This window comes from Thunnus maccoyii, chromosome 5, assembly GCF_910596095.1.
Source record: "Thunnus maccoyii chromosome 5, fThuMac1.1, whole genome shotgun sequence".
Lineage (NCBI taxonomy): Eukaryota > Metazoa > Chordata > Actinopteri > Scombriformes > Scombridae > Thunnus > Thunnus maccoyii.
This window is the reverse complement of record NC_056537.1, coordinates 11876289-12020467: the sequence shown is the minus strand read 5'-3', so window position 1 is coordinate 12020467 and position 144179 is coordinate 11876289. Positions and strand designations below refer to the sequence as shown.

Here is a 144179-nt window from a genome sequence, read left to right as displayed (position 1 = left end):
AAAAAAAGTACTGAGCTCATTGCAAAATGTTTTTTTTTATAATATGTTATAATAACAAGAAGACAAAACACTTTCATTACAAGTTGTTGGGTTTCAATGACAGGTGCGTGATGCGAGATGTAACTGAATGCTGACCACCTTTGACCCCAATCCCAGGTACAATAAAACAGGTCTCCAATTGGCATTGAAACCAGCAGTTTATGGATTTTAGATGCAATTACTCTGCAGTTTTCGATCTTAACAACCCAAAGCTGGTGCACAAGTGCAAAAACATATTTAGAAAATACAATTGCTAGTTATTGGGTTGTTTTGTTTTTTTAGATGAATTATTTCATTGAGATCACTTCCCATTTAGATAAATCAAGCTAGAACTACATGACTGTAAAAGGAGTTTCCTTTAACAGTAGGGTAAACGATTAGACACTCTTTTCACTTCCTGCACAGGAAACAATTGCCTGTGCAGAAAATGTAAGGGGTAGATACTAGGTTCATTGTTTTGAAACACTTTTTTAAGAAAAGTGATGCTTGCAGCTTCTCAAATATGAAAAAATTCCAACTTTTCTCAGTGATCAGTTTACATTTAACTGAATATCTTTGAGTTTTAGACTGTTGGTTGAACAAAACAAGAGGAAGATTTCACCTTCAACTTAAGGAAATTGTGACACTTTATCACTTCCTCACCTATTTCCTTCTATTGTGGACCACTGAATTGATCATGAAAATAATCAAAAGATTAAGGAAATCTATTGCCGCCCTAGAATATGCCCTGTTTTAGGCTCTGCACATGCACTCACTTGTCAGATTATTAGGTAATCCTAACCCAGATAAAAGTAATGCAACAGCCTAGCAATAAATCCCACATTCATGAAGGTTATAATGTTTAATTTTTATTTAATCTGTTTCAGAGACATGTTGACTTATTTTATGCTTATTTTGGAGGCTGTTTGTGGTGCGGTGAACTGTGTTGGGGTTATACTGTGAGGTATTTCTAATATTTTGTCCATTTATATGCATTGGGGTATATTGAACTGTTGTATTATGCTGCATTAGTTGTATCTATGTGTACCTGATGAACTGGCAAGTGAGTGTATTTAAGCTTAGAGTTTTATGGGTTATAAAAACTTGTATATTAGTTTTTTATACTCGTCTACTGTAAACTGATTTTAATAGGGGAGAAAATAAGATATAAGCACAACTGATAATGCATTCAAATAAGAGACAATTTAAATATAAGGCAGTGTGCTGAACTATGGCATTGGGATAGTACACATATTTACAATCACTGTGTCTCCCTGTCTGTGTTTAGCTCACCTAATTTGCACATTGGGTCACCTCTGGCTAAACAATATCGTGAATGCAGACAGTTTTGCGGCACTGCTGCCAAACATAGCACAACGTCACGCCCTACAGGAGTCAGTTTATATAATAACAGAGCACAGGTAATGCCAGGGTATTCTCATTACATTTAAGGGAACACCGGCCGGTCTAACAGGCCAGCAGTTTGTTTAGATGAAGGCGTCGCCCGTCCATTCAGAAGGCTAAACTATCGTAACAGGGTTTAAGCTCAATATGGAGAAGCTGAGGAATAAAAGGCTTGTGTGCCATTTTGAAACAAGATTTAGGTGACTCGTAAACTGCTTAAAGACTCAGGGATTCAGTTTCAAGGTCCCAAAAGTGCCCAAACAGAGCGCCGCTGATCACACACACCACGGTAGCTCAAAGCTAGCTAGGAGTGGCTAGCTAACTGTACGCTAGCTTCTCGTTGCAATGATTTGTAGCAGGTACTTTAAAGCTCGCCCGGGAATCACACACCTCGTACAGCAAAATGCAGGAGAACAGATACACGGAAGGATGAAAAACACATCTACCTTGAATGCCCGTTTGATGTGACATTGTGCCTTTCGTCGGATAAAGGGTTGGATGCAGCTGATCGGGCGAAACCAGGGCAAAGAAGCAGGAAGTGGACTACATCGACGAGACCACGAGACCCGCCCCAAGTGTGTCGTCATAAAATTGAAATCACATGACAGTCAAACTTTTTTTTTTTTTTATCGTTAATATTTTTAGCAGGCAAACATAAATTTAACACATTACAATAATAGGAAGAACAATACAAGTGGTGGAGGAAGCATTTATGTCCTTTATTGAGCATAAGAGGTGATGCCACAATGTAAAAATACTCTTTTACAAGTAAAAGTTCATCAGCATTTAAAATTTACTGAAGTAAATCAAGTGGGATATTTGCACCGCGTAAATTTATGCAGTATCGACTAAGGCAGGTCCTGCATTAAAATCTAGTTTAAAAACACCATTGTAGTTCAAAGTTCCAGGGTCAATGTTTTTTTTTTAATTGTTTTAGTGTATTGTTCCAATGCAGGGTACACAGATAGATAGATAGATAGATAGATAGATAGATAGATAGATAGATAGATAGATAGATAGATAGATAGATAGATAGATAGATGGGGTTTAAGAGTTTAAAACCCCTCTCTGTCTGCTGTTGCTTCAGAGAACTTGAAGAACTGTTCCACAAAACTGCAGCGGTGTATTAAAATCAATATCTTGATATCTATTATGCAAACTAAACTATAACTGCAGAGCAGTATAAGGTGCTGATGAAAGGTGACAACCTTGTGCACAAGGTTGAAAGCCAGGTTAAACACAATTGTAACCACAGGTAAAGATGTATGAGGTAGATAGGCCTAGATACAAACTGAATCATATAGTCTATCACCTTACACTCTGCAGTATCTGCAGGTTGGTTAAAGTAATGTAATAAAATCTATAAATGGCCACTCATGGTGTCAGTCTATCAGTGGAAAAAACAGCGTATAATGGCAGGCAGGTTGGAAGACAGTGCAGCAGTGCAGTCGATTAGAGTTAAGTGATAATAAGTGGCGGTGGCATAAGTGATGGTGTGCACTGGCAGTTAAGTGTTCAGTATTAAGAGTTCAAGGGCCTGTCTTTCAGTCTGTTGTGCCGTGCTGCTATACTGAAGTAGGCTACCATTTGCTGAATTGTAAGAGGGTGGCTGCACGACCCTCTGGGTTTTCAATGGTTTTCACTTGCTCCTTTGGGTGTAAGGTCCTGCATCTCAATCCTGGTGATGCGCTGAATTGCTTTGAGAACCTGTCGTAGTGCCTTGGTTCATATTTGTTTATACTGTTGCCCACATGGAGAATATTCCTAAATCAAATTGCCTCAAACCAGCTGACACATGAAAACTTTAGGCCAGGTACTCCATCATAGGAATAGGCCTACTGTTTTCCTGGTCTCTGTGTGCACTGTACTTGATGGGAACTTCAAGGTGAAATGAGGAGTCAATGGAGGCCCAACAGCGTTTCAATCAATACTGTATCATAATAGTGTGGTTGCAAATAAAAAGGTGGATAAACTAAGAAAAAATAGCTGCTGTTTTCTATCAAAATGTGTTAACAGTCAAGTGCTAAGAGAAATGCAGGTTAAGAAGATAAGGTCAGCAGGAGAGACAGTTTTATTTTAGTATTTAAATCAGGCTACAATGAATCAACACTATGAGCACTTATAATGTGTTTGTTGAAGTCAGCTGTATGTAAACTGTAGTATCTTCTTTGGCATTAGTAATTTTACAGGCTTTGTAAGAATAAATAGGCCAATTGCTTTTTTAACTGTACCCTCACCATGCTAGAAATATAGGATTGTTTCTTTATATTTTCAGCCTAGACCAGGATTGTAGAAAGTCTCACAGTTAAATTTCTATTTTTCCGTTTTGACTCCTATGTGATACCGAGGAGATTTCTGCTTTTCATGACAGCCAGTCCTATTTGGCGCGAAATTCTGCAACATCTGGAAGCTACCGGGCTTCCTGACTCTGCTCTCTGTCCCTCCTCCTCCTCCCCGTTAAACAAATAAATAATAAAACGACTGGATTTTATAGCAGGAAAATCATCCTGTCAGCAGAGAAAAGCTCTGTGTAAAGCACTATAGACACAGCTAGAGTCATACCGGAAACAGTATGATCTCACCTTCATAAATAAAGTTGTGCATACGTTAACACATCAAGGAGCCCTGATCTTACACAAATAGACCACGGACCCCCATTTGATTCAAGATTTTTGCTTGTAAATGTTTTATTACAGAAAGTGTATGAAACCCATGACCAAAATAGTCATACACTCTGTCATTGTGTTATTTATGGGTGGAATTATAATGAAAATAAATTATTCCCCTTTCTGCTGGGGACCCCCGGAGCCCCCTCAAGGACCCCTGGGGGTCCCCTGACTCCACTTTGAGAACCACTGACTTAAGAAAGTAAAGATACCGGCTAATGCTAGAGCTAGAACTGGTATTTAAGCATTCATAGCGCAGCTGTCAACTGAAATATCATTTTTTAAAAGTCAAAAACCTATTAATAATGTAAATAATACAGTGCAAACCCCTCGAAGTTATCTGGTAGGCTGCGTTGAGTCTGGCGAGTCAAATTTATAGAGGTCAGAAAACACTGGTATTTGAAAATTATAGTGAAATTATATGAAAAAAATATTCAGACAGAAAATGCTGACACAACTGAAATTCTTTAGGCAATATCTACATATATGCTGCATTCAAATGTATAAATTAATAGCTATGTATTTAAAGGTCATATGTAAACGTCCTAATGTCAACTTCAACTGAAAAACAGTTTTCAAAAAGATGCCTGGACCACTCATTTATGAAAGACATTTCAACAGCAACATACAGGCATTGTACCTATAATAAAAAGAGATTTTTAATCTCAGGTTTTCATGGTAAAGTAATAATACACAGAAAATAATGAAAGCAGAGAAGTACACTTTACATTATAACATTATTGACTCCAAAAATAAAATGAAAAAAAAAAAAACCCATACATTTTATAATTTCCTTGTATTATAGATTCCTTCTTCAATTTAGTTATGTTTACTTGAATATTTACAGACAAAAATGGTCAGCACATGCATGACGTTTTATTATAAAGGCGTGGACGGAAGTTGTGTATTTATACTGGCTCTGACTTCGCGCTGGTGAATCTCAACGTGTTGGCTACATTGCGTTGCACTGATGCTATGCGTGCTGCTGTGTGGACCCAGCCATCTCCATCAGCTCCGCAGCAGCAGCAGCGTCCCATCAACAGCCCACAAACTGCATCGTCCGGCGGGATCCCGCTGACGAAGCACCGCCCGGCGGCGCATGGACGGTCCAGCACAATGGCAGAGGATTTGGGGGGTGCCTCTCTGTCGTACACCAACAACAGGTCGCATGGATAATCCCTCCACAGCCCTCCCGTATCATCTCGTTTTTTGGGATGATTAGAGCGCCGCTGTCGGCTTGATGTGGCAGGGGAGCCGTGCGGGAGCGGGGCTTCTCGTCCTGGCTGTCGACTGAGAGGAAAACGGCGTGGAGCAGGTGCGTCCATGATGATGGTTTACCGTACATGCACAAATAATACCGAGGTGCAGGCAAGTAGGACTTCCATGAATTTCGGCCGTCCCATATCTCACTATAGGTGCACCGTCATTTAAGTTGTGTAATCAGATAATTCCTGTCAAGCTTGCTGTGTTATCTCCCAGATTCGTACGCAGGGTTGGCGATGTGACATTTGGCGTCATCACAGTTGTGACATGAGAGGAGATGTGTGTGTGTGGTCACAGACTTAAAGCTCTTAACACGGTAGTCCATTCAGAAATGACCAGATCTGGCACGAATAGTGAGGCTGTTCATTTGCTGTAGCACCAAAGACAGTTTCTATTGGTCAGCACAAATGTAATTTGGATGGTGGTCCAGAGGAAAAACCAGAGAGTTCAGACGTTGTATCATGAACAAGGATGATAAAAATGATATTATAGATCTAGCAATTCAACTGTAGTCCTCACTGCTGTTTCATCAGTGTATAATTTGTCCTATCACCCATTACCATATGCCATATGTCCCAGGCTGACTGGCTCTGTGGGTGTCCTTTGGGTGTTCTGGAGTCCCACTCCATGCATGTTAGGGACTCTCCTGCCATAAGCGATGGCCTCAAATTTGGAGCAGGTCCCCTGTCACAGAGAACAACTGCCTACTCCTCTTAACGCTTAAGAAGGGTTAAATGCATAAAATGGATTCCGGATATTCTGCAGCACTTTTGTAGTAGAATGACAAGTTTAGCATCACCCAAGGTGGCACATAATGACAAGACAAACATGATGCTGGTGAAATTTAATAGCCACATGGGTCCAGTGTGGCAGCTCTATTTCTGAAACCATTGCATCATTCCAAATTCCCACCGTTGGGTATTTTAGGAAACAGTGTCAAAGCAGGGAACCGGTTTGAGATGTCCAGTCCTGGAGAGTCAGACCACTCTCAGGGGGCTACAGCAGCGAGTTCATGGGTGAATAATAGTAGTCAGGGTTTTAAAATACAGGGGGGGCGGACTGCTGGGAAGTTACTCAAGCGCTGCTTGGCAGGTGTTCCAGAGCAAAGCATCAACGTACTGTGACGAGCACAGAGCAGACAGGCTGAGAGGATAAGCCTTTTAAAAGCCAGTGATTTATAGCTAAGCTGCTTCAAGATTCTACCTTATCCAGGTATGACACTTAAAACTTCAACTTCTTTTACTGACTTATGAAAAATGTAGTCTGTAAAGCTTAAACTTCACTCTGAATCCATATATACATCCACTTTTTCACCATTCCAACCTGTTTTCCTGCTGCTGATGCTTCACTCTGTTGGCGTCACTAACCAGTCAGATTTAGGAGCTCGCTCTCATGTGTGTGTGATAATCTCTGCATAATGGGAAAGCCTGTCTTGGCACAAAAAAGGGGAAAAAAAGTAGGTGTTCTTGGTACTGTCGCTGAACTATCTGAGTTGTCTGAATTTAGCATAATCCCAATCTGTACCAAACCTCAGTGATATTCCCGCTACTAATCTCAGTATGAGGGATGTTTTCACTCTAATCTGTCCTGTTGATTTGAGTGTAATATAATCTGACTGAAAGAAGCACTTTCTCTTTCTCTCTCTGTCTCCCTCTGCCTCCCAGGTGTAGAGTGGCCGGGGGGCTCAGCAGGATGGAAATAGATGCCCGTTTTCGCTACTATTTCCAGCACCCGTGGTCACGTCTCATCGTGGCGTACCTCGTCACCTTCTTTAACTTTCTCATCTTCGCAGAGGACCCCGTCTCTCACAGTCAGACGGAGGCGCATATGATTGTTGTGGGCAACTGCTTCTCCTTCCTGTTCAACAAGTACCCGGGCCTCGGATGGAACATCCTGAAAGTAATGTGCTGGATACTGGCCATTATCACTGGCCTGTTAGCTGGGAAGTTTATATTCCACCGCCAGCTCTTTGGTAAGTCATGCGCACAATAATGCGGCGGAATGTGCAGAGTAATGGCTCTACTGAGGGAGGGAACCCTCCTCGTGAGTCGTTTTTTTGTTGAAGCTGTTCATCAGTAAAAAGCACCTTGCTCCCATGCTCCAACTGTCTGTGTATTTTAATGTAATTAAAGACAATTGCGATGTCTTTACAATCAACTATCATCCTTGTATCTATACTCCTACACTCTTCCTCCACTGTCACACTCATTTATACCTTTATTCTCACTTATCATCAGATCTGGGTCAAACAGTATTTGCAAATCAATTTTGTTTTTTATCACACTCTGGTTTAAGTAGGGCTGCAGTTAACCATTGTTTTCATTGTTGAACAATGATAATAATGAATAATACATTCAATTTGCCACACCACACTTTTTATTCATAGTGAAACTCAAAGTGCTACAGTATTAGTAACATAGAACACACAATATAAAGAAAATAGTTATATGAGCTAGGGTGAAAAAGCCTTCCTGAATAAAAAAAAGGGTTTTTAGGCCTTCAGATGGTTAGGAAGGCTGTTCCACAAGCGTGGTGCAACAGAGCAGACGACTCAATCCTCCATGGTGCAGAGCTTGGTACCGGGGACCCGCGGGAGCAAGCTGCTGGGAGATCTGAGGGTGCAGGTGGAGGTTTGGGGTGTGATCAGTTCCTGTAGGTAGGGAGGCACATGTGCGTTGATGGATTTGTATGTGAGTAGCAGGACTTTGTAGTCAACCCTGAAGGAGACAATGAGCTAGTGCAATGAAACCAGTTTTATATCTTTGTGTTTTTGCACTCTCATCAGGATCCTGACAGCGCTGTTCTGAATGTACTGGAGCTTCTGGATCCTCCTTTCAGGGATCCCTGTGAAAGCACATTGCAGTAGTCCAGTCTTGAGGAGATAAAGTTGAGTGGATACGTTTTTTTCTGCATCTGACAGGGTTAGAGAGAGGCGGAGTTTAGAGGTATTTTTGAGATGATAGAAAGAGGTTTTGCAAATATGTCTTATATGGTCATCAAAATTATTCTCTCATTTAATTGATTGAGCTGTAAAATGTCAGAAATTGTTAAAAAAAAAACGCTTAATAATTTCTTATACTACTTTCTCAGACTATAAACATAAGTTAAAGGAAAAACCAACATAATGTGTAAGCTGCTGGACCACAACAAGCTGCTTTTGTATACTTTTTTCACATTCAGTGGGCATTTCTTCCTTTATTTAATAGCTGACATGCAACAAAGGGTCCCCGCTGGAATTGAACTGAAGACGTGGTGATGTGGTATGCACCTTAACCATAAGGCTACCAGGGCTCATCAAGGATTTGTTGTATTTTCAATTTTAGTTCTTTGGAACAAGAACTTCATTGTACAAATGAAGATTAGAGTTTTTTCCTTGAATCTGTCACTTATCTGTATGAATTTTTTAAAATTTCATATCCCACACAAGGACTCACTGCAACCATGTCCAAAACCAAGGTCGAGAACCACCGCAACATTGCGTCCATCACTTGTGAATACAACCTAAATCAATCTGTACAAAGTGTGATTCACTTCCTTTGTCTCTCACACCTCACCGATGCATTTCCTGTTTTTTTTTCACTTGCTTGCCATCTTTCTCACCTCTTCTTATGACCTCTTGTTGCTCTCTCGCTAGCTTGTCTCTTTCCATTTCACTCTCTTTTCATAAGGCTGTGACTCCAACTTCATTGGTACTCCATTTGTTTAAACTCTGCAGCAGTTGCTCCCTATTCAACTCAGACATTTCATTTCCTACTCACTTCACAACTCACTTAGGCTCAGATATTATTGGCCACCCTGGCTTATCTCCTTGCAATGAGCCATTAATGACTATAATTGGAGGGCACATAGAGAGAGAGAGGGAGACCGCACTCTGTGAGTGATCATCTTCTCTGTGCATAAATAGAAAGTCAAGAGTTCATGATGACGTGATACTTTCTGCACATACAGAATCCTCACTAAAGGGGGAAATAGAAAATGGCTTTGAGGACTGCGGTTTTCCTGTACACTGTGGGAAGTCAGTGGATCTGATAATGCCAGCTGTTCCATCTTCTCAAGTTGCAATCGTTTAATTGAATTTACTGTTTCCTTATTTAGGATCTATGACAAAGTTTATCTTCCTGTGGTTCAGGACATCACATGGGGTTGCTTGATACTGTATACTAACAGGGTCCTGGAAGATTTCTATAACCAAGATAGAGATGGTAATTTGATATTTGATATACTTTTAATTTAAAAAAATGCTCTGAAATAATCATTTCATCATTTAATTTTTCACAGAAACTAACATTTCATCTATTTTTCACAAGAAAATCTTAAGATCCACATGTCACAAACCTAAATCCCTGGTGTCTTGAGAATTTGTGGACATAAAAATCATGTCATCAACCAGACAAAGTTGAAAAACATTCAATTAATGTATTAATATGTCTGAATTTAAAGGATCAGTTCATCCAAATGACAAACAAATTTTCTCTCTTATCTCTAGTGGTATCTTTGCAGGCAGTTTTTGTTGATTTCTGACACCATTACAATACAATGAATGTGAATCGAAATGTATTCTCTCTTCACAATATTGAAAAATGTAATAATAAAAAAAAAAATAACAGCAACATCTGTTTCCAGTAACAGTGTCCCGGTTGCTCAGGGTAATCCACAGAACATGCTGTGAACAATTTTCACAGGGACCATTTCTGCAGTAGGAAGTACTGTAGTTCCAATGAGAAATGTTCACAGCGAGATCTGTGGATTATCCTGAGCAATCAGGACACTCTTACTGGAGAGGCAAGTTATTGACTTTTTCTGAGACTGATGTCTCGAAACATGGGCAGAAAAACAAAAGCAAAACTGCATGGCTAGATACCACCAGAGGAAAGTGAGAAAATCTGTTTTTATTGCTTTTGTCGATCCTGTGCAAGCTCAATATTCCACCAGCATTTTCTCATTTAGAGGACTCTCTCATAAGAGTAGGGTACTGTAGATGCTTCATCACATGTACTTTTGCCAGCTGTCAGCGAGCTTTTACATTTAGTACTTGTGTTTCTGGATCGGAGTCTATACAGTTGCATTGACTTGAGGCTATAGAGGACAGAAAGAGGACAGAAAGAGTGCAGCTCATCCTGCAGCCAGGTACAACTAATGCACTTCAACAAGCCTTTGAACAGATGGTTTGTGTTTCTGTGTGTGGGTGTGTGTGTTTGTAAGCGTGAGAGAGTGCACATATTTTGTGTGCGCTAGTGTGAAAATACACATGTGAGAGAACAGGTCCGTGTGTGTGTGTGTTTGTAGTTTGCGAGTTGTGCGTGTAAAAAAAAAGGATGGATGAAGAGAGAATCTGTAAAAGAGAGAGGCTGATGTTAAGAGTTGGACAGGCAGGATGTGTTCTGCGCAACATTTCAGTAAAGCAGTTATGTAATCACAACCCAGGTAGAGCTTAAGAGCTGTATAGAACGAGGCCCACTGTAAAATCTATCATCTATTATGGATCTGTCATCACGATGTCTGTGCTAAAGCCCTGCAGATTTTTATCCACAATGCCTTCCTCTCTCCAGTCTCTGATATGTAGGCAGGTAGTGGGAACACTTCTGGAAAGCTCTGTGTAGAGCTTTGAGTGTCTGAAAAAGCATTTTTGAATCACAATCTCTGACTGTTGAAAGTGTTTTCTGCAGTCACATTTTGTTAAGGTGTTTTTCCGATGCAATTTTACAAATGTAATCCTTTGCATCACTGCCATTTTCAAGCGGATACTGTTTGCAGTTTTGCTTAACTTCACGTCGATTTGTCACAAACCTGGAAACAGACATTGTTTTTGCAAGCTGACACATTCCCAGCATCATTTATCATTTATGATGGCCTAGAAAATCTGAGCATTTTATGTACCGTGAATTATACACCTCCTCCTCCCTGAAGCGATTTTTCCTTTTTTCTTGTCACAATATATGATTTACCTTCTCGGAAACCCACACAAATATTAATCCAGTGGCGCATAATAGTTTCTTAGCAATCCTCATATTCCTTTTTTTATGCTTTTTCAGTCACGTTACTATTTCTAGTGTGCATAGGCGCAGTGTATTGTTTTGCATTTGCCTCTGTTGCAGAAAAACAGCATAAACTCTCAACGACGAATAGCTTGTGACAGATTATGTGATTTAAGACTACATTTGAGGTTCAAGGAACAACCTGTTCCACTGAACCACTCAAGGCTATGGGTGCTCTCTAATCTGGTGGGCAGTAGCCAATGACTTCTGGTCATTCAGAGGGAGACTTAACTGTCATTATGCATTTGCATTAAAGCTTAGGTCAGGGTTTGTGAGATGTCTATTTCAGTTTGAGTGTGGTTTGAATGGTTTGGAGCCATGGATTAGATTCAATCACCTCTATACATTTCAAGATCAAGACTCCTTTGGGCCAGTTGTGGTCAAGGACTTTGCGGTAGGTTGCTGCTGTTTTCACTTTTAAAGGATTACGAACTAAGAATTTGAATAAACATTTCTTTTACACATTTTAATGTGAATATAGCCTTAATGCATGGTACCATGTGGCTATCATTTAAAAGTTTCCCTTTAGCTTTTACTCAGATTGTAGTGTAAGGTCTTTGGCTTCTCATGAAATAAAGATGAGTAAACACAGTTATTAGCCTTGATTTGACAGAGTCTGAAAGTGAGGCAGTAAGACAGTCAATAATACACTTCACAAAATAAGCTCTTTCTCCCTCTATCACACTCACACACATACACGGGAAGATCACACAGATTCAAAGACTGAAAAATAGAGATGGATTTGAGACAAACATTGAATAGGTTATTGATTGAAGTTGGCAGACTTCAATCTGTCCCACAGTCTAGGAGAAGTGAGAGCAAAGGAAGGTTGAACTTAAACGGTGCAACATCCTTGAGTCCAATATCTAATGTATAGTCTTAGTATTAGTAGTAGTGTTTGTGTCTACCTGTGCAAGGACTGCAGACGGAAATTAGCTAGAAGCTAAATCTGATACCATACATGTCTTCTCCTTCTGTGAGATGAATGTTTTCTTTTGTACATTGTCCCTGACAAATAAATGTAATAAACTAAAAAAAAAAACCTTAGACAGTGCAACATCTATGAGTCCCATATCTAATAACATTAGATATGGGACTCTTTTTTCATTGTGGACATTCAAACCAAGCTGTGCAATCTTATGCTTTTATTCTTATTTTAGCTACCTTTTGTGACTTTTTTTTTTTTTTTGAAACTTTGGAATCTGTTAAAAGTGTCTAATGTTGTCACATTTTGATAAGGTGTTTCTGATGACATTCTACAAATATAATACCTTGCTTAATTGTCATTTTCAAGCTCATACTGTTTGCAGTTATACTTAAAGTCATATTAATTTGTCACGAACCTGGAAACTCTCTCTGTGTGGCCATAATGTTGTCTGTAATGTCTTTTTCCAACTTCTTATGATTGAAAAAGCTGACCTCCACCACTGAATGAAGTGATCCGGTTGTCTAAATAAAACCAATCGAAGGCTGAAATTATATAATATTTATAATGTATCTTAAGTCGCTTGTTTCCTCCCCGTAGTGATGCAGCACCACAACACTAAAGCTTTATATCATGGAACTGCCTTTGCAGTAAATGACTATCTCACTGCCCATCTCCATAATGGGAAAAGTGAAAATGCTTCTCGTTTCTTTCTCATGCTGCCTCAGTCCCTGAATTAACATAATATATTCACCCATCTCTCTCCAAGGCTTTACGAACTCTAAAAGGTAAATCGAAGGGTAATTTAGGAGTTATGAGGAGCACCTTCATAACCTGATTAAACTTTACTTAGCATTCTATTACTGACACTTACATTCAATCAAACACTGACCATTTTTAACTTGTATGAATCATTAGAAGCTCTAGGAGAGTGTGAACAGCACACAAAAATGAGACAGTAATGTGAAAACCTCTTTCCGTTGATCACAGAGCTGTTAACACAATTGGATATCCTTCTGAGCTTTGTGTGTGTGTGTGTTTTAGAGAGTGTGGGACATGTCATTGGTTGCTCTGTTGGAGTGCCTCTCGTCCCCTTTCCCTGATCTTGATGATTGTAGCCTGCAGGATGCCATCTGGGTTCTGTCATATGTTATTACTGTGCCACGCAAAGGATGAGATGGCTTATGTATGGCAGTGTGTGGCTTCGGGTCAAAGTGGAGTGAGTGTGTGTGTGTGTGTGTGTAGGAGTGGATGGGTGGGTGGCAGGATAGGGGCTCTCTGCATGATTTGTGTGTGTGTGTGGCTGCGGGGTATTTTATTGTCCGTGTGTGTGTGTGTCTCAGAGGGAATTGCGATGCTGTTAAGGGTGATTCAGGGTCTGTGCATTTATGCATACCAGTGCCAAAATGATCAGTCTTCTAATATATCATCAGGTCATCATTCAGCAACTGTTATGATAATTGATTAATCGTTTAAGTCAGCAGAAATGACACTTGCTTCTTCCAGCGTCTGTCTTATATTTGTAATTGTAAATTAAATATGTTCCAGTTTAGGGGAGACAAAATGAACACTGTACAGGCATAACCTTTGGCTCTAGGATACTGTGAGACACATTTTTTATCAGTATTCTGACATTGTATTGACTTAATGGTTAATTGACCAAATGAAAAAAAAATATATCAGATTGATTGATAAGGAAAATAATCATTACCTGCAGGTGTGTATAGTGTACAGCAAAAACAAACCCCACCTGTCTCAGTTATGTTATTACACCAGTAATAAATGTTTCAGATTTTCAGATTTCATTTAAACATCATACCTAGGGGCTCATTTTTTAATAGTTTTCATCTGATAAGTTTGCATTTCTTTATTTTTGTATAATATATATTTTTGTATATTCTTTACTCTCAAACTATTTGTCTGGAAACTTGCAACACTGTTTTGGGATCTATATAGTGCAGTGTTTTGCCAATGAATCCTGGAATAACACCTTCACCTGAGCTGATCTATAATTATGATCCGCAGTTATCTTCATAATTACCCACCTCATGACTATTCAACCTTCAGCAGCCTTATGGCACCCTGTAGAGCTGTATGTTTTACACTCTCCTTCAGTTCAGACCTGTCTTGGCCTCAGAGGTTGCCTCCTTCCTCTGTAAATGATGTATAATGGCTCTTGTGCCAGGGTACTGCTGTGCCTCTGTCTCAGTCTGAATTTACAAAGCACTACAGTGTGAAACTGCTTTCTCTTTGATGTTGTCTTTGATAAACCCGGCGTACCCTACCCGCCCAGCACCAAACAACAGACAGACTAAGTTAGCATCTAGCTGGTGAACATATCAGAGCATTTAGCAGCTAAAGACCCATATATTTCCCTCAGGAGTTAGTGGAGAGCAAAGCAGAGCGAAAAGCAGAGTGAATCCAGGTAGCCAGAAACACAAAGTGAACACTGATGTTGCTCCTTTGTTTGCTGGATGAGGAAATTTGCTCACATCAACTTTATAAGGTGTATTAATATGTCAGTGTTTTGTTAACAGCTTATTGCACTGCCACCAGGTGGCCAAAAATCAATAAATGCAGGTTTGAGTGCAGTTTGGTTCTTATCTTGTGTTTCCCCCAATTTCTACAAGATACAATTACAAAATAACCTGAAAACCATTGACATTTCAAACCCCCAAAACTAATTGTAACATTTTATAAACCTTTAGTACATATATTTTTCATAGTCACACAAACATTAATAATGTGCTGTACTCGTGGCGTGAACTCCAAGTCCATGTGCTTGCAATAAAGGATAAAATACAAAGGTGTTTGCACAGCAGACGGGGAAACAAAGACACAGAGCAATAATGAGAAGCGCTTGCAAACAAAGGAAACCAGCCAAAAGGAAATTGCATATTTACCAAAAATGTATGACTCCTTTGGTCCAAAGCCAAACCATAAATAAAAAAATGAATGATCTAACTGCTTACTGGAACAGTGGTACAGTGGCCTAGTAGCCGACTCTACTTGCTGCATTCTCCCTGCGGACAGAGTTCTGTTGTCACTTCCTACCTCTGATTTATTATCCAGACACTTAGTTACAGAGGAGTTTAGCTCTGGGGACACTGGTAGCCCTAGTCATGGCTATTCCCAAACCCCCCAGTGATACTGTGGCCCAGCAAATGTGTGATGAATGGGGATGCAGGTGTGTACATGCTAAGATACAGACAGAGCTATAGCTCAAGCTCTCTGCATTTTGACTTGAGAGAATCATTAGGATCCCTAAGGGGGGTATGAATGTTGCTCTGATGCTCAACATCAAAACAGGATAAAGTAGACCTGTGTATTGAACCCAACTATAGATGAAAGATGCTGGATAAATTTAAGGCTGCCCTTACAGTTTGTACATAATGTGTGCAATTTGATGACTTAAATACAAAAAGCGGTAATTGCGATCGAAACACTGCCCTGTTTATAGTTCGAGAATCAATATGGACATGATGGTATCACTTACTGTGTCACCAAACATGACTCATGTTTTGGTTTTTCTCAGCCCAGTGTTTATCTCTTTCTTTGTGAATTTTGATCAGGTTTTCCATATACAGTTCACCGAACCACCGTCAAAATATTTGAACAGGAGGTGTTTGTGATTTTTCTGCAGGTCTGTGATGATAAGACTATAACATCCCACTGCTGCTACAAATGAATAATAGGACGATGTATTCATTCGTCTGTGATTTTCTGTTATGATGCAGGTCCACGGGTAATTTGAAGTCAGGTCTAATCTGCACAAATACAGATGGTTGTCAAATTAATGGAAAAAACAACTTAAAGTGTCTTCATAACCTCTAGAACAGCTCCATTGCTTTTTAGCATATAATCTATAAATTCTACTGGAGCGATGAACACCATTCCTCTAAAAGATATTCCCTCATTTCGTGTATTGATGGTGGTGAAGAGTGCTGTTTAACTCATCAGTCCAAAATCTTCCATTGGTGTCCAGTTGGTTTGAGATTTGGTGATTGTGAAGGCCATCACTTATAAGTTCATCATTTTTAGACTCATCAAACCATTCAGTGACCCCTCGTGCCATCTATGGAAGCTTCTACAACCGTTAAATCATTTAATGACTTCACTCATTTAATCAGATTTTCCGTCCAATTTTTTTTTTTTTTTTAAATTTGAAACACAAATCAAACAAAATCAATCCATTTAGAGCTGAAACAATGAGTCAGTTAATCAATCAACACAAAATTAATCTGCAACTATTTTGTTTATTGATTAACTTGTTCACTGCTTTACTGGTTCTTGTATGTGAGATTTGTTTTGTTTCTTTGTAAATTGAATTATTTCAATCTTGCACTGTTGATTGGATAAAACAACCAATTTGAATACCACTGCTTTGGGACATGAAAATGGATATTTTAAAGGGGAAATGAAAATGGACATTTTAAAGGGGACATATCATGCACATTTCCAGGTCTATATTTTTACTACTGGTATATCTTTACATAATTTACACTTCAGAAGACTCCTTATTTATCATGTACTGCTCCTGTATGGAGCCCCTCAGTTCAGCCTGTGTCTGAAACAGGCTGTTTTAGCTGCCGTCTCTTTAATGCCTCCTCCTGATGAGCCAACTCTGTTCTGATTGGCCAGTTCCCAAAAGCCGGCCCTTGGCAGACTTCTGGCAGTTCCAGAGGCTACGTAAACAAGTAGTAGTCGAATTTCACTTATTTTTCTTGTTCTTTACTCAAAATGCCTACGTCCCAAATACATTTATATATGTCCGAGCAGAGATTTGATCTGAAATATGTGAGTGGGGCAACAACCTTAGCAACAAAGACTACAGAACGGAATGCCGTTTGTGGGCATGCAAGAACAATCTGACTGGGGGAGTAGACATAATTTTGCAAACTGAGCATTCAGAGCAGGCTGAAGCCTGGGCTTTCAAGGGGCATATTTACATACGTACATTCACCTCAAGTTTTGTTTAACATATACAGACGGGTGACAGATTAAAGGGAAAAATTGGTACAGGTCTGAATGCTTGACCCCTACAGTGAGGGCCTCTGGTGGCTCTGTTATGCTGTGGGGGACAGTTTGCTGGCATGGTTTGGGTCCACTTGTCCCCTTAGAGGGAAGGGTCACTGCAAATCAATACAAAGTTGTTGACATTATAACAGTGTATAAATGACAGAAAATCACAAAAAGTGTGTTATGTCCCCATTAACAATTTTCTGGCAAGTTATTGACATAATGAGTAATGGAGAAAATAATCAGCAGAATAACTGTTTGGCAGTAAAAAGTTTTGGGACAACCAGTCAACAAGTTTATTATACTTTAGATTTTAATAAAATGTTTTTGTAAAGCAAAACATGCCATGATGTGATTTAATCAGCCACAGTAGTCTCTATTGCTGTCTCACTGCCATAATAGTGCAGTTTACCAGCATACCACAATACCAGATAATTGTACCTTTACAATCTGCCACAGGCACATTTGTAACAGTGAAACTGCTAAGGCAAGCTAGCCAAAAAAGTGATGCATTGAATCCACTCAGTCATCCAATTACTCCAACCCTCCTGCTGGCTCTGCAGCACAGCCTCCTGTATCGGTCTCTTTTCAAGGCCAGCAGCTTCCTCAGGAACTGCTCACTAGCCACAATATACAGCAGTGGGTCCAGGCAGCTGCTTACACTGCACATGGCCTCAAAGAACTGGTAACTGGCATACAGGATGTTGGTGTTAGAGGGTGTGACCTGGTTATGGATCCTCATGAACACCAGGGTGATGACCATGACGTGGTATGGCACAAAGGAGACCACAAACACGAGCAGGGTGGCAGTGATTAACCACAGCGGCTTACCTCCTGCCCGATGAGCTCTTCTGCACCTTATACCCCTTGGGAGACGCCTCAAAACACGCACTGTCATCATGTAAAAAACAAGCATGACGCTGAACGGTAGCAGGAAGCCTACTATTGTTCTGATGATGGTGATTGTCTTGACATAGTTAAAAGGGCCCTGGATGTGGTCCATACACACAGTGACATTTTCTGGCCTCTGAATGGCAAAAGTTAGAAATAAGTCAGGAATGGATGTCAGGACTAGCACGACCCATGTGCAGACTGAGCACAACTTGGCTTTACCCACATCCCACCACCGGAGAGAGCTGATAGGGTGCACCGTCCCAGCATAGCGGTCGAAACTGATGAGAGTGAGAAAGAGGATGCTGCCATATATGTTGATATTGAAGGAGACCTTCTTGAACTGGCAGAAGATCTGATTGCCTCTGAGGTGCGGCCTCTGGAAGGTGAAGTAGAGAGTGAAGGGGATGGTGAGGATCCAGGCTGAGTCACACAGGGCCAGGTTCAACAGGAACACATTGCTGGTGCTAGAGGTCTTCCTGAAGCAGGTATAGTTGATTAGGGCTGCTAAGTTTCCCAGGATGCCCACAGGAAGGGCGAAAGTGAAGAGAACAAGCAGAATGTAGCAATACCACTGGCCGTTCTGAAACTGGCTGCAGAATATTGTTGACTGGTTCAGGAACTCCAGAAGCACCTCTGGGATTTAAGGACAGGAGGAAGGATATATTCTTATTGAATGTTATGAGCAATAAAAGTGTAGTTGAGTATTTACGTATAGCACTTCAATAAAGTTGGTGGTCAAATTATAAAGGAAAAGTCAAAATTGATGCAGCAGATGTTTAGTCCCTAGTATGGGTCAAGCTCCAAAACACTTGGTCCTACACTTCCCAAAATGCAGCCTGATAGTCCATATCACATCCAAACTCCTAACCAGTTTGTAATGTAATCTAAAACTGAACTGATGTCACTTGAGTAATTTTCTTAGACATGTCAAAGTTCCTTTAGAACCACAAAAGACATCTCACAGGTTGTGTAATAATATCTATAACACTGAAGTGCTGAGTCAGACAGGACTTTTGAAGAAGTGTTCCTAATATTTCTTTTATTTTGCCCAAACTGTCAAATATATGTAGATGGTTTAAATCATATAACAATTCAGACCTGTCAGGTAAGATGTCAGTCACAGAAAATGACACCAAAGTGACTCAGTAATTCTTAACTTAAATTGAAACCTCTGGAACTTAATGTCTTATCCTGTGTAGCAGTTAAAGAACAAGATTAAAGAAATTACTGTTTTATGACCCAGTTCTTGTTCCACGTAAAGGTTGATATTTCATGACTGACTTGACATACATGAATGATGATACTGATAATCTTTTGAGTAAAACCTTGTTATGGTAAAATACCATACATGCTAAATACTGCATAAACAACATATGTGTACCATAATGTTTTATACCATTTACTTTCTGGAATTTAAGCCATACAAAACACACTAGATATTTTGTATTAGATGGCATCTGAAATGCAGCATACTTATTTTTTGCAGCCTGTTTTCAAGATTTTGATAACTTCATTCTAAAGAATAATGGAGGTTGTCGCCTGTTTTACTGAGTCTGCTGATAAGCCCTGCTCTCAGAGAGTACTTTAAGTAGAGTGTTTTCACCTGCTCTCTCTCAGAGCCCTCTATATTTACAGTGGCTGTCTCCGTAGTCTCCAAGTGTCACCGGCGTGTCCAGGAAGTGTGTGCTTGACTGTCTGCTGCATACAATAAAACCTAGGGACTTTTGGCCTATTGCCTCCACTATGTCTGTTTGCACTTAATCAGAGATAATATATTCATTTTGTTCAGCTGAGCGGATCTGAGCAGTTTACTTTGAGTACGTTTCAACCTAAATCAGTTCAACATGTCTCCCTGTCTGCCTGTCAATGATGACTGAAAGAGAGAAAAGGCAAAGTTATAATATTCTATTTGGTGATGAGGGTGTTGAATATGTGTGATTTAAGTATTAAGACACACAGGATTTTTCTAATATAATTTTAGACAGTAAAAGCATACTATACAGTACACTTTGTGCTTCTGGTCTATTGGTCTATCCACGCCAGTCTAGTCTATTAGCTCTGATAAATCTTATGTAAAATATTGTAACTGTTTGGTCCTAAAACATGTTTATGCATCATTGCTAATCAAAGTATTTCAGGTAGATCGTACTTACCTCCTTTAGTCGTGTCAGACTTATTGATGTTGAAGAGCGGTATCATGATGAATGGAGACAGCGATCACATCTCAGGTCGCCTTCACTCCTCCTCCACCAGCTGTGTGCTTCTCATCTGTCAGGAGCTGTCACTGTTCTGCCTTACCTGTGAGACTGTGTGTGTGTGTGTGTATGTGTGTGTGTGTGTTTGTGTGTGTGTGTGTGTGTGTGTGTGTGAAATACAGTCAACAGAACATCTGAGATACAGTAATTGCGTTGCACGTGTTTTCCAGTGCACGTGTGTAACTGATGGTCGCTGCTAGTTTTTACTGTTCTGTTTGTCTTTTGCTCCAGGGCTTCTGTACATTCTTTTTTTTTTTCTTAACACTGACAGCAGTAAAAAGTATGCCTACTCACCTGTTGCCTGGGTGCCCCAGCTGCTCAGTCTAACCCTGATAATTGAGGAGTTGCAGGGCCAAATCTCTCATAACTTCTATCAATTAAAGGACGGGCAAATACTGGAAATGACCCCTTCCGTGATCTGATAACACCATCAGGGATGAAGCCCCTCTGCCCAAGTTGCACTTCATGTTGGAACTTGCTGAGGACCCATGGATTAAACTGGGTGCCAAGCTGAAATTGCTGCAGGCTTGCTCTACACCAACCCCTGCTGGGTGGTGGTCTACTGTCTGTGGTGGAGGGAGAGCCAGAAGACCCTGCTCACCAAACACCAGCCAGGAAGGACTCCAGCTATCAAACAGATTCTCTGTTCTGGAGAATCTTCAGGAATCAGCCCCACCACCCCTGGCTCCCGATACAGCATCAGCAGGGAGCAGCAGCAGTATGACAGCTCATACCAGCCCTTCTTGGGTAAGCCACCAGCCCCCAGGGGATTTAGTTTCGGATATTGATGCTAAGATTCCACATCTGCTTCATGAACATCCATCTGCTGAAGCAGTCATCATTCATGTTGGAGCAAACAACTTCAGGCAGCAGACCTCTGAACTGCTCAAAGTGGACTTTAATGCACTCATTAACAATCTACTTGACTCATACAAACACTGTATTATATCTGGACCACTGCCCTCACCTCGCCTTGGCAATGTGAAATTCAGCCGTGTTCGTCTGCTTCACATCTGGCTTATAGGTCACTGTTGTGCACTTGGAGTTCCATATGTGGACAAATTTACAGCCTTCTGAAACAGACCCACACTTTTCAGACACAATGGAGTTCATCCAAACAGATTTGAGTCTCATCTAATGGCTTTGAATGAATATGGAACTTACGCTGAAGTCCTGCAAGAATTAACGGATACTGGGTGACTCCGGATCATTCTAGTGCTGTTTCACGTAGTTGTAAGGTTCCTGTAAAAATTACACATAGGTCTGTCAAAGTCTGTCAATGTCAGGCACATCCTACACAGCAATATTAATAATTTTATAAATATCTGGACCAAAACCCCAGCTCCAGTTTTAACCCAGCACAGATGGTTTAAGATGACTCTTCACAATGTAAAATCCCTCTCTAATAAGACATTTATGTATTAAATGTATCTCTTCTGCTGATTTAGATTTTATGTTTTTAACAGAATCCTGGTTACAATCTAGTGATCACAGTTGCTGATCCGCTTGCTGAATTGTGCCCCCCAGATTATGACTGTTTTAGCCGACCTAGGGATTGCGGTCTTGGTGTTGGCTTTGTTACTGTCTATAGGAAGCATTTCAAATGTAACCTAATAGCTTGTAATGATTTTTATTCCTTTGAAGTGCTCATGTTTAAACTTGGTGGTCCATATCCGGACAATTGCTGTAATTTATCGCCTCCCTAAACCAGCTGGCTCCTTTTTTATGTAGCTCCCTGAATTTTTTATCCAATTTTGTTTTAAATTATGATTGAATTGTTCTTTGTGGTGATTTCAATATTCACGCTGACGAGTCTTTTAATGTCACTGCTACTGATTTTTTTAAATATCACTAAATCCTCTAACTTTCAACAACATGTGTCTGGCCAAACTCATAACCGTGGCCACATTATAGACCTTGTCTTTATTCTGGGTCTGAGAATCTCATCTGTGGAAATTATGGACATGTTTGTATCTGATCACCAATGCATTGTTTTTAACTGTGAATTACAGGCTGCTAGCACTGTCTTATCCTGCTCTAAGTACACTCACATCTTTAATGAGCATAGTGCTTCTAAATTCTGTACACTGTTTCATTACCATGGCAATGTGCTTCCTAATTTCTCTTACACCAATATTTTGGTTAATTCTTTTAATTCTCTTTGTTCCTCAACCTTAGATCTCATAGCTCCTTTGAACACTAGATCTAACTCAAAGACTAGAAAGCAGCCCTGGTTAAATGTCAGTATTTGAAGCTGTAAAAGGAAATGCAGAAAAGCAGAACGTAGATGGAATAAATCAGGTCTCCAGGTCCACTTTGAGGCTATAAAATAGTTATTACTCACTTATAATAGGATGTTTAAAGATGCGAGAACATGCTATTTTCATCTCCTGGTGCCTCTGCTAATTGTGAAAAGTTTTTATTGCATTTTGCTGGAAAGTTGGAGTCAATAAGACTCAGAATTACCCCCAGTCCTACCTTTTTAGATGCTGACCACCCACACCGGGATACTTTGAGTTATTTTTCCCCTATGATTTCACCTGAACTTCTAGAAATCATGTCTCATATTAGAGTATCCTTCAGCCCTCTTGACATATTCCAACTAAGTTTTTATTTGAAGTAATGGAGTGTATTGGGCCCCATTTGCTTTTTATTTCGAACAGCTCGCTGTCTACTGGTTGTGTCCCAGATTACTTTAAAACAGCTTGTGTCCAACCAGTCCTAAAAAACTTGGGCTTGATCCTACCCTCCTAGATAATTATCATCTGATTTCTAAACTGCCTTTTATTTCTAAGATTCTTGAAAAAAATGTTTCTGTATCTTTGAAAAGTGATGCTGATTCAGCCATGTGTTCAATTCTTGTGCTGCTTGACTTAAGTGCAGTCTTTGACACGATTGATCATGGTGTTCTTTTAGATAGACTGAGGCACTGCCTGGGCATAGCTGGTACTGCATTGGACTGGTTCTCATCATATTTGTCAAATAGGAGGTTTTGTGTCTCTGTTATCATCAAGTATGGTGTGCCTCAAGAATCAATTCTAGGACCAATTTTGTTCTCCCTATATATGCTCACCTTGAGTGATGTCATCCGTAGACATGGTATTTCTTTTCATTGTTATGCGGATGACACACAGTTGTACCTCCCTGTTAAGCCCACTGACCTCAGTATCCTAAATTCTCAACAGGATTGCCTGATTGATATAAAAAATGATGTTGATAAATTTTCTTCTCAATTCTAATAAAACAGAGATCCTTGTTATTGGGTCCCAGCATATCACAAAACAAATACTACTATCTGTTGGTTGCCTGTCACAACATATCAAGCCTGTTGCAAGAAATCTTGGTGTCCTGTTTGATAGCAATTTATGTTTTGAGCAACATATCACATTGCTCATCATGTTTTTATCACCTCAGAAATATTGTAAAAATAAGATCTATTTTAAATTTTAGAGATGCAGAAACTGTTGTATGTGCTTTTATATCCTCGCACCTTGATTATCACAACAGCCTTTTTTCTTGTCTTAATCAATAAACTTTTACAGACTGTACAGAACTCAGCTGCCAGGATTTTGACCAGAACTAAGAGGCACAATCACATCACACCTGTTTTAGTGTCTTTACATTGGCCTCTCGTTTGTTTTAGGATTGATTTTAAGATCTTATTGATTACCTTCAAGGCTCCTCATGACCTGGCTCTAGATTATTTTTTAGACCTTTTAAGCCCTTATGAACCTTTCCGTAGTTAAAGATCCTTAGGCAGAGGTCTTCTGTCTCTTCCAGGGTCCAGGATGAAAACTAAGGGGACAGAGCCTTTGCCATCAGGGCCTCGAGGCTCTGGAACAATCTGCCTAGGGACATAAGACTGTCTGAGTCAGTGTCTCCTTTCAAGTCTTCTCTTAAAGGCTCTGTATGTAGGAATCAGAATCCTTCTCATTTGTGATACCAGTGGCTGTTAAGTGAGCTGCAGTCAGCATCCTGTTACTCGTGTGTGTGCTCACTCACAGAGCGAGCAGCAGCACTAGACTATTGCAGATGATGTCTTTTTCCTCGCCTACACTTCTCATAATAACGTTAAAGATCTCTAACGCTGTGTTTTGCACCATGTTTCTGCAAAGCATCTCTCACTCCCAGTCAGTCAGCCCCTAGTCAGTCAGTCAGAAAACTCCTCCTGATGAGCAGGCGCCTTGCATAGCAGCCTCTGCCATCAGCGTATCAATGTGTGTGTGTGAGTGGGTGAATGTGTCATGTAGTGTAAAGCACTTTGAGTGATCGAAAGGCTAGAGAGGTGCTATATAAATGTAGTCCATTACCATTAAGATGCTAAAAGACAGGATTTTACAGATAAAAATAACCATGACAACTTCAAACAATGATAAAATAATAATTTGATACAAAGAATACAAGAGAACACAGTTTGTGTTAACACAGGATGAAGCACAAACTGGTGCAATGCTTTTATCTCCAAAGACTAGAGTTGATTTGGACACATCCCAGATGTACAATAAATATACTGTTTATAGCTGAATTTAAAGCCAGGTGTTTCTGAAAAAAGACTCTCAGGAAATCCCTTAATGGATTAAAAAAGGTTTCTGTGATTACAAACAACAAAAAACACCCTCTACACTGTGTGTTTTCTTTTAAGCCACTGGTATTTATTCATATATTGTTTCCATGCACCTGCCAGTCAGCTCAGAGGCATTTGTGTTCTTGTTTCACCACTAGATGGAGACACAGCTACATGTTTGATTTTCATTTGGAAACAATTTTAAGAAAGGTGGATATGATCTCAAGGCAAAACAGAAAACTGTTGCTCATAAACAGCTTTAAAACAATTTACCAACCTATATTCAAAATAATAGCGCATTCTTTTTATCAACAGACCTGCCTGATGTGTATTTGTGATGTGTGGGTGTGATAAAAGAGATACAAAGTGTCTCCCTGTCTGTTTTTTTTAAATGTTTCTGTATGTGTTTGCGTGTGTGACTGCCTTGTCCATGTGTGTCGTTGTTGTTGTTGTTGTTCCCTGCTGGGCTGAGCCTTGCAGTAGACAGTGCTCATGAATCACTCCTTATCGGGGACCTCTACTGTCGGGAGGTGCAGTGACTCAAACGGCTTGGCTGAATAGTCTTGAATCACCCCCTAGTTAAATCCTGCCCATATAGTCTGTGAGAGGGCTGTGAGAGGGCTGTGAGAGGGCTGCTCGCTGGCGCGGTGTGCTGCTTTAAAAGTCAGATCTGCCGATACACACTGTGCACCTACATCTAAACCAGGGCTCATTGGCACTGGAGGCAATTAAGTTCACCCATGCAAGTCAATTCAATTATGCAACTGTGATGAGCCCTGAAATACCACAGAGCAAGACGTATGGTCTGGCCCACACTAGGCTACTTTGCTTTTGCTCTAAGTCTAAAAATTTAAGGTTAAATACTGTATCAAAGGGCGTATTCAAGTTTGTATTATCTTCTAAAGATCACAATGAGTAAATAACAAAAGTGTAAACTTACATTGCAGATCCATAGTTTGCTAAAATATAAAATACATTTTACATATGATATAGCTGAACCTACAACAGCAGATTTATTCATTATGAATGCAATTAAACTCAACAACAATCCTCATCTCCTTAGGAAACTTTACATCTTTGTTTTATGTGCGCAGTGGAAAAAAACTTAAGTGAGCAAGCTGAGATTGAACAGCATGTAAAACCATTGGAGAGTAAACCAGCCAGGCTGTAATGGGAAAATAAATGGAGCATTCTGGTTTTCTGTCTCTCTGGCTGAGTGTGTATGTGTGTCTGTGTGTGTGTGTGGATGGACACAAACACAATGAGCTCTCCGAGGAGCTGTAACTCAAAGGGACGCTGACTGAGCTGGAGGAGAGAAAAACAAAGAGTTGTTCCTGGGAAGATGGCCGCTTCTGGCACCAGATCACAGCTTGCAGAGTGGAAGCACAGGGAGAGCCTGGAAGTGTATGTGTGAGCAATATGTAAAGTAGTGGAAATAGAGGTGAATAGCCAAGCTTAGTGGAGGATTTCTTAATATACAGTCAATTGAGTAACCTTGAAGCACTTGATCGGGGTTCACCACATGAGGAACCCTCATATTAGCTTAGTAAAATCTCTGAATTATTATTTAATTCAAGGGGACACATCACTAATTTTACACATAAATGTTATTTTACTGTAAAAATGTTTGTACAATGTCTTGTGTCGCTCTCAAGAGAGCTTTGTCAAGTCTGAAAATAGCCCCGATGATGTCGTAGTGATGACATCAGGGTTATCTCAGCTTGGGTTTGGAGAATAACATATTTTAACAGAAAACTTGTGTTACAAACTAGGGGCAAAGTTTGAAAGACATGTACATTTACCATGCAGGGAGGTCAAACAAAATGATGTTGTTGGTTGCATGATGGGAAATGTTGGATCCATTTGAAATCAGGATACCTCAGGCTATGTTGCATCAATTTTGACTGTTTTTAAAAATCTGCCTCTTGTAAGTCCTCCAACGTTATGGAAGTGCAATACTGAATCTATGGAGTATCCCTTCAGAATGATTTAGTTTTTAAAAAAAAATGTATTTACAAATCTTATTTGACCCAGGTCTGCATGATGATGGTAGTAACAGACACCTGAAATGTGCAAAGTAGATTGCTTCTGTTACATGAGCAGTGTGGGAGGTAGATCAAGGACTCTGACAGCTGTTGTGCAATTACATTATGCATACCTAATTACATCACACATGTTATTTTTCAGATCTCTCAGTAATTTATACTGTATTGATGTAATGCTTTTTCATCTCACTCTGGCCAGAAAAGCCCTTGAATCGTAGGTATATATATTTTTACCTGCTTGTTATTAAGAGCAACATAACAAAGGTTCTGCCATAGTGAGCCACATGCAGCTAAATGCAGCAACTGTAATCTTTTCAAGGTACAACAACAAGCTAACAGTTGTATCATAGACCTCTGTTGTCTTCTGCGGAGCGCCGCCACCAGAGGACAAGCTTGTGTGATTATGTATTCAGTGCAGAAGGCTGCGTATCCGAATCAATCTCATGCTCTGCCAGAGAGATATTTCTCCATAATTTGATTCAAAGCCAGGACTGTATAAAAGAAAACACCACAGGTCACAAATGTTTGAATAATTTCTCTAATCATGCAGAACTCACATCACGAAACACAAGTGAGCATCAATCCACTGACGGTATATCTGCCCGATGCATGAAATGACGTGTATGTAGAATGTTTTCTGTTGGGACTGATGATGAAATAGAGACTGTTGAAATTGGTCAGGGAAAAGACAATTACTCCAGGGTTGGGAAGTGACACCTCAAAGTGGTCTTTAATCTTAATTTCATTGCCTAAAGGGTACGTATCTGACAGAGTAGGACATTATTGATCTATGTGACTAATTTATTTACTTTCATCTCCATTTCGTGGCCGAACATGTTAGCAGGTTGACATGCTGTTTGAACCGCCACTGACAGCAGTGTCCTTGTCATGCTCCCTTTAGGTCGATACCTGCGCCTGAAAATGTTCCGCGAGGATCATGGCTCCTGGATGACCATGTTCTTCAGCACCATCCTCTTCCTCTTCATCTTCTCACACATCTACAACCTTTTCCTGCTGATGGCTGGGAGCATGGAGTAAGCCATTCAATCTCTCTCTCTCTCTCTCTCTGCGCCTTTTCCCTCATTCTCTGCCTCCATTTGTTAGAGCCACTGTAAGCTCCCCTTTGGCTGGCGTGATTGATCTAAACGTCTCGCCTGAACAGAGACTCGATACCAGTTTGATTAATCAGCCCAGACTTTAAATCACAGGTAGGGCAGGCAAGGGGAGGATGGTTAATCCTGAAAGATCACCTTCAGCACCTGCACTTATTCTCCCATGATCTTGACTTTTTTTGACACCTTTCTGTCCAAAAATCAAGATATTTTGCCATGTCCTTCTCAGTTTGTGTCTTGGTTTTCACCCCTGTTGCCCAGGCTTACCTGCTGAGAAGCCAGTGTGCACAGCAGAGCTTGACACCCACACATCAACCCGATGACAGGAATCCGTTTATGCATTTGCAATGTGTCTGTCTAGAGGAAGGAAAACATGCCCTTGAAGCCAGCTAGCCAGACGTGAGGTCACTGCGAGGTGATTTACCATTTTGTTTGTTTGCGCTGTAAAAAACTAGTGTGGCAGGTGTCTGTTCAGGTACAAGCTGTCAAGGGCTTTAATGGGATCTGTCCATATAATTCTGTTTTTCCATATTAACAACAAGCATCAACTATCCATAAAGTGCAGGCAGATGAAGGCTATTAGCTAGCAGGCAAGGTGTTGTGTTTTTCTATGGCCAGAGGGATGAGTTTGTATAATCAGCCCATCTGTCACTCCAGCCAGTGCGGTGACACCGACATCCATCTTGTCCGTTCTCTCTGGTTGGCCGAGAAAAGGAAGCGAATGGCTGAGCAGAGGGGCAGGTCCGCTGAGACGATGAATGTTGCTTGCTCAGGGAAAAGTTACATTTGCAGTCGCACTGAGTGCATCTGTCACAAAGAGGATTCCTGTTTACTGGCTCTCAAATGTTGAGAAAAAGGGTCCTTTTTTTAGTGTGCCAGTGCATTTTAAAACTGTCAGGAACGTTTCAGCAGATGACATCCAGATAATACTTAGAGGAAAATAATGAATTACTCAGACATTTTGAATGATGTAACATATAATTTATATCCATCTATCATGTGCAAGTCACACACTCTCTATTCATATTAGCTGCATCAGTTGTCCACATATAAAAAGTAGCAACCAAAACAGCCTATTAAACAATTAAACCGGCTGACAAGACATTAAAACCCATCCGTAATTATATGCTCTGGGTTTGTGTTGAGCAGTGACATCAGTTATTCAACACTGTAAGGCTCTGCTCACAAAGACAGATGGTGCTGTTGTAAAGCGAGTGAACCCAGCCCTGCAAAGACACCTGCTCGTTTTCTGCACTTGCCCCCCACCCCCCCCACACACACCCCTCTTCCTTCTGTACCTCTTTCCCGCTTGTTTTCTTTCTGCTCCAGCAGTGTATCCACTGAGGACCGGGGCCCTGCCAAAAACCATTAGTGTTCACATCTCTGTTCAAGACCGACATGTAAGAGCACTGTTCACACTCTGCCAGGGCGCCCCTCTGAAGACGGGCTCCGGCCTGCGAGAGCATGAATGCAGCAGAGTGAGCGAAAAGGTGACGGAGGATGGGAGGGGGTAGAGAGAGCGGAGGAGTAGAAGTGCTCCAGCCCCGATGATGCAGTGAAACTTAAGTCTTTTGATCTATGTCCAAACCCTATTTGCATCGTCCCCCCCAGTCCTCCAACCACTCCCTCACCCCGCAGCGATGCTGTTGTAGTTCTCTCTTTGCCACAGCACAAAGGAAAAGTACAATATCCCTTTGTGGCTGCAGCTGCCCCTCTGTGGGAATGAATGGTGTTTTTCCTTTTCATTTGTACTGAAAGAACAAGGCGCTGTGAGATATTATTACTGTCAAGGGGTTTAAAGGGTAGGTATTTTGGCTTGGGGTTTGCTGGCGTTGACATGTAGCCATGATGGTGCACTGCAGGGGATGCTCCTCTGGTGGCTAGACAGGGCATCCCACACACACACACCACATATTGTTCATGTCTCACACCTCGCTCAAGTTAGCTCACATGTATGTGTATATAGAAGAGTGTGTGTATGAGTGTGAGTTTGTGTTGCGATGTAGGAGCAGGGGTGCGGTGGGGGCTTGGCGTCTGTCTCCCTGCTGTCTCTCTGACCTGATGCTGCATGCTGCCCGTGCCCTTCGCTCATTAATATTCTTTAATTTTCTTTGACCTTTCAGTTGGTCTTGAGCTTGATTTAATTAAAACCAGTGATACATCCACAATGAAAGAAGATAAACTGTGCCATCAGGAAAGCAAACAATCACTGATAAGACATTGTATACATATCTTTGGATGACAAGTATTTATTCATGATTAGTCACGTAAAATGGATTCATCAAAGCCATTATCTCTCAGCTGAAAGAGATTTCCAGACTGTGTAATCTTTCTCATGTCCGCAGCGTGTTAGCCAATATTTAAACAGCCACTTCTGGGTCAACAGCTATCAACCTGTTACCTGGCTTATGTCATATCAGAAAAAAAAAAACCCAGTTCATAGTGGCTCCCTGGGAGCTGTAAGCCACACTTGTTACCAAACCCTCACATCTAGGCTATTTGCATTTTAATGTAACTGTCAGATTAGGGGAGGGGGGCTGTTTGTGTGAAACCAGGGGAGTGTGACCGCCCAGGGAGTTTGACGGGCTTCATGAATGTTCTGTCACACCACACAATCCCATTCCGCCATCTTACGGTGCCATTACCAGCCGAAATCAGCCCCTAATTAGATGGTGTTATTTAATTAAGACGGCCCAATGCGTGGCGTACACATTAATCATGACTAATTTAGAGAAAGGGGGTGGTAAAGCATGTGAAGGAGGAAAGGAGGGAGTATGTTGGGATCTAATAGGGAGCTGTAGTGCATGGGACAGGAACAGCAAAGCTGTTAAACAACTTCTATACTATATTGTTGTTACACAGTAGAGGAATAGATGGGTGGATGTCAGGACTGGGTGGAAACTGAGCAAGAAGAGTAGGCAGTGGGTGTATATCTTTGATGAGGAGCAGGCAGGGATGTGGCATTTGACTACAGCGATACCCGGAGCGGGATTAGAACCCATCGTATGAGGGTATTTGCCTTTGTTTACTATGATCCTTTGTGCTGTGTGCATGCTGGTCCCCCTCGTCTGTCTGCTTGTCTGTCACTAAGCTGGGGTAATACCATGGACAAGTGGATTTAAAAGGCTGAATAAATAGTATGTTGCAGTATGTAGATGCCTCCTGTTGCATGCAATCATGTATGGGATTTGCCGCTGTCTACAGTACACGGAGCACTATGATCCGGCCTTTCCCTAATGCTGGAATCCAAAAATGACATTTGTTTACGTGCCGGTGACAAAGCCTTCTAGCAGCTGTAGGAATTATGACTCCTGGAAATTGGGTGATGTTATCATAAAGCTATAAAGACTGCAGAGTGAGGAGGTCAGGATGGTTGGATGGATCAGAAAAAATTGGGACTTTGCCATAGGAGACAGCCCTAACCTTAACCTCATGTTTACTATTGTAACCATGATGAGGAAGGTCCTCTAACTTTAATGAGGTAGTCATTTTGATGCAAACAAAGATGTTTTTTTAAAACTGTAACTAAGTACCGGTAACTCAAACAATACTCTTTACTTTGTCAGATAATAACATTGACTTTATTGTTATAACAGTGATTTGTAATGATTTTGGAAGGCACAAACAAATCCTGCCAATATGTGTGCCAAATCAGAACACATATATATATGTATCTGGAGGGCAGTTTCATACGGTGTATGTTTTCATTGAATTTGGAAGACTTGCTGGATGGAAAACTCAGGAAAAAGCAAGTGAATGCTAGTAAACCTTGTGTTGGGATTGTTGAGTTAAACTACATAAAAATTGTAGTTGTTGTTGATGTTTAAGCTTATCTAGAAACCTTCTCTTTATATGACAGCCAAGGCTGTATAAAAATGCAAAGTGTGATATTATTGTACTTATGGTGTTGGTTTTTGATTTGTGAAAAAATAAATATAGAATAAAATGTATGATTTCCAGTGGCTCTGTGAACAGATTTCATACTGACAGTAACATCCTAATGTGATAGATCACTGTTTTAAAATATCATAACACGTGAATCTACAAGAAAATCATCTATGACACATAATGCCTTTTGGAAAGAGGAATCTAACCTATACTCTACTGTGTTTCAAAGGTTTATAAACTGCTGACCTTAAACAGTTTCAGCAATATGTCACAATATTGATTATTTGTCCAACCAAATCCTGTCAACCAGGACAGATGTGACCAGACAAACCAATCAACATTTCTCAGAGTCTTATGGAGAATGAAAAGCTACTCAGACCACAGTAAATGTGTTGATATATATTTTGTATATATTTTTATATTATATTATATATTTTTTTTAAAAAAAAACATAGATATCAGATTTAACATTGAATATGTGGCATATAGCATTTTCTTTTTCTGAATATTGTAATGGTTAAACATGGATCTTCCTTTCTTTTCTTACATGATTTTGGGGTATCAGGCATATAGGATATTAAGGTTACAGCTGAAAAAATATGTCAATCAACAGAAATTATTCTAATTAATCTGCAACTATTTTGATGATGGAATAATGCTCAGCATTGTCTGATTCCAGTTTCTGAGTTGTAATATTTGCTGCTTTGTGATAGAAAATTTAATATTTTTGGCTTTTGGACCGTTAGTTAGACAAAACGAACAATTTGAAGATCGGGCTTTAGGAAATATTTCACTATTTTCACTATTTTCTGACAATTTGTTGACTGAACAGTTAATTAACAAAATAATCACCAGATTAATCAATAATTAAAATAAATAATAGTTGAAGCCCTAAGTGAAATAACTATGGAGGAATATCTATGTTTGAATATATTGGTTTTCTTGTCAGTTTTTTCAGAATCAGTTTTACTATTAATGATATTTTTGATGTTTAAACCTGTTGCAATTTGTAAAATGTAGTAAATGTCTTGCAGTTTAGATTTATTGATCTATGTTTGCCTTCCTCACTCTACCTCTCTCATACTTACACACACCCACATTTATTTTCTAAGCATATCTCCTGCTGTCTTTCACACTCCTACACATGCACATTACGTCGCTATCTCAGGAATGACTCATTACGTATTTAACAAGTGTTTAGTTAGTGTAAAGCTTTCCCTCCAAAGTCATTTTCTCTGGTCTCAGAATATCTCTGAAACAGACTGTGTGCTATTAGAAGCAGTGAGGTCAGTCATTTCCTCTCTGATTATATTATCCTGCTGTTTTCTGGGACAGAGAGGAGGAGCATCAGTGGTGCAACCCAGGTCCTCTTCAATACGTCGCTGTCACATAAAGAGAAACGGCAGCAGTTGCAAACAGTAAACATCATATACTTGATGGTGGTGTGTGTCCACTAGGAATATACATCCATTATGGGTATTACTGTGTATTATAGGTGTATTTTTGTATGTATATGGGAGGTGGGGAGGCGTGTTGTAGCAGCAGAGATGGATTTTCTGTCGGCGTGTGTGTGTGTGTGTAATACCATACAACTACACCCCATTCAGTCTTGTCATCTCTTCCTTATGTTTCACAGTATTAATTAACGTCTCTGATAATATTTCAGTTACATTTAGAACATCGTTTTCCTGTGTTTCATTAAGTGATCACTGTTCTGTGGCCAATTGTTCAATAAAACCAATTCATAAAACATTTCCTGACATTTATAAATACAGTACCACACACAGTCCAGAACATTTTTGTACTGTTGTTCAGTCAAAGAAGTTTTTGAAGCAATTGATTTTCTTATTAGTTGTCTAAAATTATGTTTTTATAAGTTTACTTTTGTGTGTACTTTTATACTTTATACAAGTAAAATAAGTCATTCAGTCACAGTGATGGGCATTGTTTCATAGGAAGTTTTTCATAGCTGCTATTCCATCTTCCCATAAACCCATTGTGGAAGGACTGGCTGCATTTATCCTGGCAGAAGCCTTTGTTTTGGTGTCAAAGTTTGCAGGGAAATCCGACATTGAGCAATAAGCTTCTTTGCTGCTGACATACCAGCCAGCCATAACTTATGTGCCTTTTCCAGGAGTAGCAATTCTGAGGAGTCATTAAGGAGGTGAAGTGCCGGGTCAATGTGGAAATTTCTGTTTGTTAAGGCAGAGATAGTCCTTACAGTTTCTTGACAGAAGAAGTGTACTACTAGGCAATCCTATACCATGTGGATGAAAGTGCCTAGTGTACCAGGTGCACTAGATGTGCAATAAGGGTGGGGACATAAACCCATAAGATGTCTTACCCGGGGTGTCGGATAGGACCTATGACAAAACTTAAAGTGAATAAACTGATGATTACGACTATGTCCCAATCTATCCTTCACCTTCTAATCTTCTGTGATGGAAGATGAGAGCGAAAATGAAAATTTATCCTCTGCATTATCACTGTCAGACATTTATTTTGGCATCATTACATTGGTAATATATACTTTTTTTTTTTTCTAACTGACTGACTACGACATCCAACTCGAGTTGGAGAATCACCTGTGAATATGACAAACAGTAATCCGAAAACTGGATAAGATGTTTACATACCACTGTGTCCCGGAGAGATCCAGCTATCCAAGTTACTGATACCAGAATATAGTGTTTACATGCACAAAACATATCCAGGATACTAAATAACCTCAAAAAAAATCATGTGCAGGGTACTAGATTGCATGTAAAGGCACTTCAGGTACACACAGACCTGGTTTTGGACCCTGCTTTTCTAAAGGAAAGCTGATAGAGGGAATGGAGAGCCTGATGCAGTGCTGTCCGGGATATTGCCCGACAGTATTCACTCCCACTCCTGAGCTGGGGGAATGATAAGGACTAAAGGACTCAATCTCCAGCCTGTTTAATGCAATACGTGGACTGATTCTGTACTGAGTGATGAATTGAGATTGAGATTGAGGTTTTAAGTTGCCTTGGGAGATGGTACAGTGATAGTGAAGAGAGTCTGCATTGACAGCTTTATGCTCCCTGGTAACTACTGCTGCTGTGTGTTGTGTACTGTAAATATGACGTTGGGTGCGACGTTAGGGGGGAGACGCGCAATGCATTTCAATGTGGAGCCAGCCAAGGTCGCAATTTAATGTTCTGAATGAGTCTAGCCTTTATAGGGCAGAAGAGGTCACTCAGTTGCCACGGTCACTAAATCACTGGTTATCTGACAGAGAAAACAAGTTTATAAAACCCAGCATGAAGGCATATACATCCAAGTAGACAGTAAAAAAAATTAATAGAAATCAGGGTCTTTGATGACTCAGAGCAGTGAAAGCTCTCTCACCATGCTGTTTCGTAACCTTAATTGTCAGGGCTGCATGGGGCTTGAAAATCCTTGAGCTGCACCTTTGACAAAAATAAAATTAAACCATAAACTTTAAATTGATAAATATATGGAGGTCAAACTGCTTAGTTTATAGCATAGTATTACACTGCAAAACTGTTTTAGCACTATGTTGCAGTGTAGATTGTTAATGAAACGTGAAATTCAAAATTTAAGGGGAATGGCTTTTACAGGTTCAGATTTATGTCTTTACAAGGTCTCTCCAGTGAACAGTGTCTTTCATAGTACAGTATACCAGTGTGGTTTCATGATGTAATCACATGTAGTCATGCAGTACAAAGAACATCACTGCACTGACATGTCTACATGTCTACATGTTGAAATGTCCTTGAGTAAGACACAGCTAGAGCTGCCACTAATGATTAAGTTTATTACCCATACGTCTTTGGATTATTTTTTTACAATGAATATATTAATCATGAAGTCTAAAAATAAAAAATGGTGAAAATTGCCTCACACCTTCGTTTCCTGAATCCCAAGAAGATGTCTTTCAATAGCCTGTTTTGCCTGCCAACAGTGCAGAACAACAAAATATAAAATTTACAGTGAAAGAGGAACATTTGAGAAGCTGGAACAAGAAAACAGTTGGCATTTTCCCTAGATAAATGACTTTAACAACATAATAATTATCAAAATTGTCGATGATTAATTTTCTGTCTGTAGTGACTAATTCATCAATTGAGTAATTGCTGTAGCCCAACATGGAACCCCAATTGCTACTGATGGCCAAGCCAGTTTACTTAACTTACTTTACTTAACACTTTACTTAAGGTGTGTGAACATGTGTTTCAACTAAGGTTGAAAAGGGCTATATAAATGAAATCCATTTACCATAATATTAAAAACATCTTCACACATGTAAAACAATACCTTCAGTGACAAATGTTTATTTCTGATTACAATTTGTATTTAACAACGAAACTGGAGAGAGATCTCAACTTGCTATAAAACAATTTTCGACCTATACACATGTTCAAAGAAAAAATCTGGTGCACAGTAAGTGATGTGTTGTATGTTGCCAAAAGCGTCAGCACCAATTTGCCTGCAGTGAATAGATGAAAGAACTGTGACATAATGGGAGGAGTGATAGGTATCACAGCTGAATAGAAAGGAGAAGAAGCTCAAGCTTCATCAAAATAAAATAATATGAGAGAAGTATTGTAATCTAAAGTGTTTAAAAAAGTAATATAAACCAAAGATGACTAAAGATGTCACCGAAATCAGACAACAATGATCTTGCAGATGCCTATATCAATGCAGCATTTAAAAAGGCCTTCCCACTGGTTAATGCCAAACAGAGGTACCGTCCGAACTCACAACTCTATACTAACTCTGTACCCTCTATAGCGCAAAATTGCAATTTCTTGCATGTGACGGAACAAGACTTTGAAAGGCGCTGAAATGTCCTTGAATATTATGACTGAACAAGTGTGGGAAACCTGATAACATTCCACAGAGGGTCAAAGCTGGCTGAGCCGGCAGTACTGGCACTGACACTGCCACTGGCTCTGCGAATAAGCCACGGGAGCCATTTTGGGGCTGATTATTCATGGTGCTACTGTACTGATGTTCCACTACACTGAATTCGCTCATTAGGTCATCCGGCTCTAAAGGCCATTAAATTTTCAGTCAGCATGAATAAGTTAGAGAGTTCTGCCTCTGATCATGCACTGCGAAGAGTCTCCAAACTCATCATAGGTGCTCTGCAAAAAAAACCCCAAAAAACCCCTTTCCTTCAGCACAGGGGTAACATTTGCTCAATTAAATATGTGAGAAGGGCAGGGGTTGGCAGCAGGGTAGTTTTTTTTTAGATTTAAAGCCTAGCATGTGGTGCCAGACAGCATTTCCTGAAGTATTGATTAGAATTTTGCTGCGGGTAAATGACTCCCAATGGGATCTCCTTGGTAACTGGAGCGGTGCCAAACCACTGAATGTCTAACTGACTTAATGCAGATATAAATCGCCATTCCAATCAAGGCCGTTTTATTTGCGGGCTTGAGCGAGGCAATACGTCACCTGCGCTACTGCACGTTTTCGTCAATAAAATCCTGTCAAATCTGTTAAATGCATGCTACATTGATGACTTATGATTTATAATGGTTCCTTCCAGGGAATGGTATTTCTCACACATTTGCTGTAAACAGGTAGTTGAAAACATTTGGCATTTTGGGTCACTGCTTGCCACAATTTAATTATGATCGTTCCGCCTATGAGCATTTATTATGCTTCTCAGTTCTGGGCTCATACATAATGTGAAAAAGCACGATCAATTAGCATTAATTAAAAATGAACACCTATTAAAGCTGCTGTGTTAGCTAATAGCTTAAAAGGATTACCCTCCACTGCTTCTCAACAGATTGTTTAGACTTGTGTGACAACGACTCATTTACAAAGTGAACAGCACACCAAATGGAACTCTTAATGCAGTCAGCTAACGGATGAAATTAAAATTAACCATCAAGGAGAAACAGGCATTATATAGGAAATGATCTATAACCAGCAAGGTTGTAGGCGAGATTTTCCCGAGCCCTCTGTGCAATAGAAAACATTTTTATTGGTGTTTGCTGGCGGCCAGAAAATGACCGGGGAAAACAAAGATGAATGGAGCCATTGACTTCAAATAAGACCCCTTGAAAGCACAGCCAGAGTCCTATCCATCGCCATCTATTATATTCATGAGTGCGACCTGTAGGGGGTGAGGGGAAGCTGGAGGGGGAGGTGATGGGCGCCCACCTGCTCCACTCAGCCTCTAAGACACTGGCTGCCAGGAGATCAAACAGGCCTCCTCGCTCCCCTCTGTTCTCTTCCTCTCTCACCGTCGCAAGTCCCATATAGGAGGCGACTGACCCACTTTTCCCCCCTCCCTGTGCTATTACCTGGAGAAAATGTAGTGATGTTGTGTGTGTGTGTGTGTGTGTGTGTCAGTGTGTTGGGTAGGTGGGTTTGTGGGACTGAACAAAAGCTTCTCATCTTCACTTACTGTACAGAGATGAAGGTGTAACTAGGACTCCAAAGAAAGCATGTCATTTCTTATCAGATACTATTACATGTGAGATTGTTTCTCTAATGGCGTGTCTTGGCCTAATCTATGTTTTGCTTCAGAGCTGCTGCAGTTGATGTTAACCGAGCTCACTCAGATCCACTGCATTAACAGGAGGGATCTCATCGGGGCAGCAGTGTTGATTTGAAATCAACTAGACATGAGACAAATTTGGCAAACAAATGGATCATTTGCCAAACACTACGGGACCAAATGAAAGTGGTGATACTGCATAAATTCTATTGTGCTGGTGTAAATTGTTTACAATCCTCTGGGCTTTATGGAAGGTATAGCCATTGCTCATTGTTTTCACAGGATTAGATTGATATTGATTGGCTGTGACAGCTAGCATCATGATACTTAGCAGCAGTGACCATTTTCTCTTTCGCCGTCCACTGACTCTCCCTCGTTTGGTCACCATGCCTCCTTCTTTTTCTTCTGCCTTTACTACCCTCATAACATATACTGCACGGTTTATGTCCTTTTCATTCTCGGTCTTCTTTTCTTGTAGACCTCACATGGTGACAGAATACATGGGCATCAGGAATGAGAGCTTTATGAAGATTGCTGCAGTGGGGACGTGGATGGGAGACTTTGTCACTGCTTGGATGGTGAGATTCCAACTTTTATCAAATGAATGATATATTCTTAACATTAAATGAGTTTGTTACATACTAAATGTGCATTTACAGAAGGAAAGGTTGAATTTTACATCCAATAAGTGAGACGTCCAAATTTAAATCGTGCACAATGACATCAATTAAATCTGAAAATGTTTTCCCCCTTAGCGGTGAAGCTCTAGAGTTGGCAATGTGTAAATGTGTTACAGATATCCATGGTAACCAGAGGATGAGTTCTAATAATTTTAGTTATCCCCAGATTTTTCATCTAGTACCAAAAAATCAAATATTAATACTTGTTCAACACTCAAGTTCATGACAAAACTCCCACAACTGTATTTGAAATTAATGCTCATTTACAATGCTACAACATACCAACACACTAAATGTAGGGCTGGATATAGTTTTAAAAAATGACAAGTACCAATACAATGCTACTTAAATATTAGAATTACTTGCTTAAATATAATAAAAGAATAGAAGAATAAAAGAAAGAATCAGTTACAGTAGTTACTGATAGGAATATTGAAATGCCAATGTTAGTACTTCAGCATAATAATTTTCCATTAGCATTCAGCTCAAAGCAAATCTGCAGCTGATGAAGTACACTACAGCTCCAATATATCTGACTCAGTGCTTATGCTGCGTTCATGTCATATCAGAGTTCATATCGGAGGGAAACTGGGATTCTTCTGAAAGTTCCAATATATTCGTCTTGGCACTTAAGACATGTCTAATAAGTGTCTGAAAACCAAGCAAACATGGACGCCTCGGGTCATCCAAAGTCCGTCGTTCAATGTAACTGAACCCGAATTGAGTGGATATAACCTAATTTTAGCAATGCACAGTATTTAAAACCCTCATAAGACTAATCAGTTATCATTCAACATTCCTGAGTTGTCAGATGATGTGGATGCTCGCAAGCCTTGCAAGCATTCACTGCTCCAACATGAGAATCTTTCTAATCCCATCCCTTCCCATCCATCTGACGTACATTAGCGTGAACGCAGCATAAGCCATATGAAAGTGCAGGAAAAAGCAAACAAATAAAGATGTCTCACATCAGCCAAATTATGTTGTTGAAGGTAATTAAACCCACATTTGGTAGATATATTACTATGTAGTTTATGCACAGACTTTAACTCTCACATTTGTGACATGAAATTCCTCTGCATCATTTGCTTAGTCTAAACTTCAGATTCTTTGGTCCACTGGTGGGAAAGATTTAAAGAGAGCATTTATTCATCCGTCTTCTTTTTTGTGTGTAGTAAGCATTACAGCCTTGCAGATCCACTACTTTTAGCCATGTTTTCATATCACAAGTAATTTAATAAGTGTGCTTAAATCATATTTATGACCATATATATATATAGATAGATATATATGGAAGATAGATATAGAAACATGGTCTAGCGCCACACACACATCTAATTTCCAGGTCAGGTGTATCCTCTCAGCCAATAAGGCACACAGTTAGAGCCCGCTGTGCCGATCCGGTTCAATCTGCTACCAAATCCTCAGAGTAACATGCGGTTTGATCTAAGGAGCGTCAGAGGAAACAAGGAATGCACAGGGAGGGACAGAGTATATTGGAGGAGAAACCTACCTCTGTTCATTTGTCAACATAAAGAGAGGAGGAGAGCTCCAGCGGGAGTGGACTACCTGTGGTGGGAGGAGTGTGGCTCTGACACCGGCATGCACACAGCTGAGACAGCTTGACAAGCTCCCTCACCGGTCACATTAGTATTCTACAGTACATACTGCAGAGAAAGAGAGGGGGTGGAAGGAGAGACGGGAGAGGAGGAGGAGGAGGAGGAGGAGGAGGAGGAGGAGAAGGAGGAGGGAGGTAAGAAGTGAGGAACAGAGGTGAAGGGGAAAGGGAAATGTAGAAGTCTGGTCGGAAGGGAGACGTAGGAAGAAGAGAGTGAGAAGGTGAACGAGGGAGACAGAGATGTGTGTTTGTGTGTGAAGGAGAAAAGTTAGTCCAAGGCAAAGTGCTGATTCCAGAAATTACCCACAAGGTTTTTTACATTTGATTAATTCAACAAGGCACTTTGAAGATGACCTCTGTATCTCCTCTGCATAGAAGATTTACAGTGTGTCTTCACTAGATGAGTGGACAAAAAGTGTCTGTTTTTGCAATGCTGCAACACCAGAAACATCTCACTGATTGCCTGATTCAAACCCTTTTTTTTTCCTACACAAGCTACAGTACCTGCAGTGAGGCGCTTTATTGACGAATTGACCTTGCCTCTGCAGCGGCTCAACACAAAGAATAGTGTGCGTTTTTGTACTCATGTGTAAAGTACTCTCTGATACAGCATCTGCATCCATGTAAGAAAATCTACACTTGATCTCTTTTAGTGACAATTAGGTTGAAAATATTATCACCAATTGAAAAGGACAGGTGCATCTACATCATTAATAATGAAACAATTAATTAGCATTATTTATTGTTTAGCATTATGTAGCATATGTATAATTCAAGCGTATTGGTAAAGCAGAAGGTAGAATATGTATACACATTCAAATTAATACCAATACTACTACACATATGTTGTTTCTTTCTTTTTTCTTTCTCGTCTATTTTTTTTACATACCCTGACTACATGGCCAAAAGTATGTGGGAGTATGCAAAAATTGAACATTTCATTGAGAAAACAATCTCCTTGAAAAAAGATAATCTGTTGCTGTAACAGCTACATCTATGCTTCTGGAAAAGGCTGTCTGTAAGATTTTGGAACCTGGCTGCAGGGATTTCAACACATTCAGCCACAGGAGCATTAGTGAAGTCAGGCACTGACGTTGGATGATAAGGCCTGGCTGGCAGTCAGTGCTCCAGTTCATCCTAAAAGTTTTGGATGGAGTGGATGGATGAAGGTCTGGGCTCTGTGCAGGCCAGTCAAACCATGTTGAAACAGGAAAGACTATTACCCAAACTGTGGCCACAAAACTGGACGTTTAAATCATTGTACACACAAACTGTATGATGTATAATTAAGATTCACCTCAACGGAACAGCTCAACATTTTGGGAAATACTTTATTATTTGCTTTCTTGCCGAGAGTTATACGAGAAGATTAATACTATTGTCATGACTGTATGGTACATAAGCAGTTAGCTTAGCTTAGCACAAAGGTTGAAACTACTAACTTGGCTTTTTTCAAAAGGCCTGGTGTCTTGTTGTCACTATGAAGTTGCCAGGCAACCAGCGGATACTCCAGGAGGTCTGCTCCCAGCTAGAAAATACCCCCCTCACACAACCCCTCCTAATACCAATCTTTATGCTAAGCTAAGAAAGACTGTCATCTGTCTTAACTTCCTCTACAATCCGACCTTCACAAGTAATCAAATAATTTAATAGGCCTATGCATTTTGGTGTCTGCAGGTGACAGATATGATGCTTCAGGATCAGCACTACCCAGCTTGGGGCAAAGCTGCCAGAAGATTCTGGAAACAAGGCAACAACAGGATTGTTCTCTTCTGGTATGTTGTCTTCTCACCCTAAGATGAACTGTCTGTGAGGCCATGTGAATCTTTTTTTTTTTTTTTTTTGCATGGACATGATAAGATTTCAGACCAATTTCTCTGCCTACCAGCTAGCTAAACGCATTATACATTCCCCTGTAGATGTGTGTGTGCTTGTATGTGTGTGTATGCATATATGTGTGTTATGTGGTCTCTCCAGCCCATCGCAGGGTTACACGCAGTCAATAGCCGTGTTAATCTTCCCTCATTCAGTGTCAGCACCTTTAATTAGAAGAACAGGGTGAAAATCAATGGACACAGCAAGGTCGCGGGGCAAACCATAGTCCTGCCTTTTACTTCTCGTACCACAAGCTGCGACCCCTAAATAACTGCTAAACAAATGCTGCAACCCATGTCTGATATGCCCATTACGAGACAGCCGAGTAGAACGGTTCCTTGTTTAGATGTATTACAACACCAGTGCACAGTCCCAGCAGTGTTCATTCACCAAAGTGGCTCAGTGCTGTCAGTCAAATACGACATGCAAACGCCTCTCTAGTGGTTCATTTTAGGGTCAGAGTGAGATGTGAAGGACATTTGGCGCAGAGGATACGGTTGAAACAGTTTGACATCTGCTTGATATGTACACAGTGAGTTCGAGACATAGACATTTCAAACTTCAAAGACAGTTTGGCCACAGCTTTTAACATTTCCATTGGCAGGGAGCGTCATGGTAGCTGAATGATTACAGAGCATGCCACATAACTGCAAAATCCCTGGTTTGACTCCGCCTAAGGACCTTTGTTGCATGTCATACGCCTCTCTTTCTCTCTCCCTAGTTTCCTGTCTACTTCTCTACTACCAGCTGTCGATTAAAGGCGAAAATGCCCAAAGACATATCCTCAAAAAAAAAAAAAAATCCTTTCGCAGAATTGATTCACCTGCAATTAGAATGCAAGCAGACAAATGCTTCTGTGACTTTTTCTGCAGCCTCTCATTTTATTGATGGATGCCCTGACTCGCACTGTCACAATCAATGTCGGATTTGACAAGCTATTGTTTGAAATTCAGCCGTTGAAATATGATTGATAAATGTGTCAGTAGATATATCCTGTCAATACGCGCTGAAGGGTCGTGGCAAATTGTAAACGACGGTGCCAAAAGTCGGCCATGCAGAGGAAAAGAAAAACCACTGTGGAATAATAAAAACCTTCAAAATGTATCTCCCTAACTGCTGAAATGGGATATGAGCTGGCACTCACTATCTGCAGTGCAGCCAGCCAATGTGTGGTGTGAGAATGCACACAACAGCACAGTAATCACTGGGTGACATTGAGACAAAATACACAGTGGAGAATAATACTAGCCTTTGTCATTGTTCCTCTCTTCAGATTGCTGAGAAATTTTCCAGTAAACAGTGAATGTAGAATTACAGCAATATGACATAAACAAAATTCAGACGGTGTGAAGGAACACAGAAAAAAAAACACAGCAATCACTGCATGCAGGTAAATGAAATATTTCGGCTCATGTTAAATATGGAAATATATGGAAATATGTATGCAGGAGGGTTTTGAATTGCATTGTCTCTGCATCCACGAACAGACAGTTGTCCTCTACGCACATTTATCTTCCTGGAAGCTCTATCTGTTGCCATTTTTCAAATCCAGGTAAAATGATTGTTCAATACATTATTGAGTCTATGAAAAGTGAGAAACTTAATAGTGCTTGATTTATCTTTTCTTGCGTTTGACGTGGGTGAGCTGTTTGTGTTACGAGATATACAATATTAACCATGCACCTCATCTAGTTTGAAATTCTGAAATGTATTAAAATGTTTTTTCAAGGTCTGGTATTTTTCATCTCTTTCTTCTTCCTCCTCTCCTTTTTCCTCTCCTCTCCTCTCCTGCAGGACAGTGCTCATCTCTCTGACGTCAGTAGTGGTTCTGGTCATCAGCACTGACTGGATCAGCTGGGACAACCTGAACCGAGGTTTCCTGCCCAGCGATGAGGTCTCCAGAGCCTTCCTGGCCTCCTTCATCTTGGTCTTCGACCTTCTCATTGTCATGCAGGTAGACCGCTCCCCTGTGGCCAATTAAAAAAAGAGGGAGCTGGGACGTCTCTTGGCTTACTCCTCTACCCATCTTGCCAGTTCCCCCTTTCCTCCCCTCCCTCCCTATTCATCAATGGGGCACTGCGGCACAGAGCAGTGAGAGGGGTGTTTGATCACTCTTAGTTGGCATAGACACAAATGCAAGCATGCACACATCTACACCCTGTGTGTGTGTGTATATATATATATATAATATATATATATGTTTACTTGTTGTTTACTCCTACACATGTCCTATCCTTCAGTCCTTCCATCCCTCTTTCCCAGACCTCAGCCATGATCTCACCCTTTCCTCTCTTCTCCCCTGTGAGCATAGTTTATTTTCTTTAATGATGACTCACAAGATTGGAGTTTTTCTCACTTTTTCTACCCCCCCCCCCCCCCCCTCCTTCCTTTTTCCCACCCAATGTCCTCCCTCCCACAGGAGAGTGTGCATCAATAAACCCAGTGTCAGTGGCTCATGAATATGCAAATGTGTTTGTCTGGGCAAAAAAAAAACCAACAAAAAAACTGTGTATTGAGAAAGAAAGAGAAGGAGAAGGTGGGTTTTCTTTTTGTTTTTTTTGTTTTTTTTTGTTTTTTTGTTTTTCGCCACCAGTCCAGGAGCCAGAACCGCAAGCCAGTCATGTATGTGGTTTGACTGTGAGCCTAATTCAACACGGCTCCTCCAAATGCTTAATGAACATATTTCACTGGGCCTCGTTGCTGGATGTTAGAGGACACGTTACAAGGCTAATATTTGGTATCTTTTAAAAGTACATTTCTACTCTGTTGATTATGCTAATTACTAGGAGACTGTGATTGCATGGGAGAACATCTTCTAGTGTTATAAATACACCACACCACAGAAACCTGGCAAGGACACCATTATAATTCCCATGGTAATACGTATTAGAACAACTGCACCGCTAAAAGTGATTTCTAGAGTTATTTATTGAAACAGTTCATTATTTTAAGGAGGGCTTTGGGCTGCTCTGGCCAGTAATTACTTCAGAGTGTGGTGTTTTTCTCATTCATTTACCCAATTATTGTGATTATGCAGATATATAGAAAGAGCTCAGCATACAGTTTGCAAGCATCTCCTTACACAGATGCTGGTGTCTTGCTGAGGCCAGCTTTTCCAGCTTCCTAACCGTATCACCTCCCAATTACATCCGCAGACCTATTGTGACATGAATGTGCATGCTCCCTATTTTGACATCTCCGTTTGACTCCCCAAGCCGGTCTGGACCCTCGACTCCCTCTCCCTTTAACTTTGGGGTATATCATTCCCCATTCGCCCCATGGATTTGACAGGCCCTTCTCATTTTCTGCGCAGTGTACAGCAAGCACATTTACTACAGTTATTTACGAGAGGAGTTAGCTTGTGCCGTTACAGGGCCCTTGCACTGGCAGCAGTCACTACGCTCCACCAGAGTTAGTCAATAAAAATTCATCCGCCACGGCCCTCCCAACAGCTTAATTCACCTCCATCTTGGAGAACAGGGTGCCATAATTAATCTCTCACCTCCATGAGAAAAGATGAGTGTTGTTGTTCTCAAACTAATTAATGCCCCGATTAATGACCTGTCTGCATTTGCCTTCAAGCTGGATTTTACTTTTTTTTACTTTTTTTTATATAGTTTTGTGTGTAATTGTGCTGTTTCTCTGCATTTTCCCTGCTGAATGTCAAATTTCTATGTCCTTAGTATCTGCATATACACATTTACACATGTGGATGATATGTGGATGTACCCTGCCAGTTTACTCTTCCTATATTTGGCGTAGAGAGTCATTATTTTGTGGGAGGGAGGTGCATGGCTTAAATGCCATGCCTGTTAGTGCTATAGCAACAGTTACTGCAGCTATGAAGGAGGAGTAGAGGACTTAATTAATATCTAGGGGGACATCACCAAGCTGTTATACTGTTCATAGATATTGGCATGGGAGATCATGATCACATGAGGATAGTGATTTCAAACATGTGGTGGTAATTTCATGCAGCAAGACACTCTGTGCAAATAACAGGAACCGAGGGGAAACATAGCTAATCTGAAAACACTGATATTGTGTGTGTCTTGGTTGTTTCCAGTAACAGAGATTACAAAAGCTAATTTCCAAGATGATTAAGCCAGCTCAGTGGAACAAAACTGTTTTTAAACATTTTAATTTTCATCTCTCCATCAGTCTCTGTGTGGGTGATTCTCATTAGTTGCATCTGTTTACCATTTTTTTTATTATGCACTTGTTTTTAAATACGGAAAGTGATTAATTACATTTGCTTTAGTTACTAGACCTGGTTAGATTCTGATGGCATTGCTCCATTTTGAGTCCATAAAATGTTTCGTGTTCATGTATATATTATTTAGAGCAAAACAACACTGTTCTTGCATTTAAGTTCATTAAAAGACATTGTCTTCTTTATTCAAAGATACAACTCCAGCATCAGATGTTATAAAGAGACTTCTTATAAATATGTGGCTTATCTGACCTATTACATTAATTGCAGGGAACATAACACAAACAAGTTGCCAGCTTACATTTGTTGAGACAATTTGAGGCAATAAACCAAAACAATCAACAAATTCTTCAAAACTGAGAGCTATTTTTATTACACTCTGAATCATTTTTTGAAAATATGTTTTGTAATCATTTTTGCCATTTATTAATGTATTTCTTTCATTTATGTTCCTAATCGAGAGTTTTGACTGCTTTTTGCTGGAAGCCACTCACCACAAAATATAACAACTTTCAAAAAGATCTAAGTGACACCAGGGCACAGGCAGCTTCTAAATGTCAGTTTAGGGTGCCTGTTGATGTGTTTTGACGTGTTGAAATCCCAGTGCACATTAGTACAATCCACCAGCCTGTAAACACACAGCGTAGTCTAGCTACAGCGACTGGCATGTTTGACCTCCTGTCAGTCTCCACAGAGACTTCATATAAGCTAATATGAGAAAGTTCAGCCAAGTGTTCAACATCCAATAAAGCACAAAACATGGTTGACATTTGACACGTCGATGTGTTTATTAAAATGTGTTGAATTTTCTTCAGCTAAGGCTATAGTATCACTGTTACACTAACTATATGATTGTGTGTGTGTGTGCTTTTCAGGACTGGGAATTCCCTCACTTCATGGGGGACCTGGATATGAATCTACCAGGAATGTCGACCACGCATGTGAAGGTCAAGCTTCCTGTCTGCAAGCGTATCTTTAAAGAGGAGTACCACATTCATATCACAGGTACAGGCAGATATGGGCACAGCTGCTGCATACAAACTACATACAAACCACAGGGTCATTTCATTGTTTCATAAAGGGTACCTCAAGCTTTCTCAAGCAGTTATTAACAGAGTACACTAAACACCCACAGTCATAAACTGATTAAGTAGCAGAAAGAAATCAAAATGTCCACGAGGGAGACATAACTTTGGCCTATTTCTGAATTGTATATTGAATACCAAACGTGCTGTGGCTGCTCTAGTTTTCATTTTCCCTGCATGTGGGGAAGAGTTTGATGGTTTAACCACGGCGACCATTTATAATACATGTGTAGCTGATGTGGCACTCAGGTACCTCCACTGCTGGAATTGTGCTTCCCGTTCCTTATGTTTTTCCTCACTGTACGAGACACATTTCTCATCGTCCTTCACGTCTCTGTGTCTTAATGTTCTCAGAGAGCGAGTGTATTTCCTATTTAAAACCGTCCTCACGGTTTCCCCATTTTGTTCCACCGCATGCACACAGTGACTCGCAACCATCAAGAGAAGGCAAAACCAATGTTCCTGTGCTAAATGTTAAGCTGTTCAAACGCTCAGTGATTCGCGAAAGGTTGTTAACCCTAATGCATTGCATATCCATTAAGCATTATGGAAATGTCTCTGGCACGACGTGACTGGTTTAACTAAAAGCTTATTAACAGTATATCTCGGGGAGAGGAAGTGAGCGATGTCACATATAACCAGGGAGACATCTGCCTGCTATCAGTCAACCTGGGGAGATGGCTGTCTCATGGTAATGTAGTGATCTTGTTAGAAGATACTGTAGCGGAAGTAGTACCTGCAAATGGATCTGTATGTCTCAATGCATGAGCTATATGCAAAGGGAGAATTCCTGATAAATGAATGTGACAGCATATCCGTCTGTCTGACTCGGCCCTCTAAATCTTGTTTGGAGTAGGCTTGCAATGTTCATCAATCAGCTTGTCTGTTAAATTGTCTGTACAGTACATGCATGTTTATTCCTTGCTTATCTGTCAAAGATAGCCTAGTTTGAAATCTAATAGAAGTCACATGTCTCCTTACAGGTAAGTGGTTCAACTACGGTATCATCTTCCTTGTGCTGATTTTGGACCTCAACATGTGGAAGAACCAGATCTTCTACAAGCCCTACGAATATGGTCAGTATGTTGGTCCTGGTGAGAAGATCTACACAGTGGAGGAGCCAGACACACTCAGGAACTTCAACCACAGCACGCTCACCTACGAGTGGCGCTCCACCAACATCGATCCCAGCACCAACTCGACCTACGTGGAGCAGGACATGTTCCTCCACAGCCGCTACATCGGAGCCAGCCTGGATGTCAAGTGCCTGGCCTTCATTCCGAGCCTAGCGGCGTTTGTCCTCTTCGGGTTCTTCATCTGGTTGTTCGGGCGATTTCAGGATAGCGAGACCTTCACGGAAAATCAAGACAAGACCTATGAGCGGATAAAGAGAAAGTCGCCGTCGGAGTACAGCAAGGAAATGGGCGTGACACCGGAGGAGATGCACGTGACCATGAGTGATAGTCTGAAACGATCGGGAATGCCCATGCTACTTTCGGTAGATGGGCCACACTTTGGAGCGACACCCTCTACTAACTCTACTATTTCCACGGAAACCCAAGAGACACATCCGAGCATTGTGATTGACAATGCAGCGCAGGAGGAACCAGCAGTCTCTTTTGATGTCCACAAACTATCTCCGTGACCTTATAAACTTTGAACTATACAACTGCAGACAGGATGGATATGAGAGCCTTGGAGGGCTCAAGATGTAGTTTGTGATGATCTTGAATTGTTGCTTTTAATCTATAAGATCAGGCAGTAACACAAGAAGGATGTTTAACACAGGTGACCATGGGATTCAAGAGAAAGACAAACTGATGGTGCAAGATTTACAAGCTAATCCTGATGGCTACTGCAGTTGTATTGCTTAGAATATGTATTTTTCTAAAACAGTCTTTTTAAAAGCCTCTAAAATGGCAGCAATTCTGATAACAAGCAGATCTTTTAAAACTGAATGCAAACTTTTAATTGACATGGTGCTCGCTTGGATTTTGCATTTTCATAATTCAATTTTGTCAACTATTTTGGTGCCTATATCAGAGGAGTATTTCTACAGTCATGATAGCGCAGTCAGGTGGATTTTAATGTATCACACAGCTACAGTAGTGCCTTGATATTTCATATGTTGAGATACAGACAGAAATCTGACAGTCTATACAACTATAGGCAACAAAATGGAAGATGTCCTAGTTATGGTCTGCTATATTAATGTCTTATATATGCTTTCATATCATATGGACAGCTGTTACCTCGTTTGACTTCACCATTTTAATTTATTCTCTTGCAGCATCTCGCTTACTCAATTTCAAATGTATCACTCTTGTTTAAATGACATGATTGTGAACATCAATGTACACTGATGACCTATTCATATCCCCTCACTTAATATTAGGTGGAGAGCTAATAAATGCAATCAGCAGAGATCAAATAGCAAACCAGCAAGCAACCTCATGATTGCTTATGTGGCTGCTGCATCTGGACTGAATACCAACTGAGTCAGAAAGGTGGTTTTGCCCTCGGCATAAACATACCATTGAAGTGCAAGGGAGGCTTCTGCTCCAAAGCTCAGGGCTTCTTTATGTCTAGATAAACCTTACAAGTTTTAGAGGCAGTTTTTCAGTCATGGTAAATGCATGGAAAATTGTTTTATTTATTTGAAACATGATCCTACTGTACAAAATCCCAGATTTCAAACTGAAAACTGCAGCATTAATCTTTACATTGGCTTTGACAGTGTTCGCTGCACACACTTGGCATATTTTCTTGTGCTACACAGGTTATTTTAAAGATGTATAATTTGGGTTTTTGTTCCAAAAAAAGTGTGCCCTTTTAGTTGTTTTCTGTAAGGTGCAAATACTAACTAAATCATTACTATATTACTAAATGTATTTTTCAATTTCAGTTTGTCACATTTCAACTCAGATCTAAAGGATCACTTTGCATAGTTTTGTGACCAAAAATACCAAATAATACTATAAATAAAAGAATACAAATAATAAAATAATACAAATAATACTTTGAACAAATGTCATTGCATAAGAAAATATACTATTTAAAGTGGATATATTAATCATAGACAGAGTGCAATGTTATCTTTCTGTTTCATTATAATATACTGTAATGTACTAGAATAACCCTGAATATTATTTCTCTAAAAAGAGGGAAAAATGACAAATAACCGCATCCTCAGCTGCAGCCCATTCCTGACAATGTTTTTTAAACTAAAGATCCAGTGGTCACCAAACATTACAGGAATATTGAGTCTGGAATGTGCCACTGGGTTAATTATAGACTTTTACAGTGTTTAAATTATGATAAATTCGAATCAATTAATTTGACACATTTCAAAAAGCCATTTCAAATTAATTACATTTACACTTAAAGTAGGGCACTTATGAACTCAAACTATCACAGAATTTGCCAATTAATCATTTTATTTCCCTATTCTGTATTTCAATTATGGATTAATAATTGAATTTCAAAATGTAATACAAAATTCATTTAAAAAAAAAAAGGTTTTTAAATTTTGACATTTTTATGTTCCATTTACTTATGTGTCTGCCTATCATATTCCATCTCACGATATATTTGTCTGTTGGTTAAACATTTAAAATTTCCATTTCACAATTGCTTTAATTTAAAGACGTCTCTTACATTTTAATATGTGTAAACAATGTGTCACCTAAAAGTTAAATCCAGAGTCCAATCAGCAGAGCTCTGTCTAAAGGAGATAAAATTAATTGTGAGTTGGAATAAATCAGGCAGACACATTGGTACATAGAATAACAAAACATACACTTTCAAAAGCATTTTTATTAGTAATTTTGCAATTCCATTTAAATTGTCACTGTTAACAGCATAATAGCATTAATAATTGGCACATTTAATAATATACTTTATTTGATTGTTAGTTTATCAATACACCATTTAAACATACATTTTATGAAGTAATTTATACATATTAAATTTATCATTTACATTTAATTGATTATAATGAAACACTGTAAAACTATATAATTATTTTGGTGGCACACACCAGACTCTATACATGATTCCTTGTGTGTGCATGTTAGTGTGTATGTCTGTGTGTGTGTATGTATGTGTGTGTGTGTGTGTGTGTGTGTGTGTGTGTGTGTGTGTGTGTGTGGCTGTGTGTGTCCAATTGTGTCTGTAAAGGATGTTTTATACTTAATAGTGCATGTTTGTGTGTGAGTGTGAGTGTGTGTGTGTGTGTGTGTGTGTGTGTGTGTGTGTGTGTGTGTGTATGTGTGCACTGGAAGCTTGTGAAGTGCGTAGGTGTTTGCTACTACACTTGTTTTTGACAAAGGCCATTCTGTGAAGAGGTCAATTTATTTAGCATAATTGGTTTGCAGCTCTTGGTTCTGTAATTATCCTTTTATACATTACTGCTCTATGAAGACATTAGATATTAGTGTTTCACCAAAGGGCAGAACCTCTTTAGTCTTGAAGAGGTTCTGATATATTTCTAATGTATTGTGCTTAGGTTAAAAGTGAGGGATTCCTGTATGTTGTTGATACTGTTTTTCATTTTGTTTTGTTGCAAAACTGACACTTTGCATAAATTCCTGCGTGTTTGTGCATTTTTAAATTGGAGGAAAACTCCTTTCAGTGTTTGCTCAGTGTACTGTATGTCTGTTGAACCTTGTATTACCAATAAATTAATACATGTTTTGTATTCTATTTTGTTTTGACAACTTTGTGAGACCCAATAATATCAGAATATTTTTGAACAAGGTTGCTGATCTCATTATGTAATTCCCAGTGAGAAAACTTCTAGTTTACATTTTTATGCTTTGAGGATAGTTGCCAAGCAACAGCACAGGTCAAGCTTCTTGCAGCTGCTGACCCAATTAATATGGGCGATATGAGGAATAATGATACTATCTTCACAAGGACACTTGAATATGTAGCCTGCATACACATGACATCCGGCTCAGATTAGTACAACTCCTGCTAGGGGCCTGTCACTGTTTGATTTATGCCAGCGGGAAACAATTTGAATTTGTTATGTGCTTTCTTCCCTGGCAGGATTTGTTTACAGGACATGTATACGTGTAAATGAGTTAGAGATTAGATCCAAAATGTCTGAGGAAGGAAAACTAGACTGATCGCTGACAGAATTAACACAATGGTACCCAATCTGGGGTCGGGACCCCTCCAAGGGGTCATAAGATATATCTGAAGGGATGTAAGATGATTTATACAACAAAATATAGAGAAATTATAGGAAAAACATTCTCTGCCACAGAAAATGATTTAATTTCTAATCTTTTTCTAATCTTTTGGTCTGTGTCAGTTGGTCCACCACTTTGGTCCTGACTGAAATATCTCAGTAACCATCAATAAATGGATTGCCATGACATTTTGTACAGACGTTTATGGTCCTAGAGGATAAATTGCTTCTGACTTTGGTGATCCTCAGACTTTTCCTCAAGTGCCACAATGAGGTTGACATTTTTGTCTCAACAACTAGATGAATTGCTATCACATTTGGTACATACAGTATATCCATGATAGATATAGATGATGCTGAATCCTAAGGACTGTGATGATCATCTGACTTTTCCTCTAGCGCCACCTTGAGATTTATATTTGGGGATTTGAGATAAACAAAATTTGGATTGCAATGAAATTTGGTTCAGACATTCATGTCTGCCTCAGGATGAATAGTAATAACTTTGGTAATCCTCTGACTTTTCATCTTGTGCAGTTTTTAGGTCAAAATGATTCTTTGTCCAATAGGCTACTTAGGTTTATATCATTCCCATCAGCTTCAGCTGTACTTTGTATTTTAGTCAGATGTAAGCATGGTCCTCCAAAATCAATGCTAAAATAAACTAAACTAAGATGGTGAACATGGTAAACATTATACCTGCTAAACATCAACATGTTAGCATTGTCATTGCGTGCACGTTAGCATGCTGATAGTAGTATTTATCTCAGCTTCACAGAGCTGCTAGCATGGCTGTAGAATTGTAGTCTTGTTTTTTTGTGGAAAAACAGGAGTTTCAGTTCAGTCAGTCAGAACCAGTTCATATGACATGTCCGACCACAACAGAAATCAAAAGTATTTACAGTTGTTCTGAATGGACACACTCGAAGGTGGTTTGAAAAGCTGGATGTCATGGAGATGGTGTAGACGTGATATCACTTAAATGCAGGGACAACATTGCATATTTTTAGACAGTTTCTCCTGGAAGGCATTTATAATGTTACATGCAGCTGTTTACATTAAAAGTGACTGAAATGGTTATGTGAGGATGTAAAAAGAGAGCTACTGCAACAATTTAAAGGTGCAGTGTGTAGAATTTAGCGGCACCTAGCGTAACGGACTTTGCAGAAATATAATATTCATAAGTATGTTTTAATTAGTGTTTAATCACCTGAAAATAAGAATTGTTGTGTTTTCATTACTTTAGAATGAGCCCGTTATATCTACATGGGGAGCAGGTCCACTTCCATGGAGCCCACCATGTTGCACTGCCATGTTTCTACAGCAGTTCTCAAACTTTTTTTCGTCAAGGACCCCTAAACTGACTCAAATTAGACCACGGACCCCCCCTTTTGATATGATATTGTCCCAGGGTCCCCCATCTGATAAGATTTTTGCTTTTAGATGTTTTATTACAGCACCATGTTTCTATAGTAGCCCAGAATGGACAAACCAAACACTGGCTCCAGAGAGGGCCTTTTCTTTCTTTTGCAAGTTCTGCAGCCACTGTAGGTTCACCCACACATTTGCGGGGTGTATTCAGTTGGTTGCAATCAACCTCACCACTAGATGCCACTAAATCCTACACACTGTCCTTTAAAACCCTGACAACTTTCTCACCTCCGCACAGCTGGACAGTTGCTATGTAAATGTCACATTGTCGGTTACAGACAGTTACAGAAATGGTCCTACATAGCCCACCCTAATCTGACACTGGAAAGGTGCAAGGAGAGGGGGTCTCTGAAGCTATTCAACCATCCAACAAGCACCTCTGACAGCATATACCAGCCCCTTAATAGTCAATCAATCAGTCAACAATCTGAGATTTGAGGAGAAAATAATTTTTTGGTGTAACTGCTTATACCTTATAGCCATATGCAACTTGTGACATACATACTTCTTCATTTTAAGGGATTATAAACCCAAAAGGCTGGGAACCACTGGTTTAAGGGAATGTACAGAGTGAGCTATGAAAATTGTTGACAGACAATCTAAGCACTTAAATAGACTAACCTGTGACCACGATAGCAATGGTTTAATCTCTCCAGCAGTCTATCATCATCATATCCTTTGAAGTGTAATTGCATCCACAACACTAAACCCTGCCTGGCCACTCGCTGTAAATTATCCCTAATAAGAGCATCAGCCAGATGCTTTTAATGGTGAATATGAAAAAATACTTACTGTGTGAAAACCAAGCTGACATACAAACACCTGAGGTCTTACTGTTTGTCTGGAAAAATATATCTCATTGCTATAGAGTATTAGCTGTTTGACTGAGGCCTCTTCCAAGTCTGCCATTGGGCTGAGAAATGAGATATTGATTTTTGGCGGACCATGCAGTAATTGAGAGAACACATCAAAACCAGAGTTTCAAAAATGTTTGTGGGGTGTTGGAACCTGATGTCCATGTTGTGTTACCACTGTATTGACTACTTCCTCAGTGCAGTGGTATCATTTGTGTTGGTAGCATTCATGATCGATCACATTCTTCTTTTTATCAAATGGATAAGAAACTTCTTCTTCCTTTCATGTGTTAGGGTTCAAACTTTCTTGAGGCATTTCTGGAACATTTCACATTATTTAGCATTTGCTCTACTCACATATCTTCCACCACAGAATCAGAAAAGACACAAGAATTGGTTTTGAAAAAACTGAACAGCTAGTGTTGTATCTACAGCTAAATATAAACCAGAAAGATCCCCCAGAGGAGGCAAGACACAGATCAACTACAATCTACTGTCTTTGAGCTATCCTCCAATTAGATCAGTGCATCATGTCCTGGCATGGCCCATCATTCTGTGCTGACAGCTCCGTGACTCTGGGAGACCCTGTGAAATTTATCAGTGCAGTCAGTCCCAACCAGCTAGCAGGTTTCCCCTTAGTCCTTTCACCAAACCCGAGATGGTTTCTGTCCCCAGTGGCCACGCGGGAGACAGAATTCATTGCTAATTCTATCTGCAGGTTCCTGATACCTTACAGAGGAACATGTGGCACAGATAAATCTCTCAACACATCCAACAGCTCACTTGGAAGACGGACTCCCTAGACATGGGTTTCTGATAATGATGTCTGCTCTACTATTCCTCTGTGGGGGAAGGGGATCTGTTTTTATTCTAATTATTCTCCAGTCAAATCAAGTGAAGAATTTAATGGTGAATATATAAGGGTAACTGTGGCATTGCTTTACTTTTATGAAGACTTAAACAGCCAGTGACACTTGCTAGGGGAGAATCCACTACTGATAAATCCAGCTATTTGCTATTAAATATAGTTTTTCATCTGCAGATAGAATTAGTAAAGAATTCTGTTTCTTTGAGACCTGCTGTACAATATAAAATATATCTACCAGTACTCAACACATTTTTCCTTGAACATAAAAGTTCCTTTGTGACCCACAAAACCTTGGTGGAGGATTGTTAAATAATGAAAAGCCACATTTTAGCATTGTCAGATTAACTGGACAATGCACAGAAAGTAAGAAGATTACTTATTTATAAATATATTAACTCAAGGTCCATTTACTAGGCTCACTAAGCTCTTTAAAGTCCCCCTCCTCATAAAAATGTGTTTTGCTTCTTGTTACTTTAATTAATTGATGTATGTGCAGAATTTGACGCTAGAAGGCTGTTTTCACATTTAGCTGCTGAAAGTGGAAAGTTTCTTGGTGCTCCCTTTAAATCTGAGTTTAAGGTATGTACCTACTAGCATGATTTTTGTGACATCACAACTAGTTTGGAGCCAATAGACCCTGGATTTTTCAATGAGGAGAGGAAGTAGAATTTATTTGAAGAATTCGTAACTAGCTAATTGAACTTTTTTTTGTGGAAAAGCCATACCAGCCACAAATCAGTATTCCAAGCAGAGTATTGTTTGTCTTACCATGTCTTGAGGGGAATCTTTAAAAAGCTAGTCATATTTTTGTGCATTGTCCAAATAGTCTAAACAAAACTAAACAAAAAAGAACACTTTTTAAATCTCAAATGAAAGGTCAAAAATCAATCAAAAAAAGGTGAAGAAGAAGAAGATGCATTTTATTTTCTTGCAAAGCCTGTCCTGTTCATAAATACTAATATAATGTTTGATTTCCAGATTTAACGTAGTAATATCAGGATACAGTTAGCAGTCAGAACTGGTATTTATTAAATTTGGGGAAAACCAATAAATATGTTTCATTAGTCAAATTATTATGATGGCCAACCTAGAGTACATTTATGTTAGCTAGTTAAACTATTTATTCAGAAAATCTCATTGAGATCAAGATCTCATTGGCAAGAGCGACCTGAGAACATAGTTACATATACACAGGATCACAATAAGATGGTTCATATCACAATCACAAATCATTCATCATACACACTCACAGACAAACTAATTCCAAACATGATGAAAAATATCAGCTGGTAAAACTTAAAAGTCCCTCAGAGGAATGAGTCTCTCAAACTTCAAGCTATGTTCCCATTCATTCCAGTAATAAAATGGTAGTAAAATGTAGTACTGGAAACCTTCCCCAGTTCGCAATTTGTATGATAAACTTTTAAAGCTAACCTCTCCTGTGATCTGGTGTTATGGTTATTAGGTCTGAGCTCAACTAAGGATATTAAATATTTCTGCAATTTAGAAAGCAAAACCTTATAAATGATTCTGTTCTTGATAAATAGTGACTGAACATCTCAGCTTCAGCTGCAGCTACAGTTCAATCTGAAACACAAAGCTATAGCAATGTGGGACTGTAGAGCATTTGTACTTCTCTGGGTGTTTATTTTTATACTGACAAATATGGCAATTCAAAGTGACTTCTCATCTTGTTTTGGCTGAGACTCAATATGTTTGTTTGAGCATTCAGACAATCCTGCAATCCTGTGACAAACAAGCAGAAATCAGAGTTTACACTGCGGTGATATGAAGTAAATATTCTACAAGTGAATGCTTTAAACTACACATGTAATTTTACTTACTGCACAGATGGTAATTGCCCAGTCAAAACATACACATATGAATACTTCCGGGTAATTACATGCTCCTGTGCTCTCTTGGACAGAAAATTCTGTCTACACAGATCCCTTCAACAGCAAAGTGAATTTTGCAGACCAATTAGAGCCATTTGAAGAATTGAATATTGCTGAAAATGTGATAAAAAACTGTCATACAGCAAAAATCTTGCATGCTAATGCATCTTATCAATTTAAACTCCACTAAAGTAAAGCTGACTTTTCTCTGTTGCCTTGCTCCACCAGCCACATTCACAATGATATGTGTGGTCATTAACAGTGAATATAGGACAGGCAGTGAAGTGGACTCCCTGTGGGTCCAGGCATCTGTTGCAGAGGGTTCAGCACTACCATGGAAAATTGGACATTTAGGAGCCAGCTGGAGGACCAGTCTGCCCTGCTGTGCCACCACGACTCAGGTGCCCACTGGCTTCATGCCACCACCAGCTAGAAGCCACTGGACCAAAGCAGGCCAGATGGTGCCCTTGCCAACCTACGAGCAGCCACTGCGAACTGCCCACTGTCCCCTGCCCTATCATTCAACTCAGGGATGAGTTTGGAGTCAGGATTACCTGAGGTAAGAAGTTTTTGTTGGGAGGTTGGGGGTGGGGGAGTGTGTAGGAATATAAATGGGCCCTATTACACTGTGTGTTTGTTAATGTAAGCAGCTGTAAGGTAGAGTCCGGGAATCAGTCGGTAGGAGAGAGACTGCTCCACAGGGAAATAAAGCCATCTCCAGGCTGAACTCATTTGTCTGTGGCTGTGAACTGATAGATAATTATATTAGGAGCTTTAAGTGCTCTTCTGCGATACAAGTATTACTACCATCTCCAGGGGCACAGGACAAAGTAGGGAGGAGAGGAGTCTGTGCGCTACAGCTGGGATAGTCATTGCTCTGCATCCAAATATATGGCTGTGAAAGTGTATTAAACACAAGGGGCTTGATTTAAGATCCAAATCATTATAGAACACTATTAGTATCGGGAGAAACACATACATTTAATTTTGCTTATTCAATTTACAGTGTCAACCACAGACTGTATTGGATTGGGGGGCAAAAAGTCTCGTCTGAGCAGAGGCTAACAGAAAATTAAAATCACGCTTTTAATCTAGTAGGCTATGAGATTACCAGTATTACATGTAAAGCATTAGATGCACTGTAACCTACTAACATGTACAGTTAGTCAATTTATTGATCCATACAGAGATGTTAGACTTATGATGTGCAGAATTATGATGTGTAATCAATGACTAGTTTCAAACACATAAGAGTGGTTCCACAAAGGCTACACATTATACATTCTGATTAATATGAGATGGTGATGATTTGACTATTAAAGCTTATCTCAGCAAACTATTAAACCTCTATCATTGAATGAGCTCATCACCACCACATCTATAAATTGCTGTGTGAAGTACAGAATTAAGATGCTGTTGACAAAACAATCATCTCTAGGCCCTCACCTCAAGCTATTCTAAAGCTCTCAATCATATCATATGATCTTCATCAGCAGATAGAATTTCATTAGTTGTCAGGAAATGGTAGACCATTAAATGTCAATTTTTTTTAAAAAAAAAAAAACCTTTTGCCCATGTTGGCCTAAAAGTGGAATTTCAACTGATTCATGAGCTTGGATACAGAGGTACAGTCTCATCTCAAGGTCCATTATGCTGCTCTGGACCTTTCAATCATACCACATGATCTTCATCAGCAGATGCAGTTTGCTCAGTTGTCATGAAACTGAACTATTTTCAATCTTCTGCTTTACAGCAATCTACACTGTACAGTATGTACTGATGGCAATGAGCTCATTCAATTACAGAGGTGTCATAGTTTGTTGAGGTAAGCTTGAATATTCAGCAGATTCAAAGTCCAATCATCATTATCATATCATATCATATCATATCATATCATATCATATCATATCATATCATATCATATCATATCATATCATATCATATCAAGCAGGTAGTACAAATGCAGGATATGTGTCACCTTGTGTCCCCACTATTATGTATTTATCAATTTAGTCATTGAGGTGAGATTATAAACTAATGTTATTTAAAAAATACTTTGTTTTGAATTAAGTAAATCCTCATCATTTAAGAGATGTAGGATGATTTATACATGCTTAGAAAATAACTAACCTAGATGGAGAGAGAAGGACAAGGGCGCTTAAAAAATGTGTCTCATTAGTGATCTACAAGTGGTGATGTATATTATTCAGGATAAAACATGCATACGCTAAAAGTAAACCTGGTACCACTTTATAATGAGAAAACCCTGTATAAAGGTTTTGTAAGTTGTAGCTAATGGCTTTGTTAATAAATGATTTACTAAAGCGTTATAGGTCAGTTATAAGCCATTAATAAGAACATTTGAGTTGCTGGGTTGTAAAAAATCACTATTTGGAGTGAATTACCACTTACCTTCTGGGAAAAGAAAAGGTAATCATACATATATTAACATAATATATATTATGCAGTTATCAATGGATTACCAACATTTATAAGTACATTATTATTATTACTTAAAAGAAAGGATAAACACTAGACAAAGAGATTTTTCACAACCTTCAGTACAGTAGTAGCCCAAAATTTGTTCTTAATGATTTACAACTACTGTAAAGTATTAGTAAATTAATTATTAACTTTTAATAAAGTCATTAGTTAAAACTTATAAATCCCTAATAAAGTCTGCCTGGAAAGTGCTACTGTGCTCCTGTTAAAAATCATCACATTACCAAAAATGAATACTGCATATGGCCAATTAAGTGCTTAGTCTTCAAACATAATAGATAATGAATAGATCACATGCATACCAAAGCCAAAGACAAGAATTTAATGTAAATGGAAATACTTTATTTCACTATTACACAATAACAAGCTTGGAAAGAAAAATTACAAAAAAGAGAAATGGAACAAAATGCTACAAAGCACCACATAATATAGACGACTCATAAATGTGGCAACGGAACCTTATGCTAACTGTCTTTACTCTATCTAGGGTATCATCATCATCATCATCATCATTGAGAATTTAGAAATCAGCAAAAATGTTTGGACATCAAGCACAGTCATGCCAGTAATAGTAATATCTTACAGATTCATGTAGCGATGATTCGGAGTGGGGGGGGGGGGCGGTGATCCTTAAAGGTTCACTCTAAGTGGTGAGACAGAACAAAGAGTGGGTTTGAGGGAACTGTAGTCCATCATCTGTTTGGTATGATATAGGTTTGCATTTGGTATAAAGAGGAGTTAAGGAGGCAGGCGCGGCTCATAGAGTATTTGCAAAACACTCTTAATGCGTAACGTGCATGTGGAGCCAGATGGGTGGGGTCTACCATACAGAACATACAATAGGTTGAGCTAGAAACTGTAGATAATCAGCGGAAAGTACCTGAAGGTTAATTTTTTTTTGACAATGTGATATTGTATGAATTATCCTGATTAGTAACCGCCATCCATCTGGTTTAGCAGGCTGAAACAAATCCTGACAATGCAAATACTGTTGACCCACGCCTGCGAGGAGGACAGTGAAGAGACAGAGGAGTGGTGTTATTTTTTTTTTTTTTTTACATGGAGAACACTGTACAGGTGCCTTCAGATTTGCCAGGACTAAAGGCACATGGGGTCCACTGAGCAACAGATGTGTCCATTCTGGAAATAAGAGGAAGAGAAGGCAAAGAAACACATGAGTGGATTATCATCACACTTTAACCTCGGGCAAACACTTTTTGAAGCTCGGCAGATAATATTTTCAGGTGGCGTTGCTGCAGCGTACAGACTCTGTTTGGCATTTAGAATTCCTCTGGGTGTCATTTTGGCACCAACTGATCCAAGGCAGCAATATTCTACCGAGAATACAAATGTGAATGGTCACAGAGGCGTTCTGCTTTAAACTTGGGGGAATGATAAACTCTCTGGATCACTGAAGGTTTGCAGGGACAGTACTGTATCTGCTAAACCAAAACTGCCCGTACCGACTTAATACAGACCCTGATAACAGTAAATCTGTGTTGATGTATTTGAATTTAAAGTAGATCTTTGATGTGTAAGAAGATTTTCTTAAAAGTTGGCATCGGGACTTTGAATATGTTACAGTTTTTCTACTGAGAATGGCTTCTCTCATTTCTGTAAGAAGTGAACTTTATTGTCGGGCAAGCAGGGAGAAAATATTCCATCCTAGAAACTCAGGCAAGGGAGTCAGTCTTGGTGGATTAGTCCCAAAGCTGAGGCAAATAATTTAGACTCACAATTGGTAATGAAGAGGATATTCACCTGCACATTTTACTCTCTCAGTGATTGTTCTGGGCCACAACTCTTGGAACAAAAGCTTGTGGAGTGCAGCTGTCTCCTACCTGATTTACAAGGACCAATTATGCAAGTTTGGCTCAGTTTTCTAGATAGACTATCTTAGGCCCTATATATTGTAAGTACTGTGTGTGCAGGGATGTGAGCTTGTTTAATATAGTGCAGAGCAGACTGTGATTCCTTTGCTGCAGCTGATAAATAAACAGAGCATGGGAATCTATGATCTCTAAAAATCTCAACTTTAAGTATTTGAGGAATGATTCTCAAATGAAACATCACATCTTATTCAGCATCCTCTTTGCTCTTTGTTGTGCTTTTGAACAGAGACCGCAGCATTTGTCACATTCTTATTGTGAGAAGTTTGGATTTTCCTCCTCTAGGCAATCACAGTCATGTGCAACTGTGTGTATTTTGGTAAACTAAATAGACTGGGAGTTACTCATTAATCTCCTTCTCCATTTTTTTCTGCTTCAGTTACCACTCTATTAAATTTGGTGAAATGTGTCTTTTCCATATCAAAAGCTTTGTGTACACAGGTTAGCAGATCCGAATCAACACACAGACAGCTACACCTCCAGACATACGTACGACAATGTAAAGTAAACTCAGCGATGAGATGTTACAGATGCAAAAACTGCCTTCACAATGCAAACTCTTCACCACCGTGTGCTCTTTTTCTGACAAAGCACAAAGGCTTCTCAATTTTTCAAACCATTTTTCTTTGGTGTTTTGTCTGGCACTGAACTAGACGAACTGTAATTTGCTGTTTCGAGGCTGCCTGCAGGCTTACCTTGCACTGGCACAGGGTGCATTCGGTGCCATGTTTAATCCAGGAGGAGCCACTGAAGCGTGAGATGTTGTGCTCGTCCGTGCACGTCTTGGTGATGTCGTTGCGGATGGTGTCAGCCTGGCAGGGGTCGGTGACACAGCGGGGACAGCACTCGCCCTCGGGCACCACGGTAAACTCACAGTCCACAGGCGGGCACGGCAGAGGCCAGCAGTCCACCTGCCCCTGCTGCGGAGGCAGAGAGAGAGAGAATTTGAGATGGATAGACAGCCAGCGAAGAAAAAGGAGAGAGTTCAGAATAATATCTACGCTTAGACTATTGGATTTTCAATGCCTAAACAAGTTATTCATGCAAATACACACATTTCTCCTGACACTGTGCATTTGCATGCCAGAGGGACTGTCTTCATTTGATGAAAAAAAGAAGTTGTTAAGGTACCAAGAAAATATAGATGAGCAGAGCAATCTTCCAACACAGTCAGCAATTTTTTTTCAGAGGTAAATGTTCCAGCTTCTTAATTGACTTGTTCTGGTCCCCCTCTTTCATTGTTGTTCTCATATTAATCACAGCAAACTTTCAGCAGAGGAAGCCTTATTGGATTTCTCCTACTGCCATTTTTCTATTGGCCTGATAAAACAGGTCATATATATTGGCCAACTTTACACATCCTTCCTACAGCATTCTATATCATTCTGTCCTGACCCACTCCTACTTATACTGTCATGTGTGAGCGTTTTTGCTTCACGTCTTCTTTGGAGATGAAATATGAGCTCAGACTGTGTATGTTTAAACACACACGCAGATACAAAAGGCATGCACACATAAAGTTACAAGAGGCTTGATGCAAGTGTCCCACCGGGGATATTTAATATCACTGAAAATCGGCTGGCTCAGCATTTCAGAAATGCTGTAGTAAATTAGGCTGGCTATAAAGCACGGGGCTCACGTGGTGCTAATGCCCACTCCCTGCCTTCATGCAGTGTGTAAACATTTGAAGTGGGAAATCCCCCCGAGTGGTACTCTTTGCCCATAGCCGGAGGAAAGGATTGAATGTAGCCTCAGGTATTTGTCCCACACTGCGATAAGGGACATTGTCATCTTTGTCTGTTTATGCAGATGTGGCCTATGATCACAAAGGAGAGCGCTTTGCTTATACAATCAGCTTTTATTTGACTTCCAAACAGAACGGTGTGACGTGTAAACTTGATCAACCTAAAACTGAAGCCGCTCTTTCATCTCTTTGTGATATTCCATAAGGTATTATTTTAATCTGGCTTTGCGTTCAATCTTCATGGTATCCGACTGTATTTTAATCTCTTTGCTTTTACTTTATAAGACTGCATGTTACAAACTGCCTCCAGGAGATTAAAACTAGTGACATTTATCTTTGGGAATTAGCAGCAACAATCACGCTTTCTTTTATGCACCACAACAACCTTAAGTACAACCTACGACAAAGGAAATCAATGTTTCTTTGATCTTCTGTCGATTTAACAAGATAGCAAACCACCAGTGGCCTGTGTGTGCACGTTCTGCAAAGGCCAGATTCTTGATTTCAAATGATTGCATGGGTAGCGGAGAGGGAGTCACATCTTGGTCTTGGGAGAATGTTTTGCCCATCTGCCTGCTGTCACTGTGTATTTTAAAGCCCCTGCTGAGCCTGGACAGCCATGGCTCTGCTAAGTGTAGAAGCATTCAAGGTTCATTTCACGTCCCTGTCACGCTACTGGAGCCCCAGTACGGTATCGCACAGCAGCCTTCTCCCTCGCCCTTTCAAGTGCTGCTCTTTATACTGTGTGGCTGGTGGTCCTTTTTCTTTGTGTGTATGTCTCTGTGCATCTTTAATTGAGTGTGTTTTATGTCTGCCTTTGTGTTTGAGTGGATTTATGCAGGCATGAGTATGTGTTGCCGTGGTGACAGGTGTGCCTACATTCTTAAACATGACTACATATGTGTGTACATGCGTATACCATGTAAATACTCACGTTTGTATGCTGTATATGTGTGTGTGTGTGTCCTCTGCTGCTACGACAGGCGTGCCCGTGTCCTCGGATGTGTTTTTGTCTGCTTGTGTCAACATATATATAAGTGCCTACAGTGAGCACAGCCTATGTGAGAGTGAAGCCGAGTGAACCCACTTTCAGCCGACTGTGCTTCTTCGCTGCCTCTCAGCTGAGCAGTGATTTTCAAGCTCTTCTATAATGGCTTGCTGTAAGAAATCCAAAAAGCAGCCCTCAGGTCTGGGCATCAGGGCAGCACTACAATGGAGGGAGTGGTGGAAATGGCATTGCTGTTGCTACTCAGACCATAAATCCATCAGACCGGAGCCAACTTATATTATCTACAAGTATGGTTGATCTTTAAAAGACAAAGACAAAAGTGGGGGAAAAAAAGAAGGAAAAGGAGTTGTAAAGTGCTTGTCTGGGATCTACAGCGAAGATGATTTGTGAGTCATTGAACAGAAGGAGTGACACTGGTATGTGTTACAGCTGAGCGTGGGTGAGACAAGACGGTGGGGTAGAATATAAAGCGTGACATTTGCATTTAATATGCATATGGCTATGTGGCGAGAGGTAGAAAGGTTTATTGTTTTTGTCAGATTTATTGGGAATCACTTATGAAATGCTTCCCTGTTGTTTGAGCAGCGGCAATGTGTAAACCTTGAAAAAGGCCGACACGGCAGAAGATGTGAACACAAAGAAAATAGTGCATATGCTTTCCGCTGTGAAAGATTCATGTGGCGAATACAATGCGATTTTGTTTCGGATGAGAAATAGGATTGCACATAGAGGACACACAGAACACACAGAAACACACATACTCATCAATCAACACTGTGCACAATCCTCTCAAAGCATGATACACACTGTTACACCCTCCCACTCTCAAGGCACACACACATTTTCTACTGTTCTCTTAACCTTGGAAGTATCCTTCGATAAAATGTATAATTCCATCAGACAACAGCGCAGAGGCTGCTTTGAATTCTTTAAAATCTCACTAAAAACCGACTCCATTTCTTTCATCTTCATTTTCTCCTCTCTGAAATGTTTCTATTGACCTCTTAATCACTCCCCCTCTCTTTGCCACAAAACTTTTCTCCTTGACTTTCTTTACAGAGCACATCTCTCATTCACAAGCATTTCCATGGAGACTGGAGTATTTGTTACATTTTCTCGTGTGGGCGCTGTGGCACAGGAATGAGTGCTTATGTTGTTTTTTTATCGCTCTCACCATAAATGAGTCTGGATAAAATCATTGGTTCCATTCCTGCAGTGTAAATTTCACAAACGTGCGGGGGATATATATTCATCCTTACTCACCAGGCACTGGCACTGCTGGCAGTTCTCCACCCACGTGTCCCCACTGCCATAGGTGAGCAGGCCGTTCTGGTGCAGACATTGGCTGCTCAGTCGAGGGTCGCACTCGGGACAGCAAAACAGGTCAGCGTTGGGGTTGTCACAGTCGCAAACCATCCTGCGGCACATCACTTGGCCAGCCTGAGCAAGAGGCACAAACGCATTTATCACATGAGCACAATTAAACATTGAACACAGGCATGTGCATACATATACAGTGCGTGCATGAACATGTAAGGCCATTAGTTTGATGGGATCATCAAACATGAAACACATTAAAACACAATAAACATATGGTAATAATAAATATTGTCATAAAGGATAAGTAGCCTGTCCCTGGCAACTGTTTTGAAGCTGTCGTTTATGATAATTCAGTCTCAGATAGTACTGTAGGCAACACACACCAAACTGAAATATATGAATTATGAATACAGAGTACTATGAGTTATGAATACTGATGCACTGCAGTTCTTCAGGAGTTCCTGTTCATCAGTGAGATATTTGGAGAACTGTCTTGTTGTCTCAGTGATTTAAGGTGCCTTCCACATACAGGAAGTGCTGTGGGTCTGAATTTAATTCATTACCTTTGTCACAGTCTTCTCTCCTACTCATATCTGGTGTTACCATTTCAATGTTCAACTGTCTGAGGCAGAAATTCAATAAAAATAAAAGCATTTATTCTCCATATATGTTACATGCAGACACAATACCATGGACCAAGAATATATATACAGTCAGTAAAAAAAACAGCTCTACTTATCTGGAGTAGATCTAAGATCTGGAGAATTAACAAATAGGTAGGTGGGTGAGCAATCACAAATTTTCCTCTTGCATTTTTCTTGTACTAAATAACCGCAAAAGTCAGTCTAAAGACCATTAAGACTCAAATTTCCATTTCTACCAATAGTCAGTAAGCGCCACCACAATCTTTCTCAACACACATCAAAACTGCGCTAATTAAATAAAATTATCTTCATTTTTTTAATCTTTTAGAAAGTGACCTCACATACAGGCGACCCATCTGGTGCTCCAAGCAGATTAAAACAAACTATTTGCATATTGTAAAACCTCAGTCTGGACACAACCCACTCTTTGTCTTTTCTTTGATGTTTGACCTTGGTTTCCCCCATCACTTAGTCCCAGCTCACCATCTAATATCCAGCTGTGTCCGCCCCCCTCAAAAACAATAACATGTTTACTCCCCTGCTCCCTCAACTGCTCAATACAACTAATTTTGACAGGCAGCTCTTCAATCTCTAAAATCAATTAATATGACTCATTTAATTAGGGAGCCATTTCTGCCCTGGTCCTTTGTAATCAAATGAATAATTTGCTGCTTGATCATTCACTACCGACACTAATCCACTATAATCACCTTCCACTACTGTCAGACACTTGGCATTAGGTTGAGTGAAATGCTGAATTGTAAAGTATGACTGGTCCGTGACCTGATAATCACTGAGGAAAAATGTGTTTGTGGTGATGGAATGAGTTTTCTGGACTAACTGTTCCCAGATGACTTGTCACTTTGGTGTCAGAAATCAATCAAAACGACTACATCCAAAAGTCTGAGTCATTCTGGCAGACCTTTAAAACTCACTACATATAGCTACTGCACTTTAATTAAATTGCTCTTCATCGTGGCACTGTTAACAACACTGTCAGATCAGAGTTTATTGTACTGGTGTTTTCTATCTCTCCCTTTGTCTCTCCATGCCAGTCTTTTCCTACACATTTCCTGAGTTATTTAAGAAGAAGGAGGGGTGAAGATGGAGTCAGTCTTTTAATTTTTATGAGAATTTGTTTAAAAATTGTGGGAATGAGGCATTTAGCCTGTGCATTAATATAGCCAAAACTGGGCCCATTCACTCATGTGTCATACTGTATGTTATATATATCAGTGGATTTTAAGAACCAGAAAGTGGAAAAAAGAAACTCCTTGATGTCTTGGTGCAATTACAGACGGTACCAGAAGCTAGCTCACTCGCTACACAACTAGCTGGTGCAGTAGCAAGCGAACATGTCACTCACTACAAAAACACGACAAGTGAGCCTGATGAAACATACATGTAACATGCTGCTCGCTCTTCCACTTGCAGAAAATGTTTATATAAATACCAAGACGTTGGTGAAGAGCTGAGTGTTTGGTATGTGGCAAGCCTTATATTCACTTTTGATTCTTTTGCATTGTCTGCAATGCAGGAGTCAGCATATGTTTATAGCATTTTTAACTTCTGTTTTGGCTGCTTTGGGGCATAGGAACAAGCTGTAAACACAACACTGACCTATTAGCACCTTGTAAAGCTGTTATGGCAAATGTGTTAGTACACAGTTGCCTATTTACGCATCCAGGAGACACAGAGCAACATTAGCATAACTCTAAACAACAGGGAATTTCCTGTTGTTTAGCTGCTAAATGCTCCACTCTGTTCACTTGCTGCTAGTCGCTAACTGTGTCTGTCAGCCATTTGGCAGGTAGTGTACAGTGGGTTTACAGGGGGACCGCAAAGTCAGGTGATAATTCTTTGTGGGTTTGTCAGTATGAGCAACCCTTTTCATATTACACATACTCATTTAATCCATCGTAAATATACAAGTATTGATTAGTGGAGCTTTCACGCACCTACATTTTGTATTCAATCACGTGTCAATCTGCAGGGTACTGCAATTTTAAAGCAGTGAATGAAATGGCATTAACTAAAGTGATATGGGACTCTATATCACTTTGGCAACTTGGCACAAATTCTCATATCAAAGTTTCCCATTTAAACAAGTGAATGCTCTGCAACAGTTTATTAAGCTGCTGTGCGGCAAGCGAAGCGAATCCACTGAACCTGGTGATTTCATTTGAATTATTATTATATATTTTATGTCTGTCACAAGTGGTGATCATGAACTGCAACTTCCCCAGGTGAAATCTGACACTATTAGCTCAAAAGAGGGCATGTAATTGTTAATCCATTCACTGTCTTATGTCAGACACACTGATCTAATTTAAAAAAAAAAAAAAAAAAAAAACTTCTAATGCATTGTCCATCACTCCACTGTGCTTCAATACTTTTTTCAAATGTCACTGACAAAACAAGTTGACATTTGTTACTGATTGGCACAGTAGGGGACTGCATCATTCATACGAATGAACAGTTTTACAGTTGCTATGTTGTTCTTTGTTTAGACACTTACACAGTAGAGAGAGAATAAACAAAAGAGAGAAAACCCAATCCTAGACCAGTTGGGCACACATGCAGTAAGAGAGGGAACATCATTGCTCAACTATCTGTGGCACTGGGCACATTTTCTCTGTCTCTATCTGCCTCTTTATCTTTTTTTTATTATCATATCCATCTTTCCACTTGTCTGACTCTGTCTGTTTCATCCGATCCATCTACCTCTGCTTTGGCTACTCTCTCTCTCTCTGTCTGTGTATTTCTCTCCCAGCTCTCTTTGTCTCTGGCACTCAGTGTACATCTCCCTCTGTTTCTTACCTGGCAGGAGCACACAGAGCACCTATCACTGTCCAGCACCCAGATCTGCCCACTGTGCTTGACCTTGTTGTCATGGATACAGTCGCCGGTGCAGTTGTGCCCATGGGGGCAGCGACAGTCATAACCTCCCTCCAGGTTGAAGCACACTGTGTCGTTGGCACAGGTGTTCCTCCCCGTCTTGCATTCATTAATATCTGCAGAGAGTACAAAAAAGGTGACATCATACATATGCTCAGTGCAGGTAACACAGTTTATGCATGGCTTGTGGAAATGGGTCCCGTTAATGTCCCTTTTGTTATGGTGACAAAAGAGCCTGTTTTGTCACAAAAGGATTGGAAGTTTTATCCCTGGAGGGGATCCATATGTATCAGTGAGCAGCTACATTCTAGCAAGAAACTGACCTGCTCTCTGTAACTGTAAGTTGCTGAAAACAACAGCTTCAAATGCAACTGTAAAATGCAGCAATACAACAATTTTCAGATGTTGGGGGAAACATAAAGAATACAATTGTAGTGTAAACAAGAAATCCATTTGTCAAATTATAACTTTGCTTTCATAATAATAATGGATTACATTTATATAGCGCTTTATCTTGATAAGCACTTCACCGGGAAGGGGGAAAACTCATCTCAACCACCACCAATGTGTGGCACCCACCTGGGTGATGCGCAGCAGCCATTTTGCGCCAGAACACTCACCACACATCAGCTTGAGGTGGAGAGGGAGGGAAGCATTCAGCCAACACTGGGAGATGATTAGGTGGACAGATGGAGTGAGCCAGGTTGGGAATTTTGCCAGGACACTGGGGAACCCGGGTGCCATGGGATCTTTAATGACCAAAGTGAGTCAGGACCTTGGCTTAACGTTTCATCTTGTCTCAAGACGGCATCTCCTGTAGCACAGTGTCCCCCTCACTGCACTGGGGCGTTTGCAATTTATTGGGACCAGAGGGAAGATTGCCCCCTACTGTCCCACCAATACCACTTCCAACAGCAACTTTGTTTTTCCCAGGAGGTCTCCCATCCAAGTATTAACCAAGCCCTACGACGCCTGCTTAGCTTAATTTATTCAGCAGAAACAGGGTGCATGTTGGCATGGCTGCTTTGTGAAACCCAGACAGGTTTGGGTTTTTTTTTTTGAGAATGTCTTTAATGTGCTTTTTTTCCTGCCTCTCCCTACTCAGACTGACAGCAAAGATGGGGTCAACGAGTGGAGCAACGCTAGCACTATTGTTACAGGCAATGCTTCAATGTTACGGTAGATTGAGGGTTACATTTTGACAGCTGACACTTCTCCTGACAGACTATATCAGAGAGAATGCTCCAGAAAATGAACAGGCTGCAAAAAGAAAACTGACATTTTGGTAGGAAAGCACACTGATAATGACATACCTATCTAATCATACCAGTACTTACAGAAGCGTAAAAAAAACACCTTATTAAACAAAAGTTGCAGAGATTGTGATGGCAGATCATTCAAATATTTCAACAAAGTTCTGCTTAATTAAAAGACAATTTAAGGAAGAAGAAGAAGACCCTTTGTGATGGAACTGAGATGTTGAATCAGATGCCATTCAATAGAAAATGAATGCAGTGTTGTCTATTAATAAGGCATTGTGAAGCCATCAGATGCAATGAAAAGGAACCAGAATTTAAATCTCATTTGGGTGAAAGAACTCAGAACATTAGAGGTTTAAAAAATGGAAGCAGAATAATAAGAAAAATTTTAAAAAATCTGGCACAACTTCCCCTATTTCCAAGGAGATGGGAAATATTTTTAAAAAAGAAAGAAAGAAAGAAAAACTGAGTAAGTGTGATATATTGTGGAGCAGACTTTGTGGCATCAAAACTTCAAGTTTAAGTTCAAAATTGATAAACGTGTGAGGGGACAAATTATCCTGGAAAATAGAATTTATTATCACATGTGATTTAAGTGATTATATGATGTGTTTTAGTTTAAATTCATGACATGAAACCTTAATGAAATGTCAGTTTTAATTTAATTATATATCCAAAAGCCATGAATGCATATATGTGATTTTTTTTTTTTTTTGCTGCATATGTTAAATTAAAAATGTGACTCCCCTGAGTTATCAAATTGCAAATCATATAATCAAAATTCAAACTTTTCCTCTTCATATTTTTCATATTTGTGTAAGAAAAGAAAAGACGGGCCACTCACCTACACATGACTCCCCACTTGCGGAAAACAAGCCGTTGTCATGGTAGCCATCGCGGCACTCACAGTGGTACCAGCCGGGCAAGTTGACACAAGTGGATTTACTATCACACTCGACAAAGCCATCTGCACACTCATCAATGTCTGAAGAGGAGAGAAGAGAAAAGAGAAGAGAAGGACATTAAAGGACCAGTGTGTTGGTTTTAGTGGTATCTAGCGGTGAGGTTGCAGATTGTAACCAACTGAATACCCCTTCCAAGCATGTAGAGGAACCTATGGTGGCCACGGAAACTGTGAAAAATGTGAAAGACCCTCTCTAGAGCCAGTTTTGGTTTGGTGTTGCAACACAGTGGATTCTGTGGAAGAGAAACCGCTCCCTATGTAGATATAAGGAGCTCATTCTAAGGTAACGAAAACACAACAATTCTTGTTTTCAGTTGATTATACACTAATGAAAACAGACTTATGAATGTTATATTCCATTTCTGCCAAGTCCATTCCTCTAGATGCCATTAAATTCTACACACTGCACCTTTAAGACATCCATATAAAATCTTGTTGGTTGCAAAATATGCTCTTTACAGTGAGAGGGTTATTGAGCTCCATTTTTGCCTAGTAGGCATATTCAGCATTGACTGATTCATAATTGATAAAACAACGTGTCTAGCATTTGAGTGAATGTAGTCCGTAGGCCTTATTGATCAAGCATACTTGCATAGCCACAGAAGGACATTTGTATCAATAAAAGATAGCAAGGAATGAATGAATCTAATACAATAAGCCTATACTTAGAAGCAAGAGACATAACAGGGTTAGATTGTGAAATGCCAGTAAAATCCTATACAGTCTAATCCACCAACACATGCAGGTAAACAAATAAATCCTTAAGTGTGTGCACACTTTTATTGAACTTCACTTGGACATAAGGAGTTTCTATGATGTGCAAAAAAGCTCAGCAAAGGGTTTTGACACACCTTCTAATGCAGCCTGTAGGTGGTTGTCAATAGATGGAGCTGATGTGTTTTCACAGAGTTCCACTTAGAAATATCCTTGACTCTGCCTCCTCCTTCAGCTCCTGTCTTTAATACGAGACTTAAAATACAAGCTCTGACTTTGTCCTCTCTTATGTGTTTCTGTTTTTTTCCCTTGTCATTCTCTATTTCTATCCTCTCTTTTTATCTGTTTTTCCTTTTGAGTCTTATTCTTCTGTTAACAAGAGACCAACGTTCAAACCTTTTATTTCAACAAGCAACCATCCAACAAACATCCACCAAGAACAAATCCAATATAATTTGCAATAATGCAGAAAACACATGAAGAGACAGATCAGATCAGATATTTCAGCTAACATTTAATTAAACTAAGGGCCAGGCCCACACGAGAGAGGAAATAAAGCCTGATATTACACAGTAGGGCTAAATACGTTAGGCCCAGACATGCGCCGTGATTAAATGTGTCTGCATAGCCAGTGATGGCTTTTTTATGATTGTGCATGATGCATGATGCTCTGCTCTCATTATGAAAATGGCAGTGTGCCGTGTCTGACCTTCTCTACGACCTCCTGCAACAGTATCCCCCATAGAGCGACAGGCAGACGGGCTCATGGTCCCCCACCGCCCAGGCAGTAATGGGATTAAGATCTATTGGCTAATGAGCCCTCAGCCTTTTAATAGAATTTCTGCAGCAGATTAACCGTTGATCAAATGTCCCGCAGATTAGGGCCTTATCTATTTAAAAATTACCCGCATTTGTCTGAGTCATGTGCAGGTTTGCAGGAAAAACCTACAGGATCTTCCTTTATTCAGTTTTCCATAGTGACCAGGTTCAAAAAGCTCTCTCTTTCCATGCGGCAGACTTTAAAAGGAAAGCTCACATTTCACTAATTACATCAGTTTGGTGAGAGCAGAGCACCTCATTTTCTCCCCTTAGGACAGCAATGCTGGGTTAAAAGGACACTGCTTAAAAATCATGAGTGTCCAGCAAATAGTATAACTAGCCTATCTTTGAAAATTAATATAAATTCTCCCCACTCCTGAAGAGAAATATCCAATGCTCTTTGTTGCTTGTGAATTTCAATGTGATAAAAGCACAGGGAGATTTTAAAGGGAAAAGTTACAAGAGGTGTATTGCCAGTATATCAAAAAAATCAAGCTGAATTTGTTCAAATCATCCTCTTCTGCCCAATAAGACAGTCTGAAATCGTTCAAAGTACAACCAAGCAGTCAGATACTATTTATAACAGACTGATGGTGAGTCTAAAAATATGCAAATGGTTTATTTTCAGCCAGTTTCATTCAAGCATTTTAAAAAGTTGTCTGGCTATCACAACAGAGGGTTGCACTCGGAACAAAAGATCCATCACTTTCTCTTTAATCTGTGCCGAACCTGTCAGCTACAATTATGACATGATGCATCTAAGCCTGCCGTCAAATCAGCTTTTAAAGTGCTGCAGTGTTTTAGGATAGTGAAACTCGCTGTTGTCCCACCTAGGACTTGACTGAATTTAACACGCGAGGTATAACATGCTCGCAAAAGTCCTGCCTCTTCCTTTATCATCTTGCGTAAATGATAATGGAAGATCATTGTAATTAAATCATCAACAATGACAATCAGACGGGGGCACTGCCTAGAAGCTCTGTAACTATCGAATGTTGAAGCTTTGTCTTTCGTTGAGTCATGGGTGTGGATGGTGCAGTGCTTTCACTTGTTAAATCATGTCATGTTTTTCCTCTCTCTGCTCTGAAAAAAACGGACTCCACAAACAAAATAAAAACTTTCTTTCTGTCTCTAAGTCCTGAAGAGGTCAAGGCCACAGAACAACAGTTGTTTTGGAGTTACCTTGCTGACTGGAAGCCATGGAACTGACAGAGAAATAACTACAGAAAGAGAGGAGGAGGAGGACAAGGATGGAGCAGATGAGAAGGACAGGGATAAAAGGAAGGAGGAGGAGGAGGTGGTGGAGGCAACGAGGGAAGAAGAAGCAGGAAGAGAAGGAGGAGATGGAGGAGTAATAGGCGAAGAGAGACAATGAGACAGACTGCAGTTATCCTACTCGTTATCCTGAGTGGCAGTCTGGAAACAAGGGCTCTATTAAGGCAGCTCTCAGAGGACGAAGCAAGGAACAAGCGGGCGGTCTTTCCTCTGCACCCTCCTGGGCTTGTTATGCCACTCTGCCTAGAACAACCCCCTCTATCTTCTCTGTCTTTATCCCCTGCCTTCACCTTTCTGTGTGTTACTTTTTCACTTCACCTGTCTGTCTGTCTGTCTGTCTCAGAGCTGAAGCAAAAACAGAGGTGCCTTCGTCATCACCTTTGCTCATTCCAGTTTGCGCTTTCTTTGAGCAGAAAAAGGCAGAGTTTAGTCTAGCCTGGCCTCTCTCTTCAACCTGCCCTTTCATTGTCCCTGCTCCCGCCAACCTCTTCACTTTGTATTCACTTCCTATTCTGATCCTTGACAGTTACAGAATTTTCCTTTTACCCCTTCCTTCCCTCTTTCCTATCCACCGCTGTCGTTTTTTCCTCTCATGTCTTTTCCCTTCTCTGACTGACAGATAGCCCTGCGGGTTGGGATGTGGTTCTGCTGCATTGCAACATTCAGGAAAGAACCCGTTACTGCTGCCATATGTACATCTCCTGTACAGTAGCCTAATTCAAACTGATTTCCATTTCCATTGAGGACTACCTGATAATCCTGATAGGCTCCAGGAGGAATTATTCAGAAACATCTCTGGATCTCAACTCAACCTCTCCTCTTGCTCCTAAGTCAGATACCATTTGACAATAAGTGGATTTTAAAATAAACTGAATTTGTCATGTCAGATCACATTTACTATGATGGCTGCAAAACCTTCAAGTCAACAATAATGTGTACAAAGCTGTTATTGGCATGTACATGACACAGCGATAAGGTAAGAAATGGATTGTGCATTGCTGCTCTTTTATGTACAGTAAAGTGTAATTGAGTGATTGTCACTGGTCCTCAGTCTTCATTAAGAGAAAGAGCGAACTCAAATAATCAATCAATCATCATGAAGCCCCAGGCAAATTGAGTTACACACTGGGTTCTTGAAGATGAAACAGACACTGAAACGCAAATCCATATCCTCAAGCACTTGAGTGGGAAAGTGGATAAGTAATCATGGTAAATTGGATACAAGCACAATAGCTGCAAGCGCATACAGAATGCAATCACTGTTTCAGTTACCTATAGTTGTAAAAATTCCTGCACTCTTTAAAGTCAACGTAAAATCACAGTTAGTCATTCTTTGTTACAGTCACAAATAATCAAATAAAATAAGTAGTAAATTTCTTATTTATTACTTAAAGAAAGAAAAACATCTTTGGAGGCACAACAAATTCTCACAAATTCTCCTTTACCCCCCGAGTCTCTGAGTGAGAGGGCTAATGCAAGTGTTTTATTAACCCCCGTGCTGACAGGGGTACCAACACACAATATAAACAAATTTGTGCTGGCAACTGGTAACTGGAGCCACAGCTTTAAAAAAAGGACCGTCTTATCAGCAGGGCAATTTAAAGCTGCACTAATCAATATATTTATATTAACTATAGAAAAAAATTACTGTAATGTGAAATGTGTTGTTCATGAGGACGAACATACAGATCATTATCACCCAACTCTGCCATTCCTCTCAGCTATACAGAACATTTTAGAATATTTTAGCTCATTGTTTTGGTTTTATGGCCACAACTTTTGCTTCACTTTCACTGCTCTCATCAACACTGAGATGCTATTTTCACCAAAAAAAAAGCTCTGATAAGCTCAATAGCTACCTGCCCAGCACCAAACAAGACAAAGTTAGCAACTAACTGGTGAACATAGTGGAGCATTTAGCTGCTAAAGAGGCAGATATTTTCCTTGCATGGTTTTCAGGCACTTATTAAGTGCCAAGTCGAATATATATCGGAGAAAAATATTTTTGATAAAAATCTTTCTGGAAGGTCCCAGTTGCCCAGTCGAAATTATGACTTGCAGGTTGACGGGAATGCTATTTACAAGTCGGAAACTCATAGTTACCGTAACTCTGAGACGACACGAACGTGGCACAAGTATAAAGACTAGAAGCATCTAAACTGATCAAGCTTAACATTAGCAGTTATATTTTTTAAGGTCATCGATACTCTAAAGTTGACTATCTAATTAGTTAGCTAGCTTGCAAAATTACAGTAGCAGTGCACTTTTCAGACTGTCAGTGTTTGGTAGCTCATTCAGCACGCCACAGCACAACACAAGATGTGTTTCCATGATTGTGGATAATAAGGAGACATTTATTAGCTAGAAAACTAAAATGGGTTGCGGTTCAGAGTCTGCGGCTCTTTTTTGTATTTGAATTGTGGCAAGCTGCTATCTGACTGCTTGTTGTGTCATCAGTCAATAATAGCATAGTGACTGTTACTGGTTCATGCAAATACAGTTTCAACTGAAATTATGTAATTGGCTAAAGAATTTTGCTGTCTATGAGGCCAAAAACAATGGCATTCTGCCTGGTATATGGGCAGAACAGAGGCACCATTATTAAACCAAATAAATAAAACATTTTTTCCCTAAAAAGAGGACACAGGACATATAATATACATAGCATATTTGTAATCTGCAGCAGAGAAAAACATGAAAATGAATTTCAGTCGGACTGTAAAGCGATGTGACTGTCCAGTGCTCACTGCAGTTCGCTGCACTGCAGCAGCTACAGCGGCAAGCTATCCCTGGGAGATGTGTCATTTAGGTAGAAGCAGCAGGTTGCGCTCAGCTAAACGACAGCTCCGGCCATTAGCAGGGCCTAATTAAGACACACTAATTACGGGTGATGGAGTGAGTGCTTTGTAAGGCCGTCTCTAAATAAATAATGAATACATAATCATTGTACTTAAACAAGCCGCTTGAGCTTAAACAGTCACAGGCCCCCGGGCCTTGTGGGTAAATCCTGGAACAAAAGAGGGAGAGAGGGAGAGCTGAAGCGATGCATCATGGGAGCTGTCAAGGGGCGAAAAAATTAATATGTTTTTAAATATTCACTACCTGTGCCTGAGTGTCGGGTGGGAGGTGCCCAGGGGAGATTTCAGCTATGATGAGTTTGTGATGTTTTTTTCTTGCCCCCTATTGTATAATACACACTGTGGCCCCGGCTGTTTAGAATTAAGCAACAGCAAAACAATTTAACCTAGACAGACCTGTTTTCATGTACATGTATCTGTTGCTACCTGTATCTGTTAATACACCTTTTCATATTTGGCTGACCATCTATTTGTATGACTTTATGTTTTGTCCTGTTGTTGCTGGTGTCGATCTGTCTGTCTAATAAAGTTTTGTCTGACTAGCAGACAGTTTGTCTTTCTGTCTAAAACTCTGACAAGCTTCCCGGAGCTTGACATCAATGTAAATGAGGTCTAAGGGAACAAATTGTTTGTCTGGCCCCATTCTGCTCTCCGTCCTGGTCAATATGCCAGCGTGACCTCAGGGCTTCACACTCCTTTTCTCGCAGCCTTCAAAGTTTCCTTAGAAACTCACTAGCCAACCACTTGTCCTCCCATCCTCCTTCTTTTCGCTGTTGCTATTTTTCCTCTTCCATTTTTACATCTCATTATAAATCACCTCCTTTCAGCTACCCCTCCTCTTCTTCTCTAATCTCCTCTCATCAGCCACCCGATATCACCCAAAAATTAAATATCTTCTCCTTTCTTCACTTCTCAACTCTTTCTCTGCATATGTCCTCCTGAAACTTCAGTTCCTTCTTTTATTCCTCACAGAACTCAAGAGAAATCTAAAGGTGGAGAGACGGTTGCAAAACGAGTATTTTTTTGGGAAAACAAAGAATATGGAAGCTCTGATGAAAAGGTGCTGTTTCATTTACATAAACAGAACGTTCCTTTCTTTCATCACATCATATCTCTTTATGAGAGTATCACTTCTGAAGAAGAAGTGTGCTGGTAAATGTTCACGACTTGAGAAAATGAGAGTTTTTCCTACCAATAAAACATCAATTTACAGTGTAGGTGTAATGCACCAGGGTTCCCTGATGATGCTCTTGAACATAACCCTCCAGGAGTGTGTAGGAGTTACAAATCTAAATTGTATCTTTAACACCAACATAAAAATCTTTTATCTCTTTCTCCTTGTCCTTAAAGAACATTGTCGATGCCACACTGGCCTCTGTATGATTCAACACTGCTGATTAAAAGTGCTTGTGAGGACCTGAGACTGCCGATGAATTGAAAGATGAAAGGGAGAGGTGTCCATCCACAGCATCTGATCAAATGCTCTTCTCCCATGAGCAGCCTACAGCGTTCTTTGAGAAGCTAGCAAGAGGCCAGCCAGGGACCGCAGAGATGGCCATTAGTTATAGGACTGACAGCATAGTGACAGAAAATTTTAACTGGTGGCCAAGCTTCCTAATAGGCTTAGAGAGGCTTGAAAGCAGAAGATAATGAGCTCAAAATAAAGGAAATACAAGGAATACCCCCCCCCATTCATCTCATAGGAACAGTTCAGCAATTCAGTCAATAAAGACATCTGAGACCTAAACAGAGGAGGATGTTCACAGATGTTGTGCCCAATTATTTCATGTAGGGACTACAGGCTGGTAAAAAAAAAAAAAATCTTTATACTCCCGGGCTCTGTTTCCTAAAAGCATCTTAAAGCTAGCATTGTAACTGAAGACATTCTTAGACTTGTAGATTACGAGTTCCTCCTGTCCACTTATCTAAGAAGACTGAACACCTTCAGAGGATTTATTTAATTTTAATATATGTTTATTTAATTTATGCTCTCTGTGTATTAAAATGGTATTTATACGACATGAGAGAATATCTTTAAATGCAAAACATAAATAAAGTATTAGCCCTGGCTAATATAAAGGGAAATTACTGAGGCTACAAAAATGTTTCATCTTCCTTTCAAGGAAATATTTATGAAATCAGTTATTTCTGTCGAATGGTCTTGCATTGTGCATGATTATATCTGCTACACTGTGCTGCCATTCTCTTCCTTTTCGGTCATGCAAAGGTACAATCACTTCATAGCACTAAATGGACAGGTGTAAACTACATCAACGTCATGTACTTGTTTTTAATCCTTATTATCAGTGACTGTATAATGAAAAAGTATTACATTACTTTCATCCAGCCTTTTCCTGAGCTCTTGTTTTCTGTTTCAACATCTATTCTTTTATCTTAGTGCAGTCATGTACCTGTGTTTTTTAATTAATCACACATTTTGAACCTTAATTTGGGCTTAAGGGGAACTTAAAGCAGCTAATTTGTTCAAAGTACATCAGGTTTATATTATACCTTAACCTAGTCTCATGTATTATATAAAATCAGCTGCATGCTGGAAGTTCTGACTACTGACTGAAAGTTAGATGACTTTTTTTTTCATATTAAAGCGTATAAAGCCTCTATTATGTAATTTTTTAAAAATGTTGCTTTAAATTGTATGTAATTTTAGCATTTATAATGATAAATTCACATTAAAATGTACCATGCACTATGGACAGCCAAGGTTCAGAAGCTCTTAACAGTTCATGTGCATTTGTATTTGCCCTTAACTGCTGTTTTAAGAAATGCTTGTAAAATGTTCAGAGGTGTCCACAGAAATGCTTTTTAAATTTAAAGGTTAATTTATATCGGGAAGCAAAGCCCAGGGGAATACATTTGGTTTACTATATGGGCAACCTTATTCCTCTGCACTTAATCGAGAAACAAGAAATTAAATTACTTACAGCATAAACCCAAATGAAAAGGAAAACATAATGGAGTAACCGTCAAATAGTGCAGAAGTTAACAAAGACATTTGGATTTCAGAGAAATGTATTCACAACTTCATTTACATTCTATCTAGCATACAAGTACTCTAGGTTAAAACAAAACATCACATGCTTCAAGAGACATATTTAGGTTTCATTCTGAAACATCCTAATAGCTATGGCGGTACATTTTTACTCTGAATTTCTCCGAGCCATGAGAGAAAATGGACACCCATTTTACTGAAAAATAAACCTAACATTTCAACATTTGACCATTTTTCACCCTAGTCATAAGGCACAGTGTTAGCCTGAGGCTAACATATTGACTATGCGGCTTGTTCGGGGCACACATTACATGGCTGGCCCTGCGTACATTTATATCCATGACTGAAGTGTATGTGGCCTGCCGCAGCTTTATCCTGCATAATTCATGATGTGTCAGAGTTCTCCACTAGCTGGTGTCTGTCTGTCAGCACTGCGTGTCCCCTGTCCCTCCCCATCCATTCCCCCTGAATGGTAATGACAAGCCAGCAAACGCGCGCACACAGTCACAAAAAGACTGTAACACAAATAGAGCCACAGACACATAGCAGAAGACAACACACATCCACATTTGTACAATTACACCAAATCAAACACAAATGTACACAAAATATTACACATATGCACACGACAACACAACGATGTACAACAATCTGAAATGGAATTGAAAATCCAAAAACTGTTTGCATTTCCTCCTAAGTAAATGTGTGTGTGCACACTCATAGGTGTGCGTGTCTGTATCCGCACTGCTTTGAAGACCTCCTGCTCGGTGTCTTATGACAGGCCGTCAGTCTGCCGCTGCTGCAGCAGAAGTGGTTGAGTCCCTGGGGAGGCCTCTAAAAGCTCACAGGGTTCTGGGGGTGGGGAGCCCAGACTTAGTGAAAGCTTTTCCATGTTCATCCACCCAGCTCTGCTTCTCCTCCTCCTGCTGCACCGACTCCACCAGCCTCATTCTGCATCCAAATGCGGAGAAAACTCACTAACCCCTACTCTCTAACCACCCATCTCTCCTTGCATTTCCCATTCCATCGCTGCATCTGTCAGTTTTTCCCAACATCTCTGTATCTTCCTTTCCACTTCACCTCCTCTCACCCCCCTCTTAGTCGTTACCTCTCTTTCCTCTCCCTCCTCAAATTTTGCATCTGTCAGTCTTTCCGTACATCTCCTTCAAACTATTCTTCTCGCCCCCCACCTCTTTCCCATCCTCCCTCGCCTCCCTCTATCCAGTGGAGCAGCATATCCTACAGTACATTAGCCTCCATACATCTCTGTGAGCTTCTCCTGTAGACACTTCCCTCGCTGGGAGCTGCTGTCACACTGTGAGGAGACAGTAAGAAGGACCCCCCTTTCACACTGACTGACTGGTGAAGTCTCTAAACAGTGCCAGAGGCTTTAGCCCTGTAGCAAGGGCCCTGATGGTGGTCCTGGACTTTAAAACCACAAGAAAAAAAAAAAAGCACGAGGATGGTAGCTGTCACAGAGCTGACTCGGATGAGATCGAGAAGGGAGGCAGATTGTGGGAGGGAAATGAAAGATAGACATACACACAGCAGCAGCAGCAGCTGTGGTGACAAACATCTTGTTGCCTGAGGCATCGGGAGCATGCACGTGAGAGCTTGTTTGTGTTCGCTTTCCCAAACCCCGAATTCTAATCAGCCTCTATGATGAGCGGAGAGGAGCCTAAAAACAGACTGATCCCTGAGCCAGCAATCATTCATCCCCTGATCCCCCTCACAGTGCGATTAAGAAATAGACAACTGTAATTAGGAAGAAAAACTGTTTGCAACCATTTGTGTTTAAGGTCACATTTAAAGGTGCAGTGTGTAGAATTTAATTGCATCTAGCAGAACGGACTTGGCAGAAATGGAATATATATATATGTTTTAATAGTGTATAATCACCGGAAAATAAGAATTGTTGTGTTTTTGTTATCTTAGAATGAGCCCTTTATATCTACATAAGGAGTGGGTCCTCTTCCACGGAGCCCACCATAGACATGCACCGCTATGTTTCTACAGCAGTCAAACATTTTCACGTCAAGGACCCATAAACTGACAAAAATTAGACCACGGACCCCAATTTGATAAGATTTTGTCCCAGGGTCCCCCATCTGACAAGATTTTTGCTTTTAGATGTTTATTACAGAAAGTGTATGAAACCCATGACCAAAATAATCATTCATTCTTCCATTGTGTTACTTAAGGATGGAATTAAAGTGAAAACAAATAATCACCCTTTTTGCTGGTGACCCCCTGGAACCCTCTCAAGGACGCCTGGGGGTCCCCTAACCTCACTTTGAGAACCACTGTTCTACAGTAGCCCAGAACGGACAAACCAAACTAGCTCTAGAGAGGGCCTTTCACACTCTTCGCAAGTTTCACTGCCACTGTAGGTTCTCTTACACCGTTGGAAGGGGAGGAGGAGGGGTATTCACCACTACATGCTACTAAATCCTACACACTCCATCTTAAATGTGGTAAAAGAACATGTTTAAGAGTCAGGTGATCCAAATTACAATAAAATATATTTTCTCACCTACCCCTAGTGGTGTCAACTCAGGTGGATAGTTTTGTTTTATTTTATTTACCCAGGGTTTAAGATATGCATCTCTGAGATGTCTGCTACCAACCCAATACAATTGAGGTGAACAGAATTTTGTGTCTGGTGCTCACAGAATTGAAAAATGAGATTAGATAATAATCATTGAGCTTTAATGGTGCTAGTAGGCAGATTTTTTTTAGCCTCTGGACAGAGCCAGGCTAGCTGTTTCCCCATTCCTGGTCTTTATGCTAAGCCAAGCTAACCACCTACTGGCCATGGCTTCATATTTAACAGACCAACATAAACTTCAGTCAAGAAAGCAAATAACAATGTTTCCACTTTTGTACCTTAACAAAGCAGTGTATCTTGCTTTTTTGAATATTAATTTCCTTTTTTGTGGACGGAGACATCCATTATTTAAGAACAAAGACCTTCCACAGACCTAACCTCGGTATGATCTGATTAAAATAGAAGTGTGTGTGGAAAAAAACTAACTCTACAACAAAGAAATGTTTCCTACAAAACTAATTTATTTGTAGATTTCTTCTTTTGAGATATCGACTGATGAATAGAATCACCTTGGACAAAACGTCTGTACATATTGTAAGATTCCTCTCTTGATGGACTATCCATCAACTGTTATTGAGCCGCAGAACACTCACAAAAGACAGTGAAGTAAGAGCGGGAGACGAAAAGAGAAAGGCAGGGATCCAAAACACTATATAAGGTAATGAAATGTGTGATTGCCTGGACCGTGCCATTACTAGGGGACGAGGTCCTCAGAACCTTCTCTGCTGCAAAAATGGGGAGGAGGGTAAGTCATTATGGTTAGGTGTGTTAACACACTGTAGATCTCACACAAACACACACACACACACACACACACACTCTTTCTCTCCTCCCTCAACATCTCAGAGCAGCACCATGAGGAAATTCATTTACTTTAAGACGGGCAGTAAAAAGGACGCCTCGTAAAAAAAGGTCCTTTATGTGCAATCAATACCTGAACCAATGAGCAAGCAGAAAGGCTCAGTTTGCTTCACTCAAACACGAGCACACACACCGAGAGAACTGTCATGACTTGACTTTCTATTAGCTCGGCTGCTTGTCTCCTGAAGGACACTCCAAGAAAGGTTGAAACGGGTTATGAGAAAGGTGCTGCTGCTATAGATTAGACATACGGTGCATCCAGCTCAACCACTAGGATTATAGTCTTTCTTGGTTACCTTAAATCACCAGCACTGCAGAGGGGAAAACACACTGAAAGAGATCCAAAGCCCTGAGTCTTATCACAGTGTTGTGTTTGACATATTTCCATGCATGAGAGCAAGTAGTGATATGGCCTTTGCTATAAAAACAGACTGACTTAATACCCAGTTAAGCTATCGTTGCTCTATCGGATATTGCGCATCAGGAGTTTATGCCATTGTAATTTGGATGTGGCATGGAGCCTATGAGGAGGAATGCCATGCTGATTAATAATGTCTGTGATATGGGGTAATTCCCATACTGCTGCAACTGCAGTTCAAATCCTCCATTGTGCCATTGGAAGAGGTACAAGCTCATTACTCACCATAGAGCACAGACCCACACAGACACAACGGACAGACACACACAGTGAATATAGCACAGGATGAGCACTGAAAACATCTCAGCATTTACAGATCAGCTGTTTTGTCGAGGTCAGAGCAAAGACAGCTCCACAAAGTAAGAGTAATCACTGTTTTTTTTAAACAACAGCCCACATATGCCAAGATAACTAAAGCAACAACTTTGATCTTAAGTTCCTTTCTGTGGTAATCTCTTCTTTCCTTTTTTCCTTCTCCTGTTGGATATGAAGAACATGCAACACCCCCTCACTTTACGCAACCTCTCCTTCCTGCTTCTTGTCCCAGCCCCGCACATCCAAAAGTCCAACCTGAGCTATTTTTGTGGAGAAAAACGTAGGAATGAGACTGAAATGTACTCTTACCTGTCTCGCATCTCTTTCCAGTAAATCCTTGCTGGCAAATGCAGTTGTTTGGTGAGATGCAGGTTCCCCCATTCTGGCACAATCCGTCACACATAGCTAGAGGTAGACCAGAGGAGAAGAGCCATTACTCACTAAGATTAACGAGCATTAACTATGTAATTAGACCAGCAGCAGCATATGTATTTGCATACAGAATACGAGCTAATTTGGCGATGTGATTCATTACGGGCTCTCATGATATTATTTCGTGTGATTAATGCATCTCACCAAGGTTAATTCAAAAATGTTCATTATTCGTGGGTAGACTGTTAGTTAATGTGTCCCCAAACCACAGAGAAGTCATTGAAGTTGACAGAATGCAATGGAAATAAATGTAATATATACATAAATCATACCCTGCTCGCTCAGAGGAAAGAATAATTCAAAACAAAAGAAGCTCTGTTCAGTAGAAGAAGCACCACACAGTGTTTTGAATAGTCAGAGTCATCATCAGGGTTATTTTGTCAAATTCTAGAGAGTGTTTTCTGTGGAAGATGAGATGAAATTTTGATTCATCTGTTTTGTGGCTGCACCTAAAATCTTTTGGACTGACATGATGACCTTTCTTCAAAGAGGAAACATAGCTGTTGAATTTAAGTAAACACTTGTGCTGTTTGGAGTAGGAAAGGAATATTTTAAAGACTGTGATGTTGTATATATAAACTTATTCTTGATATTGGGAGGTATTATATTCACACCAGCAAATTCTCAAACCAAAAACCAAACCTCAGAGTATTCAAAGCCACTTTTAGAATATATATAGACACCCTGAAACTTAGTCAGACCTGTAAGGCCATAAGAAGTTTATCTATATAATGTCTTAAATGTTTTATTTTAATCTATTTTTTTAATGATATCTGAATAAGATAGCTCCTATCCTATTTTCTCTGTACCCAAATGTTCTAATCAACCTCAATCATGAGCAGAGAGGAGCCTAAAAACAGACTGATCCCTGAGCCACCAATCAGTCATCCCCTGATTCCCCTCACAGTGTGATTAAGAAGACATTATTTTCTCAGGATGTGTAGTATTGCTTCTGATCTTGATGTGTAGAATCAGAACAGTTCCCCTTTAAATGGATTTCTAATCAAGGGATTGATTTAACAGCTTAAGTCAATTTTCTAGTAAGAGCATAGATAATGAATACAACACCGGACAGATAAAAGGTCCCATTAAACCTGGGCCACATAAGGATTTACAGTAGGTGCTGGTCAGTGCCGTTTATATGGTGGCGTTTACCTTTGCAGACTGTCCCATTGCCAGTGTAGCCCGGCTTACACGAGCAGCTGTGGCCTCCAACCATGTTGAAGCATAAGGCGTTCTCATCGCAGTTGTGGAGTCCACTGAGGCACTCATCATGCTCTGAAGACAAGAAAACACATTATACAATGATCCCAACAAGCTCTTATATACTGTATATAGATATACACATCTTTCTTAAAACAATAGTGGTAAAAAGTGGAAAAATGCAGCTGCAACAGTTCAGAAAATGTCACTCTCACATCTGCAAACCACAACGACCATCAAGAAAATAAGATGGTATTAAAGAAAGCAAAATGTTTATTTTCCTTGTAAACATGACAAATGATCGCCTCTAACTGGTAATTTGTTTTACTTTCAATTAAGAAAAAGCAAAATTCGAGACTCAGTCTTGGATTAAATTACTTGATAGTTCGACAGCTGTGAGTCTAGCAATAAGACATCAGTGACAAACAGCCGACTGGAGGACGGGCTATTTCTCTTTCTCCTATCATGATCTGTCAAAACAAAAATTTTTCAGATGTTTTACTGTAATTTGTTGCTCCTGTTTGGCACAATGTGAGGGATGGAACTGCCTCAATGATGAATCTGGCTTCTATAACGACTCGAAATAAACTCCTTAATGTGCACATATACATCAATGTGGTAGCAGTTTATGCTTATTAATATGCTGCATTTTGCATTTATGAGCCACTGTCTTCTAGTTTTAGTGTTGTAAATTTGCACAATTGGCCGTTAAGTTCCAAGGGAAATGTTTTCTGTAAGTTTCACACAAGCATTAATGAAATGTCCCCTTAGAGCCAGGACTCCAGAGCTCCCATCACTGTCGCTGTGGAGTTAGTGATATGGTGTGTTATGAAAATCCCATTAAGAAGCTTGACTAATGGCTACAGCCCATGACGAAGCACTATATCCAACTGGCAAACAAATATCTTCCCCTCAATGTGGAGAATCTCTGAATAGGACAGAGAGACCAAAGCTGCAAAATAAAGTGCAATAAAAGCCTGAAGGATACACAAATCAAACAGTCCGAGTACAAATATTATAATGATACCACATGTAAAAAATACTGTGTTGAAGAAAGCTTTAAGCAAGTTATAATAGCTGTCGTATGGTTTGATAGAATATTTACTATTACAGTAAAATTAATATTGAGCAACAGAAAAATGTGAGCCATTGAAGAAATACAATTAAATATCATTATTGTGGTGTTATACATGTAATTTAAGATATGTTAATAGGACCATTAAGTCACTTTACCAGATTATATCTACTGTAAGTCCTTATAGGTCCATAAAATGATTATTATACAGCGCACAAAATTATGACACTAATCAAAAGTAGTGCTCTATAATCTTTTTTAATATTCTTACAATACATGTTAATATTTCCTCTCAGTGTAATGTGTGTCCCTACCACACAAACTGAAAATGTCTTTATTCTTTGTTTGCTGGCTGGATAATGGAACCCAAATTATGGAGAGTAGACTATGAAGGCTACATGTTATTAATGGTGAGTAAACAATATTGTTAATGCAGGCTTGTTATATCATAGCCTGCATCTGGTGCAACCTTCATAAGACAGAAATATAATAACTACTAGAGAGTTTCACATTTGATTATTACCATTTCTTATGTGGGAGGAAACATAATTTATAAATAGGCCTCCAAAGTGCTGTAAATGAGCCAATTTGAAGCTGCAGGAGTGGCGTTTCCTTATCTTTATGATGGTTTCCATTTCAGATTTTATTGTCAAGAAGCTGTGTGCTGAGATAAATGTGATTTGATTTGTTCTGGAGGCTGCTGGATCTTAACACTTCACTCATCTGACATAACATAATGTTTAGCTGTCATGAAGGGGCATGATATCTTCAATTTATAGTTTATATTACACAGAAACCACAGCTAACTCTTTGAATAATACCCAATTTTCAGTCTTTTAGCACCAGCTGGACCAATTCCACAGCTGTGAGACAAACTTGTAAACCAAACTTTTGCACTACTGATTGTACTATTGACGTTTACCCTCGTCAAACTAGAGAGTATCAGTGTGCTGACTCATTGAACCCCCCTGGCCTTATCCTCCAGAGCCTCCATCATGTTTATTTACATGGTGACACGTTTTTTTATGTTTTTATTTTTAATCCCTGCTGCAAACCAGATACTACAACTGTAAAAGCACCTTATTTGAAAATCTCTTCTGATGCTGACTTAAGAAAGAATTGTAGAGCATTTAAACCCTTTACTTGCTATATAAACAGGAATTTTAATGTACGCCCTTCATCTACCCCTGAACACAAAAGCAGATCTTTATCCCACCTAAACACACACACAAAAGAACACTCCTCTATTGTATTTTGGAGATTCACATAAATATTGATTTCTGATAAGCACTTGCTTACTGCACACTACATCAGCTGAATTGCAGAAAACTTTCTGGACTTATTTTAACCTTTGTAAAATCTTCTTTTCCTTATTTAACAACTTTGTATTCATTCATGACCCAAAGGATGCAAAACAGAATCATGAAAGTTTCATCTTCCAGAACGAGTTCTTTCTCGCTGACAGTATTTGTAAAAATTCAGTAATTTGGCCAGACATTTTATTTTATTTCCTATTCCCATGTGTTTATAGTGCGGAGAGAACTTTCAGAGGCTGCTAAAAGGAAAAGTATTCGACTGAATATCTTAGAAAAGGTTAAGACTCTTGAAAAACACAAACACAGAGACTTTAGTGTCAAACTAGGGGCAACAGTTTGGATTGTTTCCAATTATTTTAGTGAATTTCTGGGCCAAACTGCGCCTGGTAGGGGTCGGAAATAAATTCATTTCTCTCAGCTGTTTTCTCTTGCACGTTTTGTTTAGACATTAGGCAGTTCCTTCATCAGCAACAGTGATACAATATTCTTGTCTGTGATACCTTCTTACAGGTAATTTTTCCAGAACTTTTTAAATGCATGCAATTGTGAAAAACAGTGAGATTTGAGGACTCAAAGATGGCACCTGAAGAGTGAGAGGATCAGAAATCTGAATGCTTGTTGCAGAAGACCTGAGTCACATCATCCATTTCCCTGCCATCATCCAATCCATTATATCTCCTGAACAGACCGTGGGCTCATCCAAATTGAAAGTGACATTGTGATGAGCTCCTCCATCGAGGGTATGATGTATGTGTGTGTGTGTGTATGTGTGAAATAGATTGAAGGGCACTTAGGAAGGCCCGCTGCTCTGCTCTTGTTGCTGCTTCACACACACACACACACACACACACACACACACACACACACACACACACACACACACACACACACACACACACACACACACACACACACACACACGCACACACATACACTCACCTGCTGTTGGGCAGAATTAAAGTCTGCTCATGGGCATATAAAAACAGTAATAAGAGCACAGGATAGAGGATAGAGAATAAGGTGTTTTTTTCCCCCAAGGTCACATCTGCCAGAGCAGGAAACAGCCGGCCGTCAGTCTGAACAGACAGGGCATCAGAGCAACCAGGTGCTCTGTGTGTGCATGCAGGGTGTGTGTTAATCCCATGACTCATGGGTTTAGTATTGGTTACTTGTAATTTTGGTTATTTAGAAATTTAGGCTATATTACAGCACTCGGTGTAAGCGATTCTAAATTTAATCACCAACAAAATCCCCAAAATGTGTCCGTCTGTGTCAACATGAGAGAGGTATTTCCTCGCTGACTGCTGCTGCTCAGGCTGCAGACAGATAAACAATCAATTATGTACAGCCTGTCACCAGGGATCTCTCTCTCTCTCTCTAGCTGGCCGTTTCTCTTCCTGCTTGACTCCCTCCACCTTCTGCCAAAACAACACCAGCCTCAGCCAGGTCTGACCTCGGGCTGCTTTCCTGAAAAACACTGCAGCCTCGACTTTAACTTCAAGATTACAGGCCTTTGAAAGCACAGTGATCTTATGATATGGATGTCAGGGAAAAACTTCCTTTGCTTCCTCAGTGACACTAGGTCTCTCTGCTCTAGTGATAAACAGCATGGGTGAGACAGAACCACGAAGAAGCCAAGAGTGATACAGTGCCTGAAACTCTGATTGTCTGGACAAAGGTTGTCATCCCATTAGTGAAAGCTATGAATGATTTCATTACACTTTGACATTTGCTTAACATTTTCTTAAGGCACCAAAGGTGAATTGTTAACATAAAAAAATTATTAGCATGTTAATTTGGATAATAACAAACAAGACATTTTTTTGGAAAGGATTGCACCCCCAAAGCATCTACTCTGGGTTGTATTTTTGTGCCAGAAATTGGATGTCACAGGAAACTTGCTGCTGTTTTATTGGAAAAATAGGAGGAATCACATTGTTCTTCCAGCACAAACACAGGGGCAACAATAGAAGAGTGAAACCAGTGGAATCAATTATTTCAGCATTGTTACATTAGATTGTGCAAAGCAATAGAAATGCTTTCTCCAAATCCTCTTTGCGACTAAACACGATGGAAATAATACTTTTGGAAAAAAAAGAGTAATTATTCAAAGGTATCAGTTACTATGACATCAGTATTAAACTTAAAGGTACCCTGCAGAGTTTCTGACCACTAGTAGCGCTGTGGAGCATTGTTTTTATGAGTGGGTCACGGTTTCGTTTGTATTGTGCACATGGCAAGCACACAAGCAGTGTGATACACGTTCCTGCTTCTGGTTTCAGTTAGTGGCAGTGACGCACCAAGAAATTTAATAGAACAAAGAGAAAAGAAAGACGACTGCTAGAAATTAGACTGCAAACTGGCAAACATGGATGTAAATAATATGGGATTTGAAATACTTTTTTAAAATTGGCTTTGCAAATCTTTTATGGAAATGCCTTAAACACATAAGATTCGAGGATAAACACGATGCATTTTAGTAAGAAACACATAATGTAAACATAATTTTTATAGCACATGCCAAAGACATCCCTATTAGCAACAATTGAAGACTTTTAAGTCCAATTTGCTCAGGCACTTCTCTTATTCAGGCAGGATACTTGGATATCATGGAAAAAGGGGGAAAAAACTCAGTCCAAATCCCCCTCAGCTGCCAGACCCTCTGAGTCACCAGACTAAAAGTCTTCTTTTCTGATCTCTGTTGTTGACGAACCCCCTGCTCCACCTCTGGCCCCTGTCCATCCCTCCCTCCCCCTCTCCACCCATCCCTCCTTCAGTTCCTCTGCCTCAGGGGCCCAGGTCTGGTTATCACAGGATTAGAACAAGGACACACACCCTGCATACACACCTTGGGCACAAGCGCTTCCACACGTACACATGGCACACGCGCACACCTCAGGACAGCCTTCTTTAATAACATTCAAAGGGAGAGCACAACCAATCCGCTACCTTTCATGGATTAGCTGCTAATCTCACAGAGCAAGGAGCACCTCGGCACTTTGGGGAAAAGACGAAGAGTAGAGGGGAAGAAAGAGGAGGAATCTTGACCTTCAAGATCAAGGATAAAGTGCTAGTCAAAGAAAGGGGCACAAGAAAGTTGGGGATGGGTCTCCTGCTAAAGACTCTACTAGATACGAGCCTGGGCCATGTCAGGACATTTGGTTGTACATATTTCATTTAAACAAGTACATGAAGTCCACGTGTTCCAGTCTACCACCAGCTGCGATCTGAACCTGCGACCTCCCTCACTGCAGGTGGTTTTGATAAAATACGGAGTTCTGTCTGAGCTCGCTGACCCCCTGACAAGCTGACGAGAAATATAACCAGGGCTCCATGCTGTTTCGCCCGGGCTTAAATCTGCGGATCAGTCCTTTAATCCACTATTCTGCACATAAACACTGAGCCATGAAATGAACTACAGTCAACTTAATCCTCTTTACCAGGCAGACTGGTTTACATATGACACTGTAATGAATGTGGAAATATGGCTATCAATACCGGGACATTGTTCCTGCTGAGTTTGCAATTTGTTAATTGGTGAAAGCCATTGAAGATGATAAAGACGCTCGTATATCATAGGAATGTACAATGTCAATGGCCGCTGAAGGAGGTGGTTTAATGTTTCCTTCCACAGCTGTAATATTTCTTCTGTGGGCAACTTAGAGGAATCAGAGCTCCCTTTGGACTCTTTTCAAACAGAAGCAGATGTTCAGTTGCTATTAATAAGCAGCAGATTCCTGCAGCTAGTAGCTTAGCATCTTCCTATTTTCATTGTCAATTACCGCCACTAGGACTAGAGAGGTGACACTCAGCATATCAACATGTATAAGGAGAAGCACCCTGTGGTGTACTCCAGACCCCTGACTGTTATTGTTGACACCTAATTTGGCTATAACTCATCTTTCTAATATTGGCTAAGAGGTGAGATGAGGCTGTAGTAGTGATTGTGTTCAGAATCAAGCACTCTGGGCTCTGATGGTGGATGTGTGGGAGCTGATAGTCCAATAACTCAGTGGGGAGATTACGATGGTAATTTGCCTGAAGCAAGGAAAAAGTCATTACATCAAGCCTCTGCATAAGCCTTGGTTTAATCACATAAATTGACTTTTATAAGGAGACGCATAGCTGTGTATTCCACTACAGTGACTTGAAGGCATTTTAATAGGAAACTACATAAAATATAGTGACACAATTTAATCCACTGGGTTTGAGGGTATTAATCTTCATTGTGAATCTGGGGAATGAGCACACAGTGGAAGAAAGACAAATGAGTAAAACAATAAAACTTGCCCGCAGCTCAGAAGATTAAAGAAAACACAGTGAGTGAAATCATATAAGGTACAGTGGTTGTCTAAAGATAATGTTGAAAAGGACTGAGTAAGCGAGGAGTATTCTTTCACTAAATAAATCATAAGAGCACAAGGAAAGAGATGAATGCACATTTGTTACTCCCTCAAAAAAACTATTCCTCAATCTCAATTCTAACTTGTTTATGCCTTTCAGAAGCCTGCTCACAAAAAAAAACACAAAGTCACAAATCCTTATCTTTGCTCTATTATTTCCTGAATTCCATTGACACGGAGAGAGAGAAACTCTACAGGGGGCCCAGATGGAGCAGGAAATGGGAGTTTTCACCGGGTGTTCGTTGTGTTGCTGAGTCTTACGGCTTTAATTCAAACTCCAACGGCACGGCAGGAAGGCTGCGGGCCTACAGTAAATCCTCCAGCGTACAGCGTGGCAGCAGCCAGCCCCTTCACTCTGCTGCCGCTGAGTTAGTTTGCATTGATTCAAATTGCTTTTTTTAATTACAGACACGGAGGAAAAGCAGTCCGTTGCCTCCTCTTCGGAAATGATTCACACAGGGAGCTACTTAGCATCGTGTTTCACAAACTGCAAACAACTGGTGAGGAACGAGGCAGATCTGCCGCTAATCACTGTGGAATGACACTGTGTTATTTTCGAAGAAGGACAGAGACATCACATTAGAGAGGGATTACTGACTCAGATTTTCTTATGTGTTTTACACTAAGTATGGTCCTGCATTTGGCAGTATAAAAAAACTATTTTAAATGGACTTTGTACTGTAGGTGACCTTACAATAGACCTTACAAAGTCTTTCTGTGTTTCTACACTCAGTAAATCTTAACAGTTCATTTTTTTCACATACATCCTGTATTTTTCCTTATCAGATTCATGCATCAACATTCAATATTTTTTTTAAAAGATATCCAATATTCAGATAAAATAAAAATAGTTTTTACACTCCAGATTTAAGAACGATACCACTGTGATGTCTGTGAAACTCGAGCAAGGAGTGGTGATTAGCTTAGCTTAGCATACAGACTGGAAGCAGGGGGAAACAGCAAGCCTGGCTCTCCGAAGTTCAAAAATCTGCCTACCAGCACATATCAATTTAATTCATACATAAAGATTAATGTAAAACCGACAAATTGTGGGGTTAGATTGAATTAACATAGTGTAACTGTTTCTTAACAAAATGTATCTGCCTGACACTCCTGTGCACTGTCTCCGCTGGTTGCCTCACAGTGACAACAAGATTTAGAAAACAAACGCCTGGCTGCTCTTTGCCAAGAAACAGTTATAGCATGTATCTTCACCTAAAACCACAAAGTGACATTTTTGCATTATTGTTTTTGTGTGGATTAAACAAACAAGATATAACGTGCTAATTAGTGAGTGGATATTTGGATAGAGCAAGGCTGTTTCCTCCTGCTCTAGGGCTTTATGCTAAGCTAAGCTACTCGCCTCATGGCTCTAGCTTCATACTGTAATTAACAGAGAGATATAAGAGTGGATTGATCCCTTGACATGAAAACAAATAAGTGTACAGGATTTCACTTAAACTACATCTGATTTTTTTGTATGATTTCCACACAATCTGATAAATCGAGATGACATGGGTCTCTTTCTCTCGCATGTAATGAAGTTTGTCTCATCTACTGTAACCTGAAGACAAACTGTAGCGGAAGAAGCTGTTATGAACACGCTTGGCAACTACCATAATCACCAACAACAATCATCCACGCATTCTTTTTAGATTGATTTGGTTTGCTGTTGAAATTGACTTTGGTTTCAACTTTGATCAGGAACAAATTGGTCTGCCGCCTCCACTCACATTCTCTCTCGTTCTCAGGTTATTGGTGACTTTCTCTCTCCTTATCACACACGCAAGCACAGTACAGTACTTTCACACACCAGATGACTGTAGACTGTAGACACAAACAAGGCAGAGAGTCCACAGACACTCTGACACTTCCAAACAGGCCTGAAGTTAATCTTTGAAGTGAAGTTTCCAAAGGATAAAAGTTTTCACACCAACTATTGGAATCGCTTTTGAAAAGCTCAGAGTTGCAAATATATCAACAAGCAACCGGCATGCCTCCGTTATTCACACACATAATGAAATGTGCCAGAAGTTGTGTGAGCATTCCTGTGGAAGCCCAGGATGTTAAATGATGTTTTGATCTATCATCATGCCCTGCAGCGGATATCAGGCTGTGCCATCATAAATCTATGCTGTGAGCCTTCTGACAGGTGAGTCCACTTTCTAACCCTGACCTAATGTATCTTTAAACTGCCTTTGAATCCTAACCGTAAATAAGCAAAGAGCAGATACACCGCGACCCATCATTCCATCTACACTCTATCTATTTAGGGCTAACCTACATTGGCTGGCCCCTCTGACTTGATAAGCAGTTTCATCTGAATGCCATGGCCCCCTCAGTAGTCCTACCACCATCCCTGCTTATCTAGCTCCACTTGTCTTATAAATAGTCGCTTGTTATATCAGAAACTTTTCTGACTTAATGCTGCTTTAATCTGCCCTTGATCCTTTGTTTGATGAGTCAGACTACTTTTTTTGGTGAATTTATTTCTTTCTCCTTGTACATTTTTTTATCAGTTTTATAATATGCTATGCTTGTTAATAGCGATTAGTATATGTGTTTATTTTATTGTTGGCACATATAATTATTGGTTATTCTTCTTTTTCTCTATTCTTGTCACTTTTTCTTTAATTTATGTGCAGATGTATATATATAATAGACATATATTTATCCTTTTTGTTTTTTTTTTGTTTTTTAATCTCACCAGCACAATCCACTTTATTCATTTAAAGCATTAAGCTTTTTTGTTGTTATTTGTGCAAATAAATAAACTTTAAAAAAAACATAATATTGTGTGTCTGCTTAGGCTGAGCTACAATTACTGGTCCATCTGGCTTGAAAGGCAGCTTCATTTCAATGCCATGGCTCACTCAGTTGTCCAGCCACCATTACTGTTTATCTACCTCTGCAAATCCTACAACTAGCAACTATTAGCAAACCGTCTGGTATGAGATGTCCCAGAACCACCCATGTCTGTATATATAACAACAGGTTAAGCTAAGCAGCATGTTGCCATCACCGGCAGCAAACAAACCAACTGAGCCTCTCCAGCTGCTTCATCCTCACAAGCAAGATACAACGTACAAATCTGTCTGTAACATCACCAGCTAAAATTTTCAGGATTTTTCACTTACCTATCTTGGGCCTAATCACTACCCACAACCATTTACTGGAATTTGCTGCTGTGTCGGCCATGTTTTAATTGCCTATTTTAGGCTCAACTCTCTTCTAACTAAAGGGACAAAGCTGATTTGCCAACAAAATCCCAACAGCCAAATTCCACTAAACAGACGTTTGGTTTCCTACAACGTTCCTCTGCCTCTTCTGCCAACCCTGTATATCTAAGCCATTTCCTCTCATAAGCCATTTCAACTGCATCCTCCCATGGTATTGTCAGCTCCACAAAATACACAACACACAGTGTTTCTGACCACAACACAAGATCTGGTCTTAGATTAGTGGTAGCTCTCCTGAGAAAAATATGAGCTGTTTTCCTAGATCTACTCTCATTTTCAAGTCCCGTTCTACCTTTGGCTGCACAGCCTTTTAAACACCACACAAAAAAAAATCCCATCTTATTTCCTTTTCGCATTCAGTGAGTTTACTTCTAAGAGCTTACTCTCAGTGGCTGCTGCTAGACGCTTCAGCACTTGGTTATTTCTTCAGGTGTGCTGCCCTTGAGACAGGCTTGTTTTACACCCTGTTAGAATGTGCTGGAGTGATGCTATACCTAAACACAAAGGCCTTTCTCCTTTCTCGCAATAAAATAGGGTTTAGTGGTGCACATTAACACTTTCTTATAGAATAAATATGTGCAATTATAGAGTTTGACAAATCTAAAGTTTTAACAAAGCAGGGAGCAAGAGCCAGAGAGATGGGCTTTGTAATCTACACAAAGCAAATGCAGTCCAAAATTGATTCAACACTTTCTCTCAGTGTTCAATCTTTTCTCTATCGCTAGCTTGTGCTGAATCATAAAGTAGTGAGGCTGGTATTGATTTGTGTGAGTGTGTGTTTGTTTTATTTTAATGTGGTGCTGGTAATCAGCAAAACTCATAAGCAAAAAAAAAAAAAAAATCATAAGCAAAACCAATAGAGGCAAATCAAACTCCGACATTCATCCCTATGCATATTAAATGAACAGACCGTTTATAATTGTAGGGTGACAGATTCACAGAGAAGTGTGTCTAACCAGGCGCCATCTGGAACATGACGAACGAAAATAGGGAGAGAAGGTGTAGCACATGGCCAAGTGTGTTTTACAGGTGTCGTAAAGTATTTGTATGATAAGTATGTCTCTCATCCCATCTCATGCTGCACACTGACACTGATAACTCACTATGTTTATATCTGAATGTCTGGCTGCCTCTTCTTCTCTCTGTCTCTGGAAGTCTGTGTGTCTCTTGGCTGCAGAATTTATCATCATGAAATCAAATATCCTCCAGTGTAAGACTAAGGATGCAAATTAAATAATTTCTTACTGGAAATAACTTTGGTACATAAAATTCCTCTCCTTAAAAGCTCTTGTAGTAGAAATCTACAGTAGAGATATATCCTTCTATTGAATCTATTTATCTATTCTGCACATCTCTTCTTGTCTCCACACCCGTACAAAAACAAGACAATCATTCTCTTTAACTGTAAGCAACCTCTACACAAAAAAAGGTTTCTCTGAAGGTTCACAAATCCAGAATAAACACACAGCCTTCTCCACTTTACTCCAGCCTGTCATGGGGTCAGCAAAGGAACTCACCTGTGCAGGAATAGTCATCGATCCTGATGTAACCCGTATGGCAGATGCACATGAAGGAGCCAGGGGTGTTAACGCACATGGTGTTCTCCCTGCAGTAGTGCTTCCCTTCAGCGCACTCATCAATATCTGAGGAGAAGGGAGAGAAAAGGTGAGAGGGAAACACAAAGAACGAAGCTAGGTCAGATTTTGATTGTTTCTCTAAATCCACAATATTCTGTAAAAGTGATGTCAAATTATCTTTAAAATCATTTTCTGATTATGTTTTGTGCTCTTCTCGTTAAAAGGTTAATGCGTGGTTAATTATGTCGTAGATATCAATTGACCTTTACATAAAAATATGCAAATATTGGATGGTAGATTACAGACATCCTCTTTTGTTGAAGACCAAACAATATCTTATCATTTTAATCAATATTCTGCATTGATACCTCAAGCCTCAGACCTCAAGTTCAAGCCTCATGATCGATTTTGACTTCCTCTTTATTTTTCCTTCCCTTTTTCGTTATATATTTAATGCTTTAAAGGTAGAATCAGTGATTCTAATCAAATATACTTTTTGTCAAATTCAATGAATATCTCCTCATGGTCCGCTAGCTGTCCATTCTGTGTGTGCGCTGAAAAAAAATTTGGTGACCATAGTACATGCCATGATATCTTATATAATACTTCCCAGTTCTATGGAGAGAGGAGTGGGAGTTTGGAAATGCTGTGGCAGGAAAGTTAGGACTGACTTTGGGTGTTGACCTGAATACATTTGGGAGACAGCCATTGTTGACTTAGTTTTCAATAGGTTTTTACTTACAGGAATGTACAGAAATACTTGAAATAGAGGGAAAAAGGAGAGGAGAGTTAATTGTATGCACAGATAAGAGCCATAATTTGTTTATAATATGCTGATGTTTAATGACAAATATTAAGTTTATTTATCATATTTCTTGTTATACATATTTGTCAGTGTTGCATCACCTTGCTCTCTGATTATACAAATAAATTAGCTGACAAAGCTATCTTGTTGTCTTGTTTTGTTTTGCAAAGTTCGTGTGGATGTTTATGAGCTTCCTGAATTCATCAAAGATGTTGGAGCATGCCATAATTGCCTTTGGTTTTCATTAATTTCTAATTAGGGCTGAGACTACAAGAACACGTAGACACTGGTGATACAGTTTTTACAGGAAAATCCAGCTTTGTCTGTTTGAGTTTCAATAGGGAGGATATATCTTTACAGCAGTGTTATACTGACAGCCACGGCTTTTTATTGTGGTCTATTTTAGGTGTTTCTTTGAAACAGATTCAGGATTGCAGGAACCCTATCCTGGGAACCACCTTCTACACTAAAGTATGTCCTAGTTGGTGTTTGTAACAGAAGGTTCCTAAAAGATCCTGCGCAGCCAGTAGGAAAGGGCTATTTGTCTTCATCAGTGAGAGACAGAGGTTGAAATGCAGAGGGTTCATGAGAGGTGGCCACTGAAGCACTTAGGGTTGCACCATTCGATTTTCAATCTATTCAAAGAGAAGCACTTCACATGGTGGCTTGGCTGCTTTTCTCCAGACTACTACTGATTATTCAGTGCATCCCTGTGCTTTTATATCCTGTATGAGTAGTTACTGTAGGGTAACAATTACGCCACTGGACAAATAATTTGAAAGGCTCTCCGCACCCACACTGGTGTTTTCAGTTATTCTGGTTAATGACACCTCTGCTCAGTCAAGCCAGCCTATGCTGAGCATCATATGAGGTCATCAAACGTACCAGTAACAATGTTAAAGGTGTACGTATTCTCATTTTAACAGTTGCAACAGGAGTGTCAATCAAGCACAGTCTGATTGATTAAAATAGTTAATATTGTTCACTCTGAATGAATACATAAATCTTATATAAAATATAATTCCTTGATATAATTCCAAATACTCCTGAAAATGGGTGCAATTGGACAAAACCAGCTGCCCTGGATCTGGAAGTAACAGTCCCATTCATTCTCCCATTGACACTAGCCTACTACTACTCAGCGTTTAACCACATTTAGCTTGCTGATATGGTTATTTTGCCAGTGCATTCTGTAGATTTTAAGGTTGAGTTGCATTGCTTTTATATGTAATATCTCAAGTGGTATCTCAGGTTTCCAGAGTGTACCCCCAACCTGCCCAGCATTACACAGCAGAAAGATGAAGTAAGGGAAAATCAGAGCTAAAAAGCAACTGAATATTCATCAGGTGGCCAGAAACTCACTACAAAGGGATGCTCATATAGTCTGATAATAACAGAGAATTAGCATTTTGTTTCATTTGATTAATTCAGCCTAACATTGTGTTCATGTTAGCTGAATTCTCGAGTCTCTGGTTATCTGTTGCTATTTTTCATGAATGTTGGTACCTGCTATAGGTGGCTAGCTATGTAGAACGATGTCGGCACCATTCTCAATCCTGCTTACCCAACTGTTAATCGTCAATCCTTTCTCTACCATTAACATGCACATTTGAATGGTCAGAAAATCTGTTGGTGCCAATTCAGAGGTCTGGAACCAGGATAATGCTCACTTTGCTCTGTCTCCACTGGATTCTTTAGGTGGGAACTTGTTTGCCAACATGTTGGCGTAACAACTGGACAAACCAAAGGACTTTCAGGGCTGTGTTTCTCTGAGTTTGTTTTGGAGGCTCTCTACACCCTTGTAATTAAAACTTGGTTAGTGCAGCTTTAAGAATATAATTTATTAGATTGTCCTTTGTATTTCCATCTCACTCTCATGATTCCATATTTGGATCCATATTAGCTGTTGCCTTAGCAACAGCTATTCCTGGGTTCTAAACTGCATGCCAAACCATCAGACAGAAGATGCACAACACTGCCAGGGTAAACAAAATAATCTTGATAATGTGATGCAACCAAATGCAATTCGATGCAAATACAAGTCGAACCGAAAAAAAAACACATAGACGTGTAATATGCTCCAGATCCTTGTTCCTATTGATAGTGCAGGTCAAATGTAGGAACTTTGTGAGAGACAAACTCCATAGTCCTTGACATTACCAATTTATTATTCATTCACTGTATTCAGTGTCTGTAAGAGCACAAGAGGACATTCACCTCTGAATATGTTCTGTGCCAGATGCTTTTGCAAAGAGCACTTGAAATTGAATTTCAATAGATTTGCATTGGCATTCACTCGGCTCACATGTCCTTGGGTAGTGCACCGCCCACCACCCCGCAAACTAAGAGCTCAGCACCTGCCTACAACTGTGGCATTCACATTTCCTCGGTCCTCTTCTTTTCACAGTTCATCAATATGTGCTGCCTCCAGCTATTCAAAAGCTTCACGGATAAATGAAGCAGGCAGACAATTGCCGACCACCTATGAAAGTACACGTGTCCTTCACTAAATGAATGGAGGCTAATTAAACTCTGTGACTGGGTTTGAGAGAGAGAGAGAGAAACAGAGATGTAGAGAGGGTTGGGAGAAAAAAGGAGGTAGAGGGAATGGCAGACGCATCAGCCTTCAACCTCACTTAGTCTGCCCTAAATACTTAACTACAGTTATCCATCTTATACTCAGTCTATGTGCGCATGGTTAGGTATATGTACTGTATGTTAAACATTTTTGTATATATATATGTGTGTGTGTGTGTGTGTGTGTGTGTTTTCATATGTATCCAGATATGAACATTCATGAGTCTCTTTGTTTTTTACTTCACTTTTTTTCTTTTATATATTTATAAATATTTCAGATATTCTGTTTATAATGCTATATGTGCAGTTTGCCTCACTTCAATATGTTTTTATATATTTTGCTAATGCTGCTCATTACTGTTTTTATTATATGTATTGTATGTGTCAAATATTCAGTTTATGATGCTTTATCTAACTTCTAATGTTGATCATTACTGTTTATATTATATGTACTGCCCTTTGAGGCATACTTTGTGTTATGGGCTTCAATAAATTTTGACTTGACTTGCCTTGGCAGACAGGAGGGCTGCTAACTAGAAGAACTAGATACAAAGACAGAGTCACGACAAGCTATACTGTAGAGCTAGACAGAAATAGGGGGGAGATGAGACAGCCGGGGAGAGGGTGAAAGACTGAGATAGCGAGTGAGAGATATAAAGGTAGGACAGAGGGAGGTGGAGAGAAAAGGACAGGCAAAGTAGCGGATTAAACATAGAAAGATGCAGAATAAGGGAGAAGCCAGTGTGAAGTAAAAGTGGTGGAAAAAGTGTGGAGAGTTTGTAAGAGAGTGAACATTTGAGATGGCAAGAGACAGAGATTTAGATGGCAGAGAAATAAAAGTGGAGAGAAAGCAGTGAAAGGTATTAACTGTCGCTGAAGAGACAGAAAGTAAGAGAACAAATTCACTCTCCGTTGCCCTCTATTGCAATGGTAACCTTGAGCTGAGGTCTTAGGTGACAGCTTTCCCAGATTCTGATTGGCTGTCCGTGGCGGTGGCTTTGATTTAGAGCCTATTAACTGTAAGACACCATCCATCCTGCCCCTGGTGACAGCAGTTACGTTTGCTAAAACAATATGTTAGGAGGTGAGATGATGAGGGCCACCGCACGAACAAATCTCCATCTCCATTAACACACTCCATTTTCTTGATTGGCCTGTCACACGGACACACGTGATGCGCCAAGCAAAGAAGGCTGGCCAAGAGTCAACGGCAGCTTTTACCGTTGAATGGAGTGCTCGGGGTCAATCTGTTGCCACGCCACGATGGATGGCTAGAAAATGGCTGTTTTTTTTTTCTTTTCACCTTTGTACATTTCAGCATAACTACTAAATCAATCATTGTCCTCTACCTGAGGAGAGTGGATAGCTTTGCTTTATTAGTTAAAGTTATTCATGAAAAAGGACGTCATTAAGTTCGTGCTGTCAGACAACAATCATAGAAAACTACTCTAGTTATTTCATAGCAAGCTATATGAAACCAGAACTTTTGGGTTCTGATGAGGTAAGCAAAACCAAAGTTGCAAAGATATTTGTAATAATGCAAGTTATTCAAAATCCAGCTACTGAAAATCCAGTACTACAACATAACTTTAATTAATGACATGCAGTTCACTCCATTTACCTTGACAGGGATTGTTTATTTTCAGAAATGATGTAGTATCGATGTTTTAATTATATGTCTGTTTTCTGAGGCCTTTGAAATCATGCTTGCATTGCTAGTAGCACTGACCATATGCTTTTTTCACACCCTGTGCAGCTGTGATCACAGATTCACTGATGGGTGTGGTTGGGTGTGATCAGGGCTGTTGTCCCTATAAACACACACAACAGTGATATCACAGTGTACTGACACACCCTGAAGTGCAATCCTAGGACACATATCATGAAACTGAGATGTCTCTCCTTAGACTCTGGCCAGGGACCCTCTTTGCATGTCATACCCCTCTTTCTCTTCCTATTTCCCTGTCTGTATCTTCACTATCAATCCAAAGCAAAAAATTATCTGAAAAGAAAAAAATCACAAAGGGCTCAAATTCTAATAGAAGGTGGGTGCTCAGCTAATTTATCTTTAGCACAAGAACATATTTCATTTTTTCGGAAAGAAACCCTTAAAGCCAAATTGCTTTGAGTTACAAAAGCTAGTGGAACAGCAGCAAGTCGAGGGGTAATGTCAGGACTTTGGTTCTCTATAGACTAGTACTGTTGACCTTGATACAGGCTGAAATTGCCTGCATATGACAACCTACTATATGATGACCTAAATCTATTTATTCAAATATACAGTTATACTATACACACTATTATCAACTGTATTTATGTAGTTGGAGGTCATAATTGTTCATAGTCATAATGAACATAGTCACAGTCATGATTTCGTATTCCTACTATTGCTCATCCAAGTCATTCGACAACTATGTAAATAGGGAATAGAAGCTTATCCCTCTCCGCTTGCATTGCATGTAGTTCTAACAGGGAGCGTCCTCGCTATCTGTGTTTCATACTGCAGTACACCAAGGTCTGGAAGTAGGGAGATAACGCTGCCATTGCCTTTGGATATCCCACAAAGGCACCCGAATCTGTGCCATTCCACCAGCAGTCTCTCTCTCTCTCTCTCTCTCTCTCTTTCTTTCTGTCCTTTTCTCATCCACCCATCCCTTCCCTAACCAGCTCACTTACTCAAACAGATGGTTTTCAATAAATGGCAGAAGGACAAGACTTGCCAAAACATTGTCTGATATTCCTCACTAGCCAGTTCCCTAACGGCCAGATATATAGCAGGCAGAGGGAAGAGCGGAGACACAAAGAGCCGCTCCTGCTGGGCAAACAGAGTCCCACTCAGCAAATAATCTCCACAGTTGGCCTCGGTTCCTCATGGGTGGAGAAAGGTGTCAGAGGATGTAGCAGGGTGACTCTTTTGGTTTAGGAGTGACACTGGATTAAATATAGAGTCGAGGTGTTCAGGATGTGTGAAACAGAATGCTTCACTGTTGAAGTTTTATGTGATTGTCACATCCTCGGGGTTAGTTTTTGTTTGTAGAAAAACGAAATAATCCTGGTTAAAATTGTCCATAAGTTACTTTGAACCCATTTTAAGAAGTTTTTTCCTCATTCAAATGAAGGGTCTAAGAATAGAAGATGTTGTATTGCTGCACAGATTGCCACCTGTGGCAAATTTGTAATATTGAGTTACACATAAAAATTAACTTGACTTGACTTGACATTGATTTTCCTGTCTCCAGGACTGTAATCTGTTAGTATGACTCAGGGAGCCATAGTTGGATTTAAAACAAAACAAAAAAAAATCATACATATGGTGGTTATGCTATGGTGGCTTGAATGGCACGTTAAAGGAACAGTTCAACATTCTGGGAGATATACTCATTCGTGTTCTTGTTGAGAGTTACACAATGTCGGCACAGCCTGTGTAGCAAAAGCAGCACGTTATCAGCAGCATTCAGGCACAGTATTGAGTATAGGTCATCCTTGTTTTGGCAGCCAAACTTACAATTGCCATAGTTACTTGTGTAAAACAGAAGAAGAGAGAGGCAAGTGAAAATGCAAGCCCTTACACAACCTGTGTAGACAGCTGAATCGATTAAAATGGACGTGTGTCTTCTCAGTCAGACGCATGTAATACAGACAAGTGAAAAATGCAGCTCAAACACCTCCTGTTATGTCACTGTTATGTCCATTATATATGAAGTTACAGCCATGAGAGGGTTAGCTTAGCTTAGCATAAATACTGGAAACTGGAAATACATACATTGTGATTGATCTCTTTAAGAAAATTTTCAAGAATAAAATGTTTTGATTAAGGCTGCAACAAATAATTTAATCCATCAATTAGTTTTTAAACCTGCAGTGCAGAATTTTTACAAGCTCTTGCCAGTTCACACAATGCTGATTCAGCTTATCACCTCCAGATAAATCTCTCTGTATTTCACAGTATACAGAGTTTTAAATTTGGTGTTGGGTTTGACATTCCCACAACGGCCAGGTGAATGCATACTCTATGGGTAGAGCATGCGCACTAGAGACTTCTGCCAGCTGAGACGGGTAACTTCCAGTTAGCCCTCTGCTAACTTGAATGAGGATAAAATAATTGAATCGCGCAGATCCTCTAGGCTTTCCAAATGTTATCGGACCAGATGGATCAAATTCTAATTGTGAAACAAGTGATTTCGTGGGGGTTGTGTGATGCGCAAAACAATTTATCCACCGTTTTACAACAGTGCAACTGCAGCTGCAACAGTAGTGACAGAGTAGGCTACAGTAGAGCCTATGACATAAGCACGTGTCAACAGTGTTTTGTAGTTACTGTCAGTGCCAGAAGGAGGACACAAAAGTCCTGCACTCCAGCTTTGATTGATTATTCATTTAGTCCTGACATACAGTATTTATGCAAGTTGTGCCCATCATCGTAAATTAGCAGATCCAAATTGCTTATTTTGTTCACAGTCCAGGTATAGACTTTTCTTTTGTTCTATTTGCTGAAGTCTTGAGTATTTATGGCTATTAACACATTGTGACACTGCAAGTTGTATTGCAGAGTGTGTCTGGAAAAGGTGGTTCAACAAGCGAAACTAGTCTAAATACATTCCACTTTCTTTCATTCAGAGGAAAATCGCTGTAAATGACAAAGGAGTGTGGTGTTTTTTAATCAGTTTGCTTCTTCATTGCTGCAGTCTTTAGGGGCAATTATAATTTCATATCTGCTTTAAAGGAAATCACAATGGGGAAAAAAAAACTCAGACTAAATGAGTTTCTTTGAAATGGAACAGAGCAACTTATTTCTTTTTTTGAACCATTGCCTAAACATGAAACTAAAGATAGACTTACTTTTTTAAAAGAGAAAACTATTTTTTCTGTATCTTTTCAACATACTAAATTGGACAATCACTCTTAAATAAACAGCCTCAAAAAGACCAAAACAAAATTGCAAAACGTCACCGCAAATTTTGGCAAGAGCAGAAGCCAATTAAGATGACTGAGTGGAGAGAATCCAATTAGGAAGAAACAAGAGTGAAAATCTGCATTCGGAGAGCGCAGTCATTGTCTAAATACCAGACACTCATACTGTGATCAATCACTGTAAACACTTAGAAGCCTGCTACCTGACTTAGAACAATGAACATCAAATAAGGAAAAGGCGGGGGAGGAGTGTGTGGGCTTGCTGGAGTGTGTGAACGTGTTATTATTTCTCCTTGTTAATATGTCCCCAAAATTCCTATATTTTCAACACATTACACAGACAATTTCCACATCGTATGAAAGTTCCATCCGATTTAACAACACTCATGAACCTTATGTGCAAACATCTACCAGCTCCTGAACTACTGCATCAAGTGTGTGTGTATGTGTGTCTATATGTCACATTAAACATGCGCACTTCGATTTGGCATGACTTAAATAAAGCCGGGTGCGTCTCTTAGACAAAAGTGCTTTGTTTACGTGTGGCGAGTGTAAGTAGGGTTTTGCTTTCCATCACGGCTCTCATTAATCTGGGAAAGATTTTCCACCACATGTAAATCGATGGAGCATCATCATCCATCACTCGTCAGTCTGTGACCGAGTGTAGCCCGTAGGCCAGAGGTCTAAACAATGAGTAACAAGGAGCAGAAATGGCGCTCTATGAAAAGGATGAAGCTGAGATCAAACTTAGTTCTGAAATTCACATGTTGATACATTTTTTTGTTCAATTGTTGCATTTTATTTATTATATTCATCTGTACATGTTACTTGCTGCTGTACGATTTTCAGTGTACATTTACTTGTAATAAAACGTGCTTCATAAATAAAACTGCTTTGCCTCCTGTTGGCACAGATCTACATAAGGATCTTAATAGAATATTTTATTGAGTATTTTTGATTATATCTAGAATAGGCTATTCACTGAGATTAAATTTAGATGAGGTTAATAATTCATGCATTCATTCATTTTGCTAACCCGATTATTACTGGGTGGAACATATGGAATAGGTCACCAGCCCATCAAACAACTTAACTGCATTTTATATCATAAAATTTAATTATAATAGGCTGTAAAGTCCAAAATTCAAGAGATGTCGTACTCATGGAAGCTTCGGAGTAACCTATAGCAGCAAGAAACAATTCCTCTACTTCATGTAGGGATGTTCATTGCAATACCCAACATCTTCATCATGGCATAATGTATCTACAGCAGTATCATGCAGCAGTGAAATAAATAAAACTACATCTGAGAATGAACCAGCCAATGAATTAAGTGTGATCCCATCTGGAAAAGAAGCAGAAAGGAGACTTCTCTCATGTGACATTTGAAGGATATTGTTTGAGCAGTGCTAAGATACTGTTATTTACACTGGGGGGGGGGGGGGGGGGGGGGGGGGGGGGGGGGGGGACTGTCTGGATCATGGTGGGATTGTCTGTTTTGGGTGACATTTCAGCAGGGTCACAGAGGTGAGGTGTGTGTAAAAAAACACACATGTGTATATGTTTGCCTCTGTGTGTGGTTCATCTGTGAGTGTGTGTGTGTGTGTGTGTGGGGTGGGGGCGGGTGCGGGCCCGGAGGCTCGAGGCTCATCCCAGCAGTGATTGAGTTTTTGGAGCTGGCCGTGCTCTTCAGTCAGTGCCAATTAGCCTGCTGCCACCTTGTGACATTCAAAAGACAGCAGCGGCAATCGGATCGGTCTGTGTTTACACACCATATCCTCACACACACACACACACACAAACACAGTCATGGCTTACAGGCAATAAAACTTCAGTCTGTGTGCAAGCAGCCTAGAAGTTTCTCATATCAATTATCGCTCATATTTAAAATAAGCCTACAATATCAAATCCACATTATCAGTAGGAAGTTATAAATCTGTTTATTTGGATAAACAATAATGCCATCATGATATTCAAAGCTTCTACACACACATAGTCCACCAACACACATATTTTCACTTATGTTGCCTAATTAGACCTTGTGTGTGCATGTATGCAGTCCTAAGAAGAGGTTGATCTGCATCTCTCTCACTCTCCTGTTGCACCCATTAGGGCAGGACAACCTCCCCTGTTATTATAGACCTTTTTCACAGCAGACATTTTGAGTTGTCATAGCAGGAAAAGCACAGGTGCAACCACTAACATTAACAATGGCTCCATTCTTTTGCGCGTGTCCTAGTAAGCCAAGCCAGTGAGACCAGCATGCACAAAACACGGGTCCTGAAACCTGCACATGTAAGTGGAATATAGCCAGGATTCATGTTTTTAATTATACCTATGCTTTTCCTAGTATGACATTTTAAACATGTGCCATAAAAAAGGTCTATTCTTATTGATACATAGAGTTTGTGACATCATGTAATTTCCAGCATAGTTCCACCCAGCTTCAACCTGACTAATGGTCTAAATGAACACCTGTGTGGCCTGTAATAATACTTTCATCTTGCTCTGTCCATCACTGTCTGGCAGGTCTGTTTGAAATCTGCTTGCTATATGTGATGTATAATGTCAGATATCTTGTGTCCTGCCTTTCCTTTGTTTGCCTTATATGCTTTATATAAACCACTTTATAAGATTCAGTGTGTAATGTGCCTCGTTTTGTCTTGAAACACTGTTTTGTTGTCCTTTGAATGTTTCATCTTATCTCTTGTTGTTAAGTTTTAGTTATTATTTATGCTTTTATGTGTTTGCTCGCTTACAAGTTACACTGAATTAACCTCTTTCTGTGAGTCTATATTGAGATGAATAAAGCTTTATCTGCTTTAAAGGTTAAGTTTACCAAAATTATATTAAAACATATTTGCTCAAATACCCCTAGTGGTTTCTAGCCATGCAGATAGTTTTGGTTTAATTATCAAGCTTTTGAGATATCCATCGCTGACATTTCTACCTCCACACCAATACAACAGAAGTGGATAGTTGTTTGTATTTCCAGAAGCAGCGACCAGGTTTCTCTGGATAATCCACATAAGTCCCTGTAAACAGATTTCATTGAAACTGAAGACTATCTGCATGGCTAAATACCATTAAAGGTAATTGAGAAAATATGTTGGAATTTGGGTGAACTGACTGTTTAATGTTGATGTAGGCCAATGAACTGCGGATGCAGACTAGCTATTTGACTAAATCTGGCACATAAATCATAATGATGTTAATTAAAGTCCAGTATCCCTGATGAATACATAAATAAAGTAAAGTAAGTAACACTATCTAGGATACACTTAACATCAAAATAAAATCCTGTTGCATACTTTGTCCCTTTCCGTCTTCTGTTCAACAGAATATCATTTTGAATTTCACATTTCCCACATGACTCCTACAACAAAAAACACCCATGCAGCCCTTCTTTTTGAGCAATCCTGACGGTGAATTTCTAAAGTAGGGCATTTCAAAACGAGACAACAATGGGAGATGTCTCTCTGCCTGCAGTCCTCTACAATGCTGAGATGAATAATGGTATTATCTCAACACGTTGAACTATACTGATTGTTCAATTTAGAGACAATCACACAGTCTGTCACTTCTCCATTGCTCGCCCCTCTGTCTAATTCTGGCCTAAACACACGCATGCATGTAGCAAAATAGGACTTCAGCCTGACTGCGCTGTGAGAATTGGATGGAGGAAAAAAACTGGGCTCCTTTTCCGTTGGAGAACTCAAAACACACACACACACACACACACATACACAGACATGCACCTGCACACATACACACAGACATACACAAAGACAGGGCTGGTATCCCCTTGAGTTTTCCCTACTGCTGCCTCTATGAAAAATTTACACAGAAGTGATCTCATCGGCTATTTTGAGCCCATCTCTGACCTAGGAATGTTTTAAAGAGCTAGTATCTGTCTCTGCTTTTTGTGATGCTTGCCTTTACATTTGACGGGACGCGAGAATGTTTTTTTTTGTGTGGGTGTGTGTACAAAAAACCCTATGTTCCAGTGTATATCTCTATGTTTTCCTATTTTATGATCTCCCTGCTGTGTTCAATACACAAAATTGCCTCTAAGTTGGACTCCTCATCTCATCTCTTGGGCACCACTGTATTGAAACTCATCTAGAATTGAAAGCAGGCAATTTCATTCATCTTTCTGTACATCTCCTTGCAGCCACAAAATGGTGTGTATATTACACAAACACAAACGTTCTCCCATCCATAGGATCCTTGATGTTCTGGCAAGACAGTTCTTCTATTTTCCACACGGCACACACACACAATCATATAAGTGAGTTACAGAGACACACAAAAAATCAATTGCTTTTGAGAGAACTCCATCAGCAAATTGAGTCAATTTCAGGTTTCTCTGTGCAGTCTCCAATGCAAACACTCACCACAAACACTGCCAATTTCATAGCAAGAGTCGGTCGGCTCTTGAGATGAATAGTGTGGGTCTGAAGTGGTGATGTTGGAGGCACAAGTCTGTCTGCTTGTACTTGGTTTCACACTGGTAATAGGATGGGTAGCTCTATCCTTATTTCTACAACAGTGAGCTGCTGAAAATGTTTAGGGAGCTTGGATATTAAATATGTGATTAATGATAAAACAAAAAGCAACCAAGCTGCAAACAGACTGTTTTCTGAGTGTTTTAGGGCACAGGCGAGTGCTCTCGCCTCAACATAAAACTAATTAAGAGTCAAATATTTCTCATCGTGTTTCATCTTCCTCTTTTACATTTGAATTAAAATAGATGTTATTTCCCTACTCTCAAGTAGAGTGCAGTGGTGGCAAAGTATTCAGATTCTTTACTAATATCACAATGTAAAAAAATACTCAGTTATTAGTAAAAACTTTTCAGTCAAAATTGTATTTATGCAAAATACAGAAGTATTATCAGCACTCATGCCTGCATCAATAGCACAACAATGTAAACACAACAATGACATATCATCATATCATATTATTAAGTTATGGCAAACATGGCAAACAACGTGAGCAGTTTTTTGGCTGGAAACAGTGGGTTCATCATGAGCAACTACTCTCACCTCTCACATTACATGTAGTCATTGTTAAAGTAAAAGTGAGAGTTAAGGTAAAATTAGCTTTCTGTAAAAGTAGCAACACAACAATGTAAAAATACTCTACTTAAGTAAAAGAACAGATGTATTATCAGCAAAATGTATTCACAGAATGACCCTGTTAGAGTGCTATATTATTAAACTGTATTATAATATGTATTATTGTTACAGATGAATTAACATAAAACCACATTTCAATTCTTGTCTTTTTGTACAGGAACATGGTTGGTGGAAATTATATACATATATTTGGATACTTTAATAATGCATACTATTGAATAACTAATATTTTGTATGTAAACCTTAATCTGCAAAGAAACAAGTACTCCAGTAAATACCTCCAAATTGTACTTAAGCACATTGCTTGAATAATTTTTTTTTTTTCCACGGGTGTCTGAATGATGTTTTGAAAGAGACCACAGTGAGTGGGGCCAGTGTTTGCCATTTGATCACAACCTACAACCCACAGCATCACTTCTCATTAATTTAAGACAGATAGTATCTTTAATTATGCAGATTCCCGAAGACCCTCTAATTACCTGGACAACTGCTCATATCTGTAAATTAATGTGAGATCTGCAGAAGCTGCTAACTAGTATTCTTTCATTTTGCACCCTGGTTACAGTAACAAAAAGCTCTGAAGCTTTAGCCTCAGCTTGATGAAGGTGACAGAAAATATATTACAGGGAGTGTGTGGACTACAGATAAAAAAAAATAGGCCAAGACAGACTCACAAACAGATGCTCTGAAACTGCACGCGCGCACACACACATACACACACACACACATACACACAATGAAAAAGGAAGATCAAGAAGGCTGAACATTGACAGGGCAGCTGTCAAGGTCATACGCAGAAGTATCTGAGTAACTTTAATGCCATGTTTACTCATTAATACCAGAGATGCACAGGGGTAGCAGTTATGACATGATGTTTACTACATATTTTAGGAGATAGCATTGCTGATGATGAGGTCATCATTTTTTAACGATGCATCTGGCAAATATCAGCCAAGATGTGAAATGAGAAATTCAGCTGAAGCACTGTCAATTTAGTGTGTGAACGCTTAAACTCGGAGCAGGTTTTTACAGCTTCATCAGCAACATGAAATGACCTGCTCAATGAGGTATAGAGCATGCTTTTTAATCATACAATGTGGGTCATTCAAAAGGCAATTAAGTAAAACATTGTCAGTTTTTATATGATTATTACAAATAGTAAGTGCTGATATAATCAGTCACATTCTGTTTCACTTAAAAGTGCAAGGTGGCTGGAGACATCCGAGCCTCGGTGTGCAATCAGTAATGAATGACCTCATTGATGATGGATGGCGTGACTTTAATCACTGCCCCAGCAGAGTGACACTGAATACATGCCAACATAAAGCTGCAGCATGTTTTTATATCACAAACTAATCAACTGACTGAGAAGACAAACATTAGTCTCTCAAAATGCATTCTGAAAAGCAGTCGTTGCGTGTTGTGGACACAAATAATGAGAGGATTACGGTCTCCCATCTCGAAAGGATTATGCGATAAAAGCATGAATTCAACAAAGTGTTTTAATGGGTCTTTAGCAAATGTCTACATTTTTTTTCAATCTATAGTGAATGCATTTCCATTTTTTAACCTTTATTATCTTTTATTTACAATTCAAACTAACAAAGATACCCCAAATTTAAAAACACAGCATTAAAGTAAAAAGCCAACGTTTTTTGAGTTATTCCTTCAGGTGTCAGGTCAGCAGGGAGTCATGTGATTCGCTCATTAAAATAAAAACATAGCTGAAATATAGCTAAAACAGAAAACCTTTGATCAAACTTAATTAATACCTCATATTTATTTTTTATGGATTATCTACCTCAGACCTGAGGCCTGGAAGTTGCTTTTATATTGCTTTAGGATGAGAAGCAGCAAACATTTTCCTCTGAAAGGTGGAAAATACGCCATGACATCTCCAACTACGCTGACTGTGAGATGACCCCAGCAGGGATAGCAAAAACAAGACGACTGAATGAAAAATAACACTTGTATTATTTTTTAGGGCAAGGTGTCATTTGTGGTTATATGGGCAAATCTAGTGAAAGGAGAGTCTTTATAAATATGAAAATATATAAATAACATAAAGAAATCACTTATGATACTCATGTAACCATGGCTACAACAAAATTGATGTATAAACCCTTCACTTTCCTGACCTCTACACTCCCACTTTCCACTATGTTATTCCAATGTCAAACATGTTTTTCTAGTTTTCTGGAACCTTATTGTGGTGTCTTGCTGTTGTGAAGAAAACATGTGATATTTTTATTCTTATATTCTTAGATGTTGTGCTCATTTTTAAAAATCGAGCCAGATCAGGCTGAGACCAGACAGCCAGAGCACCATGACAACTGTTAAGTCTTAAAAAAAAAAACGAATTAAAACTAACAATATCCTCTCAAAAGCAAAAAGCACTCCTGATTCATCCAAGGCACATTCACCTACCACAAAAAACAACCACTTATCCACTCATGGAGGGCAAAAAACTTAAGCTAAAAATCAGTGTCTGTTATTTAGAACCATGTCATACCTTCACAGTAGGCATTATCGTCTCGCAGTGGGCGGAAGCCATCCTTACAAACACAGCAGTCTCCTGCTTCCAGGTTCACACAGTCGGAGTGCTCCACACAGCCGTGGCCCTCTGAGCAGAAGTCATGACCTGCAGGAGGCACGCGGAGAGGAAAAGGTTAAGACCCAGAGGAGAGGAGCGACGGAGGCATACAGAGACAAAGGTTATGTCTAGTACCACCACCTTTTCTAGGAGTATACTTACTGTGGCGTCTTTCCCAGGCACATTAAGAGTAAAACAACATTAATTTGCTAGCAGTTCTCTCTGTCACATCTGATTTCATAATCTTAAAAGAAAAGACAAATATTGGAAATGGGTTTGATCCGAGCTAAATCACATCAACAAGTGGGATTTAGAAGACAATACCATTCATATGGCTGGTTTGAGCTCATTAACGACAAATCACACATACTTTGTATTACCGTCAATTTTAGATTGATTTCGGACTTTACCGGCAGCCATTGATTTCATTCCTTGCGAACTCAATGAGAAAAACCTCCAAAATCAGCTTAATTTGTTTGCGAAAGGTAATCCATCTTTGTGAACACAATGCTGCTTTGAGAAGAGACTGATTTGAAAAGTCTTACTGGTTGATGAGTTCAAGGATTTATGTTGTCAGGAAATCAAACGTAGACAACGAGCCCATGCAGATACTGTGAAAGGGGTCATGTAAATTTGGTACTTTCTTGCACTGAAGAAGTCACGGCTGTGTTTTCTTGAACACTCCAGCAAAGGGAAGCTTTCAAAACAATAACCACATCATAACTACGAGTTGATTTGCATATAGTATAGGTAGGAAGTCGATCTAAAAACATGTGGTTTTGATTTTTATTTACTTTTTATGTGTTATTGACTGACTTCATCTTGCAAATATTACTGTTCCTCTTCTCAATCTTTACACATTTACATACTTGAGAAAATAACTTCACGTTACATCATAAAAATGTAATGTTGCTAGGATAGGACAGTGTTTTCTCCATACCTCTGCAGACTTTACAGCATCTGTCACTCAAGGTGATTTGCTCAGACTCTGGACAGTTGAGAACAGGACACGGCTCACTGGGGACCACTCGATGCATCGTCCTGTCCTGTGATGTGCAGAAACACAATCCTCATGAGCTATTTTCTAGGTCCACTCTGCCCCCCATCATTTGCTCATGGCCTGCACGTAATTATGAAGGTAATTATTCATCTATTGTGTTTCTTCATTCACTCTCCCACTCTCCTTCCTACCTGTTCATTATAAACCAATTACTCATTGGTCAATGGCATTGTTTTCCTAAACTACTTCTGAAGGGAAAAAAGAGTTTTCTTCTTCTTTCTTCTTGTTGTCCTCAATGGTTTACATCATGATTCATGATGCATCTTTATTATACAAACAGTGAATCAATCTTCTGGATTATCCCTGCATGTGTGTTTAGTCAGTGTGTAGAACCTGATTAGGGGGCTCCATTTCCCAGCATGCCTTTGGCAGGTCTCTCTAATGATTTCATCTGCGTCCCTCTGACTGATGCTAATTTAGAGTCATTAACACCAGACACAGTTGGATGAAGACAATGGGCCTTCTCTATTCAATTATAGTGCACAAATATTTTACATAAGGATAATCTTAAACCGATCTGTCCACAAGACGTCCCCATGAGGTGTCATGACCTCTGCTTGTGCAAATGCGGAGTACGCTTTCATGAATTTGTCAAAACAAACTTCCCCCAAAAGTCTCCGAACAACTTTCCAAACAAGCTGCACCATCTACTTCTTGCCACCCACCACTCAAAACTTGCCGCCCCCCCCCCCCCTGCAGCCAGCAGGCAGACAGAAGATCAGAGGCATGACAAGTAGCTGTCAGGGGAAGCCTGCAGGAGTCTGCAGCAGTGGGCTGACTGACAGCACTCCCCGTCCCCATTTCTTTGATCTGCCTGGGACTGCCAGTCAGTTAACTGGGACTACAGATGGGCCAGGTGTGGGCAAGCAAGCCCGACAGCTGTCTGAAACTGCAGATTCTATGGAGCTTTGCAGAATTCATAGGGGAAGGTAGCTGATATGATAGAGTTGGGTGATTAAAAACTTCAAATCACTTTTCTGTGATTGATTGGGGCTGCCGGGCATAATGTCATCAAGTGAATTACTCCCAAAAGTGAGCAACCCACCCATCTGGTGCACCAGGCAGACAAAAGCAAATGCTCTGAACAACTGTGAAATGAATATGATTTGGGATCACTGTGGTATCTGATGATTGGTACTGAAGAATGGCTGTGGCCTCCTGTGATTGACAGGTGCACTGCTTTGGTCTCCAAATGTAAACTCAATTAGAGAGATTTGGCCAATTTCTTTGTAACACAAAGAGGACGATGATAAGATAGATCAACGAAATTCAGCTGAGGTGGACAATCTTGCATGCTGGCTCACCGAGGTTTGATTCATCCTCTTAGGGTGGGTTATGGTAGCTATGGAATGAGTGTTTAGTGAGCTGTCATGCACGGCAAGATGGAAATTAATGGAGCTGAAGTGCTTGGTTACATGAGTTATTGTGGTATCTCTTTCTGCAGAGGAGTCTGATAAAAATCATTTTGAATAAGTATGTGTGTGAGTATTTTCTCTGTATGTGTGTGTGTTTGTTGATATGACTTACCTTGCAGTCAAACAGCAGGCACCTGCCAGAGGAATCACGCACAGCCTTCTGATCACCCTCTACCAGCTCTCTTCCACCAAACAGGCAGACAGCTGGTGGCGGACACATACACATTATCAGCATACACACAAATAAATACACAAACACATAGAAAATAAACATACAAACACATTGCTCCCTTGAGACCACATTTCTTTTGTACCATTATTTAAGATAATAATCAGTGTTATTGGATTCTTTTAATGATTGTGACTTATTTTTATTGTGACAACCCCTCCAAAAATGTGACAGAAAATAAAATGTGTTATCGTAAGATATTAGGTTCTGTGTGTAAGGATTGGGCACCTGATCCAAACAAACAGGGGGCAGCATATTCCCCACCGTTCCCCCCAAACGCAACACCCCACTACCATTATCACTCACTGAATATAGCATAAAGCTTACTGTTTTCAGTGAATCTGTGCTATGGTGTTGTCAACATATCAAAATGCTAAGGAGACATTAGAGCCGGCGGTAAATTACAAACGAGCTGCACAGATCAGAAAGCGGTTGCACCACTGAGGTAATTTACAACATAACTCTAAGAAACAACTAAATAGTTACACACATGCCCCCAGGGTAGGTGTAAATCATAACATGCCACAGAACTCACTAATGGTAAAACAGCAGTTTTTCTGCCACACAGCATCATTTTTTTCAGCATGCCTTTTTGCAACACAGTAAACCAGTAGAGACCTAATTTATTGATATGATATTTCAACATTGATCCAGTTTATTACAATGTGCTATGATGCCAAATGGCCAGCTTTCACATAGCTGGTGCAACCAAGTACAGTTCGTAGGCTCTGGGCAGCACTAATTCTTCTTCCTCTCTTGTTGGACTGAGGGCAGACTGGACGCTACAGTGACTCACTATCACCCTTCAGGTACAAAGTGGTATTACCAGACAGTACAGGCTGGACGGGGCCGGGGCTAGCTCACAGATTGTATAAAAATAATGGATGTAGCCACAGTGATGTCACCCAAGCATACCCTGCTTTATCATCTATTTTACTCTAAATGAGGCCATAATTTACAAAATGAACATCATGATGTATTGAGGAAGACTTGAAACTAGCGATTGAGACCATAAACTCATCAGGAAAGTGTTTACTGAGGTAATAAATCAAGTAAGAAGTAGGGTCATTTTCCCATAATCTTCACTAGAAACAAACTTCTTTTTGGAGCCAGTGGAGTCGCCCCCTGCTGGCCATTAGAGAAATTGCAGGTTTAAGGCACTTCCGCATTGGCTTCACTTTTCAAACACAGAGCTGAACGCTTGGGCTAGCTGCTTAGCATGCTAACTTCAGTAGATCTCTCTGCAACACAATACATATAGGTCTTTGACATAATGTCAAAACTGTTCTTCACATTCTGTTCATAATTTTAGTTAATTTTGAAATGTTTTAAACTAAAATTCTGGCCAATTCTTACACATTGAACCTTTAAAGATTTTTATATGGTTTCATCTGTTGCTGGTTCATTTCTTAGTTTTATTTAGCATGATTTACTAGTTTTTATTCAAAAAATTGCAAGTTGTATGATAACTTTTATCATGATGGATGGCAAAGAAGATGTTTCACTTTGTCATATTATGTAAACATATTCATCTATCAATAATTTTAGCAACTAATCAATTACTTGTTTGGTCCATAAAATGTGAAAAAAAAGAATTACAAATGCCTCATGTTAGCTAAAAAAAATGTATGCTCCTACGCTTGGTTGTGAGTATAAACAAAGGTGGAACATCAGGAGTCTAATATCCAATCTTTCCTTGTTATTTACAGATGTATAGTTCTCAGGTAAACTGAGTCAAACCAAATTAAGCATATTAAACCCAATTAAGCAACACTACTGAGGAAGTGATAAAATAATTAGCACGCAGCAAGAGAAAGCATTCTCTTGCTCATTCTCAGCAACATTACGGAAAACCCTGTTTCATATAATTGTAGAGGGGTTGCAAAAAAAATCACAAGGGCAGAAAACCTGTGTTTAATGAGCAGTTGGGGTCAGACAGATTCAAACTGATATGAGGAAGAGAAATGATTGACACCGCAGGTCAGGCTCTATCACAAAGCAGTGTATCATGAAAGCGAAGGACTTCTGAAACAAGCATTTGACGTTCTACTTGACAGACCATCAAAAAAAAAAAACAGACTCAGAACTCCTCCCCGCAAGGCCTTGTGCTGCCAGATAAGGCTTTAATTTGGAGAGCGAGTCATGTCTTTGTAGTGGGGAAACTTGCGGCACTCTTCTCTCCAAAGCCATAGCATGCGTAATTAGCTGTGTGTTTGTCTACCTCGTAGAGATAAGTGAGCACGGGGGGGAGGGAGGGGGGGTGAGTTTAAGGGGATTACCTGCTATGTGTTTATATTTGTGTAACACAGCAGCAGATTTGGAGTCATACTTTAAACCCCTGTTTTGCTGTCATGACCCTTGGGTCAGTGGAAATGATGCTGACGCAAGCTGATTAGAATCCAACACTAATAGTTTCTTGCTGATAAAGAGTTAAACCTTGTCTATTATTTGCTTTGCAAGGGAGGCATGAGACTAGTGGCAGCAGTGTGTGGGAGTGTGGGGTGAGAAAGTTCTCGAGTGAAGTCAGTTTGCACAAGATGTTGAGTGAGATCTGCAAAGAAATACTATACATACATAAAATCTGCTATTATTTATAATTCATATGGTGTGTAACCATCTATAAGTCTCAGTTGAGAACACCAGTCCTTAAAAACATCTTATTAAGACTGAACTAAGCTAATGAAATCCTCTACTTAATGCACATGCTAGTTTTTGTTCTATACGTTGACAGGCAGCTCTTACTATTTTCTAAAAACAAATACATCACATCTCTTTAAGTTTCATTTGGGTTAATAGCAGAGAATGATGGGGTGAGAAAAGCTAATATCCTCTGAAATCCATTTTTATTGAGAGGGGAATTGAAAGACTATGAGATGCAGAGTGTTGCGGTGAGGAAGCTAATAAGAGTTCATCGCTGGAGTCAGAGCCTTGTGAAAAAAAACAGACCCTCCATGTAGATATGTGACGAAACAGAATTATTTATCCAGCAAAAACATATCAGTGCTCAAAAGTTTAAAAAAATCCATTTAAGAAGACACTATCACCAGTGCGAGTGCGCATCATTCCAGGCATTTAACACTTCTTTCTTGTTTCTCACAGCCCCAACATATTCACCATAAATAGGAACTACTTTACATCACATGCAGCGATCCCAGATTTACTGGCTCATGTCTGTGTGACTGGTGGCCATCTGTGTTTTGAAGCCAGCTAGTGAATAATTGATTGGTCCATGTATATGCAAAAGGATGGACCCTTCTCAAGAGGCATGTTAGGAGGTAGCTTAGCAACACAGCAGAGCCCTGGTCAATTGTCAGGCAGTCCTTGTGGAGGCGTGATGTGTGCTCTAAATCTGGTGGTAGTAGAGGTTGTTATACTGTTGTGTGCACGTGTTTGTGTGCAATTGTGTCCATGATTGTATGAGTGTAGGAGAGTAACAGGGTTAAGGGTACTCCACTCACGCTGGCACTCCTTGCAGCAGGCACCCTTTACGTAGGCAGGCGCTGTACCCGCCGGGCACTGAGGGGGAGGGCAGGAGATGGCCTCACATTGCACTGTGCCGTTCTGGTGAGCAGAGGGAAATACAACACATTGTTTCAAGAGAACTTTCTATAGTCCAACAGGTACTGTACCTTTTTAGGCAGATGCTGTTACCATTAGGTTGAGTAGTGCGCTCATATTATTAGGCTCACATTCTTCCTTTCACATTCATCCTTTCACACGCACGCCCTCACTTTACGTTAGAGAGTGACATTAGCCTTGATGCAAATAAAGAGCCAATTGCCAGTCATTCTCATAACAATACTGATATATCGAGATCAAGATGTTATGATATAGTAATAATAATAACTAGTATATTAGTTGTTATTTATTTCCACCCACCGGACTGATAAAATTAAAATATAGATAAAATCTTGTGAATCGATAGATTAAATTTCGTGAGTGCCAAACTGCCGTGACACTGGCCAACATATACCCTGATACTGATATACTTGTGATAAGCTAATTCCAGCCGATTTATTGGCCTAGTCGCCAAACAAATATACACAAAAAATGTTTTTTGAGTAGTTAACTTCTATGTATTACTCCTCACAAAACTTACTTTAAAAAAAAATTGTAATTTCATCAACAATCTCATTTTAGTCAAAACTCTATCCACTGCAGAAGATGATAAGATGTGATTGAAAGCCCCAGCAAAAGCTAGTAACTGGACAATGTGTTGAGTTTTTTTTTTTTTTTGGTCAAAAAATGTTGTTAACAGTTGAGTACATGTACATATATATATATATATATATATATATATATATATATATATATATATATATATATATATATATATATATATATATATATATATATATATATATATATATATATAAATATATATATATATATATATGAGCCTATTGAAGTATTCACTTAAAAAACATGGCTCAATGTGTCCCTCGTAAATGAATAAATGAGCAGAAATCAGCAGAGGCATTCAATTGAGATACTTGCCTGTACATGAACAACACCAGGTTAAGTCATTACAGGAGAAAAATGTATAAAAGCAAATTAGTGAAGGCATGACCAATGACTTTACAAGATTGTGACCTGCTCTCATTTTGAAATTCTATACTTAGCAGAATCAGATTTGCTTAGTCACCTAAGGTTACCTATGCCGTCATCCCCCACTCCCTAAGTACCAGCAAACAACTCCCTGTGTCATCACTACATAGCCATGAGGACACTCTTAGTGCCCAGTCAGAGTGGAACCTGGTACAGAAATATACATTTGCGTGTCCTCATGCAAAAGGTTGCGCTGGAAGCTTGGTGATGAAATGACCACTTCTTCTGTCTGTTGCTTTGCGGACAATAAGCTAATACAGTTTATTCAAGAGATATATTTGTGCTTTCTAATCCTGTCTCATCTCTTTTGTGTAACAGTTTATACAACAGCAGAGCTGGGTTATATAATACTGGATGATGAAATTCAGCTAATACAATAGCTTCCTTAATTTTGGACTCTCCAAGTCTCTGTTTTCTCAAAAGTCAGCACTGTCCAGACCATTTGGAAATGGTCAACAGCATGAATTTGCTTGTTAGACATCAGGCAGAAATCAACTGTACAATTACTCTTTAAAATAACAGGATTTACTGTTGCAAATCTACTCATAGTCTGCAGTAGATTGCTACAGTAACCTGTATATCTAAAATATTTAAATGCTATCTCCTTTTCTCCAGCTGTGCCTGTAATTAACATTGCTTCCACGGATGAAAGCTCTGTGACAGCAACATCTATGAACCTGATCCACATAATTGATAACATCTTAATGCATGACCTTTGAATTTTAAAGGTCAAAGCTAATTGCCACACATAAGGTAAGGAACATATCCCATCTAATTTCTTAATTGCAGCCCAGGAATGGCAACACACCGTTCCCAACGAATGAAGCGATTTCATTGGATGAGTGGGCAGAACAAATCCCTGATGATAATTATCATCTGTCAAGAGCAATTAGGAGAGGTGCACTGAGAGATATGTGATTTCCTATTTTTTGCATGTTGGGTAGTGGTGCGCGAAGATATCTCATTGGTTGGTTGGAGGAGTTCAGTAGCAGCGAATGAGTTTGATGTTCCAAAGCTGAATAGACTGACAGGGGGTGAAATGTGTTGGCTGATGTGATACAAGCCCCAGATCTCCAATCACTTTTAATTCTCCTTTTGGCAATAATTCTCACTTTATGCAGCGCAAAGTAGACCCTTGAGAGTCCTGAGCATTACTAAGCGCTGTTGTTGATGTGTCTAATCCTGAGTACTGTGGAGGTTTTCAATACAATATCTTTTCTTAGGTAACTGGGGCAACCCTCCTCTAATGCAAGGAAATAATGAGAATACAAGATGTTGGGCCCCTGCACTCTGAACCTCCACCCCACCCAAACACACACCCCCACCTTCACACACTTGATGAACAGGGGTGCAAAACAAAAGCCAAGACCCACAATGGAAGCAGTGAACGTGTGTGTGTAAAGGCAGACACTGACATACACAAAGACACACACAAACACACACACAAACACACACACAAAAGGGTTACAGACATGATGAAAAATGCATGTTCTCCCTTCCTCTCTTCCTCTAACAGACATACAGGAACAAAGAAGGATGTACACACAAGTACAAACTCATATTTACCCAGATACACACACATATCTGTTTATTTTATGACACATATGCATGCCTGTAAACATATTGCCACCCAAACACATGCAGTATGAGGAACACATAATTCCAGACTCAGTGTGTTCACACACACACACACACAAACACACACTTAATTAAAATTGAATGCCCTCCCCTGCTCTTTATTACTCTAACATACACACCCATGTACCCAGCGCACACACACATACACACAGTCGAGCACCCGTGTGTGAAACCCCACCGTGCATGTGCAGTTCCTGCAGCCATCTGTCCAGCCCTCGTCCTCCCTGTAGACAACCCCCTTGACGCTGCAGGTTCTCTCACAATAGCAGCCATCCAGCCCATTCATCTTCTCCTCTGCCCTGGACAGCTGCTCCCACCACCACCCCCCAAAAGACAAAGGCAAGAAGGAGAGAAGATGAGAGTCAGCCTCATTGTGTGTCTATATTCACATGTAGAAAGCATAGATTCAAAGGAAAACCAGTGGCATCACAAAAGTAAGTCATTAGACACCATTAACACCTTTTACACACAGCTTCTGCATCAGAACAGAAAAGACTTCAACAATAGCCAACGTCTAATGTTAATATGTCCCTGACCGCCTGTTGCTATGAATATTAATGACAAAAGCACATTTACAAGTGGAAATTTTATGCTATAGCACAATATGCAATTGTCACAGTTAACTGAAAATGGTAATTTGTGTTTTTTTTTTCAAGAAAATGCTCAATTTGTGAACTAAATATCAAATTAGGATGCATTACATCACTTTACATTACCTTGCTGGATGTTTTAGCAAGGATATCCTGCAGTTCCATGATTTTCTGCACAAGTCCGTGGAAATCATTGCAGGTTGGGCATGCTAGGATATGAGAAACAATATATTGTAATTTAGTGCACAGGGGGCAATTAACTGCGATGATGGTCATTTATTATATTACAAATAGAAGACACAAAAACATATAGTTGCAACAGATAGTGAGACCTAATACTTCCCAGTCACAATGTGAGAAAATCTTATTTACCCTTAAAAATGTGCCATCTGTGAATATTTAAAATAGATGAAAAAAACTCGTTACAATAAAAATCCTGGGAAACGTCTTATTATAAAAATACCATGAACAGAAAAAAAAACTTCCAGAATTAACCATTTAGTACTTTGTTTGTGTTTTTTTCTTTAAGGTACTCTGATGGGCACATGATCAACTGCTAACTTGCTTTTTCTACTAACTTTTTGCTTCACTTTCTACTTTTGTAGGCATATTCGAAGGTGTCCTCTCTGTACCTTATTTACTGCAGTGAACAGTCTTGTAAATTTGGATGCGTGGGGACGTGAAATCCATGTGAAAATCATTTTAAACCATGAGATGTAAATGTGTTTTCCCTATCAGCAAGAAAAACATTTTGTCTGTGAAAAACTGCACAAGTGGATAGTTAGCATGAGCTGTAACAGCCACCATGGTAGAAAAGGAAAAAACATCTCTACACTGGCAAGTGGTTTCTGGCAATCGTCGGATTATTACCAGGGAAAGAACCGGGGGAGAAAACATGAAAGGCCCTCTCTAGAGCCAGTGTTTGGTTTGTCTGTTCTGCAACAGTGCAACATGGTCCTTGGTAGAGGATCCACTCCCTATGTAGATATGAAGGGCTCATCGTACGGTAACGAGAACACAACAATTCTTATATTCAGGTGATTATACACTAATGAAAACATACTTATCAATATTATATTCCATTTCCGCTGGATGCCACTAAATTCTACACACTGCACCTTTAACAGCTCTGGGCCTCTAAAAAAGGAACATTCTGGAGAAAATCACTCATAGTTATACAACCTGTGATGAGGGATCACAAGTAAATGTTGCTTCATTAGCAAAAAAGGTTGGGAACCACTGATTTATAATAACTTTTAACAATAAGATTTGAACACAGATGTTAGTTTGGTTTGCTTGGTTTCTATAAACTAATCTACATTTAACTATGTACAGTAAATCAAATAATTACTGCTTAAAGTTTCATTGAGGGAAATATAGTGTAACAACTGCTAAGTCATTTTACAGTTGATTAACTCCAGTGAGTATTGAGTCTTTCAAGAATTTAAAGGTCCCATTTTGTAGAAAGGGAGATTTCCATTTCTTTTTTGATTATAAAGCAGGTCTATAAACTATTGTGAAAGTATCAAAATGCTCAGTCCATGGAGAAATGCGCACAGCCTTTAAACAAGCTGTTTGATCCTCCATAAGGTTGTGATGTCACAACTATACGCTCAGCGTTTGCCTTAGAGAGGCGGCCTGCCTCTCCAGCAGGAACAACTCCTGAAAGAAGCTAAATATGCTTATTCATGTTATTTACCTAATTTAGGCGCACTTGTTTCATTTCAGCTCAGTGTAAAAGTCTGTACTGCATTTTTTTGTCATTTATGGCCATGCTAGTTTCTCTCCTCTCTTCCGCTCTCTGTGTTTCACTGGGAATGGCCTTAGCCCCTCCACACACACACAGAGCAGAGCAGAGGAACAACAGACAGCGGAGGAAACGCTGCACAGTTGTTGGATGTCAGGAAGCAAATTTGTCATTGCACAGCCTTCCAAAGGTTGGAGAACATTATCCTCAGTGGTGTCTATCACAATTTACCGGTGAGTTTTATCCAGAGCCCTCCTTTTACCTACTGTAGCCTACAATCCATTACCTGTGGTTGGCCTGGGCGTGCATCACTCAGAAAACAGTCAGCTAATCAGAAGAGAGGGGCATTGAGCAGACACAAAACAGCCTGTTCTTGGTAGAGCTCCAGAGAGAAGCTTAAGAGAGGAGATGTAAAACTATATTGAGATGGTTTTTGGTACTTAAAACCACAAAAATATCGGCTTAATCAAATAATCAAATAAAACACCGGAAAGTGTAAAATATGGGACCTTTAAAAAAAAAAAGCAAATCATTTATTCAAATTGTAAATCAAGTACCTAGCAAAATAGGGGGCAGAGGTCATTTAAATCGAATGAAACACTCAATGAAATGCTTATTAATGCGTTAAGTAAAAGACTGCACTCACTTCTATTCAGATCTGGACACTGTGAGATGTATCCCTGTGGCATCACCAGAATCTCCACGTCCTGCATCACCCCCTAAACACACAGACACACAAACACACCAAACTTTTTGATGAAGGAGAATAAAACCTTAGAGATAACAGACAGGTAATAAAAATTAGATGAAGCATGTTAATGTGTAGTAAGTGGTTTAGAACCTCAAGTGGTAATGTGGTCTAATTGTGCTCATGGTACATTTTCCACATGAGAGAACATGGAGCCCAAAGCATACACAGGACATGCAAACACAAAACCATGTTTATGAGAGCCTTGCTAACTGCTGCAATCATAAAACTGAACACAGTGAAACAGCAGTAAATCTGAGAGTGAGTGGAAATTTATTTTTCAATCTGGGGAGTGAGAAGTTAGTTGTGGGATAATATGTCTCCTAGGTTGTCGCTCGGATGAATCATTGCAGAAGCGGACACCAACAGGAAGTTAAGTGAACCAACGATGTGGGAGTTTTGTAGGCAGATAGAATTTTTATTTTTTCCTCAAATCTCCTTTGATAAGCATAAACAGGAGCTACAGATTCAATTTTATTCATAAATCCCAATTGATAGCATTCTGTCCTATGTCCGAACCCCTAACTCATATATATACACACACACACACACACACACACACACGTACGCACATACTCTGTTGCCATGGTAACCTGGCCCATTTCACTCCTTGAGTGCATTTATTTCCCTTACACAAGTGGAGCGGCGCAACTTAGGAGAAATTGTTTTTTAAATTGTCTTGCCACTTCAATTTACCAGCCATAAATTTAAAATCCTGCGGAAATGATTTGCTGATTTTTCACAGCGACGTGCTGAAATGGAGGCAGATAGGAGTTGTGTCTATCAACTTGTAATGAAACTATAAACCCTATACATTTATTTGCAGCCATCGTGCATATTTCCCATAATGTTATCTACACTAAACTTCATCTGCACTGTGATTATTACTGCACTGGCTGTGCTTTTTCAACATAGTTAAAACAATCTACTTTTGAAAAGCAGCACTATTAAAACAAGTTGCCAGACTACGCTTTGAACTTTCTGGCTTCTAGAAGAAAAGTGAGATATTCAAATTCACCAAACTGATTATGTCAGTGACACTCTGTTTGTGGGATATTGTGGAAAACAGCAAGTGGTCACTTCTGATGCAGTTCCATTCATTTTCTATTTTTCTATGCAAATAATCATGACAAGATATATCCTGCCAGGCTGAAAAGATAACTGGAGAACAAAATTTAGTTTGCATGTTTCCACAGTTTTGACAGTTACAGTTTCTTGTTGCATTTGGGATTGCTTGAATTAAACGTAAATTGTTTCCACCCTTTTAAGTTAGGATGTAGAACAATTTGCTACATTAGCATATAAATCAACTGATAAAATTTCAAAATTGTGTCACTAGATAGGTTGCATACAACTGATTTTGCTATCTTATGTGTGTAGACTGTAAAGAAGACATTTATTGAGTTGTGAAGCAGAGCTGCACATACACTCATTCTGATGTATGTCTTTACTATTACTGCCAGAGATGTGATTTTCTTGTCTTCAGCTGACACCCACATACAGACATCGACTATTTCTGTGTGTGTGAGTGCATGTGTACTAATGAAGCAGTGTGTTTTAAAAGGAGACGTGCTTTCCTAGCAACTAATCAAGGCTTCAGAGAGCGGAAAGGAGAGATGCTACTACGTGACAAGATTAGTGGGTGACCTCCAAGCTTTCTTTCATCTACCAATTAACACAGAGGAAATTCAACAGCCTGGACACAAATTGTAAAGCATTAACACACACACAGTCACAGGTACACACATACACAACCATCACCACACCATCAAACACAGAGGCAGTCAGCAGCAGACTGATTAAAATAGTTATAGTTGCTGGTGAGCTGACATTATGCCCGACATCTTTCCCCATGTGGGAAATGTTGTGTGCAGTCCAGTCTGGGTGAGGTGATATATGTCTGCATGTCTGATAAACAATACTATAGACTAAGCTTAATAAGCATAGTCCACAGGCTATTTAATGATTTCTCCCAAATCAGCGTTGTGGCGGTTGCTGAGATAATTGCACTGGGCTTAGCTGCAGACTAAGGGAAAGGGAACAAACAATGACAAAAAAAAAAGTCAATTTCTAGGGTAGGCAGAGCAACCCTCAAATTAAAATGGTAAGCCTTGAGAAATGCACACAATTAAATCCAACAGCTATAATAAATAAAACCAAACAAGCCAAACAAAGAGGGAGAAGATACAGTATAAAACAAGACTGAGTATTTGGCAAAAAGATGGTGCAACAGCTGAGATGCATTACTTGTTCTTGCCATTTTGAATCATTTATCACTTAGTAATATCACAGATCAGGACACACATCAAAATTCATACTCTCAGAGGAAAGTTTGTACACCAGTGCTAACCTTGAAGAAGCCATGAGCAGCGTTTCTCTGTCCAAGCCAGAAGGAAGCATCCTCAGGTATGTCCATATAGGGGGCTTCCACGACCCGCTCATAGATCCTACGAAACACATACATGAAGTGGTCAACAGCTAAAATCACAGAATAGTGTAAAATGTTCAATTTTCTCCTAATTTAGCATACCATATCATCCCAGGCCTTACCCTGTTAGATCTTTTTGTTAAGTCTTTCCCTGAAGAGGGTGTAGACAGCTTTCTCTGATACAAAAGGTGTCACCGTATGTGACACACACAAAGATACTACCCCCCCTCCTCAGAGGCACCCTCATCTAACAGTAACAGACAAGGACGCAATCCTTCAACAGCTTCCCACCCACTTGTTTTCAACCAGGCACCTGGCCAACCTGAAAGCCCAGTTAATGGGTACTGAACCTGCAGTGTTGTGGCCACCATTTTTATACTTTATGTTTTATTACTTTATGGCAGTTAAAATTGAAAGTGTGTACCTTTAGCAACAAAAACTACTTTTCTAGTTTTGTCCTTTGCGTGTGTGTGCTGTGCACATTGTGTTACATTAAAGTGCTCATCTACCCTCTATTATCCATTTCCTGATGAAACTTTTCCATCAACATCTTTGTAAATTTTTTCATCAAGGACACATGAAATCAAATGAACCTTTGAAAAGAAGGTGATGCAACAGCTACAGATGACCATTTAAAGTCGACATGCACTGATCCAACCTTTTCTCTCCTGATAACGAGTCCTGTCGACAAAGATTACTGATATGATACCATAGCTCACTTTTTGCCAAATTAAAAATCTGTTCATCTCACTGCTAGGAAACATTGGAATCATTTTTATGTAAGGTGACATGAGGCCAGGGATTGCTATGGCACAAAAAAACAGAGTTGGTGGCCTGCCATGACTAAATGAGTGTAACTAATAGCAGAAACACTGAATTTATGATAACATTAACAAAGACACTATATTTAATGTGGACTGGTCATGTCACGGCTGATACCCAATCTGCTAAATAATAAGATCAATATCTGGGCTGATACCGATCCAGTGTATTGGAATAGTGGATACTCAAGTTATTTTTGGATACACAGGTGAAAATTGTATTTTTTTGTGTTAATGAGTTATGAAACTGGAGACCCTTCCCTGTCACATACCAGTATCCTCCTATGATAAAAAACATAGGGTGTTAACTCGATATTTTTTGTTACATCTACTATATATTAATTCTCAGCACCTTACCTGTTGCAGTCGATGTGCAGTATGACATGAGAGGCACTGACGGCAACAGAGACCTTGTGCCACTGGTCATCAGCCAAGCTGTAAGGGAACACCTCAGTATGGGCCTGTTGGCCTTTGGTACGGTAGTGAAGACGCACCTCACTGCGCTGGCCACTGCTCTCCAGCTCCAGGAACCTGCAGGAAAATAAGTACCAACAACATGCTTCTAGTAACAGCCACACAATGACAGCTCCTCTGAGAACTTACGTTGAGTGCTTTGTACAGTATGTCATGTTGCATTAAAGTCTCATTACCGGAACTGAATCACAAATTCTGTTTGCACAAAAACCTGCATGCATCACCAAAGTGTCCAAACTCAGGGTTCCTCTCAGCACAGTGCTGAGAGATGAACACATCACTCATTTCCAAGCAGTGCACTCACATCTCCCCAGATTTGCAACACCATTTAGAATTTAATCACATCAGTAGTCAAGCATAATGCCACTGTGTGGATGTTAAGTGCAGCATCAGCAACACACAACAATGGCCATCATGTAGAGGTTCAACTCTTTACATTGCAGTATTAGTATTCTAGGAGAATCCTCTTCTCCACACCACTGAGATTCACCAAGCATAGTGACATTAATGGAAAGAGCTGCTGATACACACTCATCACTTCTGCCTTTAAAGACAGACTCATTTAAACTAGAGTAATTTGCTCAAGACATTATTCAAAAGAGAAATAAACACTCATGCAAGTGTAGCAATGGAGTGGATTTATCTGCAAACCACATCTAATAGATTTACTCTTCCCCAGCCATGCATGCACATTCATACTGGCTCTGTAAATGCACAGGCTAACACTTCTGATGCTAAATTAGTCCTTGCCATGTTTCCAAATGAAACCATGCAGCGCTGCTTTGTTGCATATGAATGGCCGGGAAAGCTAATCAGCAGCAAGGAAAGTCATTAACATCCCTTTGAGCTCTCTGTTCTCAGGACTGACTTTAATATACAAACTGTTCAATCAATGTATTATGTGGAATTCAGATTGCTGTTCTAATCATCCAACCGCTCAGCTACCACAAACTAATGGAAAACATTAGCATGCTAACTGCAGATAGTGTCTCATCAGTTTTCGATCCACGATTACAGACTCAGTGTTTTGGTCGTTGATGGACTGTGTATTATACATTGGCATACAGGGTGATTTGCTTTGTTTACTCAGCTGGCGTGTAAAACATCTAAATGCTCATCAAATACAGATATTCAAGTTTCAATCAATGTAATACAGACCCTGCTGATATGACAAAACACAGAGAGTGGTCTAAATTTAGATTTAATTATGGTTTATCAGTGGAGCTTCATAGACAGCTTTACTGTACTACATGTTACATTTGGGGCTTTAGTTCTGTCTCACATGCAAATATATACATGAGCTAATATTTGTGGACCCTTTCCTGATGATATGAAATGTGAACTGATCATACCTGTGCTCAGAATGATGGATGGATAGGATGACCCCAGAGTTGAGGTGATCTTGTTTGAGGGTCACCAGCACAGTAAATTCATTCTTGCCTCTCAGCTTCTGGACCATTTGCTCTGAGACCTCAACGGGAGCTTTCACTTCCCTGGAGGAACCTAGAATGCAGACAGAAAGATCAGATATTACTAACACCAAGAGGACTTGTGAAAACTGTCTTCATCAATCAAAATATTAAGATTATAAAAATAAAAACTAGCAATACAATGTTTTTTATATGCTTTATTAATATTTAAACATCTTTTGCAGGATGTATTGATGACAGAAAGACACCACTGAAAAGCTGAAGCTGTAGCAGTGAATTGTACAGGGACCATTTATGAAAGCAACACATTCACTTTACACATTACACACTTTAAAATGGGTCAAAATCTAGACATTTTATCACATTATTAGAAAATTGATGACCTGTGGTCTTCAAAAATCATCAAAAATTTGTGGAATAAAAATCCTGAGATCATAGGAACTATGTTATTGGTGATGACATATGACAATTTAATGCAGTGATATCACGCTTTTGATAGTAAATATGTTGAAGTAAAATGCGGTACTGACATTTCACAGAGTTATTAGACAGGAACATCTGCTGTACAGAAAGAGAGAACATTCTGTTGGGATTTCACAGGCCATATAGTGTAAATATTTGATGTATTTCGCTAAACTCTGGAAGAATTTGAATTCATAAATGAAAAATCAACACTAAACCCACTAAAAACACTTACTGGCATACAAAACGCAAGAAAATATTTCATAATGTTTCATGTTTTCCTTAAAAATGTTTAGGAAGCTGCAAGTTAAACACTCCAATGCAGCTATTAAATTTACTCTTAAACTGCTCTGATAAAGGCTGAAGTAGCCTCAAGACTTCATTAAAATAATGAAGATGTTTCTCAAATGAAGGCATTAGGAAACTAGCCAGTCACAGTGAAGCTAATGTGTTTTTGATATGAGGTCAGGACATTCACCTGAAACAACCCAAAGTCATCCACGTCCTAATATCATTAGGTTAGATAGCAGTTTAATGCTACCAAATATTGAACCAAACATACATCAGTTTGTCTCAACTATCACAAAAATCAGATCAATGGATTATACACTTTCTCCTTGGCTAGGTGTCGGACCAAAGATATGCCTCTGAGGATATGGAGAGAAGAAGTGAAAGGGTAATGGTTCTGGTGTGGATGGGAGGGCATTTTCTGTGTAGTTAGCTCGTAAGCTCCTGTTCGCACCAGTATGCCCCCCTTACTCCTCTCCAACTCTACACAGACGTCTATGCTACTTTAATGGAAGCATCAATAAATGATGACGTTTCTCAGAAGCAATCACATCAAAGAGTTCACTTCCAGCTATGGGATGCATGCAAGATGCCCTGGCACACTTAAGCGCTCCAGGAAGCTAGCATGCCGGCTTTTCCTCAGTGTATTAACATTACTTCCAGCTGGTGGGAGTAGCCAATTAACACAATACAATGAAAAAGCAAGCAACGCCATGATGAAGGCTGGTGTACACAGAGTAATCATCAGATATATAGGATACAATGACAGCAAGCTGAAATGGGGAGCATGTTTTCAGACTTCTCTTCTTCTACTCTCAGTGTGCACTTACCACACTAGCATTAGGCTTTTAAGACCATCAGGGACATATTCTGAGTCATTTCTGTCTAAACAAAAATGCTCACTAGATTTGTCGCTCACCAGAGGAGACTCACAGGGCATAGTTTCATGCATTTTGCATTGCCAGTGCAGTATCATTCCAGTGTCATTGGCTGAGGTGGGACAGATGGTGCAATGACTGCAACAGGAGTTCTGCCTAGCAATAATCTGCTGCCATCAACAGATCCTGCTTAATAACCAAATCCAAGTGACCACTCTACAATCATCTAGGAAATTGATGAAAATTAATTTCCATCAATTTTCTAGATGCTTTGAAATTATTTGATCCAAATTACTGAACCATAAGCAAAACTAAAAGTTTGATTTTGAGTTATTTAGATTTGTTTGAAAAACGCCCCATGCGAGACTGAAACACAATTACTTATTTTCCATTTTGAAAGCAAAGATAAGCTCAAGCTGAACAGGATTTACTATGCCTATGACAATATATGCTGTTCAGCCTATTGCCGAGCCACGTGTTTAACAGAGGGTACACTGACATCTCAATCATGAGTGAAATGAGCGCAGTGGGAGCAGGTGTCAGGGCGGGTCCATACTGAGAGAAGGTTGATGAGGCAGGGGGATGGTGAGGACCGAGGAACCTCCACCACTGGGCGGCTCCACAGCTTGGCAGCCATGAGCCTTTGATCTATGAGTGGATGACTCTCATCACCAGTCTTTATACTTTGAGGGGAAAGGGCTGATTCAAAGGGGACTTTGGGGGATTGGAGGGTGGAGGCATCGTCTCATTTGGATGGAGTGATGAGACTGAACTCTGTAGAGATTGCTCTATCAAAAGCGTGATGATCGCAACACTCCTAACAGACACTGAAATGATGATTAAGACAGCTGTACCAGTAACATCAGCATTCCTAAAAACATACATGAAAGAGCAGTAGATGAGTCTGTGCTGTGATGAGAGGGCCAGCTTTCCCTTCTGCCAAATCAATGTGGCCCTGCTGAGGGGGCCTTTGGTCGATTATCTATTGGCAGGCGCCTGGATGGGGCAGCCACCTGCTCCTAACGACCACTCTGATGTAAGATACTGATGCAAAATAGCTTAAAAATGATGATCTTGCGCATAAAATTCCAATCAGCACATTTTTCAGCGCAATAACACAGCTTTGTCATCTATCCTAGATGTTTACAGGCTATGAAGACCAGATCATTGTGTGAAAACTGTCATTTTGAGACATACAGAGTTTTATCAGCTGACTAGAGATCTCCAAAAGCCTCAGGCTCAATAGCATCCCTAGGAAGCGAAGCTACAGCCTAATCTTACAGTATCTCCTGGGCACATTGCGCTTTAATGGTTGCACTCAGGCCACGATTTCCATCCCTCAACTTCCCGTCTAATCTTAAACTGTCTAATGTGGTCTTATTTTTTATTTCTGACCCCTGGTACCCACACAGTTGTAATCCCCCACACTCCCACCACTACATTCTCATGGAAGTATATTGGCAGCGCTGCACCGATCGCTTGCTGACACATTTAGCATTTAGAGCAGGTGCCCTGCAGCACAGCTTGAGAGTCCAGATACACCCAGCTTTGCCACAATCCTTTTCTCACACACTGCTTTCACCTCTACCTGTATTTACAGAATGAGAGCTTTTGTACTGGAAGGTAGAGAGCTTACCCCTTTTCTCCAGAAAGAAAGAGCTTTCTCTCAAGGACTGGCGGACACCATGAGGTCCATATTCACTGCATGTCTGACTTCTAGTTTGTATTATTTCCCAGAGGGAACTGTGACCAAAAACAGTATTACTGATATCAGATAAGGAGATCATAGACACTTTTGTATGTGAATAAGGAGGACTTTCATTCTTTGGTCTCTAGTGGATTGCCAGAACAAAATAACACCTCCCACTTCTTTGCAACAACTCTTTTTGCAAATAAACCATCTCTCAATCAGTAAAGAGTGAGCAAGCCACGAGATGAACTAAACACATACAGCCTAGAGCGGTCAGAGTAAACACAGTGATCCAATCAGCAGAGGGAGGAACACAATATTGGGATAAACCAAGTAAAAATGTACTTTTTATTGCACAATGTTTTCCATCTGAAAAATGACAGAGCATATTTCCAGCAACACATTTTGTCTGCCGGCCTGAGCATAGGGAAGGATATGAGTTGGAAGGTTAGGCAGGAGAATATCTCTCCAGAGGGATTAGAGTAATGATAAACTCTCCAGCAGCAGCAAACTCCAAACCCTTCATTACTGTCATATGCATCTGTGAAGACATGAAACTACACAAACAGGTGTAGAAAGACACACATAACCACACAAATGCACTATAAGAGAGACATGTTGGCACGTCTACAGCTCCAACCAAACATTGAGTCAACACAAAGAAGACCACAGAGATATGCAGAAACAAAAAATTCATACACACACGTACACACCGACCCCCAAAAGCCGGTCATTACAGCTCCTGAATATTCCACTGTGTTCAGTCAATCTGCATTCGGTGGACCGTCTTCCCCCACTGTGTCTCCACTCTCCTGGAACAAATACTAAACCGAGCCAAGGGCACCTCCAGGACTGCTTTGGCCAGCAATTTCTACCCAATTCTCAGATCGCCTCCTCAGTGACCGCCTGTCTGACATTCACACATACACAAAGCTAATGACAGCCTTCCAGCCACCCAACTGTATAACTGCCCAGGGGGGATAGAAATATCTCAGCCTCCATGGTCACCGACGCTCTTGTGTAGAATGTGGGATCAGGCTCGCCTCAGAAGACAGCAAGCAAAACAGACTTTGACCTCAGGGAGTTGGGGATAATGTCGCTCAACTGTTTGGAAAGGTTGGATAACTTTTTGGGCGACACAACAGAGCACAATGCAAAATCTACGGTATATAGTGATATAATATCTTGATTAGATTAAAAGGAGATGTCTATTTAAGTATTTTACCATATGAAGACCAGGCAAAAAAAACTTCTAAGGATTCTAAGGATTATTTTCCTGAAACGAGTGAAGAGATCTGCTGTGCTGTGAGATTATTTTCAAGTGTTACCAATTCAAATTGATTAGTTTAAAAAAAAAAATCTTTTGAAAAGAGGCATTAGTTTCTTGAAACAATGAGCCTGCCTTGATTGAAGGTTTTCATGTTTCTTTCAGTCATGTTTTAATACAGTAACTCCAAAATTCAGCTAAAATGAGGAAAACATTGATCCAAGCACTTCAATTTGTACAATTTCATTGTATTTATCATACTAAAATGTTAAAATCTTTAAGAGGCACTCTCCAACTGTTACTTGTCAAAGTCAATTTCCTTGTCATAGTGAGTACTTCACAGCTTGTTGGTCTGGAGATTTGAAAGTTGAATATAATAAAAGTGATGTCACCAGGGTTATCTCAGCTGTGGTTTGGTGACAACAAGTTTTGAACAGTGTAGTGAAGTGTAGGATCCAGTGTTTTGAAGCTTGTCCTATATTAGGGGCTAAAAGTCAGGATATCTTTGCATTTACTGCTTAAATATTCAACATTCTTTCTTGCAAGTGGCCCAGTTTTATGGCAGTACAATACCAAACCACTTAAGTACCGACTAGACTTTTAAAATTGTTTTTGGTTTATAACTAGATTATTGTGCCAGTTTTAAAAAATGTTTGCCCATTTTACCAGATTGGCAGACACATTTTTATTTACTGTATCTATTACTGTATCTATCTATTTATTTGTTTGCATGAAACTAGCACATTTCTCCACATTAGATAATATTTTGAATGTTTCTATTAGGGGAGTTTTTGCAGTGCATCATGCAACAGGAATTGCAATGAGAAAAATAGCAAATTATACTGAACATGAGAAACACAGGTGCACTGGGTGTTTTGTTTCGGTAGTGGCTCTTATCCAATGCACCTAAAAGCATAAAGAGAACATATAAGTTTAGCTTAAGCGTTACACTAACCTCTCTTATTTTGTTGTTACCCTGTCCTTCCTTTAAGTGTGGGGTTAGCTACAGACTGGTGCCCCATGTACCTGCTCAATACAATTCAGCAGGGAGTACAGAAGCTTCTTGCCCATTTAAAAGCTTGAATCTGAGCTTTTCAGTTAAAGGACTAAGCTGCGCTTTCACCCATTGCATTACATCCTTGTATAGCATATAATCCAGTGTATCATAGTCACTAACAGCTGGCAAGTGTTGCTCCTACACTGCAAACACACTATTGCCATTCCTACTCAAACACTTGTATCTGTTTCACACACATTAATGCAGAAAAACAAACATTCACACATAACCACTCTGTCTTCCTCTCTCCTTCACACAGATGCACAAGAAAACACACACAACACACACACACACACACACACACACACACACACACACACTGCTGTAATATAAATGAGTCTCTTCCATCCTGTTGCACCTCAGTGTCACTGCAGTCAGGGACATAATCATCACAACATACACAGAAACACCTTACTGGCAGTGTTCAAACAGTCTGAAAGAGAACATGCTTCTGAGACAGACAGGATTCACACACACACACACACACACACACACACACACACAATTACAGACGAGTCTTGCTCTGCAGCTGAAAGGATGCTTCTAGCAATTGTGTTGTTTGCACTTCGAATGAGTTTGGTCCATACGCTTGTAGCTTGTAGGCAGAGAGAGAGAGAGAGAGAGAGAGAGAGAGAGAGAGAGAGAGAGAGAGAGAGAGAGAGAGAGAGAGAGAGAGTGTGTGTGTGTGTGTGTGTGTGTGTGTGTGTGTGTGTGTGTGTGTGTGCGTGTGTGTGTGTGTTGGGGGAAGGGAGTGCTTCTGGGTGTGGCCCCTGTGCTTGTTTATATTGAGACAGACAGATATCTAGATGTCTAGATATTAAAAATTGTGGGGGAAGTGCTAATGATGTGTTGATTTGGCAGCGTGGCTGAGTAGCACCTAGCATCAGGACATCAGAGAAGCATAGCCCGGGGGCTTTTCTCCCTCTCTATTATGCTCGTCCCTGAGGTCCAACTCTCCTAATGCCATGCAATGTATCGCTGACAGCTACCTTCAAAAGCATCAGCAGGGGTGCGCTAAACAGCAATCCCCCCACTGCTTACTGCTCTCTTCTTTCTCAGACAAAAAAAAAACATACTCTGGCAGACAGAAATGTAGATACAAAGATATAGAGAACAGCAATGTGCATACCAAAATTGCTTATCTACACACATACACATATACTATATATAGTATATATATACATGTACTATATATAGTGTATGTGTATACATATATATATATGTATACTATATACTGTGAATAACACTCTCCCCCTGCTCCCTCTCTTTCTGCAGCTACCCCTCCACCCAGCACCCAGAGATAACAGCCTTCCCTTCGGGCAGGAAGGCAGGCAGTAGAGGGGACAGCTATGGATATGTTCTGCCTGCTATCTAATGAGCGTCGGAATGTCACTGTGGGCCTGTCTGCTGGTCCCAGCCAGCCAAGCATCCATACATGTGGAATCAGCACAGTCTATCAAACAGCTGGCATACCACTCTGCTCCCTATTTTCTCTCTCTCTCTCTCTCTCTCTCTTTCTTTCTCATTCTTTTTCGATCTCAGCTTCCTTCTCTCTATCTCCCTCACTCTTTTTTGCATCTTTACAGTATGTGCCTCTCCCTGTCTATTTCTGCTCGCAAACAAGCAGAAACCCAGGTCTGCTTTGCCGGTACGCCTCTCCCCGCCTTCCCCTCACCAACATCATTGACTTAACATAGACATCCCAAATGAAGGATGGAGGCAAGCTCTGCCATAAATAACATGCCGCCTTCTCCGCCTGAGTAACTGAATGTACTTAGCATAGGTAATGCAGAGAAATAAGAGAGTGTAATGACGGAGAGGTGCCAGTCGCTGAACAGTCGAGTTTTTCATTTCGTGACAAAAGCAGTGGGAGCTTCTTTCTATAACTGTCTTTGTTTCTCTCATTCCCTCTTCTTTCTCTTTTTCTCTTACTCCTCCTTGTAGTCTCTCTCCGTCCCTCCCTCTCGCTACCTGCCTGGGTAGAACACTTCTAAGTGTTGTCTACACAGAGGACATCAAATGGCCTGCCTTCACAGAGATGCTGGAGTTGCTGCTCCATGCAGAAGTGCTGCTTGCTGTCTCAGCGGCTGTACAGGGAGATTAGAAGATATCAACAAGGAGGAGGGAGAAGAGAAAAGTCGACAAATGATTGTGGTGTTTCTCTGTCCCAAAACAACACTGTCACTTTGGTACATTATGTGATCTGTGTTGAGATCCTCCTTGTGAAGATTTGAATGTTGCCATGTCTTTTAGGTTTGCCACTGATCTCAGGGAGCCATAAACAATTTCCTCTGTTGCCACTTTTGGCTGAGTTATGATAGACATCTCCATCCCTGTGATGGGGCTGTTAACAGTCTCATTTGGATTGTAATGACTGTCTGACATCAAATGACAAAGATCACTGTAACACTGGAAAAACTGTGTGTGTGTGTAAAAGTCAAGCACGACTGCAGCTTTGACAACTTCATTTTGCACAGTGCCATTTACTAAATGCCACAGATAGCCTACACACAATTACATACAATTGACAACATGGACATCTTACTCTTTTACCCATTCATATTTTGGGTATAGAAACTGTTAAGACTGCTTACACACTCCAGAAGATCACAAATGGGTAAATTCTAGCAGGGGGCCCATTCATCCTCCAGACTCACATCATACATCTCTGTGAACACAGGGTTTTGTCCTTGCCTAATCTGATTATGCTCAGTCTTTCTATGATTCTTCGCGTGATCCACCCATCTCTCCCCCTCTGCTCTGCCCTGCTCACCCCACTTTTTCACAAGGAACTGATGTTGCCTTTTGTTTGGGCAGGTGGCAGTCTGAGGGTCCCCAAGAACAGTCTCGTTATAGAGGAAAACTGCAAATCCTCCACACGTAGGAGCAGACAGTCTCTTACACAGCTGCTTTATGGACCGTACGAATTAAATACAGATAAATGGGCTACAGTATTATCAAATGATCTGACATTTTCAGAAAAAGCTCAGGCATCTCACTAGACGGGCTGATCTGTGGATTAGTGGGCTGCACCCTGTCAGTCTTGCAAGTTATTTAAACAAAAATATTAAAAGGACAGCAATGTTTGTGACAGTCAGTTTTCATAAAAGCAGTGTTGGTCAGCATTGTTTCACATGCGAATCATCCATCCGAGAACAAAAATACAAAGAGTGTGTGTTACTGTACCTTGGAAGTGGAAAGCCCTAGACTCGCTGTGGAAGCCCTGGACCTGAGTAACTCCATCAAAGCCCTCTCCAAGCGTTAGTTCATCAAACACGCTGATGCGCAGAGCAGGGTCAACCCCAAAACCTACAACTAATTTGCAGACACAAAAACATTGTTGTTATTGTTATTATCAGGCAATGACACCTGTGATACTATGAAGAAAAAAATCCCTGCTGCTGTCAGAGGAAGAGATGGGAGGTTACTGCACTGTGTACAAGCCGCTTGACAAGGAGGTCTCATTATTTTTGACAAGCCTAGGTGGCAAATTATCTAAAACAACACATAATTTAATTACATGTATCTCATCTTATAGGTTACGTGTTGGAAGATAAGATTACTGTGCAATCAGTGACAGCCCTGTGTCCTACCTGAAGAGGCGCAAAATATGCCGAGAACCAGAAATAGCTGTAATAATCCCATGGTGAATATATAAAAAAAAATTAGTCCATGTTTTGTCCACTTCCGATAGACAGTATTGTTCAATCACATGTGAATGATGTATCACCCTCGCACAGATATTACCAATCCCAAATGCTGAGCGGAGGCATCATCACAACTTTAGATGCCCAATGATGCGAGAAAAAAAAAGCAAATCCGGAGGAGAAAAAAAAGAAATAGCAATGATGTAGAAATTATTCCATGTAACGCAAGATCTGCTCCATCAGCACCATCCGCGGCACAGGTGGTAACAGAGGATGCACAAAGCGAGCTGCCTCTGCCTCAGCAGCTCAACAGACGCTCCTACAGCGGCGTGAATAAGAGCTGCGGCTGCTGAAGGAGGAGTGAGGAGAGAGGAGGGGAGAGGAGAGAAACCTGTTCGAGAGTGAGAGAGAGAAAGACAGAAAGAGGTACAATGAAGCCCTCTTGTGGTCACAGAAGGGGGAAAAAAAATCTAAAACACTGGTATTGAAAGCAACCACGCCTATGAAGAATAAAGTTTCTAATAGGCTAGTAATTAAATGATAATGACTAGGCATTGGGTTTTAACCTCAACCTCTCACTCTGAATTACATCTGAAACAGACACATTTCCTCACATATGCATAAATAAATGCTGTCATACCCAGATAACATTCAGTATTATCACGGAAGTTAATATACTACATATAGGCTCTTGCTTTGCCCCCTAAAACTTAGATATTCACAGAACGTGCTGTTTCAGTGATTTCTAGTTTACCTAGTTGATTGCTTTTGATTGGATGGCACTATATAGAGATTTACATTATAACTGAGTGTTGCAACCCAATCCTGGAGTAGCTGGAAAAGTTGGAAATCTTCTTATCCAACACTGTCTGTCCGTATCATAAATATGGTATATTTAGTATCAGTTTGTTCTAGTTCTCCATTGGAGCTACATAATGCTTATACAGAGAAAACCTTTCAATCCCAAGATGTTATTTATGGCTGTGCCATTCCATCAAATGAGAATATTCTAGTCTGTGAATTGTTAATTTTGAAATTGTAAATGTTTTATACTATTCAGCCCAATATATTCAGTATTTTGGGAAACTTTGGGCTCTCTGTTATCATTTTCAAAGTTACAAGTTCTGTGGGTTTTGACAATGTTTAGCTGCACAGCAAGAGTTTGTAATGACTAGCCCAATGGCTCTAACAGTGGCTCATTGAGTTTTAAAGAGTAAAAAGTAATATAAGCATTATATATTTTTGGATGTTTTATCATCATACTTTTCATCCTTTCGATACTAATTGGTTACAATAAAAGCCTACAGATATAAAATGATCTGGAGGTACGACATTACTTTGAGTACTGCATCTGGATTTAAGGTTTCTTAGTCTTGAAGATGTTCCAGCATTCATCCAGAGGCTTCATCTGTTCTAATGACAGGTGGAGAGTCCCTCAGCATTTAAACCTCTTTGGTGGGTTAATATTGATGTTACTTGAGGTCACGTTGGTCGTCAAGGTCACACTGCAGTCGTGAGAGTCTAGAGCTTCATGAATTAAAGTCCAAATTGGTGTGAACATGCCTGAGAAGGGATGTCAGGACGGCATTATAAGTAGCCGATAAGTGGTGTCGCAACCCCCCTCTTCTGTTCAGGAATGGTTGTTCCAGTTTGACATAGATGGCTTCCTTTACTCCTCTTTCAAACCATCTGTTCTCATATAAAGAATAGAGGTTGATTAAAAAAAAATACCAGCAAGTTTACCAGAGTGCCATACATGTTTGAACCGTTGTATGATCAGAGTTATGACGTCCAGTAAGCATGCAGTTTCATTCCTTCAATTAGTTAAGTCAGCCAATAAAGTTGAAGTTTGGCTTTGTGGCAGGTGGTATGAAAATGAATTAAAATGGAATGCTTGGCTGCCTGTGTGACTCAGCCTTGTCAATGCCTTTTTATAGAGCGCAGATGCTTTGTGCTTTGAATATTTGTTTATTCGTCTTGCATCCACTTTATCCAGGGGACTAATTAACATTTTGAAACATAACTGTTTTATCTGCAGCCATGCCACACTAGTGAAGATTGTTTTTGTTTTTTTTTAAGGAACGATAAATGGTTATATTTTTCCTGAATCCTAATAAATTTCCTGCCATATGGACATGAATTGAAGCTTTTTCGTAATGGCCTGTTCAAAGGCGATCCAAACTCCACAACAAACTCTAGCCAATCCCTGGATGTTTGGGAAAGTCTTTTGTTGGCTGTGCTGGTCTGTTGAAGTAGGCTGACAAGTGGAGGCCAGCAGATATGATTCTGGGGACAGTTCCAGATCCTGTGCGGGGCCTCAGTTCCTTCCTAAGGACTCCAGATTAACACCAACATATTTGTCATATCAATCTGCATCCAGTTCAGCAGAGTTTTGATTCATCCCAATAACATGTTTTGTTTGACTCATGATTCATGCAAAACGGATGTTGTTTTGACAAATAGGCTCTTATCTGTCTGCATTTCAGATAGCTCGTTCATACAGTAGGTCCACAGTGTGTGGCTAATGGGTGGCTATTGTCAATAAAACAAAAGCAAGCAGTGCCTCTCCATGCAGTGGTAGAGTGTCACATCTGCTATGTGAGAGGGCCTCCAACCCTCTATTCATTATTAATAACACTAGATTTCTTCTGGGTCCAGACACAGGAAATGTAATTACTTTGTATTGCCCACAAGTTGTCATTTCCTAAAGTGCCATCAGGAAAATAAGAGTCATTAAAGCATGCGCTGAGCCAAGAATGAAAAGTAATAAACGCACATAGTGCCAGCACACACCTCTACTCTTGCTCTACGCGCACACACATATACACACACACACACACCGAGTCTCTTAGGGCAAGGACAGTGGAACAGTAGAAGTCCTTTCATTCAACTGTAAAAGAACCAGATGGGTGATGCATAACAGATCTCTCAGGGGCTTATTCACTTTGGCCATAACTGCACCAAAAAGATATACCGATGCCATAGACTTAATGGAATCGCTTGCAGGAGCCATG

General features: G+C 39.9%; 4 protein-coding genes across 6 annotated transcripts in view; 1 reads left to right on the top strand and 3 right to left on the bottom strand.

Moving 5' to 3' along the window:
- The window catches only part of twf1a (twinfilin actin-binding protein 1a), an 8996-nt gene extending 7001 nt beyond the window's left edge, over nt 1-1995 (bottom strand). The window contains exon 1 of the mRNA XM_042412006.1: nt 1869-1995. Coding sequence (XP_042267940.1) covers nt 1869-1893 — 25 coding nt within the window. The 5' untranslated portion in view covers nt 1894-1995. The remainder of the gene's footprint in view (nt 1-1868) is intronic.
- Nucleotides 1996-4834: 2839 nt separating this feature from the next.
- On the top strand, nt 4835-52759 carry tmem117 (transmembrane protein 117). Of its 3 annotated transcripts, none has more exons than XM_042411415.1 (8): nt 4835-5403; nt 7016-7323; nt 27990-28122; nt 39072-39171; nt 42569-42666; nt 44561-44720; nt 47855-47984; nt 49048-52759. In XM_042411415.1, exons 2-8 carry the CDS (start codon nt 7044-7046, stop codon nt 49707-49709), a joined length of 1563 nt encoding a protein of 520 aa, XP_042267349.1. In that variant the 5' UTR covers nt 4835-5403; nt 7016-7043; the 3' UTR covers nt 49710-52759. The 3 variants fall into 3 exon arrangements, with proteins under 3 accessions (XP_042267349.1, XP_042267350.1, XP_042267351.1); XM_042411416.1 differs by lacking the exon at nt 4835-5403 and adding an exon at nt 5422-6563; XM_042411417.1 differs by lacking the exon at nt 4835-5403 and adding an exon at nt 8137-8237 and having other exon boundaries at nt 7244-7323.
- Nucleotides 17446-24646, bottom strand: LOC121897120 (P2Y purinoceptor 1-like). Its single transcript, XM_042411418.1, has 3 exons — nt 20774-24646; nt 20378-20530; nt 17446-18857 (listed from the first exon to the last, which is right to left on the bottom strand). Exons 2-3 carry the CDS (start codon nt 20421-20423, stop codon nt 17857-17859), a joined length of 1047 nt encoding a protein of 348 aa, XP_042267352.1. The 5' UTR covers nt 20424-20530; nt 20774-24646; the 3' UTR covers nt 17446-17856.
- An 8372-nt stretch (nt 52760-61131) lies between the features above and the next one.
- nell2a (neural EGFL like 2a) lies at nt 61132-141569 on the bottom strand. Its single transcript, XM_042411859.1, has 20 exons — nt 141112-141569; nt 140705-140833; nt 131799-131949; nt 130330-130503; nt 129074-129170; nt 126622-126694; nt 124355-124437; nt 123817-123945; nt 120851-120953; nt 117276-117367; nt 115629-115734; nt 114608-114736; nt 98602-98727; nt 87004-87126; nt 85726-85821; nt 72419-72559; nt 70238-70431; nt 66717-66893; nt 63396-63620; nt 61132-61951 (listed from the first exon to the last, which is right to left on the bottom strand). Exons 1-20 carry the CDS (start codon nt 141161-141163, stop codon nt 61910-61912), a joined length of 2442 nt encoding a protein of 813 aa, XP_042267793.1. The 5' UTR covers nt 141164-141569; the 3' UTR covers nt 61132-61909.
- Between the last annotated feature and the right edge of the window lie 2610 nt (nt 141570-144179).

What these genes read in the sequence shown, in the direction of transcription:
- tmem117 (XM_042411415.1), top strand. Translation starts at nt 7,044, where the DNA reads ATGGAAATAGATGCCCGTTTTCGCTACTATTTCCAGCACCCGTGGTCA. An exon ending in ACCTTCTCATTGTCATGCAG is followed by an intron (nt 44,721 to 47,854) that starts GTAGACCGCTCC and finishes TGTGCTTTTCAG; the next exon opens with GACTGGGAATTCCCTCACTT. An exon ending in GTACCACATTCATATCACAG is followed by an intron (nt 47,985 to 49,047) that starts GTACAGGCAGAT and finishes GTCTCCTTACAG; the next exon opens with GTAAGTGGTTCAACTACGGT.
- LOC121897120 (XM_042411418.1), bottom strand. Translation starts at nt 20,423, where the DNA reads ATGATACCGCTCTTCAACATCAATAAGTCTGACACGACTAAAGGAG. An exon ending in GTCTGACACGACTAAAGGAG is followed by an intron (nt 18,858 to 20,377) that starts GTAAGTACGATC and finishes CTTAAATCCCAG; the next exon opens with AGGTGCTTCTGGAGTTCCTG.
- nell2a (XM_042411859.1), bottom strand. Translation starts at nt 141,163, where the DNA reads ATGGGATTATTACAGCTATTTCTGGTTCTCGGCATATTTTGCGCCTCT. An exon ending in GCAGGAACTGCACATGCACG is followed by an intron (nt 120,954 to 123,816) that starts GTGGGGTTTCAC and finishes TCTGCTCACCAG; the next exon opens with AACGGCACAGTGCAATGTGA. An exon ending in GCCAGCAGTGCCAGTGCCTG is followed by an intron (nt 63,621 to 66,716) that starts GTGAGTAAGGAT and finishes CTGCCTCCGCAG; the next exon opens with CAGGGGCAGGTGGACTGCTG.